Here is a 144179-nt window from a genome sequence, read left to right as displayed (position 1 = left end):
GCTGTATCCTTAGTTATATCTCTCATATAAATAACAATGACTTAAGTTTCTCGTCTAGCCACTTAAATAATACCCAGTTAATGGATTGAAGACCTGGGGAAAGACAATGTGTTACTTATTCCATTATTTTCTTCAAACCACTTTTGTAAACAGTCATAAAATATGCAATAAACAATTACCTTTATATCCAGAGCCAAATGTTGCATCTTGCAACTCAAACACACCCAGCTAATACAAACAGGCTCTCACAAATTCATGATGCTCTCATTTGACATGCAGTACCCTTCACCCTCTGTTCATGTAACATTCACTAGCCCTTAGGGTAGCATATGGGTTGTCCTCAGTGCCTTACTTCAGCTTTGAATAAATTTTCCTTCCAAATATATTGAAAAAAAGTCAAGTCTGTTTTACACACCTCAGTCACCTGCTTCGGGTACTCTAGATCACGGTGAGTATCAGTTAATCTCATGAGTAGCACTATTCAGTACATTAGAGGAAAAGATCTCTCAAAAACACGCTGTCTAACTTTGGTGCAAGATCAACCCCCTCCAGTTAAAAATGCTGTAACAAAAAGGACCCATATTTTCAGTGGTATTCAGTCCCATTTGGAATAAATGCATATACTGAGTTGACAACAGCCAGCTTTCTCTTGCTTTTTTGAATACGTGCAGGAGCTACAGAGGGATTTTTGTTTTCAGTTTCTCATGTCCTTACCACTTTCATTTGATAATGCAGATCTAGTGTTGATCAATGTGAACTCATGTCCATAAAGGCACTGTGTACAATGGACCACTCACATTGGCCATTTTCTGGTATTCTCACGCAATAAACTGTTCAGCTCTATCTAAATGGCCCCTGGACAGAAAGGATGTTGAGCCAAGTCCCAGAGTTCAGTTATACTCTGCATGCAAAGGCAGTAAAGGCAACTGGAAAAAAAAAAATAAGAAATCAGCCATAAAGGCAAAATATCTGCATGGTAAATAGCTAGTGTGACTGGCACATCCAAACACTTGGTTGTTCGTTTAACCTTAGGAATTCAAGTTGTCCTGTCTTTCCCTAGGGTTCCTTTTGTCATTTCCCTGGGAGGACCCAGAGTCCTCCAGCCCTTTGCTATCACACTCCCCACAAGCAGCCTTTCCTCGCAAGTGACCAGTCTTTTCAGAAAATCTGTTTCTCCACTATGAAATCTATGGCCTGAACATCAGCGCACGGGTAGCCAGAAAACAAACCTTCCAGAGAGTCTAGCTTAGTTCTGTGGTTGTTATCATGAGTTAATGTCTCTGTCGTAGTATTTTCATTGCTGGTCTTAACCTGCACAAGCTAGACCAAAGCAGGAGCACCAAGCCCACCTCCCTCTTGCTGTGCCAGCACTTGCCTAGGAGTCTCTCCAGGCTGTTAAACCATTAGAGTCCTCCTCTTCCACACGGCAATAATGAAAAGGAAAACTAGCAGAATTTGGACTTGGGTTTAATTCAGGATAAAGATGCAAATGTTGGAGCAGCAGGGCAGGCAGCCAAGGCCTCTTTCATAATTGGGTGGGTACAGCAATGTATGTGGGAAGAATGGCATGCCTCAGACGTAATGCGGTGCAGAGCACATCCAGCACATTGTTGGCTCAGCCCGTGCCAGCACCATCCTATGGCTGACATTGTTTGTGGTTCCCGGGTCAGATGTAGTGCAGGCAAAGGTCCTGAGCCACCAGCCCCAAAGAGTGGGTGAACTTTGTGTGCAGATGTACAGAGCTTGGGCGGCTGCACGTTGTGGTTGTTAGTTGGTTGCCCTTTGATGTGAATGTCCAAGCAGGTGGCTGCAATGGCTCCTGGCCCATGTTCCTTGCTTCCTTCCTGCCCATCAATGTCCTCCATGACAAAACTTTTCCATGTGCCACCGAACGGGAGGGGAGGGAGGGGAAGAGGGAGAAGGTGTTTGGAGAGATGCAGAGATGGTTGAGAGTCGGCTCTCTGTGGTCTGGGTTGCAATTTCACCTCCTGTTCGGCTGCGAATTACACACTTTGGGGTGGTAGGATCTGAATGGTGCAAGCAACAAAATCAGGGAGGAAACAAATGTTGTTTAAGGGCAGTGAAAAAACTGAGGGATGAGGCACTTGCATGGAAAAATGTTTTTATACACAGCACAGGACATGATGATCCCTGATAGATTTATGGTCTATGTTAGTTTTTCTGTAACTTTCTTGCTCATTTATGGGAAGAGCTTGTACTCATTAGACCTTGATCCTTCAAGTATACCCTAATCAGAAGAAGTGACTAGTTTTTGCACAGAGATATCTTAAGGATGACTTTAAAGGCATGGCTTCAGAAAGTTCAATTCTCTTTCAAAATTACATAAAGTTGGAGGGATCAAACAGGTGTAAAGTGAATATAAGGGGAAAAAAATATCTTGAACAGCCAGAAGAGACCATTATGATTGTTTAGTGTGACTTCTTTCATGAGCTATAGAATTTTACCCGGTAATTTGTGAGGCCAGGGAACACTTTGATAACAAAGTTCAGACCGTTCCCAGGCCTGACAGCACCGGGTGCCAAAGGAAAGATAGGCACACCTCTTCCATAAACCTTTGCCCCAGTATTAGAGCCCAGAAAACAAGAATAATGGTATCTCATAGCAAAAAGTACAGCCTCTCAGCACTGTTTGTGGCAGAAATGGAAAGCTGGGATGGCAGCCTTGGATATTGCCTACACATCTAAAGGTTTCTCCAGCTCAGAGAAACCAGAAGCATGTCTGAGGGCTACCCAGAGAGCAGCCATGAGTTCATAGTGAGTTCATGCATTAGAGAAAATGCTGTTTTCACCTAGCCAAAGCAGCTTTGCTGGGAAGACAAAGACTCTTTGGCTTAAGCTGGGATTTAGTTCCTTCGGTATCTAGCCTGAACCAGTCATCCAGTCTGTCTGTAGACCATGGGGAAAGAAAGGTAGCGGCTTAGATATTTCTTTTGGGATAGGATGATTTGCCATCTGGGGATGTCTACCTCTACTGCCCATAGCAGGACTGTATGTGAGTAGGTTATGTTGAAGGGCAAATGCTTAGACAAACAGAGGCAGTGAGATAATTTCCAACCTGAGGCTGTACCAGTATAAGTTCATGCCAGGACCGATCAGGATGCTGCATCATTTTTGATGAGATTTCAAGCAAACTGGAGGCTGACATAAGACTTCACCCCAGCATGGAGTCCTTAGGGCCATGGGTTTCTCTCACAACCTTGTGAAAGTCACATTATGGAGATTATTAGGCCATTAGGACATCAGATAGGATCACAACTAGGGCTTCAGCCACCTTGTAGTACAGAGTTACTGTCAGTCAGCTGAAGAGTACTGCTGCTCATCTGAGACACAGCAGCACAAACTCCTCAGGGGTATAGTAAATTCATTGTTCTTTGCAGGACCTGTCCCTCTCATCTGCAGAGTGACTTTACTTTTTAACTTGGGAAACAGCAGGGAAGGGAGATTGTGGGAGTCCTGGGTTCAGTTCCCAGCTCTGCTGGAGAGGGCTCAGAGCCAACACCCTTGGAGAGTGGCAGGCACAGGCATGGCTTCTTTTTGGACCCACCATGCCTTCCACTGACCTTGTGCTAATGTATAACGAGGGACCACAAAACTCACATGGCCAGAGAGATCCTGCAGCACTGGGGTTAGGGTATTACTCTGGGGAGGAGAACCTGTGTCCAGCAGGCTTCCTGCACATTCTGCAGTCAGGTCCTGGGAGCAGGGGGAAGAGAACACCCCCACTACATAACAAACAGATCCCCTTTGAGCTAGACCTCAAGATCAATAGCAAAGAATGAAAGCTGGATGTCTGGCATCTGGGAGATCAATCACAAACCCCATGATTTAATTCCCCATACTAATGTTTCCAAAGAGGGTTCTGGCTCTTGCTCTGGAAGCCTCCACAAGCTGTACCAGAGTCTACTTCAGACAACTCAGTAAGCTTACAGTGCAGCTCATCACCCTTACTGCATGATTTTATTGGCTTCTCTCCTACACAAACAGTATTTTTCCTACACAAACAGCACTTGCCCTTTGTACTATTTATTTAGAAAGGAAGATTTCCTTCGTCTTCAGCCTATTTAAACCTGACTTCCCATGCAGACCTCTAATCTGAGATACAGGAGCACACAGACTTTCATGAACTGCCAAAGAACTAAAACAAGAACACAAAACAAGGTGTCTCTGAATCGCAGAGAGGGGCAGTGTGGGGACAGGCAAATCCACATGGGCCCTTGAGCTTACACAGCATAAGAGAGTTTAATTCTGTGCAGTCTGCCTACCAAACTGCACCATACAGTATCTGCATTTCATCTTTCACTACAGCATCCTGCTATTTCAGTTCTAATTTCATTATGCTCAGTTTCTCTAAGTAAAGCAGCATCTCTTTGCTTGCACTGCTTGAAATACATGAAACAAAATGTTCATCTGGAAATGGAATCAAAACTGCAGAATTAACCTCACAGGTGCTGTAACTCTGTGAGCTGTGGGAAGAGCAGGCTGAATCAAATGGCAGCAACAACTCCTGGTTAAGGCATGAGAAAGACCATTGAAATGGGCTCCTCACTGAAAGATGTTATCGATTATTTTCCTTTTCAAAAATATTATTTCCATCAAAATAGAGTTTTGTGCATATTTTACATATGGTGTAATAAGTTAACCTCCTCCATTGCAATCTAAACACATTTGGCACATGGGGGGTTCATGTCACACTTATTTTAACTTTGTCTCACCTGATTATAAATTAAAGATAATAGTTCTTTTCTCTCCCCTCTTTTCCTTGTATATCCCATGCATTTCTCTTTTACCAACTCTGATTTTTCTAATTTGATGGCTTTCAGTGTTGTCAGTAATGTTTCACTCTACATACATTCAAACAGGTCTGATAATACTGGAGGGTGTCTGTGGCTGCTTTTGAATGCTTTTTTCCCCTCTAAAAGGCCCCATCTATGTGATTACCTTCTGCCTGGTCACTGTGTTCAAGCCAAGAGCTCAGCAGTGTGGGAGTGTGACAGTCTAGAGACATTTCCACAGCACCCTGGGGCAATAAATTAATGCTGACATGACCCACCAAGCACATGGCAGCTCCATTGTCAGAGCTCGTCTAACAGGAGAGATTGAATTTCACACTGCGTTTGATATTAAATCTCTCCGTGCACAAGCTGACCTGGCTGGATAGAACAGATATCCAAGGACCAGCAGTAAGGGTCTTGGCAAGGAAAGGTGCTAAATATTCACTGCCCTCATTTGAAGCATTACATCGCAATCACTGCCTGAGCTCAATGGACAGCAGATACTGCGATCATGTCTGCCTTGTCTTTTATAACAGTCCCACTGCAAACCAGCAGCTCCACTGCGTCCCTTACTTCATTCTTTTTCCTCTCACTGACGTCTGCATGCTCCCAGGATACCTCTAGCACCACCACCCCACCTCTGCTCACCTTCTACAATATCCCATTTGTTTTACTTGTTGCTGAGCCAGGAGAAGCACATGCATTTTTGCTGACCATTCTAGGCTCAGTGGTTGGCCAGAAGATGCTTGGAAAGCAGTAAGAGGTCACCTTTCACTCAGCCAGGCGTCTAAATAAGTCATCCAAACTCCTCACTGGTGAGACAGAAAATGCTCTTTGGGATGTGGAGAGCGTCTTCTTATAAACATACAAAACTCAGTGGTCAAAACTTTCATTCAAATAATCTTTCTTGAAACTGAAATGGAAAACTAAACTGAATCAGTCCAATTAAGAACTGATAGACAGAAAATTAATATAAGCATGTTAATTCACCTTTGCACTCTCCTTTAAAGCCCTCATGAAGACTACTCTGTTAAATTCCCACATCTCTTTCTAGTTAGAAATCAACAGCTTGATTCATGGGCTACCCTAATTACACTTGACTAGTAGCTGCTTGATTAGTGGTTTACGCTGGGTGTCACTAGTGATGGTTTCTAGTTCCACTGCACTTGGTGTGCTCTGGCAAATCAACCATTCATGGACATGTTTCTGTCTGAAGATGTGGATGTGCCCTTAGATTTCTTTACAGCCTTTGTCAATATCTAAGATGATGGAATCTGAGAAAACTTCTTAGCCCAAAATGTTCAGATTGGGAACTCAAATAGTACAGCTTGAAATAGCCCAGTGTATAATTTTTCACAGGATGACATTTCTCCCAGTTATCTGATGCTGAAGTGAAGAACTTTCACTTGTGCCATACCAAAGTACATTACTTTCTCTAGAAAGGCCACCAATCTTCATCTGAAGACAATATGGGATGGAAAAATGTCTATTTTTCTTGACAGTTTTTGTTTCAACAGTCAGTGATCATCACTTAAAATTCATGCTTCATTTTCAGTTTGGAACAATGTGGCTTCAACACTTGGACCCTCATTCTTCTTACACCTTTCTCCACAAGCTGAAAGCACATTTTTAAGCTGGTACTTTCTCCATGTGGAGGCATGTAGCTGTTGTAACCAATTCACCTATTTCATTTCCTTTGGACTGTCTGAACACATAGAACTCTATGAGCCCAAATGTGCTGTTTGTGAAGACATTTTCTTTAAATCTCAAAACAAACCTGGTCAATTATAGCCACCAGAACTGAGTATGATCTTCCATTGTGTAGGTAGAATTATCTCCATACTAAATGCAAGGCATATTTTGATTCATGCCAACCCTTTGACTAAAACCATGACAGCAGCACGTAGGCTGATTTCTTTTTCCACAACCACCTCTGGATAATTCTAAATTAATTTTTGTTCCCTTTGCTCTTGGATGTACTGCATTTGGCTCCATTACAATATATTTTATGAAGACATTCTGCTTCTAGTTGACTGTCCAGTTCTCATTCTTGGCTGCACTACCAATTACAGTGCTTTCCAAAATCTTACCAGCAATATTTTTAGATTTTTTTTTTCCATTTCACTGATAAAAACGCTGACAAATACTCACATGGTTCATATATTTCTGTCTCTCCCTTCCAGAAACACCGCTGCTCAATAATCCCCCATTGACAACAGCTTTTGGGTTAAGTCAGCATGAGACGGTTCTTATACTTTATAAAGTGTTCTGACTGCTGTGTGCCCATAATTTTCAATGATCCCAGTGGAAACTGGGATCTTCAATCTGGTCCTCAGGAATATATCAAAGAAATATATTAACAATCCTGCTGGATATTAAAAACACATTGCCCAGCTTTGTGACCTGATTGTAAAGTCTGGTTGTCTAAGCATGAAAAACATATAAGGTTTTCAGGATATTTAGCATACTTTTCCTAGTAATATATATATATATATAACAGTACCCATTTCATATATGTTAAAAATCCTTGCAAAGTGCACATGCCTTAACAATAGGACCAGTACCAGCCCACTATCAAATATGAAGCAAATTCTGCACAGTCCTTCTTTTCTGAAAACATTATTTTAAGCGGGTTTTATCAAAGTAACCCAAAAACATGCCATGCCATTGTGCTTCTTTGGAAAGTCCATGGTTTTTGGAGTCTCTGTAATGGGGATTCTCTGGGAAAGGCTGACAATGTCAGCACCAATGCTGTCACCCTCTTATGGAGCCCAGAAAATGCCTTACTGGGAAAGCGGTTCTGCTTCACCACAGCTTATAGTTGTCTGGGACCCACTTTTCCTTGGATACCAGAAGCAGCTTCTGGGCTGTGTCAGTTCATTCTAGGCCACCTGGCAAAGCACTGAGGAAAGAAGACTGCAGATGTTCCAGCCCTCCATGATCTGAGACCTTCTGTCTGCTCAGGAAGCAAATCAAACTCGCAGAAGGATAAATTTAGTTGTATATATGCTTTATATGACTAAAATAACTGCACAAATGTATAAAGAGAGAGACAAGTGTATATACAAATACGCTCATAGTCTGGCTTATTTCTTTCCTTGAGGCACGTTGTCAACTGATTAATTACCAAATAAAGGCTGTGCTATTTAGTGATTCATTTCTTCACATTTGTGAGCTGTATTCTTGTCTGAACTTCCCCAGGGGTCCTACATGAGGACTGGATTACTCACATTTGCTCAGACACCAGAAAGTCTTTAGCACTCTGTGCACAAGGGAACAGAAATATCAAGCTCAACTGAGGGATCAAGAAGTTTTTCAACAGCTTCCACACTGGGAAGACCAGACTGAGTATGAGTTAGTTACAGTTGCTTAAAGTTGGCTGAAGAAACTACTTGTCACATCTTCAGATGACAGAAATCTGTGCAGATTTGCTGACTTTCCATTAGCTGACTTCAAATGAATTACATTGATCCAGGTGGAAATGTGATCTTTCAAAATGAGAAGTAAAAATGATCACACATCCACAAGCCAACCCTGTGCAAAACCTTTACCGGCAACTACCTCCTGGCAACTACATCCATGCCATACAGCTCGCAGTGGCACTCAGAAGATGACAGTGACAGAAGTGACCCCTTCCTAGTGAAACACAGGCCATTGAGACTCATTTTTTTGTTTCTAGGCTTTTCATATACCAGCTCAGTTGCCTTTTGGTAGACTATAGTTCCTTCCACTTGCAAGTATGGCTTTGTCTACAGTACAAGATACGACTCTTACCAAAGATGTATCAACAGCAATTAGATAATTACTCATTTTCCAACTACTGTCACCCAGAGATAGCCTATACAACCTATCAGTGCTGAAGAGGATCAGGCAGATGAAGGCAGCTCTACCACGCCACATTCAGTTTCACAGTAACCCTCTTGTAAAAACAGTATTGATTTCAGACGGCTGTAAAAGAGTAATACAACCATTACTAGTACCAGTCATAACACGGGGAAAATGTTTGCTAGGAAATGTACTCAGAAGTCTTTGGCTACCTGAATTGATCTGTTTCATTTCCTTTCATGAACAATATTAAGGATACTATAGCAAAACTAGATCAAAAAGTTCAAAAAATAAATAAGAAGGATGTATAACTAATCATTTCTGCTGAGACTGCCTTTGCTTCTCATCTGTAAGTAACATCACGATAAATGAGAAATAAACCCCATGTAACTCAGAGAGAGCAGAAGAAAAGAAATAAAGAAGAAAAAGAGAAAAGTAAAAATAAACTCTTGAGCTGTGAAACCTGGGCTGAGAAGTCCAACGCTGCAAGAACAAAAAGTGCCTGATACGTGTTTTCATTCAAGGCAAAGCTGACATGCCAGGTCGAGGCTGGGACTAAATTCAGACACTAGTTATAAACAGTGCCAGTATTCAAGGATGCTAGAATCGGTGTTCTGCTGAGATTTCATTCACAGAAATGCATTTCAAAGTAAGTACCCAGGCAGCATGCTGATGAAAATCGGTAGACCCAGTGCAGCTTTTTCATTGACAGAAGTCCATAGCAAAATAAGTACCCAGACAACATGCTGTTGAAAATTATTAGACGCATTGCCATTCATATGAAGTATCTGACCAAAAAGGAATATTACTGGCAGGACAGGGTGTAAGCTGGGTCTTTTCATTTCTAACTGGACTCCTTCAGACTGGCAGCTCTGTTGGCGGGGCTTCATGCAGGTGTTTTTCCACTTCTGGCTGCAATTTTCCCCATGAGGACAAGGGCCAGACCTCCCCAGCTTCCCTGGGCACAAGGTCAGATCTGGAGGGGGGGTAAGGGGGGCGCACATGGGGATACAGGGGGAGACTTTTATGCAGCCAAGCAACTTTCTGGCCTCCAGCTCTTCAAAAAAGTTTCCACTGTCTGCCAAGCCCTTTAAACTGCCCAAACAGTTCGGAAATTACAGCATCTCATGTTGCTGCCAATTGGGAAATCTGCTTCACTGCATCAACTGGCAGAAAACAAAACACACCTTTTGGGTGTGAAGGAATATTTTTGTCTCATTATCGCAAAAAGGACAGCGTGTTTCTCTTAGTGGCTAATTTATGTTTCAAAATGGGGCATAAATACCATTTTTTGCACATTGGAGTGGTGTGTTGTAGACAAGGAAACTGCTTTCACTACTTACTGTCGAAGTACAGGCTTAGCCACTGAGGATGGGAGCACGGTGTTACACTTTAGGAATCCTACCAGGACTACCCAGCGGCAGCATAGACACAGTTCTGTATTTTTGTCTAGGCTGAACACCTACATTTATATGAACTGTGGGGCTTTGGCTAGTGTCTTCCACCCACAGCTAGCATTTTTACTGATTAGTTTTCTCCCATCAGGGTTATTAATGCTGTCACATCAGGACACCTGGCTGCTGCAGTTCTGTCCTGTGGCCTGGAGGGCCCTTATGCATCTCTGAATTAAAGCCCTTCAGGCAATAAAATAGTTGGGCCCTAAGGGATTCCTTGGAAATGTGCCGTGAATGAGCAAACAGAAAAGAAATTAATGCTGTGTTGATCCTCTTGGCTCCAAGATCACCTCTGGTTCATTAAAAACTAGTATGCACTAATGGGAAGTTAAAACAGCTATAAAATGCCTATGCCACATGACTTCTTCTAATACATCCAGTTAATATTTCCATGGCTAGTGTCTCATCATGACCAGTGACTGCCTCAGTGAGTGTCCTAGGAAGGGGATGAACTGTTTTAGGCACACTTAAGACACGTTTTCTTCACCATCCAGGTTAGAGAAATACAGGTTTAGGATCCATTTTAAGGGAGCAAATTAACCATAGTTGCCATACGCTGGCCCCATGGATAGAGCAGAATAGCAGACCAATTATTTGAGCATTAATAAAATCTTCCTTCCCAGGATAGGAGCTGAATGCATAGAGAAGATCAAAATATGCCTAGTTCAATAGGTGAGGGAGGAAGACAAGAGGAACCAGCTCTCTAATCTCAATTTATCTGTCCTTGGTTTAGGTGTAGGCAATACATACACATCAGTATGCATGTCCCTGTGAAAAGCAGCAGTCTGAGCAAAGCAAAGCCTTCTTTTCTCTCTAAATATTAGTTTAGCTCACTAAGATCTGAGTCATAGATTCGTCTCTATCTTCACTTATTATAAAGAGACCCTATGGCAAATTAATTCCTAATTCACACGTTAGCAAGGTGCCTGTGTTTATATGGGCATATATAAAGGATGAAGCTATATTTGGACTATAGCCATGAATCAGGTAGGAACAGGCCCTCTTATGTAGTCAGCCATATAGCGTATAACTGTTTTTCTTGTTCTGAAGAAACATCCAGCAACAGCAAAAGTCCTTACCACACCAAGCTGCAGTTTTCAAAGGGAACTGAAAAATCTTTTTTCTTAATATGACTCTCTAAACATACAGCCTTAACCTTACTCTTGCTGAAATCAATTACGAAATGTACAGGTTACTTTCTTGGAGGCTACATGAGGCCCATAAACTGCTATGCACAGCAGGGAGCTCCTAGGGCACTGGCTCGGTTCAATCATTTCTCTCCCTTGGTTCACAAGGACTGCTAAGCTCAGAGAAGTCTTTAACAAGCTGACGCCTCTGAATGCACATTCCTGCTTCCCTTGCCAAGTTGCTGCTCCCTATCCTTTGGTCCTGTGAAGATAATTAAAAAGAAATGTAAAGGAAATAGGAGACAGCATCTAGGCCCTGAAGGGAGCAGTAGATGTTAAAGTCCATGTCCAGGCTCTCCTGGCCCCTCCACACCCCTTCCTGAGGCCCAGGAACCCATTTCAGCTCAGCCATCAATACATACCACCAATCACCTCATTTTCCATGTGTTTTAACATAGTTTTCAGGAGGATCTGCTCCATGATCTTGCTGGACACAGAGATGAGACTGACTGGCTTGGAGTTCCCTGGATCTTCCTTTTTTCCCTTTTTAAAAATGGGGGTTATGTTTCCCCTCTTCCAGTCAGTGGGAATGTCACCAGATACTCAGCCTGCACCTCCTTACTGCTGTGTTCTTTTCAGGAACGGAAGACAAACTGCAAGTTAAAGCAGCAATTGGATTTCAGAAGGCAATGAGTAGAGAGGGCTAAAATATAACACCCAGCTCAAACCCTGCGTCTTTCCTAAGAATAATACCAGAATATGTCCATGAACTACTGCCTGGGCTGTGCAGCCTCAAGAGATACCAACAACTCCCATTATACCATGACCACATTCAAATATTTCCTGCAATTTCTCGGTGTCAGCAGTAAAGTATCTACCTTACACCACCTGAGGTGATTAAATGAGCCTTATAAATGTCAAAACACTTTCCAGCATAAATCCTCAAAGGTCTGCATGAACCTGTGTTTAAAACTGGTTCCTCTCTCTTTTTGCCTTCTTCAGCAAGAAAGGCAAATGGCAGCAGATGTTATTGAACTTCAGGCATTTATTTCCACTAATGGTAGAGTACAAAACAAGACTGAGGTCCTATTGTGGCATATCAAAGGGTATTTTCTAATCAGCTCACGCACATCTCTCTGTTTGTAATGACTATTCAGGTAAAAAAGTCCTGTGGCCTCTGGTCTGCCTGGAAAATCCACCTTACTTGTAAAATCAATGGGAAGTTGTATCTGGAAATCTTTGGATGAGTTAATCTTAGGGCAGTGTTTTCTTGCATAGAAATAAGCTGGCTTGGAAAACATTCTACTCTCCATAGGGTCGTTCACTCGTATGTACAAAATATAACTCATTCTTTTATGGGAACAATTGCCTTTAGAAATGTGAATCATTTAAGGGTGGTGCCTACAGTTTCAGTCTTGAAAACATTTACAAGTGTGAGAAGGTCCTGGGCTGAAATGGGGGGTATCACATAACTAAAACAAAGCTCATCGAGTGATGATCACCATGCCAGGAATACATTTATTGGGGACAGAAATGCATCCCCATCGGCATTGCTTTGTCCTACCCAACTACCTCATAACAGTTTGCATCCTCATGGAAAAGGTGTGAGCTGTTGAACTACCAAGTACCAAGCTATCTGTGGTGACCTACTGTCTAGAATAAGCCTCTCCTTCCCCTATAAAACTTGATTCCCCCTCTTCCTCATCATTTCAAGCTCTCACACGCCATACTGCCCATCCACTTAAGAAAAGACCGGTCTAAATTTTAAGGTTATTTAAAGTTTTCCAAAGATGAGTAACTTTTGTTACTCATATAAGGTTATTTGAAGCCTTTTGTGTCAGTGAACTGGTTTCCAGTTCATTTCCCATGAAATGTAGATATAACAGACGGAGAGGGAAAAATCTGTGCTTGGGGAGACCTCAACTGCCTTTGGCCGTAGTTCTGAACAATATGTGCTGTAGGGAAGTGACACAAGATGCTGAAAGAAGGTCTGGAAACAAGTGGTTTCCAGGTGCAGCCAAACAGAGTGGATTAGTTAGTACTTTGCAGCTCTGTGCAAAATCAGAAATGGTCACGGAGCCAATACCATAGCCCCAAAATATGTTATGATGACACCAAGCTGAGATAACCAAGCGGTTAACAGTCTGGAGGGAAGGGATGCCAGGTTGTTCAGCCTGGAGAAGAGAAGGCTCTACAGAGACCTTATACAGGCTTTCCAGTACCTAAAGGGGCTGCAGAAAAGCTGGGGAGAGACTCTTTGTCAGGGAGTATAGTGATAGGACAAGGGGAACGGCTTTAAACTAAAAGAGGGGAGATTCAGATTAGGTATTTTGAAGAAATTCCTTACTATGAGGGTAGTGAAGCACTGGAGCAGGTTGGCCAGAGAAGCTGTGGATGCCCCATCCCTGGAGATGTTCAAGGCCAGGCTGGATGGGGCTTTGGGCAGCCTGGGCTGCTGGGAGTTGTTCCTGCCCTTGGCAAGGGTTTGGAACTGGATGATCCTTAAGGTTCCCTTCCAGTGCAAGCCATTCTGTGATTCTATGATTAATAAAACTGAAAAGCCCAAGCAGGCATATCTCCACTGTGAGACAAGCCAAGAAGCTCACTTCTACCTTCTTCAGGAGTTACCCTTGCATAAGTCAAAAACTTCAATCCACCAAAAGAGACTTCATGGTTTTCCAGCAACCTCAGTACTTACAAGAGCAAACAGCATTAAAGACAAACATCACCTTTAGCATGCAGTTATGTGTTTCAGAGAGGTCATTTCATAGATGTGCCTATATCCAGACCACTATCTACTGGGAAGCTGCCGTGCTCCTTCAGTCACAGAGCATTTGGAGGGCCTGTACAGAAACCTGCTTTCTATAATCAGAAACCATACGGAGAGCAAGCCCTACTTTATCACTATCTGCCTAAATATATAAATAATCCGAAATCTGAAGTGTGTGTTGGACAGCACCCTCAGGCTATCATTTTACACCCAGCTGTTATTCTCAGAGGATTCTCAGTAAATCCAGGAATAGACCCAGCCAGGAGTCGGGAACAGGCTCAGAGGAGAATGTCACCATATGGCAGCTCCTGACTGTTGCATAAATATATTGATTAGCTGAACTGGCTTCAGGATGTCTCTATTAAGGACAGAAAACTCAAGAGGAGATGTAAAATTATCAGAAAGATGAAAAGAGTACCTGAACCGGCCATTCTTTTCCACTTAAGTATCTTGTTCAAAGTATGACACCAACTGCTTGGGAAAATTGGTGAATTCAGTTTAAAGCTGATTGAATACAATTCCTAAATAAAAATTGAACAGAATAATCATATGTTATTGCTATGGCAACCCAGAATAGTACATTAGCAACCCAAATGACAATATTCTTCCTCCCGTTACATTGACAAGAAAAGAAATGATGCTGGAGTTTTTAATATATATTTTCAAAAGGGAAAGATGTGATCATGTGTTTAAGCCCACTTGAAGGCAGAAATCCTTGAAGACCATTTTTTTTCACGTTTCAGCAGCTAGCGAGTGGGTTTTGAACTCTGTGCATTAAAGCTGGGAGGAACTTGCTGTGATACCTGTTCTCCCATTCACTTGCTGTGTAACCTTCTGCAAACCACTTTAACCTCACTGCTTACATCATCAGTCCAAGGGGAGGAAAAGCTACAGGCTTCTGCTTGGTCTGGTACCCAGGAGGGCCTTGTTGTGTCCAGTTTGGTAGCAGGTGGCACCCCTGGAGCAGTGGGTGACACCTAAGGAGGGCTGTGGTGGGCCAGGTGCAGGTACAGGGCACTGGAGCTGGAGCGAGTGAGGGCTTCTACAACAGTATCCTCCTGCTTTGTACCTTGGAGGGATCTGCCATGCTCTGACAGCAGCACCCCATTACATATTGGTCAGGATGTGAATACTAGATGCCAGTCACTGAAAGACAATTAATGAGAGAGATTTGACAGGACTGGGATGGTAGAAATGCAAGAAGGAAAGACAGTTCATGATCAATTAAAAAATAAGGCAAACCTCAAGCTATTAGGCTGCTCGTTCCCCACTCTACTGACACAACAGCCTTTCTCAAAGGGAAGAAGTGACCTTTTTCTTACTGCTGTTCCTACCTGATTTGGGTATATGGGTCCTGAGGACAAGCTGCAAAACTGTATTTGTCCCTCAGCATTCTGGGCATTACTAGAAGTAAAAGCAAAGCACTCTGTGAATCTATAGCCATGCACTGAAATCCATTCTTGGCACAAGCCAGACTCCACAGGAAAGCCTTAGAATGCTGCCCTGGAATTTACTCAATCATCTTCATAATAACAGCAAAAAAGATACATTTTTCTCCTCTTTCAGTATGCTTGGAGGGTTTGCTTATGGTATTTTTCTGACCGTGAGGTAGGATGGGGTCTGGGTTGTTTTTTGGGTTTGGCTTGGGCTGGCCTTCCCTCCTCTGGCATGCAGAATGAATATCCCAGCATGGCACAAGGACTTCTATGGTGTGGCTGACAACATGCTCCAGATGAGAAGAGAAACCCAGGTTTTCGATAGCTTGTGGCTGTAGTTGCTCTTTTGCACTTCTGAAAAGACTGAAGATACCATGAGACCAAGCCAATTTCATACCTGGATGACAACTGGAGAATGATAAAACAGCACAGAAACTAATCCTGAAAAGTTTTCTGTACTGCATTTTTGGGCTCAAAATGTTTGCAAAGAAAGTTCTGTTAGTTTAGAGTGGTGTTGGACGAAATGGATACATTTTCCAGGGAAGTCAGCCAGGTTTTAAAGAAGGCCAAATCTGTTTCCACATGGAAATTGGCTCATTTTTTGAGCAGAGATGAGTTCTGCATAAAAATATATTAAATTCCTTCCCCCGTTCACAACTGTATATACTTTCATATATCTTAATGGTAGAAATGCTGTTCAGCAACAGGGAAATGCAATTTGAACAAGTGCAATATAATGCAATTAAAATGACGATCATGTCAACATGCATGAGACAGGGAAAAGAGGGTAAAAATGTGAAAAACAAAAATTAGGCATTTCAGTCAGCTCTTGGAAATGCTTTTTCAATCTATTTAAGCACTCCTAGGAGCTGCACATGAGTACAGATCACTTCCACTTTCTAGTTTTTTTGTTTGTTTGTTTGTTTGTCTGTTTTTAATAATCAAAGTGTTATTAATAGAAAATAGAAGAAAAAAAGCTACAACAGAACTATTAACAAATACAGGTTATATATATATATATGATGGCATTAATTAACAATAGGCCAAATATAAAGCTTGTACAACTGTAATAGCCTTCATCCTGAGTACCTTTGAATAGTTTGCTCCAAGGAGCAAACCGTAAAGCTCCACACACCCCTCAAAGAGTAACATGGAAAAAACAGAAATGTTTTTTAATACATACTGTACCGAAGAACCAAGATGTGTCAAAAAAAACACATGGCATGTACCACTGCCTCTCTCTGAAGTGTCTGCCATTTGGAATATTGTCATTTAAATACTTTGCCTATTTAGTCTATTTTGAATGGCTTCATTATAGAACTGGTGGGAAATTCTCCAATGGAACGGGAAAAATATGTTTTGGAAAGCATTTAAGATTCAGGATTGTCGGAGAGCCCCATTTTAACCTTTTCAATGGAAGAAGGAGAAAATGATGCTCTACTTCCTGACAGTAGTTCTTTCTGCAACTGGTGATTACTAAAAAACACAGAAAATACACATACATGTAATACACATGCATATCTATTCTACAGTATGTATCTTTCAAATATATAGCAAATATTGATTTGCTATATATAAGCAGCTTGACCCACAAGTAAGATTCTTAGAGATAATCAAAGTAGAAGACTTTAACTGGACTGCATTAAATGCTAGAGGAATGATTCACGTCAAAAAATGTCAAAATCTTGGCAATTTATATGGGCTGGCAATTTCTAAGCCTTGCCCTTCTGTAATCTTACACATCCCTGATCAATGGTATCTTTAGTAAAGGAGATCCTTGTGCTGTCCATCACTGACTGACAGATGCGAGGCCTCATGCCAGATGGGCTTGACACTACAAGGATGTGTAACCGTGGCACTTGTGTCCAGGCTGGGTATCTGGAAGAAAGCTGTGCACACACGTAGAAATCTTAGTTCAGTTGCCAACTCATCTCTTAGGGAGAAAGGTCACCGTTTCATTCAGGTATTTGCTAAATATAGGAAATGCTCAGGAAGCTGAATGCTTTGATCTTGAAATACTTGTAAGCTTGGTGCTATGAAAGGATGAGGGAAACATTTAAAATGGATCGAGGGAAACAGATGTTTGGCTTCTTCCATCCGCTATCACTAAATCAGTCACTGGCCCCAACTAGTATTTAGCACAGGTGATTTTCCACAAAGCTAATCCTGCTTTCATTCAGGATATTCTTCTTCCAATAATAATCCATCTGTTTGCGTAGCTTCAGACACCAGCATAAATTGTAGCTCATCCAAATGGGTCTTTCAAGGGGGTCTCGGCACCAAGGCTGAGAGCCACATGTTGCCTGGTGAGAAATAGCAGAGCTGCTTTCAGCTTGAGCTGTCTGAGTCACCAGCTGATGAGAAACTTGACTTTTTACTCAATTTTTCCTGCTCTTTTTAAAGTAAACTTTAAAAAACAAATAAACCCTACAGGCAAGCAAGCAAACTTTCTCATTTTGTAGGCACCCCCTCCCTCTCCACCATGGTTAAATACACCACAAAATCCATTTTCTCATGGATTTTTTAAATTTATTTCCTGCCTGCCTCCTTTTGTTTTTTCCACATGCATTAGCGTCATTTTCTCCTCCTGCGCACAGGCTGTGAGCATTTAGTTCATCCTCCACCACATACACAGCAAAGGGCTACCAGCCGTTACACGCCCCAGCAACTGCATCCACTTGGCCAAACAGAAGCCACAGAGAGGTGCCTTTTGCTAAAGGAGGGTGATAGCAAGAGGTTTGGCTCGTAAGTGTCAGAGCAAGGGCATGACTGGAAATCAAGTCAGCCAGGTCCTTGCCTTGAAACTTCACAGGGTTGCCTCAGCTCTAAGTCAGAGCTCACCGAAGCCCTCCTTTGTCAGTCTGAATCCTGGATTCACAGCTTTCAGCAGTCCCCTCCTTCACAGCTTCTCAACAGCTTTTCATCTTTCCTGGCTGGTAAAGCCCTGCAAGTACTAGAAACAGAGGCTTATGGACCAGTCAATAAGCACAGATAATTGCTTGAAACTCCATGCAACTGTCCAGACAATTATCCACTTATGTATTTACATCATTCTTATTAACATTATGTTTCATCAGCTTCCATTCGTTAATGGATTTTATCCTCTGCAAAACCCCTGCAAGTGCCTATCACAATAGAACAATAAATAATGCTTAAGTCAACATTTGACCCTAATTTTCTTATAAGCGAGTGCCAGGTTCTTCTGATCATCAAAATAGTTCTTATCTTGAAAATGCTACAAAAAAAAACAACACACATACTGTCAACAAAAGCAAGTCTATACTGGAAAGTTTACAAGTTCAACAAACGTAATTCAGCTGCTTAACAAAACTGTGATTGCAAAAGAACTCAAAACATTTATTCTGCCATGAGTGTAATTTAAGGATATTTAGCTTTTGCTAAACCTTTTACAGACAAAATGGTGCTTCACCCTGTGCGTCATATCAACCTTTAAGTTGCAAAATCAAGTGACGGATTAGCAGTAAAACTGTTATGAGCACTCAAGTTGTGTTACAATACTGCAGCTTTACAAACAGATAAATAATTTCACAGAGAATAACTTCTGTAATTTTCTGAGTCTTGTTTTACATAAAGGTTCATTGTGAGATGTAACTTAATTAGCATCAAAATGTAGGATAACTTTGTTTACACCATGTAATTCAGCTGCACATTAAACTTTATGGCCAGCATATATGACAACCATATACTACAACAAATAAACCAGTGACAAAAGCATTGACATTTCTTTACGAAATTTCAAGTTAACCCAGATTAACAATTTTGTGTGGCAAGTTAGGGCAATTCTTGTAGATGAGAACCAGTACAGAGCACAGACTTCTGCAAACTAAGCTCATCAAAGCTCAGTCAGGATGAAAAACGTGTGAGGACGTCTCACTTCTCTCTGATTCTGAGAGAATTTTGGGCAAATGCTTTGTAGAGAGTTAATTTTCCATGTAGATGAGAAAATTCACACCCAGTTCAGGGTGCCAGAGCTTTTCACAGCCCTCAATTAAAAAAATGCACACAGATCTATAAAACACCAATCTTTTGAAACAAATGACTAAATAAAAATCAGCATTGTGATACATAACTGGAATCCACATGTCTTTTCAGCTTTGGCTTTCCTTTGGGAAACTCTCTGCTATGTGATTACTGGCAAAATCAACTTAGATTTTTTTCCTTTACCTTATGGGTAATACATGTTGTTCTGTTCATGGCCTTATGGACTGAAATTAGAAGTGAGAGTTGTTTTGAGCAAAAGGAGTATAGGGCTGATGTATTGCTTCCATTTATTATTTGATCTCATTCTATTGTGTGTTTCCTTATGGCATAATAAATAGGCCTGCAATCATGGGGAACAAGATAGAAAGGGTAGGGCAAGTATTTTATTTCCTGCCTTGGCTGGTGCATAATTTTTATTAGAGCTTATTTTGAATCACAACTTTAAAATAAGGATACAGCATGAAAGATTAGGGATATGGAGTTCCGGGGTTAAACCTCCATTTTTTTTTGTATGTGTGCAATGTAAGCAATATAAAGAGTTAACACATTGTCCACTTTTTTTGTAACTGAAATATGTCGAGCTTTTGCTTAAAAAATAGGAAATGGTACAGTGGTGCTTAAAAAAAATTGTTTTTCCAACTCCTTTGGTACAACAATTGTTCGATATAAACTTGCATGACACTGTGAGCTTCCTCTCTGCTAATAGCCCAGGCGTTCTTTTTCCAGCAGGAGGAAAATGACTGTGTCCAGGGTGAGATCACACTGACTGCCCCAGAGCGAGCAGTCCCACCATGGTGCCAAGGCAGGTCTGAAACGCACGCCCAGCACATGTGGAGCTTGGCACGTACAGAGGATGGAGGGATGGCTAAGTGTGTGCAGAGGCACTTTTTCAAAGAAGCCACCTACAGTGTAGCCTGTAAGGGAAAAGAGGACATGAGAAAGAAAATGAACTTCAGGCATTTGCCTATAGAGAAGAACAAGGTGCATTTTGCTGGCCCGTGTTCCCTGAGTGCTTGAGTGAAGGTGGAGGGGTTTGCACCAAAGTGCAAAGGTCCCATCCAGCTGAGGGCATGAAGAAGGGGCAGCCTCCAGTTGAGAACAGGGCTGATGGCCAGGGGCAAAGTCAGCAAGAGGTTCGGGAACTGGAGTCCCTGCTCCATTCCCAAGAAACTGTTCCCACTGCAGGGATGGACACCCCCAGATGCGGACACCCCACCTCTGGCCCTGGGGCTAGGCAAGGCAGAGGGCCGCATACCCTAGCAATAGGTTCCCAGAGGCCAGAGCCATGCTTTGATCAAGGTGTCTCTGCTGACTTTTGGGAATTAAGCCTGAGGAACTGAAATAAAACTTTCAGTGCAGCCACATGGCTCCTGAAATAATAGAAACCACTTGAGAAGCTGCAGGTTAGGACAGGTCTGGAGATTTCAGAAGTTTTCAGTAAAATCTTCAACTGCTTCTTGAGGTAGCTTGTTTAAGCAGAGATCTTGCCAGGCTGTTACTCATAAAAAGAGCTGAAAGATCTCAGAAAAAGGTCTTGCCTAAAAAAGCAGGTTGCATGAACTCGGGTCATCCAACAGCCTCAGCTTCAACTGCTGGCCATTGAGGGAGGGGCATTACTAGCCCCCAGCTGTACCCTTTACACACATAACACCATATGTGTACAAGAAAAATACATGACAGACCCAGACCCGAATAGATGCAGGGCCTCTCCAAGCCCTTTGATCCAGGTGGAAATGTATGTCCCTTATGACAGGCCTCTTCAAGGCAGGCTCCTCCCTCTGGTCATGGGGACGCTGGCAAGGGCCTTGCCTTCAGGGTCCCCTTCCCAACCTGATATACCTCATGGCAAATCTGCAGCAGGTCCCTCTGTAGGATCAAGGGTCACAACCCTGAGATCCTTCTGGGACCATTCACTCCAGCTGGGGTGTGCAGGGCCTCTCGGCACAGCCAGCACTCCCTGCCTCCCCTCACGGAGCAGGAGCAGGCACACCAGCGCTTATCACACTCCACAAATGCCCTGCAACACCCCAACTTGCCTTCAGTTAACCACTCCCTGGATTTTTCACAGCGGGCGTTATCCAAAACCACAGACATTTCGAACTCGAACACTTTGTCTCGGTCCTTTTGCTTCGGTAGCCCTCGGTGGGCCTGTCGAAGCAGACGGGATGGCAGAGGTATCGCAGCAGTAGAATGGCAGAAAGGGCTGAAGCTCCTCCACGCCAGATGTGCAGCAGTTAATTTGGATGGCAAGAAGCCCACAGTGGCCAGTTCCTGTGTCCTGTCCAAGAAGCGATGACATTCTCTGATTGCAAACACGATCCTACGCACCTCAAAGACAATTTTAGTCACAGACTAAACTGTATAAATCTGCTTTCATGAAAGATAAAATCTTCCTTTGTACTTTTTTCCATTGCTCAATTAACTATTGTTTTGCTCAGCATGTTTTAATCATAAGTCTGTTCATTAATAGATGTGCTCTTTGGAGTCATGGGGGACTCTGTGACATGATGGCATTAATCTTTTTGAATAATATCATTAATATAATTTACCCCTTAAAGGCACCCACTATGGCCCCCAGGCAATTGTAAGACTTTTGTTTCATGGTACTGAATGAGCTCATCCAGCTAGAATGACTACAATGCATGTACGCATAATATTGCTGTTAGTTGCATTCTATTTATTTATAAGACTCGTCAGACCCTATTAGAAGTTGTTTGTGAGCATATTTGTCCTTTTGCTGTAAAGCCACCAGCTCAGCTGGCTGCTCTCCACCTGGCTCTCAGGAGAGCTGTTGGTCATGAAGGAAGAAGGAGCTGTAGAAATCCCTAAATTAAGAGGTTTTGGTGATTATCTTCAAGGTAACCTAGGAGTTGTTCTGCAGCTAATGCCTGGCCTGGTTAGAAAGTTTCCCCCTGAATTCAGTAGGGTGGGGGATGTTATTGAACCCCACCAGCAACCCTGCCAGCTTACTGGAACAAAATGCCTGGTTTCTGGGTGAACAGGCACATTTCTCCCCGTAGCTGGGAAAGGTGAAGTTGCAGCATCTCCACTCAATGAGAGGCTGGTCCGAGTCTATTAAAAACCCCAGCTCAGGACATATATGAATATATATCTTCATATTCTCTATACAGTTACTTACATCTTTCCATCAAGGAGTCAAGGTTCAAAGAATTTGGGTTTATTTCTTGATCATCCTACTTTTTCATTACCAAAACAGAGACACAGTTTGTCTCTCCTTTATAAAGCAACCTGAGAACTGTAGATAAAGGTTCCTATACAGAGGTGAGATACCTTCATTTTTTCATGAGTGCACTGGATGGCTGCTGTGTGCTTTCAGCAGAGTAGCAAAGTCTGTGGATTTGCTTTGTTTATTTTGTCCATATTTGGATGGGAAGAGGCATAGGCAGGAGATGAAAGTGGTTCATATAATAAAACTGGGTTTGGATGAAACTCAGCAGTATATTACTGTTTCATCTTAGCACTCCTGAAATAGTAAGGCCTTGTCAAATTCAGTCCCATGGGAGAACACCAGACAGATTTCAGTTTCAACATGTGCCATATAGTTGCACTTTGCCATATTTGCTCACATTATGGCATATATGTGTGGAGGAAAAGGAGAAGATTTTCCCTGTTTCTAAGCTGTAAAATGTCTTTCAACACCTCTGTTCTTTACTGCAGCTGCAATATATCATTACTGGTCACAGAGCAAAGCAATTACATGAGTCCAGCCACTCTATCTGCAAACATGGCAACCCAAAATGTCCACTTCAAACTTAGGCAGGAGGAATGAATGTTTTCTTCTTAAATTCCCACTTGTATCTCAAAAATAAAACCCTTGTTCCTACCTCATTCACTTTCAGCTATGCACAAACTCCTGAATATCTAACCACAAGCTTATTCTACAGGACTTTTGACCAGGGTTTTCCCTGGTGCTCCCATGGGCAAGATGCACTTTCAGGTGGCAAGTAATATGGAAAGGAGAGGAGAAGAAGGAGCCTTTCACTATCATGGGCCTTTGCTGACCCTTGTGAATGAGGAGGAGCAGTGAGATTTTATCCACTAACAAAGGACACTGCTAGCTGCAGCTCTGCATGCCAGCCTTGCCTGGTGAAAGGGAAGCTGAACACCACGATGGTGATGTCTGAAGTTATCTGATGTCTGCAACCAGGGTGAGGGGCATCAACCAGAAATGTCCTTTTACCCAGGGAAACCTCTGTGCTGCAAATGCCCTCCCTATGAAGAGAGAACAACATTTCTTTTCTCCCACGCCTGGAACGTCGGAGCTAGTTAGCCATTCGGGCAGGGATTTCATCTGGCTGCAGCTTTGCAGATAAGAGCGCCCAGTGGGAGCCCTGACCTCAGCCAGGGCCTCCAGGCACAACAACACGAATGAGCAGCAGCGCTGAGCGGCCAGAGCAGGCAGCAGCCCTGCCTCTTGTCCAGCTCACATCCCGCACATCAGGACTCCCAAATTTCCCTGCTAGGGATATCTGCCAAGTGCCCACAGCTGCGGATGCTGCTGCACCAACAAAAGGAGGACGAGGCAGGATTGCATCACACCTCCTTGCTTGCATGCCCGCATGGAATATTACAGAAATAATTCCTCTGCTGCATCTCAGGCACATGCCAGAGCAAAAGCTTTGCTGACTGCAGACCTGTTGCAGAGGAAGTTGCCTGCTGGCTCTCAAACAGCATATCTAGTTTAAACCTACTTTCTGTGCCATCACCCAAATCTTCCTGCCAAAGCTTGGCTCTCTCCACATATCTGACTCCTCTGTCTCCTGCTCCCTCCATCTTCCTTCCCACAGCCGTGGGAACGGACTTCATCACTTGAGAAAAATGCCCTGCTCATACCCCCCGCTGTTCCTTGAAGCAGACAAAAAAAAATAATAAAATAAAGTCCTTTGAGCAGAGAATCCTTGTCAGGACAAGAAATAATACTGACCTCAGTGAGGATGGCATGTGCTGCCAGAGAGGTGGTTCAGTCTGTGTGTGCTACAACCAGATGTCTGCACGACTACAATGCAGGGTAGAGTATATGGAATATAATTTCCCTCTCCATTTACATTCAATACAATGGCTTTGGACCACACATTATTAAAAAAAAAAAAAAAAAAAAAAGAAATCTGTTCATTGGGCTTTCACTAATGGTTTGTTACTCCTGTAGCACTGTCTCTTCAGAGCAGAATGACAGTGTGATTTGTCTCTCTCCCATTGCCTTCCCTAGCCTTCTTCACTACCAGGCCTGAAATTTGCTACTTTTTAATAATAATAATACCTCTATATAGCAGTGGGAGGACTGGACTCACATGGGTGGTCTCTTATAATGAAGATAGAGTATCTGAGAACAATATTTTAAGTGTTTTGCTTTTAATTGATTTTTTTCCAGTGTTTGGGATAATTATTTCTACCAATTAGCCCACTGGTATTGTTAGCTGGAGGCAACCAGTCCTTCTTCAGGCCTCTGACAGAGGTTTACAGTATGCACAATGGTGCATAGTCCCCTTTATGAGAAAAAAAAATGCCCCTCTGCTCCCAAAAGTATGGGAAAAGATTCCATTGTGGGACAAATATTTCCCATGGAAATTGTCCTGAGAAGCCTCACGAGGGTCCATGTTTCAGATAAAAGCAAATGGATGGGGGTTTTAAAAGAAGGCTCAGAAAAGAGGAGGCTGTGCCTGATCAGGGGAGCAGCACAGGAGACGGAGGCAGCAGAGAACTTGACCAGGCATCAGATGGCTTTGGGCCATACCCTGCAACGGCACAGAGGAGATGCTAAGCCCCATGCCTCCAGAACCGAGCCTATCCACAACAATGAGAAGGCAGATCAAGATTTAACAAGAGTAAATTCATTCAGAGTGAATTTCAAGCATTTCTTTGAAAACATAAGCAGTAGATGCTTGCTTTTCCTAATGAATTAAATCTGAATGATGACGCAGTTGTACAAGTGCTGGAGCAGTGACCTTGGCATAAGTCTGCAGTGGCTTTGCCTTACATTTAGTCTTGAGAGGGAAACTTTTTGGCAATTTGCAGTAGGAATCTGTTAACGCTGGGGAGAGAGGACTGGCAAGAATTCTTTGCAAAGGCCTGTGGCAATAATATGTAATTGTTATAAAGGCAAAGGCCAGTGAGGAGTAGTGCATGGGCTGGTAACAAATAGGCACAACACTGGAGAGTTATAAGACAAATCCTGTGGGACCAAAATCTCTGTCTGGGCAAAATTCAGTCAGTAGAAGCAGAGGAACTTTTCAAGTCGAAGATGAATGAAGCCTTTACATACCCCCAAATGCAAATGAACTGGTGAAAGTGGCCATATAAATATGAATTCTTACCCACATTAAAAAAAATAAAAATCTGCAGCTTTTTTTTTTTTTTTTTTTAAGAAAGAAAAGAAAGAAATTGTGATTATAGCAGATGAGGAATTTCTCAGTAAAATCCTTTCCATGAGAAAATGCTCATTCCCATTTGTGGAAGCAGAGGAACCTCAGCAAAGACTGTATTCAGGACGGAGCTCGTGGGTCGCCCAAGGCGATTTTCCCTGCTGGAAACCCCATGTGGTAGGCACATTTTTTCCGTTGCCATTACATGACAATCTCAAAGGACCACCGCTGCATCTGTACAAGGTGGAGCTGTTGCCTCTCCAGCACAGCCCTGGTGTGGGATGGAGCCACCATAGTGCTCAGAAGCCAACGATGAGCATTGCCAGGGGGTATCCTCAAGGTTTTGCCCATTTAGGATCTGTCCCTAATCATGCACTTGCAGTCTAATAAAACTCAGATCAACATCTATTGCTGGTGGAGGAAAAGCATGAGAGAAAACTGACGGAAGCTTGTTGTGAAATCCAGCCACAGGGAAGATTTTTACAAATGGGAAAGAAACACTTAATGCTCCTACGGCAGGAAAGTAGGTACAGTACAGTGGAATGGGATTTTGAAGAGAAACCCTGTAGAGATAAGTCATTTTATGAGCTTTTTTATGAGCTCTCTTTTTTATATGTGTGTTTTTTGCCTTATTCCTCCCTTTTCCTCCCTTCCCTGCAAATCCTCCCTGCACTGAGATGGTCTCTGAGTTGCTGTTAGCAGTTTCAGTGCTTTAGCAAAGAAGCAGAGAATCTATTACTGAGATGAAAGTCCCAAACAACCTTTTTAGCATGTGCCAAATGCCTTGGCAGTGAGTCCTGTACACAGCAAATATCTCCATACAGAGCCAAGAGGACTGAAACTTCAACAGGGTCACTCACATGATGACTGGGGAGGTAAGACACAAAGATTTAGACTGATCTCCCTGAGGATTACAGAGCCAATTCATGAAAATATCAAAAATACAAGTTATCCTTACCTATTGCTTTCACTATGACAACTCTTTTTTTATTAAACTTTTTATAAAAAGTGTAAATAAATATCTTAAAGGAAACTACTTCTACTTGATGCTGCTTTTGCATGGAAGCAAATGCCATTCCCCTCCTCCCCCCATTTTTCCAGGAACTGAAGGTCCTGTGGGGAGAAATCAGCTAACCCATCTGCCTAAACCATTCCTGATGACTGTCCATCTGTCTGACTTACTCTATAAGACCTACAGTGACGGAGATTCTGCAGTATCCCTTGTTAATCATCATTTCATCTGAAATGTGAGAAAGAAAGGGCGAGCATCTTTAAGGCAGACATGGGTACATAGGAGGTTTCCTGTCCTGTACAAATATTGTTTGATCTTTCATTCACATTGCCACCTATCCTATATATTTCAGACCAAGAGTATCTAGTGTGTGGATCTCAGATTTAACTATCTCAGACCAGTTTGTACTGGCTTTTACAAAAGATAAGTGAGCTCTATTATGGCTCCAGGTAGGAAAGGGTTTTTACTGAGATCACACCGTAATAAATTGCCTGGTGTCTGTTCTAGCAGAGATTTAGTAAACTTGATGTAAAAAAGATAAAATCCCAACTACGAAATCTTGAAGCAATTCCTTAAAAAGAGAGGTCTGTCTCAGATTATAAGAAAGTCCCACTGGGATTTTCCACAAGCTGCTATGGACAAACTTAAAATAGTGAATCGGGCAGTAGTCAACGGGGACACCCTGGATCAATTCTAATGCGCATCCATGCAAGACATTTTTTAACATATAAACCAGCATCAGAAATTCATGCAGCTGTGGGATAATCTGCCTGCCATGACAATTTCATCCTAAAACTTTATATTTAAAGACTTAAAACCTAAAGAATGAGTTCTTATAATATTTCCAAATCTCTAGTTTTGTTAGCTTTAGAATTATAGTTCCCTGTGCACTCACTATCAATATAAAATTTCCAATTCCTATATCAGCCTTGCTAAATCCTTTGCATCAAAGAGCCTTGGTTTCAACAGTCTATCTAGAACTCATCAGTAAAGGGAAGGAGAAAGAAAAAAAAAAAACCCTTTGCAAGTGCCTTGGACGTCAGAACCAGCTCCAGGAGAATATAACACTGGGAAAGATAAAGAAGTATAACTTCAAAGGGTCAGAGAGCAAATGAATGAAGCAGCTGAAGAAAAGCCATCTCTCACACGAGATTTAAGATAACTGGCAGGAGAAGAAAATCGTTTTTGAAGATTACCTGCTTCCTCCATGCAAAAGCAGGTTTTCATTGGTAAACATGTTAAATCAAAGCTGTTTAATATCACTTTTGCAACAGATGTTGGCTGCATTTGCAGAGGAACTCCAGGAAATGGTTGAGGTGGATGCAAAGAATCGTGAATGTAGGTACGTGGAAATACTTTGTTAAGTGCTGTACCTTTCCTGCAGGCAGTGGAGCTCCACCAGTTGCACGAGCTGAGAATCTGGCCCACTCATTATAGATTTTGGGTCTTTAGGAAACGAGGTAGGCATGTGTTCAGAGTTGGTTTCCATGACCTGAAAACCCAAGGAGAGAGTAACAGAATGGAGCAGTGCATCTGAAAATCCCCTAGGTAGCTATAGGTCGTAGCTTAGAGACACACTGACAGTCACATTCAGTTCTTTCAAGGAAGAAATTGTTCAAATTTCTGGAGGGTATGCTGGAAAGGGGATCTTAATTCTGCATGTCTTTTTAGGAGGCAAAGAAGGGCACTGCTAATGAGGCATGGGAGCCCAGCTTCTACTAAAGATGTGAAATCAATCCTGTGAATGTCTGGGTAAAGCAAGAGTTGGTCTAAAGTATCAGGAGATACTAAGAGATACGTATTTTTAGATTAAATTACACGCAATATTTAATTTCTCATTCCATACCTAAGTTTCTGGATTAAAAAAAAAAAAGTGTAATAAGACCAAAAGAGACCTCTCCAGGTCAGGACACTGCCCTACCTAGTCCTATCCTCACCAATAACAGTGCCTCAGAGGAAACATGGCTTGTGTAGGGCAAGTATTTCCATGATGTACCCTCCCAACTAGCCGTCATCCAGGGATTTACACAGATGGAAGAATATCACATTTAATAACTGTTCATGGACTCTTCCTCCTTGAAAATGCCTTTTTGAACTCATTTATAATTTTGGCCTCCACATCATTCCTAGCAATGATTTCCACAATTCCACTGGGTGAAAAATTAGTGCTTTGGTATCATTTATTTATAACCTGACAGTTTGGCTGGGTGCCCTTGAGTTTTTTGGGTTGTATTCACCTTCTCTACACTGCTCAAGATTTTATGTGTCTTCAGAATCTTTTTGCTTTCTTTTTGCTATATTTTTTTCAGAATATAAGGGTGGCTAGGATTACACTTTGTATCCAAACTAGAAGGACCCAGCAGTGTGTATGTGTTCTCTTTTTTCCCCAGAAAAGTGCATTTTAGAACAAGATAATACAGTATTTGCTGAGATCTCTGTAAAGCCTCATTGATTTTATTGTTTCTTCTCATGCGCTCTCCACACTAAACCAGTTTTGCAGGACTGTATCCTTAGATCCTATAGACTTGGCTCTTTTTCTAATAAACTTCAAAGCAAAGCCCTCGCTTTAGCAGGCCCTTTTGCTTTTGCACTTGTGTTGTGTAATTGTTCAGCCAAAACATCCTGCCTCAGCAATGCCAGGCACTTTAAAATGAAAATACACAGAAACTTGGAAAAGCCAAGTAAGTAATCCCAAAAACTGTAGGCCTGCCATGTTCTGCCTGATACATTTTAGTGTTGCAGTGAACAGTTGGTGTGTCTCTGGATAATCCAGTGCTCTGGTAGGTGTATGTGCTCTCTGGTCTTGGGCTCTGTAGCAGGCACTGGAGCTGACTGCAACACGAGCTAAAGCTCCCAGGAAATCAGCTTCCCAGAGTCACTGCTGGAGCAGGATTGCTGGGAAAGATGTTGTGCAGAGGCACAGATTTCAGAGCATTTCTTTCACGCCATTCACCACAACAGAAAATCACACTGGCTCTGAGTTAGTTCATTCCTCATTCACCTCGTTTCTCCTCATGCTGTTTCTTTGGGTTTCAGGGTGTAAAGTCTTGTGGTGTGTGCATGACCCCAACCTTGCTGCCTCGTGGTGGTTCACGTATCCTTCCTCCATGCCTGCATCCCACCGGGTTGCTCTGGGAACACAATTTTTGTAGTTGTGTTGGGAGGCACTGAGGAAGGACCCAGCCACCTGCCCAGGAGATGCTCCCAGACAGTGAACACCACAATGTCCTTTGCCAGAGGCCCTAGAGCTGATGTAAAGTGATGAAGATGATTTTGCACAACCAAAGGTTGGAAGTGCCAACTGTTTCCACTCAACAAAAGGGATGGACCACATTTGTTCTGATCCCTTTTATGTGCCCAGTCCCAGGAACTGTGGGGTGAACCCTGGCAGATCCTTAGAAGAAACTCACTATTCAGAATGATAATAAAGAATCAGTTAGTGGATATTTACTAACATGCAAAGTTGCCATGTTCAACACACTTGGCAAACGGCAACCTTCAATTCATGCAGGATCAGACCTGTTTAATCCATTAATCCGCACATGTTGAAGCAGCCGGGTTTTATTGTCCTTATTCTGCAGAAGGGAAGAGCTCATGCAGCGAAGCCGGGTGACTTTAGCCACAGAGAGGATTTCTCCTTTAGTTCTTCTCACTCTTGCCAAAGATCCCACCTTTTCTTAAAAAAAAAGGGGCTTAGTTGTAAATGAGCTGAAGCCTGCTCGAGGACAGGCTGCCTTTGCATCAGTCTGGGTTCAGGAAACAGGGATTTACACCACAGGCTGCACTGCAAAGCCTCTTGCTGCACCTTTCACATGGCAGTTCTCACGCTCACACCCTTGTTTCATGGCTTTCAGGCAGATTCAACTCACTCCGAATAACTACTGGATTAAAAGTGCAAACTCATGCTCAGCCAGTGCTGAATGCCTCCTGTACCTGCTGCAGGAGGAATGGAGTGTGCTCAGCTCAATAAGGTGCATAAGAAGTAAGCGTTATCCCCAGATAGGCCCGGTGTGATGAGAACCAGCATTTCCTGTAACTGTAATTGCACGCATGCACTGCAGAACGCCTTTCTTTATAACATCCAGAGCTGCAGGGCTTTCTTTTTTGAAGAAAGCTTATATTTTCAGAAAATGATAAATCAATAAAAAGCATTAAACGTGGTTCACGGTAACAAGAAACCAATGGAAATTTACGGGCAATCAATCCACTTAACTCCGCCAAAGCCATAAACCACCACGGGGGTTATAAATTGTTGAGCTGAGTTTGCAGTTTTAGAATGTCATCCAAAATCAATTGCTCCCCCAATTAGGCCATTAGTTGTCAACAACTTCGTTAAATAATAAGCCAGCGGTTCACATCTGCTTGGGAACTGAGTCAGGTTTGCGCTGTTTCCCTGGCTACTTCAGCTGAATTCGCGTCTGTGAGCATGAGTGTGGGTAGGAAAGCAAAAACTATGCTGGAAATGAAATCAAGTTCTCCTCCCACTGCCCAAAGCACATAAATCTTCCAAGTTAACAGTGCCGCAGAATAGGCCTGATTGACTTCAGTGGGGTCGGGGATGCATGAGGAATGCGGGGTCAAGCCCCACGGACCACTGACCTCTCCGAGGAGGTGTGTGTTATTGCAGCCTCCACCAAAACCGCTGCCCAGTGCCCATCTGACATCGTTAGTATCCATGCATGCACAGTGCTGACAGCCCCTGCAGACCCCCTGCTTGGCTTCATTGCTATGCGAGCAGTGGTGGGAGGAGCTGTGCTGTTAAGAGGGCCCAAAAGGATGGGAAATTAGGCTACTGCCCTTGGCCTTTGGGGTCAGTAGACACCAAGCATCAGTGTGGAGATGGCTTCTACGTGAGATCGGCTTCATTCTTTCTCTTCTGGGGTAGAGTTTGAGACACTGCATGGAAGTGGGGAGATGAGACTTGTGAAACATGGCCAAGCAGAAGAAGAGGAGGAGAGTATCTGGTGGACATCAACCAGGCATGGCCCACACAAGAGAGATGCCTGGTCTACTGGGCATCTCTTTGATGCTAGCACTAGTTGTTACAACATTTTGGTACAGCTTGGCACACGTTTAGCTTCCCGGTGTTCTTGTGGTGGTGGCGGATTGCCCATCACCAGTGAGGATGGACGCTGCCTGATGTCAAGCAACCTCACTTTGTTTCTTCCTGGGGGATCACTAGGAGTCAGGGTCTTAGGAGGAATCAAACTTCAAAAATTAAAACTAATACGTAAATACAACCAGCAAGACTGACAGAATTAATTATCTTCTCATACCAATTTTATGCTGTTGACTCTCCAGGGATGTCAGTGACATATCTCCTGGGTGTGCAACAACATCAGCAACGATATCAAGCATTTTGGTAGCATTTTCACCAGTGTCTGAGCAGATAACTGCCATGCGGGAGCTATGCTTTTGGTAAATGCATTCAAGCAAACCATGAAGGCAGCCACTCTGTTGGGAAGGGTCTATAGGAAGAGCTGAATTTGATGGCTAAAGCACAGTGTCATGTGAGTACTTCTACCTGTTTTTGAGCACCTTTATCTATGTTTTAAGACAGGACAAAGTCAGTGCTACCTTCACTCAGAGATCTCAAAGCAGAGACTGGCACATCTCCCAACAGCCTTTTTGCTTGCTCTTGCCACCATGTTACATGTGTGAAAAGCCATCACATGAACATTATGCAAAGCACAGCCCTACCCTTGCACTGCTCTTTTCTCTGAAGCACATCCTGTCCTCCTGTGTGCAGTTATTTATATTTCTACATGATGTCCTTTTCAGGAGGCTGTTCTACTTAACCCCCCCAAGAGGAGAATTCCCAGCAGGACCTCTCTGCAGCAACACTGGTTTTAACCCTACCATTATAATGACCATAATTTAGTGCCATTGTATTTCTCCCCTCCAAATGTTAAACATTAACCTTGGGCCCACCATTGGCTGCAGAAGGCATCTGCTGCAATCATATGGGAAATATTGGGCTTTATTTGGCTCTTCAGGAGATGAATGCATAGAGTAGTCCATGTTGTTTTGGGAAGAGCAGAAAATGTCTCCACAGAGCTAATTTTAAAATCAGCCTTTAAATTGGGCTTTCATAACTTCTGCTTCCAAAGGTTGGTTCAGTGAAGCACTAAATCTTTTCCACAGCCCTAGGACTCAAAAGGCACAGAGGTTTCCTTGATGATCAACCTTGTTAGCTCCAAGGACCTATTCTTTTGGAGCCCTCATTGTGTGGCAAGCAGAAAGAAAAAAAAATGAGTTCTTGCAAGTAAAGACCCTCCTTCTGTTCAGGTTTGAATAAAGAAAGGGTCACTGCCCTTGGAGGCTTGCCTCTCTCTTTTCCCTTTCTTAGACCACATAAATAGAAGAGTAACACCAGCCCATAAGCTGAATACATCAGGTTCTGATCAGAACACCAAAGCTTTTGCAACACACGAAACTCATATATGCAGTCACGTGCATAGTGTGTCACATGCACTTTAATCCTACGCAGGATTAATTGCGCAGATTCTTGTCTTTCTGTGGTCTGTATCTCCTGTTGCATAATCCCTGAACAGCGCTCTGCCCCTGGAATAAAAATCTGAGAATGTTTTGAACTTTTTTTAACCTCCAAATAGCAGGCCGGTGGTAGGATTAGTAGGTACAGATGGAAGAAGGACTAGGATTACAAGTGGGAACCCTAAAAACCATACCCTTTTTCTTTGTCGTCTTCAAAGGCTCTCACAACTCCCCCTCTTCCTTGTTTCTTCTCACCCCAATTTACCAACAAAATCCCTCCCACCAAGTCAAAAGACTTTCAGCCTTTGTTTATTTTTTCCATGTTTGGAAGCAACTTCCATGCTTAAAAGCAAGATAAATCTCACCGAACTGTCCTCTACTCTCTCATTAATCTTGCAATAACAGACTGGAAGCACCCCACAACCAGGTCCTTTCTGTGAGTACAGCCAGTACCTTGCATACAGGGACACCCATCCCTATTAATTGCAGCTGGGGACACCTAAGAATCCCGTGATGGTCCTGTCTGCAGACACAAAGGACAAGGCAATCCAGGACTCAAGCTGTTTACAGACAAAGGAGACAAAATCTCACTGTTCCCTGATGTAAAATGGGATGTAAAATGCCAATATTTGCTCCTCGGCAAATCCAGCTGGGTTATCACTGTGTTGATCTCTAGGTACGTATAGAGCTGTTTGTTTGTTTGTTTGTTTTCTTTTTTATTTTTTATTTCAATGCTTTTGGCAGCAAGTGCTGGGGCTGGCTGCTCTATATAACCGAGGTTCACCTTTCTCTCTTTTTTGAGGACAAAGATTATATCTGCGCCCCTGCACCCTGCTTTGCTTTGTACTCTCTGTTGAATATATTCAGTTTAACTATGCTTTCCCTTTGCTGTTTTCTTTAGTCTTGTGTCTTGCCTCCTTGAGATCACAAAGAGACTTCTTTTTGTTGGAGGAAACTAAAGCAAAAAGGCATTAAATATGTTGGTCTTCTCCAGGTCATGTGTACCTCTCCTGTTCCTCATTAGGTAATGGGTTTCTGCCTGCTGCTGTCTTTCTCTTACTTTACTGTATTTATAGCACCTTTCTCCTTGTTTCCTAACACTCCTTGGTGGTTGTAATTCATTTAGCACAGCAACCTTTCTGCCCTACATGCTTATTTTATTCCTTGATCTCATCCTCAGTAATGTGACCTCATTCTCCTTTTTTAAATGATTCTTTTGGGACTCCTATCCTTATCCTACCCTCTGGCTATCTGCAGAGGGTAGAGGTGGATCTTCTACCATGAGCTTTGTAGCCTGGCTTGAGCGCTTGCCACCCACAAGCGGAGCTGCAGCTCCTCACCTCCAGCCACACAGAACAAACCTGCCGAGTTGTGGGAGCTCACTCAAATGGGGGCAATACAGGTCTTTATCAACCACACAGCACCCACATCACTCCCAGCCCTCCCAGCACCCACAGACAGGGCTGTGACCCATATCTGAGCCATATCAGGGATATGGTAGATGAAAGCCTCTTATCCACATCCCATGTCGCTGACATGCTTTGACAGCAACGGGTGGGAAATGGTGGGCTCCCTCGTCCATTCCTCATTTCCAGCAGCAAAGGACAGGGGAGCATCCAGAGGGAGGAGGACAGGGCTCTACAGAAACATCTCAGCTCCCCATTACCAAGGGGAAGCCATGGCAATTTCCCTCCAGTTTTAAAGTCTGTTGGACACCTTAGCATCAGCTAGAGGCTTATTTGGTCATATTCTGCAGCAGAGATGAGCATTTGCATGTGCAGAGCCTCTGTGGCAAGGTTAAAAGGAGGCAACCTTCTCTCCTCCCCACTTCCTACTGCACACAGGAACTGACACCTCCCAAAACCACCTCTAGAAAGTCTGCAGTGAATTAACATTGCCCTGGCAAAAAAATAAAGCTGTTAAAAACGTTTATATCTTTAAAACATCTATCCCCTTTGGCAAAAACATCTGATATAAAAAGCAAAAGCAATCACACAGTACAGATAACCTGAATAGAAGTGCAGGGGATATTCTGTCCTGCTGCCTGACAAAAAGAAGTTTGCCCACATTTAACTTCCCAAAATCTTTATTTGTTCCTGCTATGATGCACAGCACCACTGCTCCCACACGAAAATCCCTGTGCTTTGCTGTACCCATCAGCAGGCAGAAATACCTGTTGAGTGGTGGTGGGGTCCAATAACCCTGCCCCCAAAATTCAGACAAAGGTAGGACACCAAAGACTTCTTGTGTCCCATTTGGACTTGGTGAAAACAAGAGTGACTCTGCCAAGAGCTGACTCGGTCTCATCAAGAAGCTTTCCCCCTCAGCAAAAGATGCCAAATAATTTGCAAAATGCTTGCAGTTGCATTGATACATGGTGACTCTTCTGGACGAGGATGCTTTTGGGGTACTACCTAATCCCAGCATGTGGGGTGCATAACTAACCCCATCCTCTTCAAAAGCCTTCTTCTCTGAGATTGCAAGGATTTGGCATTCAGCAGCTGAGGGAAAAGATATCTGTTGTGATTTCTGAACCAGCAGCCCAGGGTGTTTCATTTCAGCATACCCGGAGGCCAACAACTCCAGAGAGTCATCTCCTTTATTTAGAGACCACAAACATTGCAGGGCTAAGAGAAGAAGTCAAGAAGCCTCACAGGCTGCTCTTCCAAACTTCCTAGATGAAAAACTGATTTTTAAATATTTTGAAGAAGCATTTTAACACTCGCTTACTCGCACATATGTCTAGTGCAGCAGAGCATCAGTTATAATATCACAGAAGCACTCTCCTATTGCCATATCTATAAACGTTCTCAAACCTCTCTTTATCATGGAAAGGATGCTTTTTGTTGTTTATACCTTAATACTTTAAATTCGTGTAGACTGCAAGGAGCATCCCAAAGTCATCCTAGAGCTGCCTGCAGTCAGCCCAGGAGGAGATCAGTGGGGCTGGTTTATTTTCCAGCCCGCAGCTGATCCAGGCCCTTGTTGCTGCCGATCTCACCCCATCCGACCCCGGGGGGAAGCAGCCTGGCCCCAGCAGCTCCATATCAGGTTGTGTGAATGCAAGCTAAATGCAGTAAGCAGCCCTAATTAATGCTCCTCATGTTTATTTGACTCACCGAAGATACGCGTCAATCTAAGTAGTAAATCTCATCGTTGCATAGGAACTATAGGGATCAGTTCATTCCCAAATGTGTCCTGGATAGAGCCCAAGATATCTAATACTGTGGGGAAAACACATATTGAGTGTCAAATTAAAGCAACAGCAGCTCTGCAACAAATGGCAACTTCCTCCTGGAGGAGTCAAAGATGGCTGTACGTGCTGGTGCTTTCAAATGTACTTTCGGAGTATTAATAGAGCTGATCTGTTTAAAATAGTTCCTCTCATTCCAGTTCCTGCTTTAACTCATACCCAACTGCAAAACAGACTGCGGCTTTTCCTGCTAATACGCTCCCTCGCAAATCACAGCCATGCACAGGTTCCCTCTCAGTATTTTCAATTTACTTTTTTAATGGGAGACAAATGTGTCTGATTTACTGACTGCCTAATGAGTCTTGAAGACTTTCCAGGCGTGCAATGGGACGGTGCTTATTACAGCTGCTTGCACGTTGTCTTATTTGCTTACTGTCTGTACACTAACATCTACATCAGAATATTAGGTAAAAAAATAGAAACTTCAGTGGGAGTATTCCCGTTCACACTTGACAAGAGTCAGAAACCAGCACATCAAACTGACAAGTTATACACGTAAACAATTGCTTCACTTTCATAGTTGTGGAGCAGCTCCTGCTATCTGGCTTCCCATCGTGAGCCTCCTGCAGAAGCACATCAAGGGTCTGATCGTGCCAAATTCAGGTCTAGGTTCAAGCACCTAGGGTTTATTACTGATTATACAGAGGGACTCATTGTTTTTGTGGCCATGTGAAGGGAAGATATCTCTTAATGGATTTGTTCATGCATTTGGGGGTTGGATTTATTTATTTATTTTATTATTTTTAGGGTGATAACTCCATTAGTTGCCTCCAGCGCAGTCTTGCAGACCTAAATATTTGTATTACCACCTGCTTTTCCACCTGCTCTCAGCCACTGGGCCAGGGGTGGGAAATGTGGCTTGAGGCCTGGGGACAAGAGAAAACACAGCAAGGAAATGACATGAGAGGAGAGCCTGGGGCAAGGATGCTCAGGGCATGAGAGCAGCTGGAGGAGATGAGGGACAGCCAGGGTAAGAGTCATGGGCAGGGGTTGAGGGGGCTGTAAAAATAGAATGTAGAATATAGAATTTTGATTAGGGTATGAGCAGGTTTTCAAATCTCTTGCTGTTCTTCTCCCTTTTTTCACAAAGGGGTTTATGGGGTGCTAGCATTTGTATGGGCTGTGGGTACGTGGCTGTGCACACTGCAGAGTGCCTTTGGCAACAAAGAGCCAGATGCAGTGGGTTTTATCAGTCGGATAGAGTTTGGGGAAATAAAGAAAAAAGAAAAAAAAAAAAAAACACACAACAAAATAGATGGTCATTGGAATAGAAATAAAAAGAGAAATTGTACATTGACCCTGAGCTCATCTGACCGAAAAAAGGAATAAATCCCTCATTTTTCCTGCATAAAAACCTATGCCATTTTCTAGAGACTCAGAGGCCTTAGATCTTACTGCTTTGTCTTTCCTACTGCTAGTAGGGCATTCAACCTTAAGAAAACCATTAAGAATATGTTTTCCCAGGGTATCCCAGGCTTTTTACTATTCAATAGCAGGAAAAAAAAAAATGAATTAATATTATTCTGTTGGTTTCACAAGCTGAGAGAGGACTTAAGGATTTTCCCCTTTTAGAAAAATTTTACTTTGCAAGTCTCAACTGTACCATATTAACCACATTTGCTGCAGAATAACCCCTTTAAAGTTTAGCATGCATTTGAAATACACAGGCATGCCAGATGAAAACCAGCAGTATGAAATTAGTGCATCAAGAGAGAAAGGCAAGGATCCGACCCAATCCTCTCAAGCCGGCCGCTGTGCATGTGTGCTTTCCACTTTACTCACAGCGCCCTTGATTTCTCAGGCTGTTTTGAAAGACAAAAAGAAAGTTGGTAATCATACACCGACAGATGGTTCCTTGGTTAGTTGCTCTTTATTTAGAGTGAAGCAACTGCGATTCATCAGCTTTTGATATATATATATATACACACACATATATATATGGTTACATATATATATATGGCTGCATCATGGTGAACTTCCAACTCAAATCTATTTCTAAGAAATACTGAGCAGCAAAAGATCTATTAATAACAAACCCTGGGCTGACTGACAACACACATATTCCATTGTTCATGATGCCTTCATCCAATTTTGTTTCACTTTTCTGTGACAGAGATGTCTAGAAAGTTTTCCAGTCAATGCCACATTAAATGTACTGCTTTTAACACCTATAATTAGGAATTAAATATTTCTTTCTTATTTTTGAACTGTTTTTCTTTAACTTCACCTTAATTGCAAATTGATAGCAAGGGAACAGTTTGGTGTTTATTTTGATCCTAAACATTTTGCAGTTGTTACTTTGGGGCAAACATTATTTTTTTTAGCACCTACCCGTATGCACATCAGAGTTAAGCTGCATCAGTGAACAGTCTTTTTGAATGGAAATTTACAACACTCCATATGCACTTAAAGTCAAGAATGTCCCTAATAACTTGACTAGATGGAGGCTTGAATTGAAAATTTGGCCCATTGCCTTGATGCTGAGAAAGTGTCTCTCTGCAGTAAATAGAGAAAGTATGTTACAGTCCAGCTCATGCCTAAGGCTGCACTTTCCTTTTGACCCTTTTGCATTGATGTAGGAATTCATTGCACATTTTAGAGCCACAAGAACAGCGATTTTTCCATGATACCCTAATTAGAGGAAAATTCAATTTAAAACAAACATATAAATTAAAAAAATAAATCAGAGACTCTTTGGGGGCTTCTGTTTCATGTTTCCTACCTTAGCAGACATCAGTACAGACCTGCCCTAGAATTTGTGAATGCAAACAAGTGCCCGCATGAAGCAGTGCCCAAGTTTTCTTTTACAGATGTGAAGAATGCTTTTACTGATTGTTGCTGTTTTTTTTTTTCCTAGCAACACAAACTGTGACCTAAAATCAGAACTAGTCACTGTTTCAGGTACTGAAGTGGATTGAAGGAAAAAAGATTACAATTTTGACTTTTAAAGAATACATTAAAAATATTTAAGATTTGAAAAACAGGGAACCATCTCTATATTCAGCTACCACAAATAACTTAATATATGTGTGATTATTTAACTTTAAAGAATTCCTCTGAATTTTGTAAGGGAAAATCCCGAAGATCTCTAATATCCAATATAATATCTTTAATCCTAAAAAAATCTGATCCAGGCATGCTCTAAATTCTGTTATACTTGGGCCTGACATTTTGGGTTAGTCCACTACAAATCTGTGAAATTCAGATCTACCTCAAAACCAGTCCGTAGTTATAGGGATCAAAGCTCAATTCAATACCATTTCCAGGTCAATCAGCATTATGCAAGTTTATTTATTTATTTATTTATTTAACTCTTCACTTTTTTCTCAGGTTATTACCACTACCAAGTGTCTGCCTCAATGTTCATTCTATAATGTGGAAAATGAGGGGAACCCTTTCTCACAGGTGTTTCATGGATATACCACATTCCTTGCCTTCTAGCCTAAAAATGTATGTATTGATTTTCTCTGAGGAGCGCCATATTGGCACTAGACAGGATTGCTGGCATGAATGACTCACTGCCTTGCAAACCATGTCTTCCTTGTCTTCCTTTTGCATAAAACTCCCTTCTTATTCATGTAAATCAGCAGACAAATGGGCATTTCTTCTGGTGTTGTGTTCCCAGTTCACCTGCCATGCCTTGAGCCTGCCCAAGCGCTGCTGAAAGGCACTAGGCTGATGCCACTTTTAAGATGTCACAAGGACATGCAATGGGAGGTCCCTTAGACACAATTATCCAGAGGCTTGGACCAGTGATTTCAAGGATTTATTTTGGAGACTTCTCCCCACAGGAGAGCTCGGTGTAGGCCCTTTGGTCCAGCCAGGAGGGCAGTCCTTCCCTGTCTCCTTGCCATGAGAACCAGGCCCATCCTCAGTGCTGGGCCCTGCAGGCACCTTCCTCCTTCCCTGGCTCTGCCGACCCCCTGGCCGCTGTTCTCCTCCTCCTCCTCCCCTCCTTGGCACAGACCTGAAACCCCTACGGGTCACACAGTGGGCAATGAGATTAGGGCCCGGATTTGTAAAGATGATGCCTTTTTAGACAGCTTAACAGGCCAGATGCTCAGTTGAGGCTCAGGCCATCTGTCTACTCAGGGCCTACCTGTACCAAACAGGTTAGTGCCAGCAGAGCAGTTAAGAGAGGGGGGGGAGATGATCACAAACCCCAAACCCAGATACTCAGAGATGCAGAAGGACTTCCTGACATGGAGCATGTGGAAGAGAAAATGGGAGACGGCACTCATGGCTGATATTGTAAGAGGGAGACAATCCCAACTGCTCGCATGCCGAAGGACTTCATCCCTCTTTCAGCACATATAAAGGAGTCCAAGCATCAGTAAAAGGCATGATTATAATAACTTTAAAACCCTTTGCACTGCCAGAGTAGTGTGAACTGAGCCTCCCCTCTAAATGAGAGGCAGGGCTGGTCTCCAAAGCCAGCTGTTCCTTTAGTGCAGTGATCTGTCTCCATGCTTGCTGATAAGCAGTCTGTGCCCCGTGACTTATAATAAAAGGGAACGATGGTCCCCGAACAAACCCAGAGAAGAGGTATTGATTTGCAAATAGTTTAAAAGAATATTCAAGGGTCATGAGCTGACCCTTTTTCAGCGCTGACATTTTATATCAGGGAGGATCCTATTGAGATGGGAATTCATATCCTAGACATTGTTTTGTCTTGTTTCATAAATAAGTTGAATAGCTTAATTGATTGACACCCACTGCACTTTCCCAGCTTCCTCAAGCTCAAAAGTACACTGCTGTTTTCTGCCATAAATAATATGAACTTTCAATCAGTTGCCAGGCACAAAAAAGAACTGAAAATTCTTCATACAATAGCTGCAATCTGGCATATGAGGCACTGCAGGTCTAAAAAGGAGAGCGGTATTTGATATCACCAGGTATTCATTTTCTTCCTGTGGCAGCAATAGCATTTTCCAACCCAAGCGACCTAAACCCTAAACAAGAAATACCCAGGGGCCCCTGCAGGGAGGAAGGCTATTTTGTCTCAGCATTTGTGTGTGTCCCAGGGCACTGGAAAACTGGTTTGCAATCCTGTGAACATAACACAGAGAAGGACGTGCCGGACCACCAAATACAGTCCCTTAGAGGTGCCAGTGCTGCATCCCCTCGTCCCTTCTGGACTCTGATCCAACTCTGTCTCAAACCAAGCAATGTTATTTGCCCCCAAAATCCTCATTTGTCTCCAAATTTCCTTTGGTAGTTACAAGCCTCCTAATTTCCAGTCTATGCTTATTCATGAGATCATGAATTAACGTTAATTAGTTAATTGAGATCAACCTGTTTTCATGGCAGGTTTATTCTCTTACTTAAATAGCTCTTTTCCTCCCTGGGTATTTAGCTTGCCTGATGGATTTTCATTTCTCCTCCTCAGCCTTGGTTTCATAAAGGGAAATAAGCCACACACTTTGAGTCTTTTTAAGACAATTGAATGATCTTGTCAGCAATTCTGGTGACTTTTGGTGAGCCCTTGGGTAACCTAAAAGCCCAAGTTTTCAAAAACTAGGCACAAAAGTGAGTTAGAAAGTGTCAAAGATTTCCTCTTGAGGGAGAAAGGTGTGGATGTAAGTGCTTACCTTTAGCTGCGCAGCTTGGAAAATGTAAGCTTCTAACCTCCCTGTGCTTTAATTTCCTCATCTGTAAAACAGAACAGAAACCACAGGCCTCAAAAGGTAGTAAATAAGGTTTCCAAAATATTCTGATATCTTTAAAAGAAAGGTTCAGTTCTAAATGCAAAATCTTTATGTCTGTTGTTTATGTCTTGCTACTTCTTAAGGTCTGCAAACCCTGTGGAGGCAGCACAGAGCCACACTAAAGCCAAGGGAATCCTTCCCTATTGATTACAGTGGAAAACTTGTGTGCAAGAAGTTACAGACAGGGTGACAGGCATCAGTTATTAAGGCACAGCAATAAAAACTTGGAGAGAAAGAACACTGATATAAACTATTGCAAGGCTAAATGCTAAGATCAGGGTTTTTTTTCTTTCTTTTTTCTTTTTCTTTTTTTTTTCTTCTTCTTTAGAAGCAGCAGCAAACAGTTAAGTCCATTTTTCATGCTTTCAGAAGAAATGTCCCCAAGGATGACCACCATACACATCTTCATCTGTAATTAATAAATGCTTGGAAGGACACTTTCCCACTCAACATATGAAATTATAGATGATCCCTTAATTCCCTAGACATTTGCAAGCCTTGTCTTGTCAGAATTGAATTTACTACAGCTGATTACCCTGAGAATGCACTGACCTTCTTAGCTCCTGCTGTGGTCTTTATTTTTTCCATGGCAGATAATATGGGGACCAGAAACTGGGGACTTAGTAGTAGGGATTATGTGATACTAATGAGACAAAGCTTATTGTTGATGTTAACTGTTATTACCACTAAAAAAAGTACACAACTCCAGACAGATGGACTTCACTTTGTTACACCAGGAGGGAGCAAATGCATTTTGACAGCAGCAGCATCTATTTAAAATCTGGATCACATCTGGTGCCTCTCTGAGGCAGACCATATCTGATCAATCAGAATTATGGCTCTTCAGTCTCCAGATGAGTTAGAAGAAATTCATTATCTGTTTTGAAGCCTGCTTCTCTTTCATCTATTAAAAATGAAATAAGATTCATTGTCACTGGATCCATTTAGCTACTGAAAGAAAAAAAAATGGACAGTAATTAAACTAACTAGCAGGCTCCACATCTGAAGACATGATTAATTCTTTGAAACACTGTGCATGTACATACTTGGCTCTCACTAGGCTTCAGTCTTAAACAGTTTCTTAGCTGACAAAACACTCTAAGACTGTATCTCAATATCCGGTTATTTGATGAAGTCTTGGGAACCCCCGTGTGAATTTCTTCAGGCTCTGGCAGAGGTTGATATCTGCCATTCAGTCACATTTATCCCTTGACTGGGCATGAAGCTTGGGAGATATCACCTTGGGGACGGCGATGTCCCCATGGTGCCCCCAAGGATGTTCTGGCCATCCTGTGTAACCCCTTCTAAACAAACAGTTTTGAATGCTGAAAACTGATGCTGAAATGCTGGGAAATCTTCCACACATAAGAGATCTGCTGAATTAATACATTCCAAAAGATGGTGACAGCCTTGGTTAATGAATGACTAAAAGTAGAATGTAAAGGGATAAATCCTGCTCTCTGTCACTTTAATTTCTTTGTATGACTTTTCTGATTACAGAGGGATTTTCTTTCATATTACTGTTGATGATAACAAGGGTCACAGTCATGAGTTAGCCCCTGAAATTCTTGTTATTGCTTCCCTCTTTACCATGTGTTTTCTCTGGGGTCTGCAAGAGCATAGCTTAGAGAAAAGCTTTTTAAGAGCAATGGAGTTTTATTTCTTTCATGTACAATTTTTAAAATAAAATATTGAAAATATAAGGCATTTTATAGTTATCAAGCTTAGGGGTGGTAAAAGAACAAAATGGTATTTTAGGGAAAAGGAATCTCCGAGTTTAGGTTCAAAATTTTAACCTTTAAAGAACAGGTTAAAATGCTCATCAACAATTGTGAAATGTTTTTCAAAATTCATTGTCAATTTGCTATTTTCACCTATTTGTGCTAATGAAACCCAGAGAAAACATGTCCCTGAGTGTCCCTACGTTCCTGAGTAGGGGTGAGGGCAGTGACTGTAACCTTTCAGCAGAGGATCAGGTGTGCAAAGGAGACCATGGCTGGCATTTCCTGTCAAACTAAGCTTAAATTTCTTCTGTAGCAGTGACGGCTCAAAAGCAAATGCTTTTGAATACTTATGGGTCATGTCCAAACGGGTAAAAAGAAGGTTATAATAGCTGCCTCACCAAACTGCTAAACCACCCTCTAAATCAGGTGGGGCAGTTCCAAAACCATTTATCTGTCATGCACACAGTAATGTCATGGAAGCTTCACTCTGAACGACATATCAAAAATGTCCTTCCAGCAGTACTAACTGTTCTGGAATTTCTACAAATAGTGGATGACAATTTTCTAACCAAGAAGTAAAAGTTAGTGGTAATGAAGGTGGAAGTGATTATGTTTGATTCCTGTCCAAGACAGTTAAAAACACAAGGCATTTCAAGACAGCCAGTTTCACAAAGCTGTATCAAGTACAAGCCAGCTGTAAGGAAAGATTGAAGACTAAAATGCAATGACTGTTTTGTGTAGCTTATTTATTTTTTTTTTACCTGGATGTAAAAAGAACTAAACAAGAACAACAAAAATAAACTAAATGTGTAAGCAAGAAAAAATACTGACATGGTTCAAAACCAAGCTAAGCTAGAAAGGGATGATTACTAGTAAAGATGAATGGCTGGTTGGGTGGATGTTTAGAACATAGATGTTGTAAACACTGAAAATACATTAAAATCTTGGAGCTATAGAAAACTACTAAAAAAAGCAAAGGGATACAGGATTACACATATGACCAAAGAAAAAGTAAGATGTCTGAGAGCATTAGAAACAATTGTAACCCTACCAATCCTATTAGCCCATGAATACTAAGAACATATACACTAAGAACATCATGAATACTAAGAACATCAGAATAGTCAGTAATAATACAGAAAGTCCAAAGTGTTCAGCAAGTACATCCATTCTTTGTCTGGGAGAAAAACAGACATTGTATTCATCTCATAAGGAAAGGATGAACATTTTTGATTCTAGCCATAATCAACACTGATGTAAAACAGTGACTACTACAGTAACATGTTCATATGAGTACATCCAGATACCTTGCAGCAGGATTGCTAGAAGAGCAGGTTAGGAAGCTCTTCTGGAGGCTGATTTTAATCACTCATGTCCAGAAGTGGCAGAAATTTGAGAAAGCAAATATCATGGGGTTGTGTGGACATGGTAAAGGAGATGATCAAATAAGTATAAGTCTGTCAGCCTGACACTTACTGAGGGTAAGAATAACAGAAAATTTGATACAAGATTTAACTGCTAAAGAAATGTGTTGTTTTTTTTTTTTGTTGTTGTTGTTGTTGTTTTGTTTTTTTGTTTTATTTTTGCATTTATGGAAAACTGAGCTTCTAAAAGTTTCTATCCTTTTAATGGAATTTCAGGTTTGCTTGACAAAGGTCCTAATTCCATAAATGCAGATTGTTTTCAAGCATAGTTTAGTGAAACCTCTCAGCAGTATCCATACCCAAAAACTTAATCATTGCAAAAGAGAGAGACAGACAGGACCGACTGCTTTCATTTGTTCTCATCTTCAGAAAGGATGCGAAATATTCAGCTTTATCCCCCAGAAAAATAAATATTTGTGGGTAGGAAAATGTGACACAAAATTCAGTCTTATGTTCCTTGAAATAAATATTTCTTATCAAACTTAGAAGGATGGAGGAGGTCCATTGGAGATGACTAGCTCTAATGTGTAAATTTTGAGTTAGCTGTGGTGATGCAGTAATGGGTTTTTGTCAGTATCGTATTTTAGGAGTGGTATAAAGCCTTGAAGCAGTGTGATCCAGAGCAGCTGCAGAAATCCATAGTTGATATGAGATACTCTTCTCCCCTCTATTTTTATGCACGCTTAGATAATTAAACTCCAAAATGAAGAAATAAAGCATCTGTGAAAAAGTATAAAAGAAACTGCCAACCTCATCTAATCTCTACTGAAGTCAGAAACAGCCATGAAGCATGGGCTCTGTAAATCACTGAAGCATATTTTTTCCCCAAATCTGTAATTTCTTCATTGAAATAAAGCACATTGGATTCCTTGAGGTGAAGAGACAAATTCTCGTTTTGTCCTGAACCTTCTGAAATACTTGGCACACACTTTCAGTTTCCAAACCATCACACTTGCTTTAAAATTGACCCTGTTTGGAGAAGTGAGGTTGAACTCACAGATCAGAACATGGGAATGTACAGGGGTATCCAAATTCTCACTGTGTTCAGTGGAAATGCAATCAATGCCATCACTGAAATCTGATGTGCCCCTTGACTCTTTTTTTGAAGGAAGGAAAATGAGACCATTCTCCCAAATGCTGTGTGTCCCCTTCCAGCTTCAGCCAAGAAATAACAATGCTTCCAAATCAAGCTTGCAGGGGATGCAAATCCCTTGCACCATGACAGTCCTCCCCAAAAAGCCAGACCATAGCCACCTCTGTCTTGCAACACAGAGCTAAGAAATGACCAGCAGTTTTGCTCAGATCACACAAGCCTTAAACTCTGGTGGAAACCCCCAAAGCATGAACAGAGTGGGAAGGGCATGGGACAAGAACCAAAGGTGGGAATGCACATTTGCATCAGGTCTCTGACAACCAAGATATGCTGCCAAATGACTGTTTATAGTTACTCCACTATCACAACATGATTTGCAATATTCCAGAACATACACAAAACAGACTCCAAACCGAGGCTATACCCTGCAGCACCACCTCCAGTGCTAGAAATACTTTCCAAACCTGCTGCTTTCACACCCAAACCAATGTCTGTTTAATAAACACTGCAGGGAGAAAAAAATACAGACCCTGGAGTTTCGTCTGCAATTAGAGAGTACCTTCTGGTTTGTCAGCAGTCAGTTGTTTCTCTTTGAGGACTGTCAAGCACTTTGAGATGAGATGTGTTTCTTGGGTGTTCTCATTTGGGACAACATCACAATGTGGGTGAACAATAATTTTAAAAAGCAATCAGAAAACCTGATTTATGTGCTGAATAAGAAAAAAACTCATGGTGGAACTCAGACACAAGATTATCTTGTTCATACATACGGCATAAGCACATTTCCATCCTAGTTTGTGTTTGTATTTTTAGTGCTAATTACATTTAGTTAGACAACACAAGGAGATTTTTAAGCGTGTTGATAGTCTTTTTGCTTTGCAAGCCATGCCAGTTGTCAATTATTAGCACCTCACAGTCTTCAGATCTTTACCTCTGACATTTTTCTTCAAAGCCTTTTATTTCAGATTCTTTGGATACTCCTCAGAGCCCTACCCAGTCCTCCTGCTTGAACGTCATTCGCTCACCTTCACATGTTGAGCATTAAGCCGCTTGTTGATTTACTTAACAATACTGCCTTGGAAGATCCCAAGATGCTTGTCATCACGATGTTTGGTAATGTAAGTACGCCCTAGACGAAAAATGAATGGTTTTGGTTTTGTTTTCCCCAATGAAATGTTGCATTCTTACTGAAAATTTTCTGCAAATAAACTTATTGAAACTAAAAGTCTAGCATTTTTATGACTTTCCAAAAAAAAAAGCTTCTAAGCCTAAATATATCAAAGAAAGACCCTGAACCAGAGCAAGAGTGCAACAAAACATTTTAGTCCCAATTCCTAAAAGCAAGTCAAAATTAAGGATCTTGGCAGGAATCAAGGTTTCTCCGGCTGAATTTTGGTAACCTGAGAACTTTTATAAACCTGGCGCAAAGCCTTCACCAGCCAAATCATCCTATAAAAGAAGAGCCCCTTCCCCAGGACCCTCCCTGCAGCTCTGTTTGCCATCAGCTGAGGACATGTCCTGCTCCGTCCCAGCCCTGCCGGGAGGTTCTCCACCTTTCCCAGCCAGCCAAGTCCACTTGTATCTCACACGCCGCCTGCCCGGGGCCATCCCCTTTTTGTGCATGTGCCCACTTGGCAGCCCCCCAGCCCCTTCCCCCTGCCCGCGTTCGTGTTACTGCTGTCTGCACACACACGGATCGCAGCCAGAGGACCATGTTGGCACTTCAAATGCTCAACACCTGTTTTGAAGGTTAACAGATGGTGACAAGTATAATCACAGCCTCTGCTGAAGCTTTAGCCAGTCAATTCTGCTAGTATTTTTTGTAGTTTTTTTTTCTCCCCCCCCATACATACCCCATCACTGTGTAAGCCAGCTCTGCAGGCAGTTGCAACATGCTCCATTTTGTGAAGAAGGGCACCTTTTCTTTCTCCCCATCCTGGTGGCCAACAGCTCTTGATATTGTCCTTCACCGTGCCAAGCCACTGCACCACGATGCGGCTCCTTGGTGGATGCATGACATGAGGGTGCTCCAGCAGCTTTGGCCACCTGTTGGTTGCGGTTACCACACAAGGCGAGGTTACTTCTGGAGCTCCATCCTCAGATTTCACCATCAAGGGCTCCGAGCTCCACGGCCAAGAGGAGTCACAAGCTGCCCTGGTCTTGGTTGCATGCTGCAGGCCAAGGATTTGAGCTGGGGTCACTGCGAGGGCAAGAGAGGGAGGGATGAGCCACAATGCTGGCTCATATATCCTCATCTAAATGTTCCTGCAACCAGAAAGTTCCTCCTAAGCTCAGTGCAGAGGGCTTTCATTTGTCTATGAAAGTGCTTTGACAGAGGTCTTCTCCCCAGGCAGCACAGGCAAATGTCTTGTGCAGGGAGGAGGACAGGGAAAGGGGCACTGTTTTGATTTCATTTTAGCCCAGAAAGTAGAGACCAAGGCATCTCCTTCCATTCCTGGGAGAAGGTCCTAAGACACCTGCAGTACTATGGGCATTCAAAGTCCATCTCTGCTACAAACCCTCTTGACCCAAGCTAAACAGCATGGACACCAAAGGAGGGTCCTTTCTTTGGGGTGCTTAACACACACCGCAATTGTATCTCAAGGGTAGAAAGCCAATGTTGAGCCTGGTGGATGCAAACTGTATGGGCAGGGAGAAAAAAGCCAGGTTGTTTATTCATAAAACAAAGACTGTCAACTTTTTTAAATATACATTATTTTCTCCCCAGATAAACTGAAAGAAAAGGCATCAATAAATGCTAAGGAGTCATTAAGTCTGCTGCCCAAAATAAGGCAAACATACCGTCATTAGAAAGAGCTGTAACAAGATGACAGTCTGAAGCTCTCGTCCACAGTGACATCCATTGCTCATCTCCACTGCAGCAGGCATCCATCCTCTATAGGGCCACATAAACTAGGTGGCCCCATCCCCATCCCAGTGATGGGGATGCCAGCCACACTCAGCAGTTCACACTCAGGTTCACAGTGATGAAGTTCTTTGTGGTGTAAAGTTGCAGGCTAGAAACTTGATTTGTGTTTATTTTATCCCAACATAAAGAAAAAAACACAGGCCTATCTCTTCTGGAGTGGGAAGAATGGACAGGACATATGCTTTTTCTTTTTGCTGTCTTCCCAGACATTTAGCAGGACCTGCAAATGAACACAACTCTCACAGGTTTGGGGAATGGAATAGCATTTCCTCTGTAAATTTCCAGCAAAATGTCAGTGGAATCCACAATTTCTCTGTGGACAGGAGGCTGACAGCAGCACAGTTTTCAGTGGGCTCCCTTACATGCTCTGAGATAAGAAAGTTCACAGAGCTGTATGGCATCCATTTAAGGAGGTGGTCACCTCCTTTAAGGGAAAGACTGAGGAGAAGGTGAAGGTGGGACCAGCTTCTGTTCATCACAGAGTGGTCCTGTGGTGCCTCGAGGTCCTGGCTTTGGCAGATCAGCCCCATGGCTTCATCTGCTACCTGGCCCATGGGATGGCAGGGGGGTCACAGCACAAAGTCAATTTTTCCCCTGCAAGGAATAATGAAAATCAGAACCTGCTCCCTCAACAACAGCAACCCGATTCTGTTCCCTTAAATGCAACCACAACAAATAGCCACCATGCCGTGAAGTCTTCTATTTATTACTTACTACATTTAAATGAAAGGTGAGCCCCTTGTGCTATTGCCAAATCCAAATGTTGATACACTTTGGAAAGGACCATATAAATTACTAAAAAAGAATGAAAAATTGTAATAAAAAAATCTAGGCTGCTGAACCAAAAGCACAAACTGAAGCACAGGAGGTTCCAGCTCAATATGATGGGGCACCTCTTCACTGTGAGGGTGACAGAGCACTGGGACAGGCTACCCAGAGAGGTTTTGGGGTCTCCTTCTTTGGAGATATCCCAAACCTGCCTGGAGGCCACTCTAAACAATGCGCTTTAGGTGATCCTGCTCAGCAGGGGGGCTGGACTGGATGATCTTGAGAGGTCCCTTCCAACCTTGGCCATTCTGTGATTCTGTGTGGGACTGAGACTTCTCCATTGCTATAGAGCACTGGCACACAGAGGTTGTTGTGGATGCTAAGAAACCAAAACGACTCAGCAAAACAGCCCGCAGAAGCGAAAAGGTTATTTAAAGGGTGCTTGCCAGGGCTACGCGCTCGCAATGCTCTGTGTGGAGGCCAACAACCCTACCGCGGGGGGAGACGGTGCGAGGTGGGGAGGAAGGTGCCAAGTTCTCATCAGCCTGTTCCAGCCACAACACTGCTGCTAAATTTAAATGAAATCTGTTCCCGTCCATTCAGCCCGGTCACACCAGGTGACCTGAACCTGATACACACTCCAGGACGCTATTTATTTATTTATTTATTTATGTGCAGCCTGTTCACCTGGAGACCACCCATCCCTCCAGAACGCCCCATGACTTCAGGGGCAGCTGGAGCACCCAGCCACTACTGCATGGGGAAGGCCAGAAAAATGCACTAAAGTTGCTGAGGTGGTGCACTAAATGCCCCCAGGAAGAGCCAGGATTTGCACACTGTGTTGTGTTGGAACCAACTGTTCCCAAAGAGAGGCAAAATTCACACTTTTTTTTTTTTTTCCCGAAAGAAGGCAAATCCTTTTCCTTTCCTGAGACAGGAGAAGAGGAGGAACAGCCTGTTCAGAGCTCTAGCAAAGAGCAAAGAAACAGCCCATTGACTGATCCTGTGCTATTAAATTCAAACCAGTGATGCCACACAAGTTTTCCCCATGTTATATAATCAAACAAAACCAAAATTTCCATTCTTTTTCAACTGCACTAATGCCATTGAAATGGTGAGTAGTGAAGCACCAGAGAAGTTCATGCTGTAAAATAAGCACCTGGTATTTAGTTTTCGTACAAGCTTGGGTTCCCACACTGCATGGATTGGGGGCTATTATCTGTTTTGATATATGTCTTTTGTGATGTATTAGAAGCAGAGCTTTTAGAAGCCTGAGAAACAATATGTTTGCATAGTGCCTGCAACAAACACTGATAATTAAAACATTCTGCGGTATATTGCTAGTATGATACACAAAAGTCCAAAATGACAACCACACCATCAGCAAAAAAAAATCATAGGACATGTCCTCAGCAGAAGGAAGAGACAAAACACACCTATATTCCACACTGGCATCCAAAATTTTCCCATTTGTCAAAGCCAAAATATTGTCATGAGCACAGCATGTCTGAATGAAATCCAAGACGGGTGGGTGGGAAAATGCCAGACCTTTTATTTTTTCCTCAAAATTTTCTGAAAGGAAATTATAATTTAGTTTACAAAGCCTTTCTCTTTGGAAAAAAAATAAAAATCTATTGGGAAAAGGAAAAAAGGAAAAGGAAAAACCATCAACAACCAATTCAAGCTGTATATGATTCTGCCAAAGCAGTCTTTGTAATTACTACCCCAAGAGAGACCTGGGCTGTTACTTGAGTTCCCCAGCATTTATGTAATTAAATGCATAACAACATGAAAGAATTTGTAATTTTTGCCATGGTCACTTGTGGCCTGGGCTGGAAGCTGTGGCCCAACTACCAGGACTTTCTTCCATCTGGCCTGTGACTGTTTTTTTCTTAAGTAACCCTGTACGGACTGGATGTGGTCTCCAAACAAAGCCACGGCTGTGAGCACCCAATGCTTCTGTCTACACTATGTAGACAAATGTGCAGAAAAAAAAAACCACTCTGAAAGCAGGACCCAACCTGTTCTGTACGTTGCCCTAGAAGGTTAGTGCTGAATCACTCTTTGTGAACATGCAAATGATTTAAAGCAGCTACATAAGGCACCTGACCTAAGCCTTCACCCTAGAATAATCTGGAAGAAGGCTCAGATTTCTGATTCAATATCTGTTTTTGCCATAGTAGATGAATGATTTCTGTCATACAGACTTGAGACAGCTCTGCCTATGATACCTTGTCAACAGGAAAGCAGAGAAAGGCAAATGCCTCTCAATCTTTCAATCTTAGTCTTTCAATCCCTGTGTACGAAAATGGGGATGGGTTTCTGAGCTGTTGGCTTGAGCTTGAATGCCAGCTCTGCTCCACATGCATTTGGGACACTAGATAAATAAAGCCACATACATCACTTATGTGTAATAGAAAACAGTGGACAACAGGAAAAACCTCACTTGACCTTAAGAAGGAGGTCAAATCTGTTTTATGAGCAAAGACCTGCTCCCTGGCACATGGCTGAGAGCACTCACACATTGATGTGTCGTTCCCCATCACCAGCAAAGCTGCCTCCAGCCCTGGTAAGCTCTCAGCGAACAAGCTGGCCCTAGCATGAGGCAAAGAGAAGAGATCATCCTCTATCTCGACTCATCCCTACATAGCATATTGTGTCTTGAGCACCTGAGAACAACAGCATGGGAGACACCAGCCTTGTAGAGAGGTGGAGCATCTCCCTCGGTCCTCAGCCATGACTCTGCAGTTGGCAGTGCCAGGCCTGGCCCTAGTCACCCACCACAAGGACATCATGTAGACGTTCATTTTAAATATAGGGAGGTGATCCACTCCTCTGCCACTGTGCAGTTAACTGGTGCTTAGCCAATTAGATTGATCTGAGTGTCCTAAATGGGAGGTAGTCAGCATTTAAGTAGATCATTGACAAAAATAGAAAATTAGAAGGACCTGGGGAGCTATTTTGGTCTAACCTTTGACTGTAAATGGTGTGGCTGGTAACTGAGACCACTGGCACCATTACAAGTAAAAGCCCCATTTAAAGTAGGCAGATTAACTGGATCAAATAGGTTAGCTTCTGATTTTATGTCTTTATAAGTCTTTTCCTATGAGAAATGCTTGTAACAAGGTCTACGATACCTTATACCAAGGTCCCTTACAAAGGAAGCAATTAACCCCTATTATTCCCAAATACCTCCTCTCTTTCATGTCTAACTAACTGTTACTGTAAACCAATGTTTTCAGATGTGGTTTCTTGATTCAGAGCACCAATATCTATATATGAAAATGTGGCTTATATCCTGTAGCAATATCAGAAGACCTCAGTTTCCAGTTGATAAGATCTCTGCACTAAACCTTATTTTGGAATGCAATATCCAGCCTCTAACCTCTGACTGATTTAATATTTGCCTCCCACTATAACATTTGAGAAATTATTTTATTTTTATTTTTATTTATTTTCTTCCCAGCCAACACCTGTGAGAGGGAGGGAAGTACCATTATCTCTGTTTTACAGAGGATCACTGTTAGCAGAAACAAGCTAAGGTCAAGGTTATCTGAAATGTCTACAACCCAGACAGAAATAGTTCTTCTGGGTCCTACTGGGGCTTTAACCACACACTGAAAAAGGTAAGAAAGTTGGTCAAAATTGCTCTTGGAAGCCAAACTTCCCCTGATAGTAGAAGAACACTTAATCTTGCAAAAAGCATCACAAATCCCAGTGGATGAAAGCTGAAATAAAGCACTGAAATAGACTGTATTTTTCTGAACTGTCAGGATAACTAATCTTACCATCATCTGCCAAAGATAGGGTGGAATCCCCATCACTGTGAGTACTTCAGTCAAGAGTGGATGCCTTTTTCAAGCTCATTTGGAAGCTATGAGCTCAATGTGAAATGATATCTCATGGTCTGAATTATGTAGGAGGTTAGACTGAAAGATCATCATAATCCCTTCTAGCCTTAAAGTCTATGACAGATTAGTGTCTTTCATATGGGTAGTTCTTGCTTTCAGCAAATGCTAAATTATTTCAGCATTTAAGTGTTTTGCTGCTGGCTCTGATAGAATTCAGTGTTTCTACCATGCTGCCTTCTAGCTCTTTATCTTCAAGAGAATGCCCTGCTGGTAAGGGCTGACATGAGCTTTGTTTTCCAGTCATCATTTTATTATAACAAGCACTGGATCCAAAAATGGACTGACAACCCAAGATAAGACGGTGGCAGAATATCAATTTACAACCTCCTTCTCAAGATAGGCACATCCCAGAAACACCAACCGAACACATAGACGAAATGCTTGAAAAGCACTTCCGGAGCTGTTTGGCTCATGTTGTTCCAACATGCCAAGAATAATCAAGAATACCTGTCTGGCAAATTTCCAGACTATATTTAGGATGCTAGAACTGGGCTTTAACAGATGATACCTCCTAATACATCACCTTGGACTGATGTCCCTTGAGGAGAAACCTTGAGGAGAATTTTAAAGTCATGGAATAATTTAGGTTGGAAGGGACCTCTGGAGACCCCTACTCCAGCCTCTGCTCAAAATGGGGTCAACTTCAGAGCTGTCTGCTCCACTTTTGAATACCATCAAGGATGGAGAATCCCCACACTCAAACTAATTGAATAAGAGCAATAAATAATGGAGCCATATGGAGTATACACATTCTGACATATATAATAGAAGAAGTTTCTGGAGAGTCCGCCAAGAACTTGTGCTGTATGTTTATCAGTTTAGTGCGATCACAGTGATATGGAAAAGGGATTAACAATGAAATGACCAGCTGCTAAAAGTTATCCAGGATTTTCAGATCTAAGCCTGAATGTGAATAATCGTGGGAAGATCTTATGACACTGAGTGACCAGGCAATGAAACCACCGGTAAAATTCAGTGTCAATAAACACAGGTTAATGTATGTGGGAGAATTCATCCTAGCCATACACAGGAAAAGGATTAGAGTAATTGTGAGTAATTGTCTGAAAATTCCAGTTCAGTTGCTTTGAAAAAGAGAGTGATAGGAATTATCGGAGAAGGGCAGAGAACAAAATAAAATCTATTGCACACACCAAAGTTGTGGAGACTGTAGACAGTCTGGATGCATTGTTCTTAATAAGGAGACAGCAAAATAACAAAATGTAGCATGAAGAAACCTGGAATGGCATCTACATGCCAAGTGACTGAATCAACTTTCCAGCTTTAAAAAAGCTGATAGAGGGATGGGGCCCTGAATGCAGTGGCACTAGAAAGGAGCTGCTCTATCTGCATATTTAATTTCCTCCAGCCCTGGCTTAGGTTCTTTGTAAAAAGCTTGATTACTCACAATTTATAGCAGTGTACCCAGATGTCACACTTAAGATGTGCAGAGGACAGGGTAATTAGCAGCCTGAGATCCTTCAGGTATTTCATTCCGAGATGGCCAAATTAGACATATATGACAAGATCTACCAGAAACCCAACCTTTTAGTCTTCAGAGGTAGACTGAAAGAAGGAAAGAAAGCCAGAGACAGACCTCTGATTCACAGGTGCTCGGGTACGATAAGAATAAACGAGAAATGGCTCAAAACAAGCTGCACCTTTCACACCTGTAGACCCCATAATGGGACAGTAACAACCACCTATTCTTTGAGTGGCATCAGGAACACCAGGGATTCCAGTTTAATGCCATTACTGTTTGCTTATAAATAGTATCAGTGGGTGGAAACTCCCATTTTGTATTGGAACAAACCATTGTAGAAGTCTCCAGTTTCTCCAGAAATATCAGCATCAGGGGATGCAACATGGTCAGTAGCTCAAGGGACAAAGTCTGAGCATCAAGAGCAGAAGATAGGTAAATTATATTGCATGTGTCAAATTGGGGCTGGTGTACAAAATCTGGCTCATCTGTTACTGTTCCCAGGCAATGAGTCCTGTGAAATAAAAGTCTGCTCCTCTGACTGAAAAGAGCTTTCTCCAGGTCGCATCCACATGTGGCTGTAAGAGGCAGGGACCTGCCAGAGGCTTCTGTGATAGATGAACAAATGTATTTTCAGTCAATAGAAGACTACTTTCTAGAGAGACTTTCATGCAAAGTGCTAAGTATACTGAAAGATCTGTGATGTGGGACATTCAAAACTAGGATGCCAAAACAGTCAAGTTGGTAGTTCCTACCCATACTCAAGCCCAACTTTTCAGTATGTATAGACCCTTGACCATAGAGCTCGTAGTCTGATAAGCATCAACAAAATGGATTTGGGCTTCTTCTGGTATAATTAGTGTTTAAGTAACAAATTGGTGCTTCCATGTGCTAGTATGTTGACTTCTGCATCTTACAGAGTACTAAAACACTGATATTCACAATAATGAGTCCTGCAAAACCAAGCAAGTTCTGAAATAATGCTAAAAACATGCTGCTTTTGAGTCTCAGTGGTGCCTGACAGGTTTCAGAAACTAAAACTCAACCACACAAAGCTTTGCAAACAGAGAGTGACAGGAAAGTTGGCCAGCACCCAAGCCCATCCTGACAGGGGAAACTGGCACAGCTGTTTCTGAAAACACCTACTCAGTTCACCCATGCACCAAGCAGTTTTACAAGTTAGTCATTAACCACCTCGCCCCCACTGAGGCACACATGGGCTATAATAACTTAGCAGTGCGGCTGTCTTCAGCTGAGTGCTTTGTAGGCATGTAATGGATCTAAACCCTCACGCACCTCTTTTGGGGTCTTGGAGAGCTGTGGTAAGAAGGAGCTTTGGAAAGAAACTCCCATGCTGTTTTCTGTGGTACTTCAGCTGCCAAAGAGGAGTCAGGATCCTCTGTTGGTACGACCCCAAGTGACAAAGATGAGTTACAAAAAGTCAGCTGAGGCATTACAATACCTGAAAATAGCTGCCAGGAGCTGCATTGCACAGTAGTGCTCACTGGCAGCAGCTCACTCAGGACGTGAGAAACCAGAACTCCTTCTCCACCTAGAAAAGATTCAACTCCCCATATCACAGGAAGGTGACTTAAGCAGAGGGGCACTGTTGCTACTGGGTCAAAGGCATGTCCTGTTGAGGTTGGCCCAACAGGTAGCCACAAAAGACTCATGGAGCTAGAAATAAGTCAAGTGGAGAGGAATAAGACCTGGAAATGTGGGCATTCAGCAGAGACCTGTCTCCTACTTCTTACTCCAGCTGAGTATCCTTATGACTAGGCCATGCCTCCTGTCTGCAGGACAAACTGCCTGCTAAGCCATCCATATTCACAGTGGCAGGTTACTTCTTGAAGGGACAGGAACAGACCATGCAGAAAAGGACCAGTGCTTTTCTTCCATTTTTAAGAGATTTGCTTCAAGAGAGCAGCTTCCTGCTGTGGAGCCTCTTGCCCATCGCCCCCCAGAGCAGGACAAGCCTCGCTAGCACAAGGGAGGATTTCCTGAACACCTTCTGGCACTCGGGGAGGCTGCCAGCAAGCACAGGGGTGCTGCAGCAAAAAGCTGGAGAGAACATTTGATAAACAAAAGGTTTCCCTCCCCTTTGTCACAGTGATATTACGGAAGGAAACCAAACACAAAAATTGTCACAGGGCTGAGATAACGCCCTGCATGTTGTCTAGCCCCCCGGCAGGGCTCCCTCTGCTCTTTTGTGCTGAAAGGCCTGGGAAAGAACACCCTCCAGCCGCAGAACCCAAAGTCCTTGTCATCTATAGACCCCCACCTCCCACCCCTAAATAATTTCTGCGGGTCTTGCCGTGGAAAGGTCCACAGCTGCCCTCTCCCAGGCGGCAGCTGTGGTCGCGCCTACTTTCTTTCCTGTCCTGTGCAAAGCCTTTTTTTGCAAGCCCGGCGCTGCAGGCAGGGAACAGGCCCGGTAGGTGGCATTTCCTCAGCTGCACACAGGATCTGGCCACGGCCATCCCGCGCTGCGAGCAGCAGGCCTCGCTGAGGACTGCCACGCTCTTGAAGTACATTGCTTTCTTTCCATCTGGCAGCTCTCTTGTGCAACAAATCAAGCGAGGCATTGTTAGCTTTAAGACAAAAGGGGAGGGGAAGAACAAAAGATCAGAGCAGAACTGATTGCTGTCTTGTCGTCCTCCCCGTGGGGCTCTTTCCTGTTTATGAGAAGTTTGCTGAGGGCTACAGATGAGCCTCAAGTCCAACCTCTGCTCCAGACAGCCTCGAGCACCAGAGAGAAGGAAATGACTCTGAACTTGGCAGCACGAGGCCTGTCTTTGCCTGCACGTCCTGCCCCTCTCTTGAGAGCAGACAGCAGACCCTCTCGGAGGAGGCGTGCAGAGCATTGCTTTTTTGTCTCAGCCCTCAAACTGAAGGCAGACTGAAACTGTGGTGCCTAAGAGGATGCAGGGAACCCACCGGCCTGGCGGAGTCAAGGATGTTGTGGTGTCAGCAGCACGTCTAGAAATGAGGCCGCTCTGCAGCACCATCGCCTAGCGCTGTGTGGTGACGAGCTGCCCTGCACGGCAGTAACCACGCGAGGTGTTTCTTACACAAGTGACTCAAAAGGAACAAGGAGCTTGCACCTCCAGGCTGCTGAGCGTGCTTGCTGTGTTCACGTGTGAACAGTTTTGGCCTACAAAAACTAGACGTGCTGCCAAATAGTCATGGGAAGGCTCTCCCAGATTTGCAAGGAGGTGGCATTTGCTGTGGCATTGACAGAGTCCTCATTCCCACAATAGAGGCAAACATGTAGGGTCCTGGTTTGGGATCTTTCTGAATTAGAATTGGCTTGAAACCCAAACACAACTGCAGCTCAGAGTGGACTGTACAGAAGCTCTGTCTTTCAGGAGCTTGGGTACACACCAAGTCTGCCAAGAGGACCACGTGTTGACTAAACCATTTAAATGTGGTGTCTCCCCATTTTCCCCTCCAAGCCTCCAGGCCTTCAGGCAACTCTGTTTCCCTGGTTCAGCACAGAGCCTGCTGGCCCACCTGGCCACCAAGATCCACAACCTGGCCCTGAAGGACTGTCACCCTGCCTGGCACCCTTCTGTTCAAAATAACCAGCTAAAACATGTTCATTGCCACGCCCTGGAAAAGTTTTTCTGAGGGGTAAAGGTGAACATAAAAACCATCCCCATGGTACAACAAGGAGAGCATCTGTGAGCAAGCATGGCTCAAAGGCACTCCTTTGACCAGAAAGACATTTTCCTCCTGAACTGTTAGCCCTACAAATGCAAGCTGTGGTCTGAGCCCCCCTCAGAGGTCCTGCATGAGCACCTGGTCTATGTGTGGTGCTGCTTCAGCTGCAGCAGGCTGTAGTCCTCCAGCACCCTGTAATGTCTGCTGGCACCGGGACACCCCGGCTGTCAGGGCAGAAAGGAGACAGCTCAGCTTTCCAGTTCCAGATGAGTCTCCAACGTTGGCAGTAAACAACCCACAGCAAATAGGGCACAAGTGACCACAAAGACAGTAAAGTGACAGAGGGCTGGAGTATTTTGCAAGTCAGGGGTGATTTGAGTGGAGTTGGCTCTGAGTTTCCATGCGGGCAGGGCACAAAAGCCCTGCTGGCTCAAATGCAGCATGTCCTACAAGCTAAGAGAAGGAACTGGAGGAGAAGGAATTGGGGGCTGCATGCCCAAAGGGTCTTGCAAAGGTAGGACCTGGTTTGCACAGCCAATATAAGGAGGTGCTACTCAAAAGAGGTCAGTTCTAGCTGCATCATGTAAAAGATGTCCTTCCTTTTGCTGTTTTTCAGACTGATTAATTCCTCATTTTAATTAACAGCTTCCCCAGATGGAGGGGTCCTAGCCTTGCAGGGCTCTTTCCTCCTGCAGCCTTGCTTGGCGGAGGTTTCTCAGGATCTCCCTGTAGCCAGGTCCTTCTCCGGCTGGTGGAGCAGCATCCAAAGCAGCCGTGTGCAGGGGCCTCCTCACCCCGGGAGGTGAGGCTGTCAGCCACAGAAAGGCTGTTGTTCTCCAAGGCAAAGCCCATAAGTGTCCCCCCCAAGAGCAGACCCGTGCCAAAGGACACGCTTGAGCCGGGGTGACACGTCCCACCCGGGCAGTGGCCTAAACCCCTGCCAGTGCACTGCAGGTGGCCACAGCAACTGCAAGCTGTCCTGAAACTGGAGCCTTTACGACTTGTTAGATAACAGATATGGTCCATTAGTTTGGCAGGCCGACAGGCCCCAGTGCCAAAAAGCCCATCTCTACTCAAAAGGGACACTGTTAATGGTAACTCAAGAGGATGCAACAGAAGAAAATAAACAACAGTTGAGGCAGTTGGTATAATTGGCCAGCAGATGAAAATAAATTTATGCCAGCTTGTGAATACGGCTGCTGAGCATGATTCAGTGTGTAAATTGTGTGGCGCAGAAATAAAATTAAGTGAGAGACAAAAGCCAGGCTGCCTCTCAGAGGATATCACAGCCCCAGACACCCAGCTTTTCCCATTTACGCCCATTTCACTCATGTGTCCCCTGATGTCACCAACGTGTGGTTTTCCCAGCCAGCCATAATGCATTTCAGGAGAGACATATGCTTGAGCCAGTGCTTAGACAAACACCAAAATGCCCCAAAACCCAAGCAGAATTTAAAAAAAAAAAAAAAAAAAAAAGAACATATCCACAGAAAATCCCAACCATTTCAAGTGCTCTTTGAGCACCACACATGAATAACAAAGACGGCGCCTGCCATTTATTCCTTTGCGGATCACTTTTAAGATCAGCTTTTGTTCTGTACTTTTTAGAGCAGCTCAAGTCCAATGGACAAAAATTCCATTCCCAGGAGCACACAAGAAAGAACCATGAGTCCTGGGCTACACATTTCACCTTTACTTTTTTATTCTGTGCTATAAATATTCAGTGTGGTCTTAGCACACTGAGCCAGCATCTTCCTTTATGCAGCTGCGATGACAGCTTGGAAATTGTGATTCTACGAGGAGAAAAGCAGGATGGAGGCTATAGCTGAAGTGAACCATCTAGAGAAAAAGTAAGACCTCAGCCAGGCTAGATGGGAACCTACTGAATGTGAACATAACCTGTGCTTTGCAGATGCTGCATCTGGATCTTACAGGCAGCAGAGGAGAAAATCTCTCTCCTTTTCCTATCCTGACCTGGATACGTATAAAACAATTTAGACACCTACTCATCTCCTAGTTTAGCTGCAAACTGCATGCTCTCATCTCTGCAAAGCACAGACCTACCTTTGCAGGAAAGCTCCAGTTCTTGCTCACACAAAGGTGGTTTCAAAGGCAGAGGAGCCCCAATGCTCATGTTCTCTCACACCTTCACAAGGATGTCCTGATTTGTTGCTGGCTCAAGTCCTTCCTTCACAGAGGGCTGAGGGTCTCCTTCCTACAGAAAGAGCACAGAAACATCAACAAGCTACCAGCAAGATCTGGCTTTCATGCTTTTTTTTTCCCTCAAACTGATGGGCTGTTTGTTTCCCTCTCAAATCCTGATTTGTATCACTCTGTGTTTTTCAAGAAACAGTCAACCAAGTCACAATGAAAAGCAGCAAGGTCACTATAAACTCTGCAGAAGATGTTATCACTGCAGTCCTAAAATTCTCTCTGTCTTTGCTTTGACTGCCTTGTTTTCTTGAGCCATATGGAAAGACGCTCCCACTGCTTCTCAGCAAAATATAGATGTGAGAAGTCTCAAGGGGTATGTCTCAGATAACAAAGACACCAGAATTTCCTTGACAATTATAAATCTAAGAATTATAATTTTTTCCTTTTTTTTTTTTTTTTTTTAATTATAGAAGAAATATTTGGGCCAGATTTTCAAGGATTAGTTAAAATCCCATTTAGGCACAGCAAATGAATGGCCCGTTTTTTCCCCAGAACTTGGAGGCGGAGTGCTGAGCTCTTTGAAGAAATGAGGTCATGACAGTCACACGGGGAGCTGCTGAAGGCAGAGGCCTTCTACCAAACCTTGCCCCAAACAGCTTCCTCTTCCTGCAGCATCACTTTTCTGTAAAGCTTCCAACAGAGTTTGGGAAATAGCATCAGGCTGGTAGCATCAGACAGCTGGAGGAGGTAGGGACCACTGAAGCTAGTGTTGTTTGGTATGGCTGGCATATTTAAGTAAATATATTTTCATGCTATGATAGGGTGCATGGATTCACTGAAACTGAGGCCAAGAAGATCCATAGAGGTCATCTAGTCTGGCCTGTCATGGCCGGTACAGAAACTATTTCCTAGTTTGTTTGAATATGACAAATGCAACCATAGTGTGACCACAATGTCTCCTAGGCATAAGGCGTTGTAGGGTAAGGTTAAATAATTAATCATGAATTATGCTTTTTCCAATTTTAAACCACACCATTCCTGTAGGAAAGCTGTTTGTGGCCCCAAGTGGTTGTACACAGACACACGGACATGCTCACTGCTGTGTTATGTCTAACGGTGAGAAAACTCCAACGCATATCTCTGTACCTGCAAAGCCATTCATCCAAAGTCCTCCAACTGCCTTGCAAATATTAATTGATGACTTGCATGCCAGGGGCGTAGGTAAATATCAACTCCCCTGTTTTATGGGCAGGTCAACTGTTGCATAATGACAGTTGATTTCATTCAGAAACTAAAACTAAAAGGTCATATGGTCGTTTTCTGTTTTAAGCAGTGTATCCCATTCCCTGCGTTGTGTAATGTTACTTCACGTTATGCAACAAATTTTCCCAGTATTTAACATGTTTCTATCCTAAATTCTGCTGGCTTCTGCGATTGTCTGTTCTGCAACCACAGATAAGTATCCTGCTTATCTATTGGAAACCTCCCTTATCTGCAGGCTTTCATCATATTTTGAGGTCCTCCATAGCTCCCATCCCTACAGAGCTCCACCAAGCCCCAAACACAGGCTCTGATTGGGACTGTTTGGATGCAAACCTCAAGACTTCATCACTAGGACAAGCTGTGAACCAGACAGTCAGACTTTTAATGACTGTCCAGACACATCTGAAATCCTGTATTAAGCCCAGGTGGCAGGCATGTCTGCCCAGGTAACAGCTGGCAAGCCTAAGCCATCACTTGAGGTTCATTTTCAGCATTTGACACACAACATCCTCCACTATTTGGAGAAGCACCACTGATTTTTAATTCATCAGATCCTCCTGGGGCAGTTAAATCACACCTTGGACAGCGTGAGAGAAAAGGTGTGATCTCAGGACAGCCTGTTACTGGAGAGTGACACAACAGCTGTGCCACATATCTCAGCTGTGGGACAACTTCTGCTCTTATTTTTGGGACCTTCTGCTGCTGCTTCATTATTAAAGCATGCAACGCCACCCAGATTTAGCATTACTGCCTTGTTTGCACCACAGGTAGTTCCAAATTTCCTATCTCCAAGTTCATCTTCTGTTTGCCTTTCTCTTGTTGGCCAAACTTGTGGTAGAGCTCTGCTTGGGATGACAACACCGAGTTACAAAGGCTGGGTAGATAAGGAGCAGGAGTGTTTATCTAATGGATAGAAATTCAATGTCAAGATATCAAAGTCAAGCAGAAGAAGTGATTTTTTTACCACTTCTTTTTAACACCTCACCCCTCCCCCCCTTTTATTTTTATTTTTTTATATTTAGAAACATGATGAAACAAGAGTGTTATTTTTGTCACAACTACAACAAAGCTGGTAAGAAGTGGTGCTAGGGGCTGTTAACTTGACTCTCGTACCTCTGCTCGTGTGTCCCATGGAGTGTTTGTTCCCCAGTGTCCTGAGGAAATAAACCAGCTTTGACAGGGCTGTGACAAAACATACAGCCCAGGAAGATCACCATGAGAGGAGCCAGAAGCAACTTTTGGCAGCAGCCCGAGGAGAGCAATGGTCAGCCAGAATCCAACCATCCACCTGGTCCTGTGTCTCATTTCTCTTGGACGTGGGACAGGACAGCCCTCACATTGCCTCTGCCCCCACACTGCACAAGCAGGAGAGAGCCTTTCCAATAACAAGACAAGATACCTTGCAATCTTTAAAAACACATCATCTTACTGTTTGTTGTGGAAGTACCATGGTTGTCCCACCACAATGGCAATGCATGCATTTTGACCCATATCTACCAACCTGCTGCTTGTTGCTAAAATTTCATCTTCTGGGCAGGTTACCTTGAGCTTCAAACTGTCTCCTCTTCCATCCATCTCTCCCAGATCTCCTTCCTAACCCAGGGATGTTTTAGGACTTGAAAAAGGAATGACCACAGCTCAGTATGGGCTAGAAAGATGAAGAGCAAACACTGCTTACCAAAGGTACCCTCCACCCTAGTCAACAGCAGCTGAAGTTAAACAGCATCTTCCAGGTTCCTAAAAGGATTGTTTTACTCTTAGATGGGCTCTTTAACTTGTTTTCTTTCTCTTTTTGCAGCACAGAAGGGGAAACACTAGCCTTGCTGACTGAGAACTTTGTTTCGTGGAGTGAAACCCAGCAATGCTGAGGAGGAACATAAGCTCGAGAAGGAACTGTGCTCAAACGAACGCCCTATTGTGAGACAAGTTTTTCTTTCAGCAACGAATCAACATAATAATCCATCTGTAACATTAGATGCGTCTGTCTGTAGCACAGCAAAGGGCCATCTGCCCATCTGCATATACGTTCAGAACGCTGCTGGGCCAACCACGCCGGTCTCTTAATGAAAGCTGCTCAGCAATTAGCCCTTAAGTGAAATCATGCCCGTGAGCCTCTGAGCCCTCGTTTGTCCTTCCCACTCCAGCGCAACAAGTGTCCCTAACTTTTTGTTTGTTTGTTTGTTTTTATTCCGGCAATTTCTTTCCAGAGCAGGTGGGGAGGGGCGAGCGTGGTTTGATTCCTGCGACAGCAGGAGCCAAGCGGAGCTGTTATCGACATATGTCCGGTGTGAGCCGCGCCGCCGCGAATTAGGGGGGCAAACTGCTCGTCGCTTCCAAAATACCCACCTGCTCGGGGGCCAGGCTGCAGCAAAGCCATCCACTGCCCGGCTCCATCTGTCCGACAAACAGGCTGTGGATTTGCTGAAAGCAGAATCGTTTTGCCTCTATTTACTCCCCTTTCTTTCCCTCTCCTCTCCCCCCTTGTCTTCTAATTGGAGCTCGCTTGAAAGGTGCAGACACCCACAGAAACAACGCAGCACAATGAGGCTGGCGTTCGTTAAACTGCTTCAACTGAAATCAGTGCCCTGCTCTGCCCTGGGCTTCCTCAGAGGTTTCAGGGTTTGTCCTAAGGGTTAGATGGAGCACGGGACACCAGCATTGCCCCCAGGGTGGGAATCAGACCCCAGAGCAAAGCGTAAGAACACCATGGAAATTGTGTGCGTTGGCATCGCAGTGTCCAGGTAGAAGTCATCAGGGAATGCAGCTTCTTGGAGGAAGTCTGCCCTTGCCATCCACAGCCCAGAGTCATCCCAGCAGTCCTGTCGTTGGAAAAAGAAGGCTATTTCTATTCCTGCTGCAAGAAAATGATAGCCAGGAGGCTGAGTTGCTCCCAGTCTGGAAAGCACAGACTGCTGCATGGTGTCTAGGCCAGGACATGTTATGGTCATCATTAATTTTCATCTAGTTGCTTAACCTCATTAGGGAAACACTGGATTCCTGCTCTAAGCAGACCTCGCATTTCACGTCCAAAGGTGAGGAAGAAAAAAAAAAGCCAACTAATGGAGATTCTAAATACATTTTTACTGAAAACATTGAATAACTTCTACCAGACCGCAAAGACATCCTAGGAAGGTGTGGTATGTTCCTACTAGCCTGGACTATCCCTGTAGGAATCGGTTACACACTTAAGCCAGTTACTTGCAAAAGGCATTAAAATTAGACAGTAAGAGCTATTTGCAAGAATTAATATCAGAAGAAGCACTGACTCTCCAGTGATACAGCGACAAGTGGAGGATGAGTGTCCAAACACACGAGAAGTCGAAGAACAGCTCGCTTTTCCAGGAAAACCCTGCAGAGACCTGGGCTTTGCTTTCTGCGGTCGCTCGCCAGCAGCAGCTCCAGGGAGTAGATGGCAGAGGGCCGAGAGGATCTGAAAGATGCATTGGGTTACTCGAGCATTTAGGATGGGGAGAAGATGGGGGAATAACACCCACTGCACACCCATAAATGTCATCATGTGCCACCAGTACAGCTGCCAAATGCAGTAAATTCCTTCATGGTTTACACGGCTCAAACCTGGTTCTACATCTGAAAGAACGGCTCTCTTTCATTCATTTCATCCACGATCTGCTGTTTTCCTTAGGCTTTGGAATCCCATCCACCAAGCAGCCTGCCCAAGACCACCTCCCTCCCCACAAACATCTCACCACAAGCACAGCCCCCTATAAACCCTCGCTGCCACCCACACCCCCTTTCTCGTCTCTCCCACCTCCCCAAACAGCACAGCCAAACACTCGAGCCCAACAATTCACCCGAGTGCTAGCAGCTCAAGGTTTGCAGGGTGGATTTCAACACCTCCCGAAGCCCCAGCCCCAGCTCTCAGCCTTCAAACAGGTGACTTGCCAGCCGTATTTTTCCAGCCCTGCTCCCTCCCACCTCTGCCCCAAAGAAGGGGCTGCTTTTGCCGTGGGCTTCAAAGCACAGTGTTGCTGTTTGGAAATGCTAAGGATGCAATGCTGTTTGGAAATGATAAGAAACTCAACCGACGTCCCAGCAGCGACTGGCGGGGAGCCAGCAAGCCTGCGGCAGGGCCAGAGCCTGGAGGACACAGCTGCAGGGAGAGCATTGCTATCGGGGAGCTGCAGGCTGCTCCAGCTCCTCCTGGCCCCTTGGCTCGTGGCGGTCACTCCTGCTGCCGTCCTGCCTCTCACCTTTGCTGAAAAAGCTCTGGGAGCAGACAGGAGCGTGAAAGGCCTGTGGGGCACCCCCAAGGGGTTTTGTGGGGTGTAGGAGCTTTGGGGAAGTATTGTAGGCTCACCTGCTGCATGCTGAGCACAGATCTGCTCCCCTCACCCAGGCAGCTCTCCTGCTTTTAGCATGGGGTAGGATGCTGAGCCGGCATCTCAGTGCAAGGCAGCCATGGAAACACCATCATTGTAATGAAGAGATGAAGGCTAGATGGAGGAGGATGGGACGGTGTTCAGGGGGAGGTGTTCAGATGGCTTTACAAAGACCACTTGCTCTCTGGGGAACCCCCCCAAACACCACGGAACTTTTGTGCACACCCAAAGTTGAAGTTTCAGCTGCCAAAGGGCAAGCCCTGTCCCGACACACCATGGGCGTGTGTTCATCAAGCAGGCTGGCTAACGAGCAAGCCCGTCACAAAGCCCAGCTCACCTCAGTGGCTGGGGCTCAGCTGCCTTGCTGCAGCCCCCCTACTTGCATCTGTGGGGCAACCTGGGCAGCCCAACAGCTGGCCATTTGCAAAATGGACTATAACCTCCTTTTGTCCCCATGCCCAGCTTGTTCCATGTGTGTATTCAAGGTTCTCCCCCAGCCTGGGTGTCTCCTTTGCTGGGGAGCCGTGCTCCAGCTCGAGAGGTGCACTTTGCTCATGACGTTAGGTCTGCAATTGCTTGGGTGAAGAAAGTGCAATCAGATCCAGCAGGGAACAACCCTTTGGCCCAGAGGAGTTAACCTGAATGTGTAAAAATGAGGCTTGCTGCCACCACCTGCAAGCGAATTTGGAACAGGTGCAGCTCTGAATGCTCTGAGTATGTGAAAACACAGCATCAGACAAATCAGCCAGGAAAAAAAAAAAACAACATGTAAGTGTGGCTCAATTCCCCTCTGAGAGGCACCAGGGTCACTGCCACCATTCTTAACAGCTCTCACTATGCAAGAAAGGTACAAGCCTTACGGAGTTCAAGGTCTAGACAGCTTTGTGTATGCACAAACAAGACTTGCATCCCCAGGCCTTTCCTGCTTATGGCTTAAAAGCGCGTTCCTTTCTCAAAGAGCAAATAGTTTTAGGAAACTCTTCTTGGCAAACAGGATACAAAGATTATCACAGCTGTTCCCATTAGCCCTCACTAAGGTAGGCTGATAGAAATGCTTTCCTTTACAAGTAATATGTTTCAGATCAAAAAAAAAACTCAGGAACAACAACAAACAGGAGGACAACTTGCACTTGCTGAAGTTCTGACAGTGTGCCACAAACTTTCTGGTTTAAATTATCTATACTGGATTTTTTTTTCTGTTCAGATTTCTCTTTATTTCTGCTGATTTCCACGTTTTCCCCTCTTGCATCTGTCCCCATTTTCTCATGTCCTAGACACACTCCAATAAAACACTTGAAATCAGAACACAGGCATTAGGCAGACAAGTGGGACACTCTCACCCTGCCCTAGATGACAGAGAAGAACTCTAAGAATATTAGCCCAACATTTTTCCACTAAAAGACCCTGTTTTTAGACTTGTTTTCAATGGCCTAAAGGTATTGAGGCTGAATTTTTTTCCATGTCAGGTACTTGCTTTGGGCTGATTTCTTCCATTTGTTAAATATATATGTATCTATATGTGCTGAAGTGGTTCAGCACTCTTCATAGGAAGATAAGGATACTGTGCTTTGCTTAAAAAACAAACATACCACCACCACCTCTTCATAGTCATCCTACTAAGAAGTCTGAGCATCTATAGGGACTTAATTTTGCCAAGGTTGCTGTGATTGTCACAAAGCTGGTGTCGCTAATGAGCATTTGTAATTCCTGTAAAATTTAAACTAATTTTGACCTTGCATTAAGAGCTGGAATAAACATCAGTTTGTGAACTCTTCTGCTAGGTTTGAGACTTCAGCAACTCAACCCTCTGAAAACTGCATCTGTGCTGCTCTGTAACTGAATTTCCAAAATGAGAGGGGATGAGGGACGTAGATCAGCAGCATGGGGGACAGAATGGTTTGATGGGGGTGTGGAGATTGGTATAACCCAGAGAGGAAGAACAGAAGAAGATCTTGTAATAGCCACATACACAAAAGTAAAATCCATGCTACCTAAGCATGAAAGGAGATGAAAATTGCCAAGTCCCAGAATTGGCAAACAGCAGATGTAAAGCTGCCTGCAGAGCTGCACTTCACTGTCAGGCACCTCTGCGTTATGCAAGAGTCTCTGTTCACGTACCCACGTGTTCTGTACCATGAAGACATCTCATTTCTGTGCATGGAAAAAGCCACTGGGAGAGTGAAGCAGGGTTACACACCAAAATCAGGCCATTGCATCCTGAACTACAGCCTCATGAGCTGCAAAAAAAAAAAATCCAAGCGAGGTATTGCCATAGCTGCCTAGCCGTGAGCTGCAGCTCTGATGCTTCCAAAAATGTCAGAAACCTCACCTGACATACAGTAGTTGCAAAACAAAGCAGGTTCAAGAGCAAAGATAAAGAAGAAAGGCAGCTTGGACAGTTGGATGTCTCCCCAGCCCACAGCTGGGTGTTCTGGGGGTATTTTCTTCCACATTAATGCAGGGAGGTGTTCGGCCACATCTGTTTTGGCAAATTGGACACAAGTTTGGAGTACCCAGCAGCACAGCCCTCGCTTTACATTCCCATCATCAGTCAACATCAGGAAGGCTTACCTGAATCAGGGCACTGCATTTCCTTGTCTGAACTGAGATGTCATAAAACATTTAATTTTGTGGTTTGGGTTTTGTTTTAATAGGGTCAAAAATGAAATGCTGCTTTAAGGAAGTTTTCAACTCATCTCCAGAGTTCGTGCTCCTCCAGCTCAAATCACTCACGGCACAGAGCCCTAAGTTACTCTGCAGCAGCAAAAATCCCACATTAAACAGTGCAGCAGATAGTGAAAGCACCCTCATTTTCCCCTAGTAAATACCAGCTTTCAGCATACCAGCGATTGCTGTGCTGACCAGATGGCGGTGGGAGCAGTAGCTTGGATGATGTTAATTACACACAAACTCCAAAACAACCGATGTCAAAACTCGCTTTGAAAACACCAGAATGGGCTGCTAAGCATATGGTAGCAACGCTCCTCTGAAACCATATTTCGTGTGTGTTAAACAACCAATGAGCTCCACCAAAGGGTCCAAGGATAAGCAGCCACAGGGGCAGGGTCCCAGCCCCTGGCTATTTGATGCTGGTGAAGGAAAAGGCACGTGGATATGTGGTGGAAGAACCCACAGCTCCTGCGCCAGGTCCTATGTGTGCCACATACCCAACCCATTTGTTTCGTTTAAGCACAAGACATGAGCTTGAAGGAAATGTCCTGGGTAATCCAAGCTGCCCTGGATGATCTCCAGTGAGGGAACAGAGACTGCTTTGAAAGCCCAGTGTGCAAGCACAGCAAGATCTACACACACTTGGGTACTTTTTAAAACTGAACACCGTACAGTATGCAAAATGAGATCAAGAAACTGTTTCGAGGAGATCTGCCACTCACCACCAAGGACTTTTGGTCAAAGTTGTGTTGTCAGAGGTTCGGCGGGGCCTGGCCTGTTGTTGCCCCAACAGCTCAGCCAGCACCTTTACCTTTATTTTCCAGCTGCAGGTGAAGTCAGCAGGCTCCACCCTGCCAAAATGGACTCGGACATGGGCAGGTACAGATGTAGGTGTTTCACAACGACCATTTAGGCCAAGCTTACAAAACAGGGGCCTATTTTCTGGCAAATGGCAACTCTGGATAGGATCTACATGTCACGTGTTATAGCTGAACCATGCACTGGGAGCTCCTGTTTCTGCTCCAGGGTGCTTTCCTTGATGTTATCCTCATGTCTTCCTCCAGCAGTTATTTACCTTGCAACTTCTAGTCCTTGGTTGTTGTGTTAGGCCTCAGGAGAAAGTATCACTCACCCTAGCTGCAACTTAAGCCCGGCCTACCGCAAGATTTCAAGCTCGATTCTTTCAGCGCTTCCTCGAGTGCATTTTCCCACGTTCCAACCTATCTCCAACATATCAGCCGTGCCCCTCTCGACTGGACTCTGCACTCCTAAGCGCAGTATCTCAAGTCATGGACTAAATCCCGTGCTTCCCAGGAGCACCTGCACCTCGTGAGCCTTGCCAAACGCATCGCCGTTTGTGAACCTTAGCCTGAAGCTCGCCTTTCTCCTACTGGCAAGGCCAACTCCCAGCTCCCTTATCGGAAGAACTAACGAGTTGGCCCAACACTGGATTTGTGCAGTCGTTCGACCCCATCTAAATTTAGTGCCTTGCTGAAAAGGATCTTGTCTTTCCCTATCTCCTCCCTGTTGCAACCATTTCTGCAAGTTGCCAAGACTATTTTGAATTCTAATGCTATCTTATCTCTCACATCTGTCCAGCTTCCTGTTGACTGCAAATTTAACAAGCATGCTACTTTGTTAGCCCGGTTGCTAATAAAAATGAGAGATAAGTGACCTAGAGTAACTCCCACAGCCTGTGCAGAAGTCTGCTGTTCTGACACCGGCTGCGAGATGGAAGGAAACCACTCCCAGACCCAAGCTGCTCACAGCCTAGCTCAGCCACTACCAAATACAATTCAATCTCTGAAACCATGTTTTCCCTTTTTGCAAACTGCCTTCTTTAGTTGCCCAAAACAGCCCCTCGGTTTTATCCTGTAATCTAGTGCAAGAGAAGTGCCAAATTCACCATCCATTAATTTCTTTTGGAGCAGGTCTTGATATCTTGCGTATGATGCAAGGCCAAAGCCTGCCCCAGCTGAAATAACTTCTAACCAGTAATTCCTTTTACTCTTGGTTCTCATGTGGGATTACATTAGGGGCTAGAGACGAAGTGCACAGATTCCTTTCAGCCAACTTCTTCATTTTCTGTGTTCCTGCACAGCTGTTCAACTACTTATTTTCCTGTCACCAACTAATAAGAGCCTGAACTAGATAATTACTACTTCCTACTTTCACAAAACTTGTTCTTCAGTATCTAAAACCACTCCTTTCTGTCTGTGTCTATGAAAGGGCTATTTAGAGTTTTAACAGCTGGCTGCCATGGGACTGGAGCCCTGTGTTACCATAAGCAAACACATCTGTACTTTAACTTGGGAAACCCCTTCCGACCCAAGTATGGGGGTAGGAATGTGGCTTTGTGTTGAGTGAAAACAATGCACCTACAGAAGGGAACTGCAGAACCCTGCCTTTGAGGCTGGAGAAGTGAATTTGAGATCTCATAATTCAGAGCTAGAGTATTATCTGCTCTATTCTTGGCTTTGCTTTATCACCGTCTTCGTAACAGCTGCAGTTCCTGCTAAAGCTTTTTTCCCCCCCTCTCCCTCGACAAAGTACATCTTACCTCCTTTTATTCATGCCCTTTGAGGTATTTTCTTCTTTTACTTCTTCCAGGAGAGCTTGTCTTCCTTGGAGGAAGAGCCAAACGGATTGCCACGCTAGTTTTCTCATTCCATGCCATTACAGCTTTAACTGTTCAAGCAGGCAAATTGGCTTTTAAGTGATCCCAGTTGTACAATTGGCCTTCACTACAATCCTACTTTAAAGCTGATTCAATTTTACTTACCTCTATTGCTCAATTAAGAAAAATACAAAGAAGTGTAGCTCTGCAACTAGTAATTGCAGCCTCGGCAGGAGCTTGGTAGCCCCATTACCCATGATGACAGATCACCACCACACTGCAGTGCATCTCCCACCTATCCACAAGGAAAAACAGCTGCACCTCATTCAGCATTTCTTGAAACCTGATCTTTAGAGTGCAAAACCAGTGATTTTCAGTTGCATATAGTTCTTAATAGCTTGTGCATGTATATATAGCACCACCTGCATGATCTCTGCTACAGAGGAGCAAATACCTATGTGTGATGCACATTTAACAGGAGCTTCTGAAGGAAATGAAGGCTTTGTTCTGGTACCATCTCCTTTATTTACGCTGCTAGAAAAAGGAGGATGACTTTGTGCTGCTGCAGTGAGCAGCTTCACTATCTCCCACGCAATGTATATTAACACATCAAGAACCTAACAAGTCTTTTCAGTGTTCTTGCACCTCCCTATGCATGCATACCAGCATCGGTATCACAGACCACTGCTGCTCTTTGTGGTAGATACAGTAGGAGTCATAAAGGCAATAAAAACATTTAGAGCTTCTTACTGGTTATCCAAGCTTTTAAAGTTGTGTATAGATAGTAAGTTATATAAGCTGGTTCAGTAATTACAGACCAATTCTTTTTTATGACCAAAGGCTGACCTAATCACAAGGCTGGAGCCTGGGTCACACCTTGCTCAGCCTCAATATACTCTTTTCTCATATAATCATGCTGTTAGGTGACTTGGAACGTTGCTGTATTTTGGTTTTATGGTACAAGTTACCATAGGGAGCTGGCTGATTTAAGCAGACCAACATGATGCACTGAAATGCCATAATCTAAGCCTGTCCATTTCTATCCAATTTAAAAACTCCATTTTGAAATTAATTTACTCCTTGACCAGGAAAATCCCTATTCCGTCTGAACTAACGGAGTAAGTATGTGTTGCAATAGCCTGCAATGAATACAATATTACATTAGAGATAATTATGGTGTATGTAATCACTGAGACACTTCTGGGATCCAGCATGAATTATTCCCCAGCTCCCCAGACTAACTTGACTTCACTTCCTTTTCAGATGACCAGAAGTCTGTCCTCCACCCAGCTCTGCACATAAACACCACACTGCAGAATATGCCCCAGATTATAGATTTTCCTCAAGTAAAATTCATCAACAGACACAAGTGCAAAGCAAAATGTCATTTTATTTAATTCAAGGACTATTTTCCTTCTAGTATTGCTGAAGGGATCACCTCCTGGGGAATTGATCATTACAAAGTCCCTGTCTAAAAGTTCAAGTGCTCTTGTTGTACATTCTTTTGAACCACAGAAAACATAATGACCAAGTAGGTGGGCAGCTACTTGCAGTTTTATCCCACCTAAATTAGCATTGCTTCAGGCTAGAAAACAATTCAAGTAGTAAAATCATGGAAAATGTTAACCTTTAAGGTTACTACCATATTTTGATCAAAAAGTCCTGAATGTATGAAAAGAACATTTGTACATGTTATGAACTTTTTTTTTAACCAGACGCTGTCAAAGATGGCAGTTAAGTGTTTTGGACCAGTTGTCAACCAGGTATTTAAGAGTTCTGTCTGAAGGTTTATTACCAATTTCATTATGTAATTCACTTTTCACATTAAGCTCTTTAACAAAAGCAACATATACCCGCACCAGAATCACTGTAGACAGATTTAGTTTTATAGAATGCCCTTCTGAAAATTCATTTCAAAATAGAGATGCTTTTTCTCCAGAACTGTAAAAGCCATAAAAATGCAAAATATCTGTTAGGAAATTTTATAATCAAAATTATTCCTTAATGTTCAAAATAACATTTAACCTCCTACTTTTTTTTTGTTGTTGTTGTTGTCATCCACATATTGATCAATAGACTAAACAGGTAACAATGGTTTACGTTTTTCCCCCACCTGAAACATTTCTAACACAGGCCCAAGATAGGCAATACAGAAATTCAGGGACATGGATTATGCATGGCAAAGGTAATCCTCTATCATTTTAATTTAGAACAACTCTGATTCTAGCACACAACTTTGAGTCTCAGTTGTTTTCAATCTGCTCTAGGTCCAAGTCCCCACAGTCTAGAGGAAAGATGCCCTCTTCAGTGCTCTCACAATCACTTGTGTCCTCATCGCTTTCACATACTGCAGCTGCTTTCTTATAATCCCTTGTTTTGAAGCTACCTTGGCATGACCCATGATGCCTTACTTCATCCAGCTGTTCTTTCATCGGACTGGAACCAGGGGTGATGATGTTCATAAGATCATTTGAGTCACATGGGGATGACACAATTGTCTTCATTTGTGTGTCATCATCGTCATCTTCATAATCAAGGGAGCAAAGACTTTTGGAATTTTTTAAAGTCTGCAAGTGAAAAAACATGAGTAAGTTAACAATGATTGCACAGGAGGAGCAGAATAAGTTCTCCAAGTTCTTGAATGGGTTAAGGGTATGTACACAAGTTTAGAAAGGCATACATGTTTAAAATTACAGTGGAAACAATGTGGAGAATGAAGAAAAAGGAAGAAAGGCATCTACTTAATAAACAGTTTGGTTTTGCACAGATGTTTTGCCAATGTAGATTCAAGTTAGCGACAAAAATTAGCAGTCCCCTTCTTTCTAAAAAAGATTAAAAACCTACCTTTACTCAACTAAATAAGGATCAACAAGCATCCGATCTGATATATCAACTCTCCAGCAAACCCAGAGCATACCAGTTGGTAACATAAGCATTTAGGTCAAACAGTTGCACTGCAGCCTAGTCAACAATTAATTTCTCAAAGTTCCCAAATGTGCAGATAACGAGCTCCCTGGCCTCACCTCGGTGACACAAGAGCCTGCAACAAGGCAGCTGGCACATTTCGGTAACCTCAAAACAGGGGAAAGCCAAGCTCCTGCTGGAAACATCTTGCTCCAGAGACAGCTTAAGTTGTTCAAGTGGTACCCAGAAATAAGACACGCTCAGGAATTTGAGAGCTGTTTAAATGAGTATATTAAAAAATAAAGGGGGTGCTCACCTTGACTTAAAAGAGAAAACCTCAGTGTGCTACCTCTGCCCCTCAGATACAGGAATAAAGTGCCTGAGCTCCTCACGCAACTGAAATGGATGCTTGATGAGAATCCAAAAGCTGCAATTAACAGCAAGGCCATACAGAAAGCAGAAGCTGGTTTTTAGTCTGTGCAAAACTTCTGAATTCTGTCTCTTGAACGCACACAGTGAGCAGAAATAGCCACAAAGGGCTTCTTTCTGAAGCAGTAAGAGCCTGGAGAATCATGTTGTGGGGGCTCTCGATATTGTACTGGTTAAGTGCCTCCAGTCTTGCATGCACACAGTGATTATTTATTACACCCAGATCCACAGGGAACAAAATCAACTGTTCACACCCATTTTCAACTTCCCCCCTTAGTTTGTCATTTCTTAGGTATTTTATATTTGTTAATATATTTGTATGAAATAGGAACACTGCAGCACTCATGATGTGTTATGAACCAGATGCTTTTCCAGAGCACTGGAAAATTTTTCTACTCCACCAGTGCATATTAGCAGCCACATGAGCAGCTTACCAGATCTGTTCAGTGGCTTTTAAACAAAACTTCATGAACTCAGAGGAAATCTACAGACATTGGCCTGCCTTGCCTGTATATGACTATCCATATATCCCTACATTCAGTCTACATAGAAAAATTATTTGAGGGAAAACTCAGGTAACAGTGAAAAGCAACACACTTGAGTTCTGGAATTCACAGTCCAGCCAGGCTGAGGAACGAACAAGACTTGTAAGGGAGGTGGTTCACCATCTCTGGAGCCTCTCCATAGCTGGGGCACTGCAGCAGTATTCCCCAAGGCTGCACCAAATGCAAACACTTCAGTGTTATGCTCTTTGTTACTGCCCTGAGGTTTGTTATGCCTATAGGGTACACCACTCTTGCTCAAAGAGCTCTGCTACCTTATAATTTGTAGTAGATCTCTTGTTAGGTTTAAGGCCAGAAGGATCTGAGGGATAGCAGTGTGCCTGGGCAGACAGAAACAAGACTTCATTTAGGAGCTGGTTTATGCAATTCCAGGAATTGCATCCAAAGATCAACCTTCAGGGGGAAAAAAAAAAGACTGATCACAGTTCCACCAGGAGGAATTCACTGAAGTGTTGGCCTTCATCAAAACCCACATCCTATTTCAGATGTTTCAGATGTAACAAAATTGATAACCTTGCATAAGCAAAAAGCTTTACACAGCCACGTTCCCCTCCCCTGTTTTATATACCAAAAAACAGCTTTGGTATAACACACATTGCTGTTTTCAGAACACATTTTGACATAGCTCACTTGCAGCTTATGCAAGCACAAACATTTGAGCTCCTTTTTATGACTAAGAGGTGTGAATTTCTCATATTTACTTAAAAGCAAACCAGCATATTTTGAAGTAGAAAGTGTTAAAGGATATTCTAATCTTATCTCATTGCTCTGAAAAAGAGAATACATTTCCTGTTGTGCATCTCCGCATAGGGGACAGTATTTCTAGTCCTTTAAATCTTACAGTAGACATCGGGAAGGAAAGGCATCAAATAAAGGAGAGCTTTCAAAGATCTGCTTTCAGTGTTTTAGAAAGGAATTCCCGAGTCCCCCTTCAAAATATCTTTTATTCAATTTACTGCTAGAAATTAATCCAACCACACAGCTGTCTTTCTAGAAGGTTTGTGTACATAAATGGAAAATTGCCTGTTAGCTGCACTGTGCTGAAACCACTTGAATGGGAACCTTTAGCTGGTTTCAACACAACAGCAAGTGCATTCAACTGGGTCTTTGTTCACCCACTTGTCACAACCGCACCGAACTAAAAATAGGTGGATTTATTATCTCACAGCACAATCCCGCTCCTTTCACAAAGCAAAAAGGTAGAAGTCTCAATGCATTCAAGCCCTCTGAGCTGCAGCTTGACATGTTACGCTGGTACAGTACCACACCTTTCATGCACAATTGTGCTCTGCGGGGAGCCAGCGAGGACTTGCTCAATGGTCCTCCTTCTATAAAGGATGCTGGGCTAACAAGACAAAAGAGTCCGCAGTTGGCAATGGATAGAACTCAATCAGCTAAAAGTATTCTTTTGTGCAACGGGGGGGAAAAAAAGAAACTCGGTTTTAAAAGAAGGGAGGCGATAAAATGTCTGAATATTAAGAATAAAACTTTGTACCAAAAACAATGACGGGGAGGGAAATAAAAGAAATCTCTCTAGACCCTTGCCATACAAAGCAAACAAGAAAGGCCCAGAGTAGCCTGAAAGGAAGCTAATGTCTGTACTCTTTACTAAACCTCAAGTTCAGAAAGTGATAATACATCACTTTCCAAATATAAAAAGCAATAAAAAGGTTGGGTTTTGTTTTACTATCAAAACTAGAGCATTCGCTACAGCAGTCGAGGGAAAACCAAGTCATTTGCAGGCATTAAGACCTAGGGCATAATGGGAGCAGCAGTTCTCATGCTTCTTCCCCACGCCCCCCTCACACCCCAAGCCCACTCGTTCCCCCCTTGGATTGAATGGGGTGCAGGACACAGCTGCTCCCAGGAGGTGCAGCTGCAGCAGCTGGCACCAAGAGGAGAGCAAAGGAAGCCCAGAAACCCTGAGCCCACCCTGCTGCCTCTCAGCAGGCATCTCAACAGCAATAGCAGCTCCCTGAAGCTGCAGGTTTAGGAAGAGAGGGAATTCACCACATTAAGGAGCTACCTGGCTCACCTTCTGTCCAATCTGGAGACTCCTGCCTATGACTGAAAAATGTGGAGATGCTGCTTTAAGACTTATTTCACTTCCTGGACTTGCTTCTCCTACAGCTTGGTCAGACCAGCTCAAAATCAAAGGCCTCCACTGTTAGCAACTCAGAAGCACCACATATAGCATCTTAGCATTATAGCATGTTAGCATCTCAGTCCCCTATCCCCAACAAGGTTACAGCTTTGCCTCAGCAATAATGAAGTCCAACCATGCTACAGATTCACTACATTTAAGAGACTTGATTTATGAAGCTAAGTTGGAGACTTCAAAAACTTTAAATTATGCAAACTGTCACAACAGAGCGGTACTAAACACTACATGGAATCCTGCTGAAAGCTGCCTCCTAAACATACCTCACCTGACATCACCTCCCATCGCAAACAGACATGAACAGAGGTGTCCTTTCCTATAAAAGGCATTTTCAGGTCATGCATCTAATTACTTGTATTTTCAGTTCATGCATCCAATTAACAGTATTAGTATCTCTCAGGGTGGAGATACATACAGTGTTTATTACAAACCATTGGATTTTGTAGATTAAGAAATCTGTCCTAACGCCTTCACCTTCTATGTAACATTAAATGAAATAGTAAAAAGTGCAGTTTATGTAACAAACAAACCCTACTGTAGAATAAGCCTCCTATGGTTTAACTCTGACTCTTGCTTTGCATAGCTCTGAGCATTTTGTTCACAGATAATGTTAAGAGGCTAAAGTTAGTTCAGTCCATACAAGTTAAAAACAAAGGTGACTGAGAAAAAAAATCCCTGTTCAAAACAGAAGTGTAAAAAAAATTGAACTTTTTGTAGACAAAGAAGATAAGTCCTCTTTGCAAAAGTAAAGGACCTAACTAAGAATCAATACAAGCTGACACGCAGCAATATGAAAGTTGTTCAGTACTTTGTCTCTGCTGTATCTTCAAAAGGTAATTTTAATTTTTTAGATGTAAGTGCCCAGGAAGGGAAGTAAACTGACATCAACTCATTTCACATCAGATGCTAAACAGGATCATGAAGTAATAGGCTTTCATCTTCCACTAGCCAGACTGTTCTAGATTTAAACATTCTGCTTTCTGGTGTAGTCTACCATGAAAGCTGATCTATTTATTGGCCTAGATTTTTTTTTAATGCTTATTCTAAATTGTGCCACAGTATCCTTGTAAAGTTTGTTTATGAGCTGTAAGAACTTGTGATTTAATTTGGCCTTTTTATTTTGTACTATTAGTTGAAGAAATATGTCCCAATGAAATAGAAATATTTTTCCAAAATGCTGAGTTTGTCTAATTACACTCACATACACAAGGATACGAGGCTATTCATCACATGAAAGACCTGACTTGAAACTACTGGGGTAGTTAAAGGTCTACAAAATGGACAGACTGGGAAGCCAGGGGAGGAAGCACATGTGCTCAATTAAGTTTCATCATTAAGTGACAAACTAAGCCATTTAAGCAGATTAAAGAATAGTTTGAGTATGTCAGTCTGAAGGTGTTTTCCCTACACTGCATTTAAAACACTACTGCCATTTTACATCATCTTTATCCAAATTAAATTTAGGTCTGATAGGGACAGGTTAGCAGAGCTAACAGACACTGAAAGGAACTCAGGTAGAAAGGTTTTGCAGTTTCCACAAGTCCAGCACCAGTCAACACAGAGGTCAACATTTATTATTTTTACTATTTTAAAGACAAATTAGAAGCTAAGTGAGTTGATACAATATGTAATATAATACAGTCAAGAAAATGATTCAATGGCAATATTAGCATGAAGTGGGTCAACATATATAGTCATTTTCCCCTTATGTAAAACCCAGGCCAACATTAAACTGCGTTTTTAAAAGTTTACAGTATGGAATTTTAATTAAGATGTTGGCATCTTACATTTTCCAAGTCTGTGGATTTGTGAACTGCAACCTTTCGCCTTTGCTGTTTCAGTAAGTATAAATCATGCAGTCTTTTATTATGGGAATGGGGGAGTACATTCTACAACCATCAGGCCTACCTATTTCACCTGCTTGTAATTAAGTAAAAAAGTTTCAACTGCTCTTAGTACCAGACCAGTAAGAATACCTACAGATGCTATGAATTATTCCATTAGCTAACAGAAGAGGTTCATACAGTGGGTTTAACTCCTATAAATTGGCCAGTAATCAATATAGTGTCAGACAAAGTAAAACATGACAACATTTGCTTTGTTCAGCTGAATAATACAGTGCAAGACTTTGGCCAGGGAGAAAAGAAATTAAGCCAAAAAAGACAACTGCTAGATACAGCAGTGTTCATCTGAAACGCACTGATGCATTAGAACAGAGGTTTCCCTCAAAGGGAAAAGCCCCACCACAGGCAAGACTCAAAAGGCTACTGAAGCAGCAGGGAGAGCAGGCAGAGAAAAGGGTTCTAGCTCTGCTCTTGGCAGAGGCAGCAGCTGCAGCCTGGGGTCTCTTGCAGCACCAATGTGACTGTCTCTGCACTTGGGCTAGTTATTTTCCTGCTCCCTGTTTGACCCTAAGCACATCGGATGTTAGCACTACACAGATGAGCTGAAGAGCTGGACAACGTGGAACTGGGCTAAAAAGTGCTTGGGTTGCACAAGCAGGAGAGGCTTCAGGCTGGCAAGTTTGCTTCAGGTACATTAGTGAGTGGTGGCATGATGAAGGAACAGCTGCAGTGTTTGTGTGTTCCTATGAGGATGAACACATCTGGTTTGGTAGTAAACTGGCAAAGAGGGAAACAATGGAACCACGTGCTCTCCCCATCGGAGGTGATTCATGTTTTGCCAAGGTTGTTCCACCTTTTCCAGTTCAGAAACTTCTACCTTTCAGAAAAGAAATACGAGCTCTGGAAACAAGAAGTAATTTATAATGCACGTTACCATCTTTGTTATTAAAACTAAATCTCTACAAAGTCATTCTTTCACATTATTAGCAATAATGTCCAATTAATACACAGATGCATTTAGTTTTCTGAATTTTAAACTGGGAAAAAGGAAGCATGCACATCATTAGCATGAGCTAGACACACATGTCTTCAGACTGACAGCAATCAATACACCTCACTGCTGTAGTGGCCAGGGACATACCAACATGTGGAACAAGTACACTGCCTAACAGAATAATTGCTTGCAGTATTGCAGCATTCAGGACCTGAAAAACAGAAGACCACTTGCGGCAGCCAAAGCACTGGCCCTCTGGCAGAGAAATTAAGATTTGCACAGCTACTATCAGCTCTGAAACAAGTGATTCCCTGCAAAACCAGGGGTTTTACTGGGCATCCAGGTTTCTCACTAGATGCATCCTAACAAGAAGAGCAAGTGCTGGTTTGTGGAAGTACAACTGCTCGGTCACATTTTGAAATTCTCTTTGCAATGCCCAAGTGTTCTCAAGTAACAGGGTTTAAGTGGACTGATTATGCACCAGTGTAACACAGGACAGGATTTGACCCTCGTGGCTTCAAAACATGACCATATTGGCTTCATTTCCTGCCATTTGTGTGTCATCTATTTTTATAGAGAACTTCTATTCCTGAGCACCTCAGCCAAGGTCTTATTCCTGCATGACTCCGCTATGAGCTGCAAACAATTACTTTCACAACTGAATCACACATGCGCTGATTTTGAGTACATCCATGCACCACCTTCTGTGTTCCACTGCGTTCATTTTTCATCCTCAAGTCAAATATTTAAGTTGATACGATGGGTCAAATTTATAAAAAATTAGAGAGGTAAACTCCCAACCCTCATTCTAAGGCTGCCCTCATTAGTTACTGACAGATGTCAGCCTCACCTATATTATTGGGTTATGCTGGCACTCCATCATAACTAGCATTTTAAGGGATTCTATAATTGGGCCATAAAGCTCACTTCTGCCAGGGAAGGGGGGTGGGAGAGAAAGGCAAACAGTCTCAGCTTGGGAACAGTTCCCCCTTCCTCTGATCAATTTTCCACTACAGAAATACTCATCCAAAACAAAGCCTTGAGATCTCGTTAAGCAACTGCACGCAGGCACACGTGGGTATGCACGCGTGCAGACAAAGTACAAGTGCCGTTAGGAATCTTTTGTTCAACTCAATGCAAACACCACAATTTCACAATAAATTCTTGCAGGAGCATTAATTCAAACTGTAGGTGGACTCTGACCACTAATTACTTCCAGAGACAAGGTAAATTGAACACAACTCGTTTGTTTAGAAAGAACACAATTAGCACTGTTCACCTTCAATCTCTAATACATATATTGTTTGGTTTTTTTTGCTTAGCATCTGATTTTGGACCACTTTGAGCGTTTTTGAAATGATGTCAAGAATACTTCTTGAGCCGCACGAGTGGCAAATCCATTACAGGTTTTTAATACTGAATCAACTTGTGCTAAAACTTGGGCTTAGTTAAAGATACATCCAGTTTGGACAAGTCCATTTATTGGACTGAGAACCAAATCTGGAAGCACAACACTTCAGCACTGGATGCTCAATAGTGTGCATTTGTGGTTTTGTTTGCTTTGTTGTTTTTTTTTTTTTTAAGTCAAGTCAGAAAACCATGTATATTGTATTTATCCTTCAGCTGCACCGAAAAACAATAAAATGTGTTTTAAAATACATTGTACCAAATCAGAAGACATGCAAAGCCTAAGCAACTTGCGTGCAAGAAAGTCAATATTCAGTATTAAAACATTGTGGTAACACTAAAACTGAGCTCAGCTTCTTAAAGTATAGCCAACTTCAGTTTCTCTCTCTATTTTCTAATACAATCAGCATTTGCATGAAAAAGCTACGTGTTCAAGTATTACTCACGCTTTGCTTTAACAGATTGGAAATTATTTAGACTACCACGACTTCTAAACTCCTTAGCATACTGTAACAGCCTTAAGTTTCAGTCACACAGTCTCTACTACAGTGAAAACTGAAATCAGGAAACTGGTCAGAAATCTTATTTAAAACTCAATTTCTGGTGGTATTTAAGTTTCATTGCAGAAGCATGTGTCATCAGCAGCATGTAAAGAAACGTGTACTTTCAAGTATCTGAATGGATCAACTAGCTGCAGCTAACACCAAGCAATCACCTCCCAGATCACTTGCTCAGAAGTCATCTCTTTACAACTGCATTCCAATAGAAATTTACAGTTAATACTGTGAAAACTCTTTTCAGTCCGCATATACCTGAAAAAGAGAGCATAGGTCAGTATATTTCCTATCTTAAAACTCCAACAGAACAAACTGGCATCACTAGTTGATATAGACAAACTCAAATCAGTTCATCTTCCACATGCATGGGAGAACTGCTCCACTTATATACTGGTATGTAGGTGTGATATATGTACAGCATGAACTGATTGATATAATGCAAGAGTAATGAAAGACGACAGTTAAACTTAAGACTTTCTAAAGTGATTTTAAACCTCCGTAGAGAAAAACCTCAGGTCAAACAATTTGTTTAAAGTCTTTCATAAGATGGTTCACCAAGTCAAAAAGTGACTGTTGAGAGCAAGGGAAGCACATCTGCCTTACCATCATGTTTCACAACAGTTAATATTCAGTATATGAAAGTCCAAAGCCTAGTTTCAGAATCAAAGGAATTATTTTGTTACAAAATCTTTCATTATAAAGATGCACTAATTTGTTTCTGATTACCATATCACAAAAAAATACTGAATATTAAGAGGACCCCCTTTCCCAGAATTGCCTTGAGTTACTAGAAAGTAAATTATACCTCTGAGTGTAAGTTAAACAGTAACATTGGGATTTCCCGCCACCTCCAGATGGGGAAAAGTCACAGTATCAATGATAAAACACTACTAAACTCTTCTGATAGCCACCATCTCTTGCAATTTAGAGCAAGAAACAAACCTAATCCCCTGCCACCTGCCAAAATCCAGATGGTAAAACCTGAGAAAAGTGCTCTCACCTCTTTAAACCCTCTGGTGCAGCTCAGGCACATTAACTGTAGGTACCCTATATACGATATTGAATTAAGAGCTGTGGTTCAATATTGTATTGTATTCCAAACAACATCACCAATAATTTTAGCATAATCCAATTTTATGACAGGCTAAGTAATAATTAAAAACGAAAATACCCACAGCTGGCTGAAACCTAGCTTGTGAGTTAATAGATGGCCCCTTTGCTCATAATGTCAAATGCAGCTGGTCTGGTACTCATTAGCTCTTTCAACAATGAACACTTACTTGCACATACGGGAACTTGCCAGAAAGGAAAAGTAAATCCACTGCAGATATTAAGCTGCCTCCTCCTCTTATTAGCGTATGGCTCAAGAAGCCCTGTAAACATGCAAAGCCAGTTGCACATCTGATGAAAAGCAACACAGCCCTGAACAGCTCTGGGCTCTGAACAGCTTATTTTTCAGGCATTTGTTACAGAACGTCAGTTACAAAAGAGTGGGAAAAAACCTTTATCCTTAATGAGATTTCCCTCCCTTTGCTATCCTCAAGGCTTATAGTGCCTCGCTGTCAGAGCACAGGGAACCTCCAGCGCAAGGGCTCACTTCATTAAACGCCGTTTCAGGCCTAATTTCACATTGTGACCCACTCTGCCAGTGCAAAGAAAGCGAGACGCCAGATGCTCTCCGCGCCTGCTACCTCTGCAGCATTTCATTCACTACTCCAAAAAAAAAAAAAAAAAAAAAAAAGAAAAACCTCCAAGCACCCATTCAAAACCAAGTACCCCCAGCCTGGGCTCTCCTGTCACAGGACAAAGTGCTGGCTTGTCTTCAGCTCGCGTGATGCTTGACTATCATCTCCCAGCCCAGCCTACTCCTACGGCTCTTTCCCTTCTTCCCAAGCCTTCTGGAATTTGAACTTTAAATGGATGCCCTCCATGGCAACAATAGATAAAAAACGAGCCTTTGATTGTTCATGCATTGTGGAAAAGAAAGGAGGAGATTCATCCTGGCTGTGACCTAGCAGGAACTCATCAAGCACGGCTCCCCTTCCATTGCAACGGGATGCCTTTGCCTGTAGCTACTCATTCAAGCTCCCCGTGTCTATGTTTTCCATTCAAAGAGGATGAATTCTTCAGGTTTCCCCGTTAAGAAATTAAATGTTGATCCTATGAATGAAGGGCAACACCACGCTTGGAAAGCTGCCAAAGGGTTCTGTAACACTCAGCAGTTTGGAGTTAATTCAATACTTATTGATATCTAGCAGGATTTATAGCTGCATTATTTATAAGGAAAAAGTCACTGAGCCATATTTAGTCTCTGGTAATAAACTATTTTTAGCACCATCTGTTTTTCTAGTTTGCTCCCTTGTTTAGGCAAGAGCATACTTTTCCCCAGTTCCCTCCTCCTTACCCATTTAAAAGGATCCACAAAACCTACACCAAAGCACAAGTAAGGATCACACTGAATATCTGTTGTGCAGCGAACCTCCTAATCATGATTTTGGAAGTAAAATTTGCTGACTAAGAAGTGTCAAGCTGATGCAACAGTACACGCTGTCTTCAGTTACAAAACTGAGCTTTTTTTTTTATGCAAGGGGAAATGCTTTTCAGAGAAAGGACACTACTATCTAGAAAGGAACAACTGATCATTAACTGCATTAAGCCATCTGAAAAACGTTCACACTCCCAGCACTGCTTGCTTTTCTGGGCCATAGTTGCCAAGTTTCACCCTCATTAAACCCACAGATATTTTGTCACAAGTACATTCAGCCAGGCCACTGTTAGAGAGGGAAAGGAGAAGTGTAAGCAGCTGCTGCCAGCACCTTGCCTCTGTTAGATGAGGTGTTTGAAGCTGCAGCTGCCACCCAGTCAAAAGCTCCCCCAGACCTCAAATTAACTCTTCAAACTCACATTTATATTCTGCTGAGTGGGGGACGTGACACTGGCAGCCTCTGCAGCATGACAAGAGGGACAGAGTGGAGGGGTTGCTGGTTCCTCGAATTCTGAGTGAAGCAAGGCTTTGGATCCTTGCATACTGATTAAGTTCTCAGAAACACACTTGATAGAAGCAACGCATTCATCTCGCCCTCCTGCCTCAACAAAGTTTGTTTGTTAGCTTAAACAGTAGCCTAAGTATTTGAAAGCTTCGCTATTAAGTCAGATTAAGAAATTTTACTGTAGAGCAAGGCAGAAGTCTCATTAAAATATGAGCTCATGTAGTCCTTACCCTTTGTAAAGGGCAGTAAGGGTTACAAGCTGGTTTACTAGGGCTTGCAGCAAAAGTCTGGCATTTCTAATAAATAGAAGAGATGCAAAAGCAAGGATAAGCCCCAGCATGTAACACACAGGTCAGAACTAAATTCCACACACACACATAATGGACAAATGCACGGCTATTTTAGTGGGTTCCAATGAAGTTGTGGACTCTGAAACACCTTCTGAGCATTCAGTTCAACACTGACATTATATGACAGTTTGAGTGTGAAAGTAAAAACAGTACGTCCGACTGGTAGCCCTTGGGATGCTTCCTTCCACCCTACTACTTCATTTCAGCAGAGAAAATGGGGCTCAGCACTCGCAGCGGCAAGTACAAACTGCCTGACAGAAGGCCTATATGGGTACATGATCCAGAGTAGGCCCCTGCCAGGATGCTGAGGTGTGGTACTGGTGAGAAGGATCTCCACACATCCCAGCAGCGACCAGGGTGTCCCATCTGCTGGACAAAGCCTGGTGGCAGCTGCCCACCATGTTCCAGGAGCGGCCTGGGCCTCTCTGGGGGCAGAGCTCCGGGCCTGAGCCATTTAGACAGGAGGCATCTCAAAGGACAGCCTGCCTCGACTGCGAGGAGTTCAATAAAAACTGTTCAAAGCAAAGAATCAAAGTCTGCAGTACTTTCAGTGGCCATATAAAGCACATGGACAAAAGCCAACACATACAGTAACTGTCGCAGTAAATTTAAGAGCTATTGCCAAGTATGTTTGAGAGTAAAAACTAAGCTCGCAACTTGTAGTTCAATTCCCTAAGGCTGTTGCATAACCTGCAAATATGTTACAACATGAGAACAAATTAATGCTGGTGATGAACCAGGAATGTAGTCGAAGGATCTGGAAGTCTTCAAAATGCAGCTTGCTGCAAGCATTGTACCAAAGCATTCAACTTTCATGTGGGCAAGGACACTCACTTGTTTGCACTCAGTGTCTATCTTTTATATAACCGTGCACTTTACCCACATTTGGAAGGTAGGATGTACAGCACTACTTTTACAGAGTTTATACCTTATTAGCTAGCATGCACATGTTTCATATGATTACGCAGTAAGACATGACAGAGCCTCTAACTCAGAGTCTCAGAAAGCAAATGGTAAATACGATAGAAAAAAGCCAGAACAGCGCTTGTTAGAAACTGCCCATCCACCCCTCCCTTACAAGCCAGATGGCCAATGGAAAGGAAATTTATCTGCCCTTAAAAAACAGTTATCAGAAAGGACTTTGCGATTAACTCTCAAGTCCATACTTGAGAGATGGCCCAACGCCAGTAAAAAGAACAGTGTCAAGTCAGAAAATTCTACACAAACTCCGTTTTATGTCCTAGTCCACCCAGGGAATTCTCCCCTCCACCCTGGTGCCCAGAAGGAAGGGGTCTAAGCAGTTGTGATCCACAGCTCCCACAATGAAACCCTTTCTCAGACAATATCCTTACATAGCAAGCTTATGTTCAGGTGATCTACAACTGGTTACCACCATACCAGACCACATCTTGGAATATATCAGAAGCCACTAGGAGATTTGCAGTTTATCCTGGTTAAGGAGCTATTAATCTGTAAGCAAAGTCTGAATTCAACCCAATTTTAGAAATGTTCCAAATGCACCAAGTTAGTATTAGCCAAAAAATGAGACTTAAAGGATTTTATAGAAGTATGCTTTTAAAAAAAAAAAGCTTCGAGCTTGTTATCCCACTTGCATTTTGAACAGTATTACTTCAGTCTTCACTATGATCACCATTCAGCAACATGCTTCCATGTCAAGGACTCCAACTGCTGAGCATAGGGGAAAACAAGTACAGAAGTTACATAATGTGTATAATGCTCTTTAAACAGCCACCAAGCACTCTCTCTTGTTATGTTCTTCCTAACTTAGTTTCATATCTAGCCTAAAAGATTACTTAGTGAACAAATTAATGCAACTTCTAATTGCAGTCCCTTGACAAAATACTTCTGCTAGGAAAACAGTATGCATGCAAGTCTCCTTGAGAGTTTCTATAGTAGCTTCCCATGTCCTACAACTAGTTTATTTTTCAATAACATGCTGATTTATGCCCATTACAAATGTTTGGAGGCCCCTTGGACAAGTCTGTGTGTATACTTCACTCAAGCTGAAGGTGGGATTCAGAGTCTTTAGTTGTTAAGATTTAAGAAGTGGATGCATAGCTCAGGTATTGCAAGTATTTTATTTACATAAGATTTCTCCCCCTCCCCAAACATTTGAGAGTGCAAGATTCTTACTAGATCTAAATCTACCTTGAAACCTACCTTGAAGTTTATTAAAACTGGTTTACAATCAACCTGCCTCACTACAAGATGCAACAAAATCATTATACTTCACATCCAGGTACTCTGTTGGCTTGAAGAGTTCAGTTCTGCCTAATTTTAAAATTGAATTCTTTCTGCTGACCACTCATCCAGGAAGAAAACTCCTCCTCAAATAACAGTGAAGAAGTAAGCTAACCTGAATTGGGAAAACTTTTCTCCAGGGATAAGGCAGCAATCAAGTAGTTTGGAACTCCAAGAACAATTTAAGAGTTCCTCAAAGGATGGGGATCAATTAGGTTTTCTAGTTGAATCAAGTCACTTCAGATCATTAATTGCTACATAACTACCTATGATCTATACTTTCTGTAGTTAAAGTAGCTTGGGCTCAGTAACAAAGAAGATTGAAATCTTTTACTTCTTCACACAGTTGTTTGAATTCTACAGGTGGTGTCTCCTCTCCCTGTGAGAGGAGCAGAACAAATTTAGTTATTTGAAAATATGAAAAGTAGAAGGTAGTATTTTTTAAACAGAAAGCATACATATTCTTTAGTTATAATATGAGGTGAATCTGGAAGTTAAACATTCCACTGCAAAGTTAAGCATTTCTGTATCGTATTAAATCCCATTAATCCATTCCTACTCACTTGACCTAATATACCCCACACGTACTAGGTATTAAATTTAACAAGCTTAAGATCAATTTACCAATCCAACTGAGGGCTTGCATGCCCTGAAAACACATCCTCCTATGCCAAATACATGAGCCTCGCAAGGCCTAAAAAAACACAAGGTTTTTGCTCTGGGATATGCAATTTTTAAAAGCCTAGAAATTTTAAAACTTTAAGCAATTTCTGGTTCTATAACAACATATGCACAAGTTACAAGGGCTACCCTATCCAAGTAATATGTATTTTAAAATGTTTAACACAGTGAACACCATGCACTGAGCACTTCCAGCACTGTACAAATCACTGAAATCTTGAAGCCCATATTTTGGTTCAGGAAAGTATCCAGAAGAAGAATATGATTGAGGACATTCTTGATTGAGGACGTTCTCAAAAAAGCCTGCTGTGGCAAGCTTCCATGAAAAAGTAAACTTTACTTAAAAGCTGAAAGGAAGGAAAGAAAAAACACACATGAGGGTTTTTAAAGACTCACAATATCAGGAATGTCTGCTTCTGGTTTGATTTTATGGTTGTTCAGCAAGGAAGAGTCACCAGTGAGGCTCTGTGTTGACTATGCTTCAAGCGCATGTGAGATCTGCCACTCCAAACACCATAGCAGTTAAAAGTAACCTTGAAACTCTACAAAATATGACATGACAGTTAAGCCACAAGGCACCTGTCATATGCTTTGTATGATCTTATTTAAGGTCTTTCATACTACTCAATTTTAACACTAGTTCCTATCGCTTATTTTTAACTTACTATTTTAACCTACTATTTACATCTAAACATCCTTATAATGTACATCCTTCTGAAAGGACAAGTTTTAACACAAAGTCAGTTGCACAACATTACCTAAGTTCAGAATTTTTACTCCTCCAGCTAAATTTATGCAACAGTATTCCTGTTCAAATACTGCAAAGATTGCAAAGTTCTTCAGTTACTTACAGTTAACATGCTTTAGTTTACAAGACAGCCAAAGTGCATACTGATCAATGTAAAAACAGAACTGAAAGCTGAGACGGTTAAAATATAACTCAACGACTAAGAGGAAGCTTTGTACTGTATCAACAACTTAGCCTGAAGAATACCTGGAATCTGCAAGACCTTTTTCCAGAAGAGAACTTCTGCAGAGCTTCACCTGCGTCTTTAGTAAGTTGGAAGCAGCGTCTTTAGCAGGTTGAAAGCTACAACTGTTCATGAGCATGGTGCTGGATGCCCCTATCTACATTCTACCTAGGTAAAGATGATGGAAGAAGGGAGAGAAGAGAATAACAACCACAAGCAAGTTTCTGTGAAGTGCTCCAGCATCCAGGCAAGGGGACACTGAGTTGTGCACCAGTACTGATGGGTACCCAAGTATCTACTGTAGTGAGATCTACCATTCCTCATTCCCCTTATGCCAGGGTGTACAGCAGGCAGTGGCTCCGTTACTCTGAATCCCATGCAAGAACATCAGGGCCTTATGGAGATAAACTAGAAGCTTCTGGAAATAAACTACAAGCAAATCTTCTGAGCTGATAAAGGCAACTAATGACAACCTGAACACATTAAGCTTCCTCTCCCCTGCAGCTAGGGGCAGGCAGGTTTCAGGGACAGTATTTTTTCTACCACCCACATTACAAAATCTCTAATCAATCTACATCAATAAATAAGAGGAAAAACCTCCTGAGTTCATCTTTCCACATTTCCTAACATTATGTCCTTCCATGCCTTACAAGAGGATTCAGGCTTCCCAAGTCTAGAAATACACACATCCAATTACAACACTGCTCTGTTAAGAACAGTTGGTCCCAAAGTCTTAATAATTGATATATTTGGGAGGTTCACAGTTGTAGGGTCTAGTTTGAGAAATGAGTGCATATTAGGTTATATAAAGCAGTACTTCAGAGGCAATGAACACTTCCAAGTTTTTTAGACTCATTTTTTACAATTTTATCATAGAGAAACAAACACTCAGAAAGCCATCCTAAACTATAAACATTTTCTTGCACAATAGCCAATGTAAGAAAATTACGTGGAAAGTTTCAACACTGCAATATTTCCAGTCGAGGCAAACTATAGATACAACCACCTAGAGCAGTGATGTACCACCCAAACTGAAAGTTACCTGAAGTTACCTATTTTCAACAGTCCTCAAAGATTTACTCAACATTTTATCTCACTGCATCATGAAACAGACCAACCTTTGTGCTAGAGGTGCTTCATATTCAAACCTACTGATGTAACTAAGAATGCCCCTTTTTGCAACCCCTGTGATATAAAGATATTGGTACTTCTCAAATTTTAAAAGGAAAATGGCCATTACCAAGTGTTGGCACTTAAAGAAGTAATCATGGCAGTCAAATGGGAAAAAGGCACTAAGGGACAAGTATGCATTCAAAGCTACTTTACAAGTCATTAGACTTAAAAATTCACAGCTTTCCCTACTTGGTAACTGTGCTACACAGGCAAGCCTCAACTAATTTGTATATCAAGGCCTTGCTAAAACTTGCCCACTTAAGAGTTGTCAAACTCACAGTATCCTTCTGGAAAAAGGACATTTTTTAAGACTAAGTTTCCTTTGGCAATACCCTAAAGTTGTTTGTGTGAAGGAACATTGGAGCTCTTTCTAAAATCAAACTTCAGGGTGTTGCCCTCCTACAAGGAAAAGCCATTTGAAAGTCTCAAGATATCCTTTATCAAATTGTCCTGTGTACCTTGCAATAGTTAAGCACAATGCAACTGAACACAAGTATAGGCATTGAACTCTATGATCCCTATGGATCCCTTCCAACCCAGGATATTCTGTGATTTTCAAGTTGACCAGTGTTCATGCAGGTGGAAGCGATAGATCCAGCAAAGACGACAACTACCAAAAAGTTGCAAAAAAATGAAATACCCTTCCCCAGCTTCTGAAGTATTCTGCAGGTTTTCCTTCTCACATCATTCCTCTTTGTAATGCTCAGAAGAAAATTTTTGATGCAAAATGATTTAAGTGAATTGGCAGAACATTAGTTACATTTAACTAAACCTTTTAGAGCTAAGTGTTGAAATCAGGTCTTAGTTTAGATCTCTTTATCAATTTCTATATATAATTTGAGCACTTCAGTACTCAGGCACTTAAAGTTGACAAGCTTGCCACATTAACCCCAATAGTAGTTGCTTAGCATGCAGTTGGAACAAGCAAAAACTTGGGCTAGGAAATAAAGTCTTCAAAGTTTCACAGTTTAAAGTCAGAAGTATTAATTTTCTTACTACAGATTTGTCAATAAACAGTCAGCAAGTTGCATCTTTTCACCTAATAAAACAAATCTTAATACAAAAGGAAACGTATCCATTACTTATTGACTTTTTCTACCTGCAAATTGTATTTCATCTCAGACAACTTGGCACTGGGCGAGAGTTAAGAACAGCTTTCCAGGAGCTCCATTTTGTTCTTCATGCCTTTGCTATGACAACAGGACCTCATCTCCAAGGTATCACCTTATTTGCTAGTTAACGCAAATATTTACTTGAACTATTTAATTGTACATTTAAACCAGACAGCTGATGCCTGATCAAAGCATTTTCCTGAAGTCAGGTACACAGCATAGCAGATGTGTTCACGTGGCAAAGCAACCGCAAAAAACCTACAGAGTGGAACCTACATCCTGGGAACAGAGCAGAGAAGCTATATCCATGACAACAGCTCATCACCCATAAAAATGCAACACCCACCAGTACCTAAACAACAGGTATGAGTCCTCACTTAATCCTGTGTTGCCCAAATACAAGCTTTTTCATCCAAATGAATGCCTGTGATCTCAAGCGCTGAAGAGCAAGTTCAGAACTGGCTCCTTCAGTTGCACAAACACACACAAATCAGACTAGAGCATTGTTCAGGAACCACAAAACCCAAAGACTCCAGGACCTAGGGAAAAGCATTATGATATACATTATTTTTTGGCCCTTTGCTTGCACAGAGAGGATTCTAAAAGCCTAGAAATGAAGCAACTAGCAACATTCAGAAGAATTGCAGTCTCATTTACTACACGTGATTTAGATTGACTTGTCTGGAAATGACAATACTGACTTCTGCCATAAAGAGTTCTTGAATTTCCTGAATTTAAGAAAATCAAGAATCTTGTCTTTGAAATTGTACACTATGTGAAAGTGTACAGTAAGAAAGTCATTCATTCAACCACTTGATTTTTGGAAAATCCCCACATGCACTCCAGGAACATTTGAAATCATAACCAATGGAGTGCACATTGCTGTCAGGTATCTTTTTTTCCTCCCTCCAACCCCACCAAAAAAAAAGCCCCCAAGCTTAAGAGAGACTCTCAATACTTTCTACTCCCAGATACTTCTGAAATAATGGAGAAATTCCCATTGCCTTTTGCAAACTTATGCCATTCTTATTTTAAAATGGAAATTCCCCTCCACATACACACAGCTCTCCAACCTTATAATTTTAGCAACATAAAAACTCATTGCATCTGCAGCTGCATTTGTTATAAGCCTATTTTGCTCTTCCATCAGAAATCCACAGCAGTCATTTACACTGAAGTAGTCTTACTGATACAAGTAAAAAACAAGTCGTTTTCTGTAATGTTTATACACCACACTGAATTCAAGAAGTCCTTCTGAACATCAAAAACCCCACAAAAGACGACTTTTCTGCACTGCTCCAGCAAAAGCCTAGGACCTCCTTATCTCCTCTGTGTGTACCGATCTCACAGGAAGTTTCTTGGGTGGAGACGTGAAGCAGTTTTAAAATGCCTCTAAACTGTATCTGAATTACTAGCACTAGTTCAGTTTTCCTCCACATGCTTGTGTATGCCGTTCAAAGCACCAGACCCAGATCAGAATAGGGTTCCAGAGAAAAACCACACTCCTGGCACATCTTCAGCCCCTTAGAGCCTCACACAACCCTCAGCACAGCAATTAGTTGCAACTTCAAGCATATTTTTACCCACAGAGACATAATCAAAGCAGATTAATACACGTTACCATAAGCAAGATAGGTAAGGCAGCTAAACAACCAGACTTTGGTCCAAGGGGACCCATTAACAACTGCATGACACAACTCGCCATGGAAGTTACGCCTTATCCCAAAAGAAAAAAGGGTTAGTGTGGTTTTTGAAGAACTATGACATACCACTTGGCATCAAAAGTCAAAATAAAGTCTGTTAAAACCCCCTAATGGCAAAGTCGAGCTGCCTACAAAAAAAATAAACTAAGCATAACTAAGCATCGAACCTCAATCGCTTACTGTGCAGAAGTAGGTAGGAAAGTTCAGAGCATCTTAATTGTTTCTTCAATATTCTCCTTAGCATCCATGCAGTGAATGGAAGCATTGACACGTGTACCATGCTTGAAGTAAGCAAGTTTGCTCCGCTCTTATGCTATCTACCTCAATAATCAGCTAAAACCTCATATATTGCTTTCGCCAGACTTATACAGTACTAAGAACATTGAGTAGACGTGAGAGCTAGCCAGCACACAAAATAACTGCACAATGATGGTGGCTACGCAGATAATGCATCCAAAGTCTGGTTAAAAGGCACAAAATTGCCCAAAAGAGTACATCACGCTAACACAGCTCACTAGATAATGCTGAGTGGCATCAGCCACATAAGGGAATGCTAGAATACTCGAGAACCAGATTGAAATGATATCATGGACACATTTATAGAAAAGCACGAGGTCATACTATCAAGCTGCATTATGAGGAATTCATCAGTTGGAAGGGTCATAGCAGGACAAAATACAAGTAACTACAGAGAGCAACACAATCCAGCCATAAAAGGAGAGAGAACAAAGCAAAAGCAGGCCCAAGGCAGAATTGTAGTGTTTCAAGGGTAGAATTTGAGGTGGGAAAGGTTCATGGCACAGCTGTTTGAAAAGAGCCCGTTTTACATAGTCTATGGGAAAAGAGGACAAATAGCAACGTAACTTCTCTAAATGTGCATATAGTAGAAGGATCAACTGGAAAGGAAGAGCTAAGGAACTAGCTCTAGAGATCATATTCATTTAAGGGCAATTGCTATAACTCACCATGAATCAGTTTAAGGAATTGCTCTTAAAACCTTCTTCTTCTCATCTATTTTCTAACACAAGTCAACTGGGTTGGGAATAAACATTAAAACCCAGTTTCACCTATAGCCTATATTAGCTGGTGCTCATATGCTGTTCTTAAAGAAAGAAGGACGTCTACTTCTGCTTTATACACTTGTGTTTTGCAATGTGTTGAGGCCTAGAAACCTGTGAAATTGCGTTCAACAAAAAAGATTTAATGAGTTTGGCGATGTAACAGCTCTTTTTTGGAGACTGATGTTGCTACACTATACAATCCTAACCAAGAATGTTGCAGAAGAGAAACCATGGTTGGGGGGAGAGGGTGTTACACAAGAACAAGCTTATCACAAAATTTCAAAACATATTTAAATACACCACAGAAAATGTTCTGAACACAAGTTGATCAGTTAAGGGTGAAAGCAGCCTCCTACAAAATAAAATGTGCTGAGAGCTGGATTTTAAATACAGTGGAATAACAAGGAAGCAACATTTAAAGAGCCTGTGTGACAGGCTAGCGCTCTTCAGCAAGATCATCTCCCTTGAGGAAAAAAAAAGTGAATGGAAACATCTATAAAAGGAACCTGCCCCAAGTTCTCTAAAGTGAAGCTTCACATATCTGGAGCACAACAAGAAAAAAAGTGAAATAACTAGGAGGTGGTACATTTAGTTGACCAATTAGCTTCCTAAGGGGACCAGAAAACGCATATTAAGACTAGAAAGTTAAGAATAGAAAACACAAGGGTAGAAAAGGCATCACTAGTATTCATTCATGCATGCTCAACTCAGAACAGGCCATCTTGCTTACTCCTCTTCACACTTTTATCATTCACAATTTAAGTTCTAGAAGTTAAAAACAGACACTTAAGTCATTAAAAAATACTTAGCTTAGTGATACTCAAACCCCTTACCTTACTTGTTAGGGAAAGGAGTATCATGCTCTACCTTAATTCTACATACAAGATGCCTGTTCATTAGGAGAACAATAAAACAAAGCAGGTATGGATCACTACAGTGACTGATCTCCTTCCCTTTCTACGTATCAATTCCAGCTTTAACACTGAGGGATTTAACACCATGCATAGTTTGCTAACATTTCCATTGAGGTTTGTTGCTAGATTAGAGATTACAAGATTACAAATATGACTGCTAAAAAAAAGTATTTCAACATCCTGGCATTCCTTTTCATTTCCTTTCCCGTAACCCTCACTTCTATCCTTGAAGTTCATGCTTGGAAAGTGTACAGTTATTCCTGTTGTAACTTTAAGGTAACACTACTATTATGCACTGCAAACCATTTTCATCACAAATTTATACTTGACCTTTATTCCAAATGGATACAGATCAAGTGATCCCCATGGAATAAATGACACAGGGTCTATTCCATAGTAAGGGAAGACCTTAAAGACAGAGGGGACGAAAAAAGTGAGCAAAGCAGCTAACATTGGCAAGCAGCACATTTTGCAGTATTTCCCATTAAATATCAAGAACAAAAAAGGTCTTTTTAGTAAACACAGGAGAAATTCAAAGCATCCCAAACCTGTCACCCATTATGTTTTGCAGGCAATGCATTGTAACACTAGCTTGCATCTCTTCTATTTAGGTCACAATTCCTTCTACTCCCACAAGTTATGGTGCAGTGCTGTAACATGGATGGAGGAATACCCCCAAAATTGCCACTATTAGTTGGAATGAACTGGGCAATTTATTGGTTTTTACTTTGTACAACTGACAACTGCTTTCATTACTACTTAGGATAAGAGTGAATGAAGTTATTTTGCAGCTGTGCAGAAAACTCCCAAGGTAGATGATCTAGCATATATCAGCAGACTTGCACCTGAAGAAATGGGTATTTATGCTTTGAAAGACATTAAACCAAAGGCTGCACCAAAAACACCAGTTTCCCAAATAGCACTGCTTGGGGAAATAATTGGGAAAGACAAACATTGAGTTATTCACGAAGAGCATAAACTAAAGAGGCTGGGGAGACAGACTTCTTCCTCTGTGAAATCTCAGGACCCTCTCCTGAAGTACCAAAGTCTGCTTTTTCCACCCACTGCTTTAGGGCAGTCAAACTGCTGACAGCGGTAAAGAAAAACATTATCCCCAAATTCTGTTTGAGAACATAACTGTTGGGAAAGTTATTTTGGGAAATTCTTGTACCCTTTTGCCACAATCGTTGCTTGCTGACTGTGCCACATAACCTATTTGCAAGGGTAATATCATGGCTCCCCACAGGTCTTCATATTTTTCAGGCCTTGGACTAAGACAAAAAACACAGAACCAAGTGAAGATGATTACAATTTAAAGCAGTAATGTTAGAGATGGAGAAGCAGTCATCCTGTAAATAGTTGTACTGAAATGTAAGTGTGTCATAACCGGTACTGTTTCAATAAATGATAAAAATTATCATATTTTAGAGTTTTCAGTGTTTTTTTTTTTTTTTTAAATAAAAACAGGGTCAGGAAGGGAGGAATATAAAATTTAAGCCAAGACAATTGTGGGTGGGGATACTGAAGGAGTTCACATGGCTTTACAGATGCTTAATGCTCTCGGGCCTGGTCTTCAAGCATGCAATGGCCATACTTGAGTCCTCCTACAACCTTCAGGGTTATCAGGTCCTACACCTCGCTAGTCAGGGAATATTTCCGTAGCTTGCATAAGGCAGCCTCTGCAGTCGCACAGAAGTGGCTCAGTAAGCTCCTGTGGGAGCCACAGATTCTACAATCTGTTGGTCACGACACGGCTCAGAGGAGGACCAAAAAGTCAAGTCTACTGCATCTCTCTGGTACCTACTCACACTTATGACGAGAACAGAGGGGGAATTTAGCCATGCTCAACACCAGAAAGCATGGTCAGTTTTCTGGGCCCTTCTCTAAAAAGGAATCTAAGTAAGATTTTGACACCAAATCACACAATGTGGAAAAAAAAAAAAAAAAAACAGAAAGCAGCATGCCTTGATCTCACAACCAAAACCAATTCCTCCTGCTTCCAACATCCAGCTCTGCCACGCTCCCTCCAAGCAGCGCTAACAGTCCAAAACTTCCTTGCACTTCCTCATAAGCGCATGTAGGCACACACAGATCCAGTAACAGGGAAAGAAGCTGGCAAAACTTGGGAGGAAAAAAAGTTCAAAGCACGTGGAATTAAGTCATGAGACATCATGCTGGCTTGCCAAATTCTAGCAAACAGACATTATTTTGTAAGGATGCTTAACTGCCATTTGACAAGCACACTGCTTCCCAGTAGAACAGTTGCATACTTCAGGGTTGTACCATTTAAGATTGATTGCAGAAGAAAGAGCTTTATGTGCCCATAGAAAGGTTTGTTTGCTCAAGGCCTGTTACCTAAAAACATTTCCAAGTTCAAGTACCTACACTATTTATTTTACGAATGCAGCTGAGGACAAGAGCATCCAATTCACCAGGAACAGAGGCAAAGACAAGAGGCTCTCCAGACCCTATGTCACAACCCATCAGACTTACCCCTACAGGCAACAGCACTCGAGGTAAGAAAAACAGTAGTGCCTTTGGAAAATAACTAGGTCAAGCAAATGCTCTGCTGCGGTTAGAAAACCTCAAGGCCACTTCTTACCAAACTTTATGACCTGTACAACTCCGGTCTGGAGCACAGTCATCAGTTATGTTGCAGTACAGAACTTAAATCTGCGCTTGACAGCATTTAAAGTACAAGACATTTGTACATTTAAAGTACAAGACTGAAAAACTTACCGTCTGAACTTATGCTCAACCTAAAATAACTACTTCTAACTAAATTAAGGGCTTGGCTAATTAGCAATTACAGCTATAAGTAAAAGAGCTTTTACTCATGATGGAGGGAACAAGATCTGGATTATCCAAGCTATATTATTTCTATAATGCAGCCCTGGATGGACAGCATCCCCTACCTTCCCCACTCTCTTATCCATGACCTTATCTAGGTCATTTTTCTTGTTCATGGTAGCAAAACATGAAAGCATCCAATTTAACACCTGCATCATCTCCAACAGGCTGGCAAAACTCAGATTAATCCTCAAGTATTAATACAGAAGCCACAATAAAACAAATTGAAATTAACTGGTCCTGTTTATTAAAACAGGATTAGAAAAGCGAGGAGTTTAAGCCTGGTATAAACTGAAGGCACTGGGACAGCACATGCTGGTCCTGCCTAAAGGCTGTCATTGAAACAAATGCTTGCTCCCATAGGTCTGAGACTATGCTACAAGACTCAGATGCACCCTAAGGGTTCTCTTCAGCAGAGCTTCCTGCTCCGGAACGCCTAGAAGTTAAAGATGCTATCTGGTTTGAAAGGCCTTCATTCACAGAAAGGCACTTCCTTTGGAAAGCTACTGAAATTAACAGCCTCAGTACCAAAATATCTTCATCAATAACAAAAGCTATCAAGGAACATTACCAGTTTTATACCAGCTGCACAAGAGCAGCACCAGGTGCACTGAAATAGCACAGATTCAGACAACCAATTTTGTTCAGAGTCATTAAGTGCCAAGGGCAAGACTCTCCCATTTAAATAGGAAGCAAGCACTGATGATTAAGCACCCTAGGCTACTCAAAAGAAGGCCACTACTGCCAACTGGAGAATCCTAGCTTGCTGAAGTAATTATTTGTAATACTTTAAAACTAAGCTAAAGTTAATTCTCTCAAGAATGATTAGGTGACTTTACTTGAAGTTTAAAATAATCCTTAATATAGCAAGGATATTTTTCCTGCTCATCTAAATCAAGTATTAAGCTAGTGGCATATGCACACCAATGGAGTTGTTCAGGCACTTGTCTCCTAACCTGTAATAATGGCTTTTTTTTTTTGTGACTATTAAGCTTTGATCTCCACTGTCTGAGAGTAAATTCACAAGTCCTAAATGGGGAAAAAACAAAAACAGGTAGTGCTGTGAGAACAATTCCCATTGCTTTTTTATCACGATCAAAAAACTGACACTTCAGACTTGGTACATTAGATCAATTTGTAAGTTGGGCACTAAAATGTTTTTTAAAACCATTCCACAGAATGGGAAAACCCCTGTCAGATACTGAAGCTTAGTGGGACCAGGACACTTTATTTATTGTACTTTAGCAGTCCCACAAATCCATTATTGCTTCCTCATATGGAAAGTTCTTAAGGACTGTCATATTCTGAAGGCTGGCAGTCAGAAGATGACTCATTTGCTTTGAGACAAAACATTACTAGCAAAATATAATGTCTGTTTCAGACATTGTAATCACCATTGTATTTTAAAAAGGGAAACAAGGAAAAGGAATTCAGCTTCCCTTCCTCTGAGTCGTCCCCATACAAAACTCAAACCACAGGGGTGGCGAGGGGAATATGGGAGGGAAAAAAAACAAATAAAGTGGTTTCTATAAGCAAAAACTTAATTTCAATGCAGATTTCACTGTACAACACCAATATGCTAACAGACAATCACAAAGCAGCACACCTTCTGGTAGGACATTATCACCAACGCCTGTTGAAAGAAGAGATCACCCTCTCTGAAAAGGAAGTGTTCCACTAAAGCTGCTGCTATTAAAAAAAGGATGATACAGCAACTGAGAGGCACAAAACCCGTTCCCAAATTAGGAGTACTCAAGCACAGGGGAAGTCCTATCAAGCATTTTATTTAGCATCCCCAAACCTCCATGTCCGCTCATCTGCTAGCACAGTCAAGTTGAATCTGCAGCAAAAGGCTTCAGATGAAAGCTGCTTTTCAGTTGTGAGCAAATCAACTTGCACAATGGCATTTGCTTAAGTGTACCACTGAAATACCAACATAAGAATTGAAGTGTTTTGAGAACCCAGCCTCAGAATTACGCAACAGTGGATATGAAAAGAACAAAGTGTTTCACAGTTGACATATCTTCATTTCAGCAACAAGACCAATCAAGAGATGAACTAATATAAGTAATCAAGGAGGACCTGTAATTCAGAGCAAGGAATAACAAATTCAAGTTCCCAATATGCATTTCACTGAACTGCAGGTGGGGAAAGTGTCTCATCTCTGCTACAGCCCACATTCAAAGAGCATTTGGAGGAAGCTGACAAGAACTGCAGTTTCAACACCCCATTTTGTATTTGGAAAAGGTCGCACTGCTCAGCTGTATTCAACTGCATAGCTATCTAAACCAGGAAGTTCAAGAAATTTAAGAGCAAATAGAAACTTTTTACCTCGTAAAAAATATACATATATATTTAAGATAAATGAAAGCCTTTAATATAAGGCATGCTTCCCTGTTTAGTTCGCTGGACTCATCAAGTATCAAACAATGAGGATCCAATCATATTTTAGTCTACCACTTCACAAGGTCTCCTATTCTCCTATATCTTGCTTTTGTAATAATTGCACTCGAATTACCATTGTTCTGACAGGAAACCCTTACACAAGCAGCAACACTGATTGCAAACAGAGGTTCACAAAGACTGTTCAAAAGGAAGGCTAGTTTAATTCTACAGGACAGGGACAGTCAAATCCCCAGCTGAGTTGCATGTTACCCACACCTGGATAAAGCCCCCTCAAGTTTTACACCAAGAGCTCACACACTAGTTCAGCAGCTACATACCATAGCACTGCCTGCTACCCTAAGCCTTATGAAATTCATTTACAAGTAAACCTGATCTGCTGTTCTTACAGCCGACACTTAAAAAGGTTTTTATAATGTTCTCATCCTCTCTGAAAAAAGTGGTATATAAACTTTCATTCACTTTAGGAACCTAGACTCCTTTCTCACTTCCATGAAAATTTATCACAGCACAGTAAAGAACTAAAAATCACACTTAAGCCTACACTTCTGCATCAAGAGCAAAAGCTCCCAGCATTTGTTCCCTCCCTCCAAAGCTGGTCATGGCACAAAGGTCTTGACTAGACGGGGCTGCTACACAAATCTTGGTGGCAGATGCAGCTCTTTGCACAGGAGTCATTTGGATTTCACCTGGTACAGCACTTAAATTTAAGAAGTTAAAAACAGGTACTAGTTATGCATGTCTTCACTCTGAATCACACCAATACAGGCTTTTCTCTTCTTTGATGCAATACAGGTTTTTGGCTTGAAGTTTTGAAGACCGTGGGTTTGAGTGCTATTGTTTTTACCTAAAAACTTCAACACAGGAAGCACCATCTGTGTAACACTTCACAAAGAAGAGTAAGACTTAGGAAGACTGAAAACATTCAGAATTAGCATTTTGTGGAAAGTGATGATCAACCTATTTTCCAGGATTACTTTGAACAGCTTTCAGTTAAGAGAATAAGAGGAATAACTCAAGTATTTGATTGGAAAGAGAGGTCTACAAGAGCGCTCTGCCCTACCCAAGTCCTCAGAAGACTCTGCAGAGTCCCAGTCCTCAACTATTATTTCATACAGCAAAAATTCATTCCTCCTTACCTCACATGAGGTATTCCAGCAAAAAGTGCATTCATACCCAACATTTTCACAAAATGCAAAAAGAATACACGGACACTGACTCCTACTCCCTAGATGCCATAGTTAGGGCCTGCTAGCCCTCCTCCTGCAGGAGCTGCTTTCAAATAGAGACAAAAGGAGCTCTCATACATTTTGTTAGCCAGAGGATAAAGCAGCTTCAAGCTTTATTTCGATAAAATAGTATTTGTTATCATGACAGTGGGGAAGAGATTCAAAAATACATGCTGCTATTTAAAGTGAGCCTGAATAAGTTTTATATCGTAAAGAGAAACTGCCATGGCTTCCCACAAAAGGCTCTATCTGCTAAGGAAACCACATCCCTGGAGGCATTTAAAAGGCTGCAGTGGACAGAATTAGATATTGAGAGAAGTAAACATGAATCAACAGGAAATTAAGATGGATTGATAGCCAAATGTAAACAGTCACCCACATGAACATCAACTCAAACTACCATACATTTTCCATTTAATCTGAGGATATAGGAAGCATGTAATCACACTACGCAGCAGTGTACTGCTCAGCTTTGAAAGAGCTGAGCTCTACAGCCTACAATCCAGATCAAAATACTTCAAGTTTACCTGTTATCCAGTCATAAATGCAGACAGCTCAAGAATATCTGTGCTGTCACCGATGAGACTGGTGCTGTGACTGTCACTGAAGCTGCCTCAAGAAGGATTTTTGTTTCAACTTCCACGGTACAGCAGCGCACCCTGTTCCTCCCCAAAAAGGTGGTCTTCCCTAACTTGGTAATTCATAGGATCACAGAACAGCTTGGGTTGGAAGGGACCTCAAAGACCATCCAGTTCTAATCCCCCTGCTGTGGGCAGGGGCACCTCCCATTAGATCAGGTTGCCCAGGGCCTTGTCCAACCTGGCCTTGAACATCTCCAGGGATGGGGCATCCACGACTACTCTGGACAATCTGTTCCAGTATCTCACCACCCTCTGAGCAAAGAGAGTGAAGAATTTCCTCCTAACATCTATTTCTATCTATTTCTCCCTTATTTTAGTTTAAAACCACTCCCCCTTGTCCCATCTTTGTCTGCCCAAGCAAAAGGCTTCCCTCCATCTTTTCTGTAAGCCCCCTTTAAGTACTGAAAAGCTGCAATAAAGTCACCCCAGAGCCTTCTCCAGGCTGAACGTCCCCGTCTCCCTTAGCCTTTTTTCATAGGAGAGGTGCTCCAGCCCTCTGAACAACTTTGTAGCCCATTCAATACATTCTCTAGCTTCCAAGTTCATTTACAATGAATAATACCTTGACCAAGCTCTAGCAGAAGCTGAATTGCATTTCCTTATTCAAAACCCTGCAGGCATAGCAGCAGTCTGCTTCCACTCTACTGAAGCTTAGAAAACCTACTAGTAGTTTATTGAATCCATTTCCATTCAGATATTGGTCCAAGTCATGAGGCTGCCCTTAAAGAGAAAAACATTTAAACTTGGCACAAGTTGATGTACTCTGTCCCCTGCACTAGGGGCAACATTGTATATAGAACAAAAAACAGTAAAAACACTTTTTCCTTGAGGTCTGCTGCTGAATATTACTTTTCAGCTATATATTAAGTTTATACCTAGAATTATACAACATGGATTTCAACTACTGATTTACTTAACTGGACAACTTTGGCACCTAGCTCCTTCCCTCTGAGCAAGACCATTGACTTTTGAGCTTAAATTACTTCATGCCTTTGAAATAGCAATCATCTTTGGCTTCCTTGTTTTATGATCACTTATAGAAATTATTACCACAGTGGAGAAAGAAGAAATAAGACCCAAGAACCATTTTTTTAAAGCAAAGGTAGGCCAGGATTAGCTGTTTTTCTTTTCCCAAATACAAGGTTAATGCTTATTCCTAGATGTGCCTTAAAGTTTTCAAACAAGAACCAAAAATCTGTCCCTGGCTTAACTGCTTTATTCACAGCTTAATCTTATAGAAATGGAAAATACTGGCAAATTAGCTAACACTACAGACTTAGATTTGCTGTCATTCTGCTGATCCCAATCAACCCCAGTCCAATCCCTTCCTACACAACTCGTTTGTATTTTATTTCTCATAAAACATACTCCAAGAGCCAAGGTCTTCCAGATTGCCCCAAATCAGAAGATACACGCCATACAGTCCAAGGACATCCACCACCCATTTTGTCTGAGAAGCAGTGGTATGTTCCAACATAACCACCAAATTGCAAAGTGCTGGCAGCAGGTAGAAGAAATGAGACCTATATTCTGACCATGAAGTGCTGTACTAGATAGACAGTATTACAAGAGCACTGCAAGAGTTTAAACAAGTTGCAAGCATATTAAATATCTCCCCTAAATCACACTATATGGATGTAGCATGCCAGGCAGAGAACAGCCTTTGCTGACTTCACTGTTTCTACAAGTAGAAAATACACCCACCTTAAATAACCTGTTTGTTCCTATTTTGACAGGAGGCTATAAGAGATGAGCTTTACATAAGCAAAGGGAGGTTTATTTAAAGCAACATGCTTACTATTTAAAGAATGCAATCTGAATGAACTTCATAAGCCAATACTTAACCTACTTGAACCAATTGAGGCTTGACTCCCTGGATACCCTGCTAGCAGTTACTTCACTACACTATTCACGCATGTGGTATTTTGCTTTTTATGTCCACACTTGAATTCTACTTCTAGCTACTTGTGCAGCTTGAGAACACAGATTACACTACAACAAAGTGAATTGAGGTGAACAAGGCTATTGTAACTATGCCTAACAGCACATACCTGGAAATTTTCTACACAACAAGAATTCAAAGAATCCAGGCGAATGCTTCAAAGCTTTGCTTAAGTTTAGTGTGAGGCCACAGCCTGGCTAATTCATCTACCTGTCCACTTAATGACCATTACAATGGCCTCAAAAGGTAACAGAAAACCAAACTATTGCCAGGCAGATGAATTGATACCACTAAAGTGGTATCAAAACTGCTATCAACTAGTCTCTTTAGCCTCATACTTTTGTTCTACAAGTGGTACTGGCCTTGCTGTTTCAGACAAAGTTGACACATCTTTATGACTCCAATGCTACCTTCTACAGGAAATCCCCAAGGATTTCTACAAGAAAGCCACCACAGCTTTGTAGATTCACAAAGTCACTATACCTCCAAAAATGAAGCGTGAGGTCAATAACCATGAAGCAAAAGCAATTAAATTTTGACTTCCAAGAATTAAGTTATCCAAGTGTTTTGGTGATTCAAGATTTTATACTTCAAGAAAAAACACTTAAAGCATTTGGAGAACAGGATGGATAAACAAGAGTTTACAAAAAAAACTGCTGTGGAATATTGCAAAGACCCAAGACAAAGGGTTAAAAAACAAACTGCTGACAGACAATGGATCTATCGGCGGGTCTCAGACTGGACCACTGATGCACATTTCGGAGCCCCCAGGATGCACACTGGCAGAAGCCAGGCCCTCTCGCTGGAGGAAGTATCACATTGCACGTTCATTGTTCCCACATGCCTCAAAGCAGCTGTTATCCATCAGGCAGGATGCCAGGCTACACAGAATTTGGTCTGACCTGGCGTGGCACTTCGGGCCTTTCCCTGTACCTAGAAAAGTCACTAGTATAAAATCCAGATCACGTCAAAGCATTTCTATGAACTCAGAAGCCTCCTGATGCTAGGAAAATACTAAACAACCTCAGCCCGAGGTCTTTCACTGTTTAGAGAGCCCTTAAAGCTTTATATTTTGTTTTATCTCTTCTAATCTCCACCACCTGCTCTTCCCAAATCAGTACTGCTCCTTGGAGGAGGACAGAAGGGCACTGAACAGGTATGGCAGCAGTTTGGCTAAAAACCACTAACACCATCTCCAGCTTACATTTTTGACCACGACTAAAAGCACAACATGCCGCACTATTTGTTAAAGGTTAGAGTATATATCTTGGTACTCTTTTCTTACTGGGCCTGGACTGATTTATATACATAAAGGAGTGGCATTAATGTCTGGAATCTTGTAAAAATTAGGCTTGTTGAGACTAAAGAACTCTACACCTTAATTTCAGAATTTAAAAGCTATCCTCATTCATATTTGCCAGTAGTTATTTCATGTTATTTCAACACAGTTAAAATAATTGCAATTTATGCCTGAAGATATTACAAGAAAGCCAGCCTTCAAATAAGCAAAAACAGCAACATTTGACTGTACGTAGAACACTGCAACTCCAACCTTGCCTAGTTTAAAAGGTATCCAGTGTTACTGCATCACATGCCATGCAACTGAATTGTTGAAACTACTCTTTAATACAAGCCAGCTGTCTTTATCCCAGTAAAAATTTAAACAAACCAAAGACCACTTCAGACAACACATTTAAAAGGTTTAAGCATGATACCAAGCATAGGGTTTTTTGGGATAGAAAGCAACTCCATGCCTAAGGGTTGGGGGAAGAAGTGCACAAGTATGTTAAACAACAGAAAGTCTTCAAAGTATGCTGTGTTTGATCTGAAACAGAATAAAACATCACTATCACAAGAAAACTTGTTTATATATTGAAAAGTATGTGCAACATCTTGGCTGTTCTTTCTCACACCTCTTTCCATTGTTGCTAAAAAGGATCAACAGATGTACATCTACACAAAATTGAACATCTGAAAAAAGCTGTTTTCTGGAGAACTCTTCCTTCCAGTAAAGAAAGGTTTCTCTCTCTCCAACTGCAGTTACCTGTCTAAATTCTACCTTCACTTATTCTGCAACAATCTCTGTGATAGAGGCTATTAGCTGCAGAAGAATGAACATCCAGAGAGGCTCCTGTTTGTCATGCAGACATCTTGAGGCATCAGGGTGATCATATTCCTGCTGCAAAGAGAGAGGACCAAATACCTAACACTAGATCCAACCTCTTATTTGGGCAGTTGTGAACAAATGCTGAATAGGCATATATACAGTGTACAACTATTCCACAACCCAAACATACAACTACTGTAGCACACCAATTGAATTGTCATTTTGAGTCCTTAGGGACTGAAACAATGTGATAGCTGTTTTCATCATTTACCAGTCTTTTCCACTTGTTTTTACAGCTGTCTTCATATTCTAGTAAGCCTGAAGTTGTACAGATTTTTATTTTCAGCTTTAAATCTAGAATAAGATCCTTCCAGAATTTAACAGGGCTGTACAATGCTGGTCATCAGCCCATCTGATGATTTTGTTTCTTGAATAGTAGTGTGTTTTTTTTTGTTTTTTTTTTTGTTTTGTTTTTTTTAAAGAATTTAAGACATGGTATTCTTTTCCCAAAAGAGTATAAAATAAAACAGAGGGGGTACAGCAAAGTAGGAAGGTATTTAGAAGAAAATATTAAGGAACACAGAAAGCTGTTTATTAAGAGCTACCTGTTCTTTCCCTTTTAAATGGTAAGATAAAATTAAATGTTAAAGAGGCAATACCAGAAGAAAGTTGTGAACAAGTGTAGAAACCTGAAGCAGACAAATGAGTTTACTCACTTAGGAGCTCTATTTAGGCTTAGAAATTGCAAACCTGGCTTCCACAATTAGCTTATTTTGGTTTTTCTAGCATGTACATTTAGTCAATCCAGATTGATAGCCAGTATGTTTGCTAGACCTCAGCTAGAAAAAAAGACTTATTTTGTCAAGCTTCACCTAAACACACAGCTAATCAAGAACTTCATGCCCCAACAACAGAACTTACTTGAGTTTTAGGTACATCATTTAGATATGATACATACTGATTTGAGAGAACTACAAGCTCAGAAACCTTGAGCAATTTTGGCAGGTGTTCTAATGTCAGCCTCTCAGGACTCAAATAGCATTGGGAGAAATGGCAGCAGACCCAAAAAAGTGTTCTTCACACAGTTGTGGATCCAGTACTGCACTGCCATGTGCTGCACTCTTTTCTCTGCACCTTCAAATCTACCAGAACATGGGTCAATTATGACTTACACACAAGGAATACTAATTACCTAATTACTGGCCTGTTTTTTGGGTAAATGTTTGACAAGTTCTGCTTTTACAAAGATATGAGGATATCAAAACATTTGCAATAAAGCATAGAGCACAGATCCCTAAGAACACTTGTTTTCAGGTAGGTATTTCATAAACTGACTTAGAAGTGAATTTGAAATCACAGAAGTAGTATTTTTGGAAACAATAAGGAGCCCTCAAAATACATGAAAGAGGCCTTATTGAACTTCTCCTTACCGTAGTCCTGTTCTTCACTGAGCTACATGCAGATGTAGGACACATCCACATCTCCTTATATGACACTTTAGAGCAAGTCTTCTGTATATTGGCTTATAATAATTTGCACAACAATGATTTTGTTAAGGTTTATGAAGAAATGTTTAAGACTACAATTTAAGTTTCAAAGCATATACATTTGCCAAGAGTTTGGGTATGGAAAACAAAGGCTATGAGAGATAAATTTATAACAATGTAAGATTCAGTAAACTGCCATTCTAGAACATATTCTTGAAAGCTTAATTCAATTTTTGCTTGAAATATGTTCAGCACTTGCCTAGTTCTTAAAAGTATTTTCATTAGTGTTTAGCTCATTTCAAAGAATTCATTTTCAAAACTATACTTTGTGCTTTTGATTAGATACATAGCAGTATCTTCATAAGATTCTACTGAAATTCCACTGAAGCAGCCAAAAACCCTGTTGAGCCTTGACACCAGAGTGAACTTCGCTGCATAAAATACTCAGCTTATCATGAAAACAGCTTTCAAAATAGGTCTGATAGCAAAAAGTGATCAAGAATGCATGAATATATTAGTCTCATGTACTCTTAAAGTCAGCAGCAAACTTAAATAGCTAAAAAAAAAGCTTTCTATAGACATGGACTATACCAGGTCTTCTCTAGATACAATAGCATATGGATTTAGAAAGCATAACATCTGGACAAAGAAAACACTTGAAACATTGAATATCTCTATAGCTGCTTGCATTCTTCAAGCTCATCTAGCCTAGAGAACAGCAATTTCTAAATTTTATAATCAGTTTAAATAAAGGAATCTGCATTAGAGCAGAAAGGCAACTTGAAAGGCAAATCCACTAATATTTCTGGAGCAGATTAGCAACCTAAGCTCAACAGTGATTAACAGAAAGAAACACGTTAAGACCTAACTAGCACACTTACATCTTGACCAAAACCTAGAACGTTGTCTAGGCGTATCTGGAACAGAACTGGTTACCAACCTTGCCAACAAACAAGCTTCTTGTTTATTCATTCTGCATTGCTTGCCAAATAAGAAAGTCCTTTAAGCTATTAAGGAAACTGTTTTACAGAGGTAGAAGCGAAGGACAGATGCTGTCATGCAGACTTTTAGCTAAGTGAAGTGGAAGTAAATTTGCTACTTCAGTGAACACTCCACAGTAGACAGTTCAATATTTCACTAGTACTTCTCCCCAGACATTTCTACGTAAAGGCTACTAATATCCAGGTACAACAGTTTAGACATTTTAGCCACTCTATTCAGTGATCCAGTGCTAGTTTGTTTTGCTTTAAAGCACGGTTCATCAAACGCAGAGACACTGGTGAAGACCTATTTCTCTTCCTTACATTTTTATTGCTACTTCTGCAAACTGTCTCCTCACCACTAGTGCAACAGCTCTCTTAAGAGGACTACTCAAATGCCTCCCATATGGTATCTACTGAAGGCAGTCAGAGCTACACACTCAAGTGCGAAGCGTTCTTTGACCATAACATGACTCAATTTTACACCTCTTAACTCTGTGGACACAAGCTTTGAAAACTGAGTTGTGCACATGCATTTGTATTGCAAGTACAGGCACAAACTGAAGTTGGTTTTTGAATCAGCATCTCTGCTTTTACATAAGGGGAGTAGAGCTCTGAGTAACTACACTCAAACACTCCTCTATTGAACTGGAGCATATACAGCTGATATATTAAACCACTGTTTCCATTTCTGACTGGTTATCAGCAGTTTCGTAAAGTTAATTCTCTAATACAGTCTTTGCTTGCTCTTACTTAGTTCAATAGAATTACTCACACCATACTGGGAGGCTTAACCAAATGGATTTGCACCAAGATAACACCATTGTACGCTGTTCTCTGGGAACACTGTGGCCTAACTTTTTTGCTACCCTATTTACACCCCTTCCCCATGGCTTTCTTGCATCTTAAAAAACAAGCCATTTTTTTTTCAGCCTCTGCTTCAAATATCCTCTTTTCATAGCTCCTTATATTTTACATTGAGCAGACTGGACTTCAGGAAAGATTAAGTAATTGACTATTGGGCACAGCACTGGCAAATATACGAACCCTGCTGTACTGCTGAAGTTAGTGTGTATCAGTACTAACACCCAAGCAAATGTAACAGCTACAAATTAGTCTGGTTTATCTACAGATAGCCTTTCTGCAACATCTCCTTTCACACACACTGAGGAAAGTAAAATCTCACCCGTGTCATTTTAAAAAAGTCTAACGATGGCCTGTTCCATCGTACATCCTCCTCCCGTCTGCGCTTTAGCCGGCTTTTCTTTTCGTTCAGGACACAAGGCTGAGAGCGGCATCTCAACAAGCCCTGACGCCGGCTGAGCTCAGGGGTGGAGGTGGGAGTGCTGTTGGCTGAAGGCAAGAGATTTCCCGTCTCAGTGATGTGCTCCTGCGAGAGGGAGAGGCGGCGCCTTGGGTTAAAGTCACAAGGCCCTCCGGAATTCCAGCGGGTACTCGAGCTCGTGCTTCCCTCGCTGCTGTCCACAAACCCGCTGCTGGCGGAGGAAGGTCTGGGTACTGGTGATGTATTGAAGCTGGTGATGGTGAAGACGTTATTGAGCGACAGTATGTTTTGGGGCAGGCTGATGCTTGTGCTTCTCTGCAAGGTTGCGCTTCCGTGGCTGTTGCAGCGCTGCAAGGTAGCGCTGCCGCCACTGTTACACCGTCTCTTTGACACAGGAGTCCAAACCTTGGAATTGCCGGGTTTCCAGGGCGAGCGGCAGCGAGCCAGCTCATCTGGCTCCGAGAGGGACCTACAATGGCGTTTTGTCGGCGGGGCCAAGGGCTGACCCGAGTTTTCGTTCAGGTTTAATTCGCTTATCCATCCTGACACCATCGACGTACTGGAGGGTTCCTGCTGCCACTGCAGGCCACCATTACTGGCAGGGCCGGTGCTGAAGGGGCACACAGGGAAAGGGTAAGCCGAATTCCTCGTTGGGTCAGTCTGGATTGGGCAACCCCCATTTAAAGCTTTCCAAGGACTGTCTTCTAAAAGCAAGAGAAAGATATGGGTGAAAAAGGGAAGGAAAAAGACTATGCATTTTAAGCATGGTTTACGTAAAACTGTGACTCAAACTCAGGTTTAGAAACATAAGCCACAAATACCCAGGCCTTCATCCAAATTTCAGAATATAATTACAAAATGGTTTCAAAGAAGGTAGAAAGTATTTCAGGAACTAACCCAGTATACCTGTTAATTCTTTTTGCTGTACATTGAAGGATTAAAGCACTATTTTTCCTCAGTAAGCAAGTTAATTTCCTAACCTGGTTCTTAGTGCACACCATGTACTATAACTAAAGCCTTCAGCAGTGAACCTAAAGCATAACCAAAGTGGATTAATGAGCCTTGTGAAACCCCATCAGGGATTTTTATTTTTGTATTTAAAGGAGCAGGGTAATTTGTTCATAGACTGCTGTCCTTCATTTGGCTGTAACACTTTTCCATTAAGAACACCTTACTAATAGAATTGTTCCAAAGAGACAAGCATTCACATCCCAGTGTGAACAGCTCTTCTTTAAATTAGAAACAGTAAAGTTATTTCAGACTGCAGAGTATTTCCTTTTTTGCTCATACTCAAAGTGTCAGGAAAAAAATCTTTCTTCAATGCATAAAATAAAGCAAGGATCCCTTAAGAACCTCCTGCAAGTTTTACTGTGAATACAGACATAACACACTGCACAGCTTCTCATCTGAAGTGGCAGTGCTGGGTTAAAAGAAGTCTGCCAGCGAAGCCTCTCACTCTTTTGTAAAGCATTTCTTTGAGAACATTCGGCACATTTTACAGCTGTTCCTCCACATTATACAATGAAGTGTAAGAAGAACTGCAGCAGACTTTGGATTTGTAAATTGAAAAGCAGCAAAACTGTTGGCCAGTTAGCAACGTTTCATGCTTGGTTAGCAAATTTGCTAATTTAAACCAATTAGCCAAGAAAGTTTCACTTATCCTAGGCCTAAAGAAATAATATTATTTAAAATATCAGGTTTGCTAGACCTATTTTAAAAACCTAGAAATATTACATTTTATTAATACATAGATATAATTTTTTTTTTTTTTTTTTTTACAGTTGGCTGTCCAAACCAACTTTTAGAATAATCAACAGATAAAAGATACGCTGAGTGGCTTTAAAAACTGCAAACCCAAATACTTGTACATGTTCCATGCCCAAAGTATGTCATGGATTATCCTGTTTATTTGGATCTTATTTAAAGAACACCCTATTGTCTCAAAATCATTTAACTGTGCAGACAGCTGGCCTATTCAAACAACATGTTTTATTAGAATTCCTCTGTCCTTCCTTCTCCATTCTTTCAGATGGGTACAACCACATACTGTGCTTTGCCTTAAGCATGTAAGCTCTTCAAGGCAGGGACCATCCATAATTCAATGCAAGTAAAATAGCCAACACAATGGGATCCAGATACTGTTTGAAACTCCTTGTATCTACTGTAGGATGATTTGTTAGCTTGGACTGGCCTGATTTTTTTGAAAAGGTCCTTAGGAAGCTTTCTTCTAGGCTGGGAAGCTGGTTTTAAGTTTACTGTAAAAAGTCAGAAGCTGTGCATGTGTTCTAATCATTTACATGGCACCAGAAGTGGTATTTTAAGATAAAGTACCATTTCCCTTTGGAACACCACACAAACCAAGTGTCACATTTTAAGGGGAATCCCATGCAGCAAATAAAAGTCGTCCATGCTTAAAGACAGGATGGAACATGCAAAGCTTCAAATCCATCCCTTAATAAGGCAGTATGAAGTTCAGATATCAGTAATAGCATTTCTGGTTTTGCTAGGTAAAATTTACTCTTATTTTAATAGGACCAAAGGGGTGCTGAGTGGGTGGGGGAGCTAGAGGCTCTTCTCCCAAGGCACTGGACTTCAGCTTATCGTTTGCATCATGCTAGACAGATATTCTGTGTGGCAAAGCACACAAGAAGGTGCGTAAAGAGGTGAGTTTTCTTGCAGCAGAGAAGCCTGAAGGGATGTTTCGCATGAATAACAGCATTGCTGGGCTTCTGTACACCATAGCAGATATTGAACAAAAACGTGTTACGAGGGCTTTTACTATGCAAAGCAGATCACAAGTACAAAACTAACAACCAGCTATTCCCAGCATTGTTCAGAGACCAGCTTAAACCAGCAGGCTCTACAACAGCATGCTCCATCCCCCTCACCTTATTTACAAAAGAAAGGCTGCTGGCTATACCAATTACCTCAGTAAAACACAGCTAAGGTTTCTGAAGAACTTACCGTTGATTTCGAAAGGGAACAAGCTGCCACTTTTGTTCAACTTCTCAGATGAGTACTGAAATCAATCAGAAAAAGAGTTTTAAACGTGTGAAAGAGTCAGCATACACACCTCAAGGAAAACGCATGCAGTTTTCAGTTTCCCTATATGTGCCTCTAACAACCCTCCTTAAAAGGATTGGGTTTTGCTGGTTCTCTTAAAGGAATTCCTGAAGAGCAGATATAAGTAAAATCTAAGTGAAATCAGAATACATTATGAAAATATCCTAAGCAAACTGTTTTGAGAGTTGCAACATTAGCCCACGTATACAAGGTTCGAAAATAAGAGTGATAGATAATTCACCCTCAATGAAAAAGCATTGATTCAATTCTCATTTCAATTGAGATGAAACTACAATTTGACAACTGGGTTGCCATGTTCCATCTTAAGGATGAATTACAAAATACTTCACCTTAAACTAAGGACACATATCTTTATCTAAATTAAAGACTGACACAACTAAGGGTCCCCACCACGAACATTATTCAAAGCAGGCTTTACTAGCATTTTAAGTGTTCTTAAAATCAGAGAAAAATGTTTCAAAGTGTTTTCTTAATTTATTAATGTATAAAAGCCATAAGAATCTTTCCTGTCCAAATCTCATCTTTTGCAGGCTGAGTTTTTGATGGTTTGTAAAAGCCATAACTTAAAACAAGATGTGTGTAAAGACCATCAGAATTTAAGATTAAGCTTAGTCAGTAGCACCTGTACAGTAATACAGGCTCATATGCAAAATGCTTTCCATCTTCTTAACTAATTTCACCTAGAAAACATCACCACACAAAAGCCTCCTAGAGACCCCAGATTTTTCAAGCAAGCAGCTTGTTTTCTGGCCTCTTATAAAGAGAGCAATTTTATTTAGAGCACTTCAGTCCCCATCAGATCCCAAGGACCATTCTTTCCTCCCCTCCAACAACTCCAGATGGGTAGAATACTGCTTAAAGGAGCAACACATTTCATGTAAAACCTTATTTTTAGTGTATAGCCAAAGAAGATGATAGTATTATATACAGACTTCCTTTCCACATACAAAGTTAATTTTTAAACAAGCATCTTTGGGCTACAAAGCTTTTCTTTCTTGCTATATAAGAAGAAATTGAACACCAGTGATGTATTTAAGTCCTTGAATTCCTCATATAACATACAGACACTAAGCTATAGCAATATTCCCTTGGTGGTTATGTTTTAGAGGTAGGGAATGAAAGAACTGATGAAAGGACAGACAGCAATCAGATTTTTAATCTTATTTCTTGTCAACAGTTGCATATACGAAAAGCTATTTTGCAGAACTTTTACTTAACACTTGCATCTACAAATGCTCCGTTTAAAAAAATACTTTAAGGACACAGCAAAAACCTGGAACTCCGTTGGATTTGCAGCTGGTTAGGCTTTCTCAGATGATTTAAGTAGGGAACTTGACAGCAGGAGCTATCACTTTTACTGTCTTGCCTTTCTTAACTGTCATTGCCAGTTATATAGTACAAACATTAATAAAGCTAACAACAATTTAAACAGCTACAAGGAATGCATGCAGAACAAGAGCACACTGAGATAACAGTAATAGCTGCATTTCAGCCATCTCCGAAGGACAAAGCCAAATTAGAGATACTTCAACAAGAGGTTATTCAGTAAATTTCTCCCTCTCCAGTTTTCCCAGATCAATCTACTCAGCTACCAGATTATAGCTAGGGAAAATCCCTTTTGGGGACCAGATTCCATGTTGAGAAGTCTTAAAGTTACTGCACCTCAAACCACACAGAGAAGGACAATAAGAATGACTTAGCCTGTGTGCACAGTCTTTTAACAATCCTTAACAATTAAGGGTAAGATCTTGGATGTTTAGAAAGAAAAGAACCTTGAGGACAGTCCTGTGTGGCAGTCATTAAATTGCTATTTAGTTTTTACAAAGACTTTCAACCGAACACATCTTTAACAAGGTCCTCTTCAGGTATCTATTTGCTGCTCTCCAACCACCTTAAAAAGCCTTGTCCAACAAATAAAGACTACTCCACTGCATCTCTGACAGTTGAAAAAAAGCATTTTTTATCAAACCCTTTCTAAATTGGATCGCATACACTCAGACTAGCTGTAGTACAGGGAATGGCTGCAATGTTCTTTAATTGCCAACAACCCCATCCTTAGAGCTATTTCTCATCAGCTTCTGGGAAAGTCAGTCCTCAGTTCTGTAAGACACGTTGCAACTACAATTTGTTCTGTGATGTGAGTGTTTACACAGAACCCTGTTAAATTTCTAAAAGCGTCAATTCTTTGGAGATTGAAACCAAAAAGCCTCATCAAGTGTCCCCTGTGGCACTGTACACAGAGAAGGGAGAAGGTGCATCATTTCCAGTACAAACTTGAGGCAGTGAAATTCTCCCTTTAGTCGCTCCCTTTAAGTGAAGAAACCCCCTTGTATATACTTGGCTTTCGAGAACCGAAACTAAAAATACTTGGAAGCGTTATCTGCTAGTGTATTTTAATGATGTCTGGGAGTCCACACCTGAGTAGAACCTATAAGCCTATAAGTTGTTTATTGCAGTTAGGAACCTCTTATCTGTAGAGAACATGGCAGACATCTCACTAGATTTACTGCAACGGGGCACTAAACCAGTTTATCAGCTCTCCAGGATTGGCTATACACACCACCTTCCCCCAGTCATTCTCATCTGTGTTAAGGTCTACTTGAAGCTTCCTGAAGAGTCTTTTTATTCTTTTATGATTATTCTGGAGAAGAGATAAGCAGAGGTCACAAAGCAATAGGGAAGTCTATTAAGTTCCGTGTACAGGACAGCTTCTTTAGAATAAGGTTAAGTTATTCAATCAGGTCATTTTCTTGATAGAGTTCAGCTTATGCATGTTCATCTTCCAACAATTGCTTTTTGACGTATTTCTTTTTTAAAGTGATGCCTCAAAATCCCCCAAAAGCAGATTAAGATAGTTTATAGATACAGAACAACAAATCCACAAGCTTCACTTGAAGCTGGAATTGATTACTTCATGCAAGGAGGTAGGTCTCAAAGTGCTTCTTTAGAAGTAGAATCCCTTATGTTTGGAGAGATTATGCTCAAAGTAGATGGGAATGCATTGTATGACTTCTGTGACAGTTTTAAGTTAAATATTTTAGCCAAAGAACACCCTAGTATTGAACTGAGTAAGTGGAAGAGGTACATAGATACAATAGATTACTAATGTGAAAGTGTGCTTTGCTAGCAAGAACTGCAACAGAAGTAATTCAGGCTATTCTTCTACATGCACTCCAACCACCTGTATGAAGACCTCTACAGCCAGTTCTACCCTTAGAGTTACAGCTTGATCTTCATAACCTTAGAATTAGTCATTTCAACACATTTTCTGCAATTCCCGAGTACCTTTGGATCTCCTCCAATTTGTTGGCATTCTTCCTAAACCACAGGAAAGCCAGAGTTTACTATTCAAGTACTAATTTAACCACCATCACACAGATGTGACAGGGCTACACATCAGACTGCCATTTCTACCAAACTCCTTCCATCTATGACCAGATAGGAGAAGCATTTGACCTGTTATCAGCATTTGAAGAAGAATTCAAGTCACGCCTTTGAGCCAGCCCTCACATCTTTCCACCAGTGATCTTCCATCCAAGGCAGTTATCCTAATTTTAAGTCTTTCAAGATAAATCAGCTTCATAAAAATTAAAAATAAAGATTCACATGCACAGAGGGGGATTTACAGTAGAGCTTCTTCCTTCCACAAATGCTTGTCTGGAAACGTTTGACTTCACGATGCTGTCAAGTCGTGAAAGCCACAACATGTTTTCAGAGCATCTGAGCGTTGAGTTGGTCAACCAACCATGGATACTGCTCCACTTTGTTTCAGCTACAATGCTTATTTCAGATAAAAGCTTAAGACAAACCTAATGCCCCAAAAGCACCTTCCTGCTTCTACAGCAGGAAATGCAATCGTCTTTTTCCCCCCTACACACACCAAAGGCAGGTGCAGTACAAGCCTGTTCAACATAAATGAGCAGGAACTGATCAGATGTGTTATATTGCCTTGGAAAATTAGTATGTTGGTTAACAGAGCAATAAGAGAAGCTACAGTTGGTATTTTAGAACATACTCAGGCAACAGGTAAAGAAAGATACTTAGTCAATGCACAGGTTACACGACTGTGTGTGTTATGTCCCACATGTGTTACCATACAACTACAGAATGGTTTGGGTTGGAAGGGACCTTAAAGCCCACCCAGTTCCAACCCCTTGCTATTGGCAGCAATGGCACCCACTAGATCAGGTTGCCCATGGCCCCATCCAACCTGACCTTGAGCACTTCCAGGGATGTTATCTTTATAGAGAATGATAGCTAGAAAGCAAACAGCTTGGAAAGAGTAATTTTGTTTCTTTTATAATTAATTTATGAGCTGTATTACTTTGCTATTTTTCCCTCTGGTTGAATACAAGAAGTTTTGTTTTTCATACAGGTGGATACAAGGGAAAATACAAGGGAAAGGCAATTTTTTATTCTTTGCATGAACTCGTGAAATAATTCATACAGCTAGGAGAGTTCTTCACTCTTACAAAGACCTAACTCATAATGAAAACTAATCTGTAACAGTCTTTTCTGTGTTCTCACAAAAGTGCACAGGAAGAGAGAAAGTCATGCCAGAGCCTTAGAAGTCCCCCAGATCAGGGTGTTTCATTGAACACATGCTCTGATTCAATCTCCTTCACACCTCCACAAGTCTAATACTGACTTCCTTTGTATTTAGCACCCCACAATATCATTTTCAGGTTCTTTATATTGCTGAGTTCTAACAGTCTAAGCTGTAACAACTTCATATCAGTTACCCCCAGTGGAGTAACCTACTCCACCCACAGCAGAGAAGCTGTTCTCGAAGCTTGTCCTATCTGAGTTTACGATTAAAAAAAAAAAAAAATGAAGTCTTCCAGGGGTACTGAAAGGTCTTTGAGACCACCAGAAGCTTGAAAGAATTCAAGTAGGCTCCCAAGCCTAAATCTAGACTTAGTTTCAGGGTCATTTCAAGTCAGCTTAAACCAATGTTTTCAGTTTCCCCTTTTTCCCAGCTATTTTCTCTACTTATGACAAGATATGCACTTGTACAGATACACTGTGAAAGGGAGCACAGAACTGATAAGGGTTAACATTAACCCAAGAGAGGTTACTCGTAATCCTCAATCAGCTCAAGAGGTGATTCACTGCAGTGTCCCACAGAACTTTGTGCCAGTACACGTAATGAAAGGTGCAGGCAAGACCATTTAAGGAATGGCTCAAAGTTGCTACTCCTATTACTACATTCATTTTAATGCTGTAGTTTCTTGTAAAAAGTACAGTGTGCTAGAGCTGATTCACGCCCCACACACACACACACTATAACTTCCCCCCATTAAAATTTAACAATAACCTTTACTAGTGGAAAGAAGTGCACTTTGACCATATTTCAGTTCAGGTTTTATTCAAGAAGTCATCATTTGCTCCTATGAATCCTTTTTTGTAGGGAACAACCTAGTTGTTCAACTTCATTCACACGTGCTCCTGCATTTTCACACCTCACCTTGCAATTTCCACACTTTTTCAAGCTGCCATTGCGTAGAGATAGAACCTATCCCAAGCCTCAGAGGGCATTTTCATCTAGGAATACAGCATTTAGAAAAGCAATTCCTTGTTGGTTTAAAATGGGGACAAGAAGGAAGAAGGGAAAGGATAAAGCCTGTGACAAGATACCATTTGCCATTCCGCTCTAGACATTCTCCCTGTTTTAATTTTAAATAGGGATAAGGACAGGAATAGAAACCAAGTCACAACATGTGACAGCATGACAACACTCCTGTATAGACTCTATATGGTATAAAAGCTTTCTCTGCCCTTCCAAGCCTCCAATGGAAAACCTGCAGTGACCATCAGTAGAAGTGTAGCTCATTTTTCAACACCGTGTGAACTTCAGCTAGAAATTACAAGCTGCCACTACAGTTTTAGAGACAAGCACTGCTACTCGATACAGGCCATCACTTGCCAACATCTAGGCCTAGCATTTAGCTAGAAATAACACAAAATTGCCAGCTCGGGAAGACAGCAAATTCCCCTACAAACTGTGTATCTCAAGTGCCTCATCATGCTAGCTGAAATGAATGCAAGCTGAGCAAGCATTTCTATTTTAAGAGTTACCCTCTTTTCAAGACCTTACATACGCCTTCAAGAATGGTACATATTTAGGGTGAAGATTAGGGTGAAGAAACTAAAACCAAGTAAGTTATCAGAAGAACCCTTAGCGGAGCTGTTCAAGCTTTAAGAATAAATCCTTTGATTAATGTATGCTATTAGACATCCTTACTTTTGTGTCAGGTTTTACATGCATGCACACAAAACATGGGTGCTTTTCTCTAACACAGACAAGGAGTCAAACACTTCACATTAAGAATTAGAGGTACTTGTGTTGTTGTTCAATTAGTACCCTAGAGTTGGATCTGCAGAACTGCAACTGAAGTCCATGAAAGCAGGCTAGTGAGGCTAGTGCAGTGCTACAGTGCTTTGCATTACATGCAGAATATGATCTCATGGTTCTCAGGTACAAACACACGATTAAGGGGAAGACTACTTTGCACTTTTTTCTTTAAACTCCCTCTGAAGCATAGATTCTCTCATCTCACAAATCAGACTCGAAGAGAATAGATTCCTTATGGTCTGAGTGCTATGCTTGAATAGCAGACCCACAAATTAAGTCAGCAGAAACAAGCAGTAAATATTACGTAACTTCTCAGAGCAAACCAGCTATCTGACACCTTCAACAGTAAAGATCTACTGGTATAGGTCAGGCTGGTAGTCAGCAACCTGACTTTCACTTCAGCTGCTTTCAACAGATCTGTTCTCCTTTCGCCTAGTGCTGATTGCTACCTACACAGTGGTCACTGATTTTTGTGATTAAATGTTGTCAAATATCTTGTATTTGCCTACGTAAAATGAAGAAAGCTTGAACAAATACTAGTATTTGTGTTGTTGGAGAAAAAAGACGAAAAATGAAAAGCTTTGATAGTTCTTTTGAGTACACAGGGTTTCAGCCATTTAAATAAACAAAACTAAGATTAAATGATTATTACAATTAGAAAGCATCTCTCCAGAAAGGACCACACACTGAAATTTCATTTTTCCCCTTAAAACTTTCATCCACATCACAAGGCATTCCTAACTTAAATGGCTGAATTCTGACTGATCTACACTCTTGAATTTGTTGTGCAGTTTTGAGATACATGTACCTTTGAACTACTTTGCATTTCATATTTACATGTTATTTTCATACATCCTTACCAGGTTAATATTGTACGTCTTACACGTCAGATCATCCAAGCTCTGGTTCTGCAACTTTTCTGTTATTAGTGTTACCATTGTAGTTGTTCCTTTTCCACTGCTCACAGGGAAGCGTTAGAGGTTCTTCAATGTCTTGTTTCAATACTCGTGAGCCATTTCTGTTTTGGTTAACAGTCGAGATTTATGCTTCCATCTTATTGCCAAAGTTCATTTCCCAATGATGTCAATGTATCATGTCTGCTTCTCTGTAAAATTGAGGCAGAAAAAGAAACGTCAGAAGAGTTATTAATTACATCACAATTAGTGGTGGTGTCATAACAGAACTTGTGTGTGGACTAAGAAGACAAACTTTCTTCCCTCATTTAAGCTACCACTAAAGTCTTATCTAGCACAGCCTATGAAACATGTAGATACTTACCATTCTGTTCTGTATGTTCAGACATTTATACCATTTTGTTTCATCACTAAACCCTTTTTAAAGACAAGCAGAGCGGTGGGTAGCTCAAGTGCCCCATCAACTTTCCATACCATCAGCTACTTTTAACAAATTACCTGTTATTTTAAATAAAGACTTCGTAACTGCTATCTAAGCAAATATCAGATCTTAAGTTAGAATGCAGGATGGATTACCATACATGTAAAGCGTCACAGACAAAAGCTTAGGTACCTTTGTTCTATGAGCAGTCATTTATATGATGAGTGCTAAGTTCACTGGCTGCTTCTTCCTATCCTTAACATCCTCAAATTAGCTTCCAAACCTATGTAGCTTTCCAAACCAAGTCTCTGCCAGTATTAATCACTGTTTCTCCACAGTGACATCACCTTGCTGCATTACCAAAAACATCTTTACCCAACTCATGACAAATTGGTTGAGTATTCCATGATCAAATTTATCTTCATGGAATTAAAGGAATCCACACACGTACACTGCCAACTTCAAACAACACAATAAATCTTTGAGAAGTTTGTTTTCCTTTGCTGGATTTTAAGATCTATAGTAGAAGAATACCAGAAAATAATCATTTAAAATGAATGTTTGTGTAAAATATTGCATCGTTCCCACACTGTTCCTTAATGACTAATTAAATAACTGGTAGTAGCAAGAGAAAAAAAATCACTTGAGTCCATGACCCAAGTTAAACCCATCTTAAACTAAGATATTAATGGTATTAACGATACTGTTACATTATCTTTTAAGCCTGTTGTCTCTGAGTACATCCTCAAATATGATTTCATATGCTAGCCATACATTATTTCACCTTGTCAGTTGTGTTGGTCTCCCATTAGCCTCAGAGCTATCCCCAGAAAATCTTAGTTTCTGTTCATCTTTCATCCTCACTTACGCCTAGCTTCATTTACTACAAGACACAATGCCTACAAACATACATCCACAATACATGCTACCCAGATTTCTGGAGTCTCCATTGGTCTACTTTTACAGAATATATCCTATCTTTCCGGAAAGCACCCAAAGATTTGAAATATTTACCACATCTTGTTCTGAAATTACACCAAGTCAAATATCAAAAGCACAAGTTCATGTTCTGTGGTAAAAATTACATGAACCCTTTCCAAAGTAAGCATCTGCCATGGAAAGTGTGATTCATGAAATGGTAAGCAAGTTGAAGGACAAATGTGCAAACAAAACGGTACAGTGTATTGTAATGCAAAGGGACTTCTATGTCCCTTTTAAATCTAGTCAAGTTTCAACTAGATCTAGAAATTCCCCAATAAAAGTGGAAAAAAGGCTGACTGGAGGTCAAAAATTGTCTTTATACAGACTGAAAATACACTGAAACCAAGGAACTCAGTAACTGGCACAAAGGCTGTCAAATTCATTTTGAGGATTAGGATTTCTGCAGCTAAGAGGCTACTATAAAGAAACAGCTGAAAAGTTCAGCAGGTGTTTAATTACTAAGCATCAAGCTTTTGAGTTTTTCCCCACAAAGGAAAGAAAGCAAATCCAATAAAGCTATCAAAAACAGAGTAGGAACAAGGTTTTGATCGGTTAACTATAATAATGTATTTGTATTTTGCCTAGTTCTTCTAATCTTCAAACATTTCACTGGAAAATTAAGTGTGCATAACACAAAGTAAAATAAGAAAAGAGATGCAGGAGTATTAATCTTCAGTTAACAAGCCAACACATTCAGTTGCATGAGAGGATAATGGGGAGGCACAGCGCTTTCAGATTCAAACTGAATTACCATCCACATTTTTAAACCTTGCCAGATGCTGAAAGTAACACTCCAGAGCTGCAACTGTTCAGACCCTTTCTGAGGGTGCTGTGCTCTCCTCTGGAAGACAAGCAAAATGGATACCCCCAAAAATGCTTCTCATTTTAACGACTCAGTTGTATTTCATTTTGTGTTAAAATGAGACATGCTCTATCAAAAAGGTTCTACTGCTCCTCCCATCAGGGCATTTCATTTCTCAATGCTAAGGTAGCACTAATCAATTATACTAATATAATACTAAGCACAGACTAAGAGTATGAATTTTAGTTCAGATCAGAAGCATGCTTTGGAAGCCAATTCCACATTTTATAGATGAAAGCTGTTCCAGGTTGCACTTTGATATACCTTGACATGCCTTAGCTGCCACCACTCAGCCATGCCAACATGTTCCCTCCTCTGGCTATTTGTCACCCCCAGCATGGCACAAGTCTTTGTGCTACTACAGAGAACTAAATCAAGGCATTTTTACAGCTGGATAAAAAAGAAAAAAACACTTCCTCTTCTCTGGTAAAGAAGGTTTTCCAGCTGGATCAGTTCCCCGGCCTGGTTTGCCATGAACTGGACACAAATGCCTGTGTGGGCACGCTGTGGGAAGCTGACACTGCTGACTGAGGTTCCTGCCCAGCTACGGGTTCAGAGAGAATAAAAGGAAAGCTAGATGACATTAGCATTTTCCACACCGAGCCAAACAGATCATCCTGTAGCTAGGAATTAGCTCTCCCCTTCCAAAGCAAGGTTTGAACACTTTTAGCCCTGGTTTTCCAATTCATACCCCTTTGACCAGCCCAACCAAGCACAAAGCGATGTGAGGCCTGCCCTGCAGCCTCAGCAACCAAAGGCCTAGCTCCCTGGAGCTGAGTTACCGATGCTCCACAAGGAATTGCTTCTCTTATTTTTGCTAATATTGGCTATTAGTAAACAGGAGACTTTTACAGGTCACTCTAGCGTCACTGTGTTGTTATTTTAAGGCTTCACTAATATATCTGTACTACAGCATTTTCCAGTCTTACAAGACCTTGACCCTGAATACCTTCTACCTTCCATACACTACAGAAAGCTCCTCATGGTATTTTTGCATTTTTGTATAGCTTTCTTGTTTGTTTCAAAATTCTCTACTGTGGTATGTATTTAATGTACCCACATAGAGAGTAAGCTGTTCATTTTACATACTTTTTCTGGCCATGCTCTTCTCAGAATTGTTTAAAGGCAGCTAACTTTCTTTTCCAGTCTCTCCTTATAATGCCCTTTACACTCATCAGGCTGAATCCCTCTCAAACTGCTTGGCACTTTAAACTAATTGGATTTTCAGTAATAGGAAAACCCTTTGACCATCCTTGTTAGGGAAACGTGGATCCTGCTGCATTTGCATTTCTTCAGCTGCTTCACAGCATGGCTCTTAGTACAATCGAGTTTTGTCTGCCATTGCAACTGCATGCCCTGCTTCCTATGCAAGCCACAAGCACACCCAAACATGCATCTCTCTGCCGTCACCAACACTAGACAGGTAGTGTCTGAACTTGCCTGCCTCAGCTGCTGAGACCCTCCAAGCCTCAAGGTAATAATAGCAGCTCCTGGAGGTCCAAATTGGATCAGGTCCTACAAGATTATGGACATCCTTTCCTTAGTACACCATCCTTTAATGGAGCCTGATTAGGTAAGAAGTGAGAAAGCTGAGCCATCCAAGACAAATATGCATGACAAAAGGCATTAGCCTCCCTCTGTCCTGGAAAAGACTTCATTTTACTGGGATGGCCCTAAGCTAGGGGGTGGGAGGTGAGAGAGGTGGAGGTAGAGAAGTTGTTTTCATTGCTAAAAGACAGACTAATGGAGAGGAATAAAATGAACAGGATACAAAAAGACTCCAAAAATAACAGCAAGCCAAAGCTAACATTCCTCAGAGATTGAGAATGAGCTGTGATGGAATCAGCATCACCATTATCTCCGATTTAAAGTTCCGTGGTACAACACAAATATTCTTAAGTCTGAGAAGAATGCACTTTGTTATTGTACGGTACTAAAGAAGAGAGGTTTTATTATTATATTTCTATAGTACTATTGAAGAAAAGAGGTTTTGAGGTTTTATTTCTTAAATTTTAGGCACAAGTAGTAATGCCTTGCAACATCTTTGCCAAAATTAAGGGCAGAGAGAAAACTGCGCATGCCACAAATTCTGCATCTCCTCAGTGATGTCACCAGGGTCTTTTTTGGGAAAAATACTAAAAATACAGATTCTCCCCCACAGTCAACTGGAGGATGCCAGAGGCTCATCCAATTTGACAACCTACTTTCAAAGCGATGAAAAGTCCTGTTGAAGAATATAAAGCCAATTCAAAAAAATCTCTTCTTGGCTCTAAGAGAACAAGGCAGCCAGACTCATTTCCAACCCACTCCTACTCCTCTGCATCCTGCAGGACACAATGTTCCAGCAACAGCTCATCTTGCTGGGAAAATTTACATTTGTTTGAAACACTTCTAACAATTTCTTCTCTGTCTCTGGAAGTTCCATCTTGGATAAAGAAAAGATCACAAGATTTTAGATGATTTCCCCATAACACTAATGTAGGTGTTTCTTGATGGTTGTAATTCCACAGTTCTGCCTATGGGACTAATACTGCCCAATGAGAGTGTAGGTCATTACCTTTTTTCTGTTCCTTCATTTTATTTCCTATTCTTTGTTCAGAGAGCTACATGGAGCCCTTATTACCAGCAATCCCATAAAGACATACTTAGCCAGCTCCCAGCAGAAGAAAAGGATTAGCTAGAGTCAAAATTCCAATTCGGATAAGTAGGTCCTTTAAAATATTATCTCTGCTTCAGCAAGCCAAAGCAGCTAATCACCCCAGCAGTACTAACTCCAGATCTAGATGGTTTTGCTACTAGACTCCAGATGAAAGATGCTGTGATTTTTGCCTCCTGGCACTTTCCACAGTATCCAGGAAACATTTCAGAATTGAAACATCACGCAAAACCAATCAAGTTTTAACAGAGCATTGTCTGTCCCATCCCAACTTAGTCTTGCTTCAAGCATAACTACAAGACCAGTTTTTTTTAGAAAGTGTTAAACTAATACTTTATGACATCTGAAAGAAACTACATAATATCTGGTTTCTTGCAATGCAAAGCTCTGCCTTCCAAATGAAAAGAGCACAGTCTACTTTTAAAACGACACATTTACCACAGTGCTAAGAGGTTCACAGGGAGGCTAAGCATTCCTTGTAACATAAGTCTATTATTAACAACTTTTAGCCCAGAAAGGTTCTTGATAGCATGCATTTCAAATAAATTTGGACTTTTGCTCTTTTTAGCACTAATCTGCAGTGGTTATTTTGAAGCCTTCCAAAATTCCAAGTCTAAATTAGTGCTTTAATTAGAAAGCTTCCTGCAACTATCAAACTATTCATCAGCATTTCAGGGGTCAGGTACTAGAGGTGAGCACCCCAATTTCCAGGTTATTCCAGTATGCTATGCTTAAGGGGTCCTCTCTTTGTTAACTGTATAGTTAACTAGCACCCTGTTGTGCTGATGATTTCTGAGGTACTCTACAAAAAGTAGAAAAATAGTGTTAGATTGATAAAGTTACATTTCTGATCCAAAGGGGGGTAAAGAGTATGGTTTATAACCATAGTTTGTAATCTATAAAAATCATTACACAACTGTCTAGCAATCCTGTTTAAACAGTAGTGCTCCCTGAAGAGTTCAGATGTGACAAAAAAAAGGCAAGGACCAACACCACCCCCTACACATGCTAGAATTCAGAACGAAGCCAGATAAGTTAGTTCCAACATTTACAATTCAGAGATTTTTTTAAAGACTAAAAAGATATTTCTTGAGCTACAGAATCTCTCAGCTTTCTCTATACAATTCTTTCGTAAGTCAGTTTTTATTAGAAGCAAGCCTCAACGCTATGAGGTGTTCAAGCCTGGATTATGGTTGCCACAACTCCACCAGAAAACCACAAAAAAAAAAAGGACAAGAAAAACATGCTAGAAGGCATCCTTTATATTAAAAGATAGACACTAGACTCAGGTTTCATAAATATTCCACACTCAGGAAGCATAAGCAATATAAGGAGCTCAAAACAGTCCACAGAAGAACATACCTCACTTAACATGCAAGACGGGACTATATTTTAGCATCCTAAGGCTGAAGAACTAGGATTTGGATTGTTATTGCCTCCAGTGATTAAAAAAAATAAACACTAGGTCCACTTGCCTCAAATGCAAGAAGTCATAATGAAGCCCACAATTTCACTGCATTTGGATCCTAAAGCATCACCTTTCTAACACCAGCTGGTCACTGAGACAGCTCTGACAAAAATATGAACTGTTACTAAAATAAGACTGCATCCCATACATTTATTTATACTCTAAACCCCACACTTCAGATGTGAGAGCTCCTATGAGGAAGGAGCAAAGCCTCAACCATCAAATTCAGCCTTTGGACTCTTACTTAAAATGCAACATGTTTTGGCAAATCCTCTGAACTCAAAGGGAACAAGAAGTACTCAGAGTTTTCTGATTGAAAAAACAGACCTTGTTCAAAGGCTCCCATGTGAGATGGAGAAAAATCTGCAAGCAGAAGCACCAGAATTAAACTAAAAAGAATATCCTGGCTTAAGGTGGTTTCCAGTTTGCAAAATTCACAGCCAGATGATGTGCTGGAGAGAGGTTAAAGGTGATACTTCAGCACAGACTTTCTCCTTCACAGGCAGGATCCGTCCAGCTTGGACGAGAAATACATAGAAAAAAGGCCTAAAACTGTTTTCATAAAGTTTGATTTAGAAATGGAAGATTTTACTCTTTTACAAAATGAACTGTTGTCTGTAAGAAATACTACCCTTCGTTTCTCAAGTTACTATCAGGTGGTTTGGGTTTATTTTTAAATCAGGAAGAAAGTCTCTTTCCAGAAAGGAGAAGGAAGGGTGAAGATGGGGGATGTTATGAAACGTATTTCTCAAAACAATGGAAGCAGGGGTGAAGTAAGCTCAAGAGACTTTTTCCAGGTCATATGGTAATGTATCACCACATAAAACTAAGGTGAAGAACTCAACCCAATGCCAAAGGTTAAAGCTTTTATTATTGCCAGCTTACAGCAGTATGAAGTCTCAGTCTCCCAGGTTTAAATCCGTCTTTCAGGCTTGAGGAAGACAAACATTCACCTCACAGATGTGATGTTATCCCCCATCTTTTGAAGTATCTTTGTCAGACAGGAGAACAGATGAGCTGTGCCTTGTGTCTGATCCCATACCAAAATGGGTTTGTTACTTATGTTCTCTTTTTCTAAAATAATGTACCCCTATTTAAATACAGGCAAGGCTTCCATTAATTTTGCTAAAGGATTTAAGTATCATTTTGCTAAAGGATATGTATATCTATGTTTGGAGTTGCATTTGAATTTGCTATCAGCATTAGCCCATGACCTCTTCACCTCCCCGTGATGTGCAAGCCTGACTTTTTCCTCCTTCTCAGCACGACTGCAGAAAGCACGGACACAGTCCCATATAGTGCTGAGGAACAGGAAGCCTGCTCCACTGAGGCTTTTACACATGAACTCCAAGCCCTTTGCTCTAGCTATAATTATGAAATAATGACTGTTAGCACATTCAGTTTAAGACCGTGCTAGCTCAAACTAGATATTATTGCCTGTTTAAGTAGTTCAAATCAAAACCTAGTGGGCAAGCACCACTTAAAGAGCATTACTTTTACTTACAGTCTGTAACATTGCTGAAAGCTTGGAGCTCAGGTCTTAATTTCCCTCTCCACATACTGTTTTTAGAAGCATTCTGTTTATTCTATTTAAAACCAATGGATCGTCAAGCATACAATGCACCTAGTAAGATACAAAACTGAGATTCACTACAATTAATTTATACAGTGTTAGTGCTTGAAGAAATACACATACCAACTTAAATCCACCATGCTCCCACTAAAGCAAGTGATGGAGATTACACAAGACATAGAAGACTATTTCACTCCAAGGCTCGTGAGAAGTAGTAAGATGAACAAGCCCTACTACTGCAGAACTTGCTTCACTCCGATTAGAGAAAAGGCAGGGGAAAAACTAAAGTTAAGTAATAGTATCACCTACTTCTCTTAGTGATAGCACTTAAATTGAGAAGAGTCACACAGGCATATGATTTAAGAACAGGAGTGAAGAACACATAGCACTGACCCCTAACTTGTATGGCAGCGGCAGAGTTTGCTGCACACCCATGAAAGACTGAAACCAGTAGTAAGGTATATTACCAGATATATTAGCAGACCCCATGGGCTTGGTGTTGAGGGATTATGCAGATCTCTCCCATACCCCCTGCTCCCAAAACAAACAGCTATTAAACCTCCTCCTACTTGCCTTCAGGTTCATTCTGAAGCATTTCAGACATCTGGTTCATTTGTTTAAAATAAAAAGCCCAACTAGTAAGTTTGTTTTTATGATCCCAAGTGTGAAATGTTCTTGCTGTAGGCCTCAGGCCAGGTGAAAAACATTTGTGCTAAGATGCTACTTCATGGCATTTCAGAGATCTAATGAGCTGTATAATCTGCACACAGGGAAGTCTCCCTAACATTAGCCCGCATACAAGCATGGAAGTTAAAAACAAGGAACCTGCAGTAGTCCAAATATTTTCCAATAAATAGTACAGCTGGTGAATTAAAGATACTGCTAAATTTAGAACTCAAGTGCTTAGCAGTGTTCTGTAAATATCCACGCATCTCAGTGCTTACAACAACATGGAGTACACTCGCCCCAGCCTCACCACTCGTAATATGGAGAATTAGGACAGGATTTCCCTCACACAGAGTGCTACACCCAGTTTAGGAAGGCTTCAATCTTTGTCTCAAAATTACAACTCTCCAGAAGGTCATTTTGTAATTGCACAAAGTGAGCACAAGTACGTGTGTATCCTTATTTTAGCAGTTTGTGACAAATACACTGCATTTTCATGTAAATCCCAAAAGTCTAGGAAGAGAAAGCAAGTTACAGGTAGAGATAAGCAACAGCAAAGCCTTCTACAAGCTTGCACACAAGTTATAGCAGAAAGCCTTAACTTTAACTTGCATATCATCTATCTTGAAAGAGCACGGAAATGCACTGAGCAGACACAAGATATGCTGCAGAACAAAGCAAGTTCCCTTTCCTGGCCCAAACTTGTTCTCCATCATGGCCATCTGTAATTTCTTACTCAAACTAATTCATCTGACAAGAGAGACACCACCTCAAGAGCTTCAGGAGGCAGCATGCTGAAAGACCAGGTTTTGTAACACCCATCTTGCTTCCTCTTCCATTAGAGTTCAGGAAAACCCAACATAGCCCCTAGCTTTTAAGCAGTCTGTAACACAGGTGTCAGACATCACATCACAGATACCAAAACTAAATGCTGGCTTGAAGTTGGCATTGCTGGTGCTGCTTACTGTGCTAAACTTCATTTCTTGCCTTGATTTGGTGGTTTTCTACTTCTGTTTTGCACATCTCTGTAAGTTTTTGAATACTAATGTCTGAGTAGGTCCATGCTATGTGTATATAGTGCTCTGCAACATGAGCCTTCAGGAACAGTCCACAAATGCTCAAAGCATGATCAGATCATAAATTAAAGTTCACTATAGTCATGCGATGAAATAAAAAGAAGAAAGTAGTACAGACATTGATATTGCATGCACTTTCAACGTTGAGTTCAGATGGTGCTTGACGTGTAATCACGGACATCGCTCCTGCCATGCTTATTAAGACATTCAATAAAACCAAATTCAGTTGAGCTATGCAGCTTGAGCTTTCCCAGTTCACCAGATCATTCCAAAAGCAAAGGAACTTTGTCCGTGTGTTCAGCTGTTCAGTGTGCAATTGAAGGCTGAAATCAGAAAGTGCTGTTATAGGCTCAAGACACAAATGAAGAGGTACCCAACTGCAGCAGGTACTTAGGAAATGCATTTGTAATAATTACTTGAATTGAGTTTCCTGTGACAAAGGAAGTTACACCACGTAAGAGAAGACAGCTACGCCAAGTCAGAGAAAAAAAACAGTTGAAAATTAACACCTATAGAACTTGAATTAGTTTTTTCTTTTGCTTTTTAATACTGAAAGACTTGCTTGGTGGAAAATCTCAGGCTCTTCAGTGAGCACTACCTCACCACTATCAGCTGTTTAACAAATGAGTCACTCATTCTACAAGCAAGGTCTGTGGAGAGATTCATTTGCCAAAGTAGATTCTGTGAAGTCTCTAGGACTCCAAATCATGTTTACTCACCCAGTGCAGGGTACCAAGCCCAAACGCAAAACCATATTCCTGTATGGAAAGCTAGTGCACATAAGGTGCCAACCAGTACGTATAAATTATGGGTTGTACTTCACATAGTATAGGGCACAATAACTCAGTTTTATTTGTGCCAAAAAAAGACAAGTAAGAAGTGAAAGTAGGGGAAGGGCCTTTTGTTCCAGCCTTCACTGATTAGGACGTAAGTCTGGCAGCTTTAAATGGTGGCTGGTAAATCGCTTGACTAGCAAGTCAAGCACACATCCACAGGCAGCACTGCGAGAGAGGACAGGAGCAGGAGTGTTTAGAAGGGAAATGTCCCCCTCTCACTTGGGCAATTAGGTTTAGTGACGACTGCGTTCTGAGAAGATCAGCTTCTGGTAACCAAGTTGAAGGACAAAACAGTAAAGATTTTATCAGATGAAGTCAACAGCAAGAGATGCAAGCTTGTACTTTCAGTTCTTCACCTGAAAACTCTCAGCCGTTCAAATGAGGTCTTTCAATACTGATAAAAGTGTGCTTTTATCTAAAAACACTTTAAAATAAGCCTCTGAAATTACATCTGAGATCCTGGCATCTTCACTCCAGCAAAGGTTAAACATGCCATAGTCTGTATAAGGCAGTAAAATGTTTTCTGCTGAAGTTCTCAAATGCCAAACCACTGAGATAGAGCAAAGTGAACCGCTGAGCACCTGGACCCGAAGAGTATGTCAGTGATAAACAAGCTTTTGACAGCTGCAGCTTATTCTGCAGGTGCAGGAAGCATTTACTTCAGTTTGTTCAGTTTAACAGTTAGTTCAGAATTTACAAATGGGTTTGGTTTTTATCTGATCCTGCTCGATTGAGAAATGGGGAGGAGGGAAGAAAAGCCCTCAGTCACCCCCAGCCTTCTCTCCCAAGTTATAAAGTCCTGCTGGAAATTGTGCTCACGGGCAGTCAAGATCATTAGGGTCAAATATTGTTTGCAATTCAGTTCATTTGAAACCCAAGTGCTGCTTTGCAATTAATCCAGTTCACTTAATATAGTTTTAATTCAATAAAGACTTTGTCAAACAAGGTATATTAAATTTAATCTCACTTCCAACTGAAGAATTATGCATGTCTTGCCACATCAGAAAACAGTGAAATTAATCATTTTTTTGGTATATATTTGTATATTAAGGCTATCTGCAGTGCACCCTAGAAGACTATAAAGTTTAGACTGAATAAATGGTATTTTGCTGCTGAATACACTATAAGAAATTGAGCACCTACACTTAATACAGAAAAGCCTTACACAACGCAGTGTTACCCCACCTTGGGAGAAGCTTTCTGAACACATTTCCCACACAGCTCCCACTGCACCAACCTCAGTTGCAGTTTCCACAGCGAAACTTATCTAACAGCATCACCAACAGCAGGATGCATCCAGCTAAGTAAACCTGAAAAAAGCATCCTCCCAACAAAATCCACGTATCTCAAGTACTAAGGAGCTTGGAGCAATTAATTCAGTTGGAGGTGTTGGAAGCAAGCAAGTAAATCCCACGCTGGCAGCTAACCTGAGGACAGGAACGGGGATATTCCTTGCTGTGAGTGCACAAATGCTGCATGTAAGCACAGTGTTATTCCCCACTTTACACACACCCCCATTCCCAGCACAACACCACCTTTTTGAGGGAATATTTCTCAGTTCTACTACTCCACAGCAAAAAAAAAAAGTTTGGGGATAACAGCACAGAGCTGTTTTTATATTAGCAGTTTGAGGAGGTAATGTAGTGAATTTAAGCTACTGTTATGCAAATAAACAAACAAAATACCCTTGTTTTTAAACATAAAACCTAATATATTATTTAATCAAAATACAAATATTTATTAACTACCTAAGCTATATTTAATAAACATTTCACCATCCAAACTGCATTCAGCCCTGAACTCCAAGAGATGTTGCCTTACTTCTGGCAGCACACTTGGGGTTAGAAGTGATCACTGAAGTGGTCTTAGCTAGTATTGTACACACTAACATGAAACATTTTTGGAGAATAATTACCGGGTTTTTTAAGCCTCCTCTAAATTTAAGACTGTAGCATAATCTAAGGAGACAGACATCCATCCATGGAGCATGCAATGGTAAAAAAAACGAGAAATAACTACACCTTGTAACCAAATACATCAAAATTTTAATTGTACTTGACTCTATCTGGGTAATGAGGACAAACTGCTGCACATGTAGAGACCATAAACAGTGCAATGATTAGGGCAAAGCTGATGAAGTAGCTGGAAAGCAGGGATGCAGATTACTTCGAAGGTTTACAGAGACTGGAAGAACAATGAGAAGTACTTCCAGAGCTGTGTCAAACAACTCTAACACAGACAAGGCTCACAGAAGCCCTCCTCTATGAAGTACAAGATTCCCTTTGTCAATCAGGTTAGGATTTAACGAGGCAGGAAAGATGTCATGAGAGCTAAGATTTTTAAAATGAGAGAAAGTTACCCCCACAGAGAAGTCAGCAAATGCTTAATCCAAGAAAAGTACCTTAAAAAGTTAGCCCCAAGTAGTGGGGCTTATTCTTCAATGCCTAGCTTGTGATGCAAGAGGAATTCAGCTAAATAATGGGAAGCTTAAAACAACCGTAACTACAGATGACTTCAGAGTGACTCTACAATACCTGGAATTATTTGCAAGATACCAGAATTAGGCTGGTATGTGGTAGATTTGAGCCCACACAGCAACAGATCACTTTTTCAAAAAATAAGAATTTGGACATCAGTTTCAGAAGCTTCCTTTCATCCCACTTGTGCTTTCAAAATAAAGTTAAATTCATGTGACTGGTCTCCAGCCCCCTGGATTTCAGCAGATCCCCAGGGGAAGGGGTGCAGGGAACCTGATATAAGTGCTGTGACATCCCCGTATCAGGGCTTACTTGAACACTTTAGTTGAGTTCTGATGCTGGCAAGCAAGTAAAGGCTTTACAGTGAGAGCAGCCTTGCTGGATAGCCATGCTCAGAGAGCACTTACCAGTGGTGCATGGGGGACACATCAAGCAGGAAACCAATTCACTGATTTCACTGCCAGCAACAAATGAGAAAGAGTGGGCTTGGGACAACAGGAGAAGGGTAGGAAGAACCACAAGGCAATTACAGTTCTGCACAACTGACACATTGGGAAGCTGTTGTGGAAGGTATCAGGTACAGTTATGGAAGATAGGCTCAGGCAGCGTTACCCAACTAACCAAGCAAACAGTAAGGTGTGTTCCTCAGAAGGAAGCTGTTGGCTATGCTGGATCAACAAGCTGACCATGAAACCATGTTGGGCTGCTGTAATGAAGTCCAATGCATCAACAAGCATGCCAGCTGCAGGGCATATAGAAGTCTTTTTACTCCACTCAGCAGAGGGAAGCCTCAGCTGGAGCACAAAGTTGGGCTTTGAGCACCATGCTTGAAGACCAGTGTGAGCTAACTTGGGTGCTTAGAAAAGAACAAGAGTAATTAGAGCTGAAAACAACGTGGCCTCTTGGGAAGCTGGCCTTACTTAAGTCAACAGCATCACAAGGCAAAGACACAAAGACAAAACACAAGAAAACAGGAACACAACAAAAAACAGTTCAAATATTTTTAAAGAATTACTACAGGGAAAATAATAGCTGTCCCTCATGCCCAGGGTATTAGGCAATAAGCTTGAGCTGCAGTGACAGAGATGCCTAGTTCCATATTCAAAAGGAGATTTAATGCCAAGGACAGCGAAATGCTGAACTGTAGAGAAAGTTGAGCTAAACTTCTCTTCTGAATCACATTAGATGCATAATACTGTCACAGGGCAGTAGGCTCACAACCAGCCCACATCCTTTTCAGCCCTTTTTAGGGCTACATCAATTTCAAGCTACAATAATGTCTTTGCTCATCATCCAACAGATGGGGTTTATTTTGAATGGGCTAGAAGTCAGCCTTGATTTTTCAAACAGACTCCATTAGACATTTCTAGCTTACCATTTGCTTGCCTAGGTGAAGTTCAGTGTACAACAGAAGAGTCACACCTGCCTTATACCTTCCTCATGCAGAAATAAATCAAGTCCAGTTATCTCCCACAGCAGTACGAGAATTTCATCAACATTATAGTATCCTGTTGGTATTTTCTGCTCTGGCCAACAGAATCAGATGTCTCCAGGACAACGCGTACTTACCCTGCTGACAACCTAGAACTAGCATTTTGGTGATGTAAGAGCTTCCATTGATGTGGTGTCACAAGGCATCCTTACAGAGCACACGCACACACCTTCCACTGCAGCTATAGCCTCAGGCCTGGGTACAGCTTCCTGCCTATGGAAAGTGCTGCATGCAAACCAAACACTCCAAAATAAAAACAGATCCAAAATCCTGCAGACATGGAGCTGATGCAGGGAACATTAGTTACACCCAGTCAGAGAGGAAGTCTGTGCCTGTAATAAGTTACACGCTCACGTTTCAAATGCAAAAAAAAATCAAAGCTGTGAAGCTGGAGAAAGATGAAACTGGGGAAAAAAAATGAAGTGCTCAAGCACAAACAAGACACCTAGGAAGCACACACACAAAATACCATGTTTTTTCCTTCTCTGTAAGAGTTCCAGTGTACAAATAGTTCTCCAGGTACTAGTCTGATTTGCTTAAATGCCATTTTTCTGAACAGATTTTTGTGAAACATGAGAGCAGCAACAGTCCACCTTGCCCTCCCAAGAGTTCAGAAATTTCTTATTCAAGTACTGGAGCAGACAGCCCTGGTCAGGATGTAGTGCTAATAGAAGATGCAAGGACACATAGCTAAGCTGAAGTGGACTACCACACATACTGAGAAGTGAGCAGCCTAACCTTAAAATTCACAGCAGTATCTTCTAACCAGCTCTGCCTTTCAACAGCCCCTTAGAGCAAGCTCCAGCACTTCAGTTTAGCACCCCTCAAGATACCCACATATATCAAATTCATTAAGATTCACTTCAAACCCCTTTTCAAAAAATGCAAAGATCAAGTTTTGGGTACCCACGCTCTTTCCCCTCCCCACTTGAAGAGATATATGCCATGTTTTAGCCAATGAAGGCAGTAGTTATTCAATGTTTTCATTACTCCTCTCTCCTCCTCACTAAATATCGTATCAAATTATGCTGTGGAGCACAGCAGCAGTCTTAGAGCATGCTTACACATCACTATACTCAATTCCAAACTGGACAATGAATGATTATTTGCCACTAGTATCAGCCTGGGATAAGCAAAAAGGTTACTGCTTCATTTAAAAAAAATAGGATTTTAAGATTCTAAATGTCAGTTTATCAAAAAAAACTACAGGCATACACATCAATCCCAGGTACCTAAGTACATCCCTTCAAAACAAACCACACCCTCAAACAGCACACAGAACAGATGTCTCCTATGTTATGACAGCAAAGCTGCTTCATGCCATGATGTGAAAATCACCTGCAACCTCAGTGGCTGTCTTTGTGTTGACTAAGGAACACTGAGCTGCCAGAGCCAGCACCCTGGAGATCCAGAGCCATCCGGCCTCAAGCACATTTCCACAACTCCGGGTTTGAATCATGTTTTGCATCGTACCACAGACCCCAAGCAAACAAACCAGCCTTCTTCACATCCTGCACGTGACTTCTGAGCTCTAGGAGTTGATACTGCAACAGGGTTTGATCGAGAAATGACATACGGGCTTTTTGCTTCTTCCTTAAATATGTGAAGTTCTCATCCCTCTAAAAACAAAATAGGTCAAATCAACAGAAACCTCAAAGAAAGGCAAGTGCATTTGTCAATGGGAAAATGGGGAGTGAAAGGAAGTGGCCTTTAAAAGAAGAATTTGCCCTATATCCAGACTTTGATGGGTAGAATAAAGAACCCAAACATCACAAAGTATCCACTAGTAACCATACAAAGTGTGAGCAAGATAAGAATACTTTACTACTACCAAATCTAAAGCCACAATTAAGGCAAAAAGTAATATATGCACAGAGTACTGAAATCAAGGATTTAGTGCCATTTACCTCAACATAAGCTGCACGGAGAAAAGTTAAACATGCTGTAATAATAATTTGAACTGCTCAATTAAGTTAAAAAACACATTTACCATACAAATTAAAAAAACCTCCCAAACCCCTCAAAGGCATTAAAGCTGTTCAGTGTTATTTGAGATGCAAATTACAGACCTGAAGTTAATATAACACCAACAGAAGTTCCTATTATTCCTACTCATGGCTCAAGGGGAGGTGACAGTAGAAAGGAGCCACAGCCTTGTTGTACAAGGTCTCCTTAGGACAGTAGAGGAGCTAGTTTGTTTTTAAAGATAACTCACTTTAGCTTTTCCATAGAAATTGCCAAATTACAACTTATCTTTCATAAACCTGTAAGTCTTAAATGCATTAAGAAATGCAAGACAACCCCCTGGGCCAGCCGGGGGCTATTAAGGAGAAACGAGGATTATTCAGGAAAAAAAAAAAATGAATTCAGATTCTGCCTTCCTGCATCGCAGATCTCAGCACAGAAGTAAAGGTATAGACAGTGCTGCTGCAGTTATTTCATCAACCCTTTCCTGTAGCAGCTGGGTTCCAATTTTAAAGCTCAGCAAATGCAGGAACAGCTTTCTTCCATCTCAGATGCCTTTCCCACAACGACACGCGTTTCTGCCTATACAGAGACAGTTTTGCAAATGACACTTCTAATGACAGCTCCAGGCAAAATACTGTTTGATTTCACACTCCTAGCTCCATCTGCAGACACACCTACACACACTGAAGGGCAATTACCCTTGCTGGCACCGGGCGAGGGTCTCTGAGCGCCTCCAGAGCTCTAGGCCTGCAATCTGATGCACCACTGCAAGTATTCTTCCCTGCACTTAAATACAAGAGGTTAATTTTCATGGGAACTTCAATCAGTGCTGTCATACCAAATTCAGAGCAACGATGCTAGCATTAGGTAATCAGAACCCTTGATCTTACCGCTAGCATCAACAAGCGTAGCATTAAGTGATGGCCTGCATTTCAATAAAATATAACCAAGTACAAACAGCAGACAGCCAATTATATATTTTTTATATAATCCAGTAAGTTTTCTTTATATAAAGTAACTTGAAGACTTTATGCATTTTAAAGCACGATCTTCAACTGTTTGCATAAAGAAATATTGCTGTCAGTAAACCAACGGCCGTAACCCAGATCACACATGCAGCAACAACCTGGCCTACTACCTCACCCCAGCCTGTCAATTAGCAGAAGCAGGGCCTTCAGAAGGCATCTCTGCCCACTACAATGCATTAAGTCACGAGTTTCTTGCCAGCTTGTCGATGACATCATTTTCCCAAAATGACTGAAACACAAAAAACAGCACATGTAGTAAAATAAAAAAGGCAATATTAAAGTGATGACAGTTAGCTTGATTTTAGGTTTTTCTATACTTGCAGAGTACTGCATTATCCAGCCATATCACAGAAAAAAATGTAAAATAGGTCTAGAGTTAAAAACATAGCCCCCACCTCCCTTTTGAGAGCAACTGAAACTCCTTAAAGAAGGCCATTTTCTGAAAAATTGACTGGTTTTATACAGACTCTTCCTCACTGGATTGCAGTATTTCACTGATGGCACAGATCTCGTTAGCCACATCTAGTGAAGTTGTGAATGGCTACCTCTCAGGCATGCAGTCGATCAATTCAAACAACTTACCTGCCAGGAAGCACACTACACTGACTCCAGGTAGCTGATTTCCTAGCCTTGAATTTCCTCCCCGCAATTAAAGAGGAGAAGGCTACCTACCATTCACTCATTCAGGACTGTTCCTAAAGCCCTTCACAGCTTTGGGGTTGCCACCTCCCAGTAAGCTTTTATTCTAGGTTATGTGAATAATAGGGGTTGCAGCTATAGCAAACAGGAATTTCTTAAGTCTTCTACCAAAATACAAACTTAAATATAATTTTTTAAGTTTCTGTAGGTTGTACAAGACTAAAGACTAGGTCCTATGAGCATTTTAGCTCCAAGATAATTCTTACATTAACTAGAGATCTCAAGAATGTAATCTAAAAATAGCCCAACGAGTTTATTTTACAGAAATAAAGTTTCAAACAAGCAAAGACTTTTCCTAAGAAAAGCTCAACTTGTATGCTTGCAGACAAGAAGGAAATTCACTATTGCCAGGAGGCAAAACTGCTGTGTATATTACCACCTCCAAACTATGCAAGAAGAAATGAAAACCACAACATAAATACTAATACTTTCCCTTAAAGGTTTAATAAGGCTTCTTAATGCTATTTAAGAAGGCTCAAAGCAAAAGCAGAAAGGACAAATTCTTAAAACAAAAACTCAGAGCCAGTAACAAAAAAGTGTAGGGGCAAAGAAAAAAGAATCATGTTTGGAAAGTTTTAAGTACACATGTTTCTAAAGGGAATAATCTATCAAACCACAGGAGGTGACTAGAACTGCCATCATCACTGCTAGCACAAAGGAATGTAGATTGGGGGGAGGCAATAGAGGAAGGGGGAGAAAGAAGAGGGAAGGGAAAAAGGGCAAGGAACTAAAAAAGGGAGCTACAATAATGGTTACCAGACTCCCAAGGAATTCCTATAGGAAAAGAATAAATCCTAGACAGAGAAATAAAACCACCCAAAATAAAACAGCTAATGCAATATATTGAAAAATCCCTCAATAAAGTTAGGCTTTCAGTTTATTTGCCCACCACATTTTCATAAATTTAGTTTTATGCCATACACTAAGCTTCCAAAAGCTAACTCAAATGTTGCAAATACAAACAGTTCTTCTTCCAGCCTCCTCCTCCTTCCCAATCACAGCAGCCTGCACAACACAGCTTTCAAGAGGAAATAGGGAAGTTTAACTACCCCAAATGTAAAATATCCCCATATAATGATTTAATCAGCTTGAATTCTTCCACTTAAGAGACAATAACTAGGGGTTACACACTGGCAGGTACAGGCCGCTAGAGGACAGACAGATTGCCCCAGCACAAGATATCCTCTCAGGATATCATTAGGGGGATCCTGCAGATCAGTATTTTAAGTTTGTCTAACAGCCAGCTTGCACTTCTATGCGATGAAGAGCAGTTACTGACACAAATGAGAGAAGATTAAAAATATTGGACTGAGAGCATTTTGCAGAAATTCAGCATAAATGAGTAGCAAAGTGATTTTTTTAGTTTGGAATTCAATGCTAACCATATGGAAACCACCTCATGCAGAACTACCTGAGACATGTTTTAGCTCCCTATACATACCGACCTCCTGCCTCCCTGGAGATGTCTGCCAGGTGTTCTCAGCAACCCCATAACTGTACAGATACAATCACAATCTCTCCTGCCCTGATTATGAGCCCTGCACCTCCTGTAACAGCAGATCTCAAGTCACGCACCGCGATAGGAAAGTTCTTTTTTTTTTTTTTTTTTGCCTTTCAGGAAACGCTGCCCTCCAGATTTCATAACCCTGTCTCGAAGCGCGCAGCCTATTCACAATTAAAACCCACAGAAGAAATATTTCAGCTTGCCACAACATACAGAAACTTCCTGCTCCTTGCCAAAAAAGCCTGCGATGGAAACATTTCTCTAGCAGCCCGCATCGGAGGCAAGGCGAGGGCTGCAATAACTGTTCTAATTTTAATGTAAGCACAGCGGACCAGAAAATAGACGTGACCAGCTGGCTCAGCTCATCCCCGGGCCTTGGCGTTGCAAGTCGGTGCCTTATCAGGGCTGATTTGGGCTCGTGAGAAGACCCCAAAAGTTGGGGTGCTGTGAGAGGGGTTTCGGTGAGGGCTGCTTTTGGGGTGCGTGGTTTGGCTGCAGGGAAAGGGCTCAGCCCCAAAAGCCCTGCCACAAGGGTGATGCTAAGGGGTGCCGGGGGTCACCTGCACCACCCAGCCCCTCTGCTTTTTGGGGGATCTCCCCCCATAAAAGCCAAAATTTCCCCCAAATCGGTTAAATCCAGGCCTCCTTGCGGGCCGTGCAGGCAACGGGGCCGTTGCTGGAGCCCAACTGCCCGAACAAAGCCGCGCTGCTGCCCGGGCAAGGGCTGGCATGGCACAAAGAGGCGATTTAGCGGCAGATCTCAGGAATTAGTTTATTTTGTTTTAAAACCTTCGAGGCCACAGATCGGGCATCGTGGCGCTGGGGGTTAGGGGGGGGTACCCGTGATGGTTGAGGTGCGGGGACACCCAGAGGGGGGTCCGCACCCCCACCACGAAGGAGCCCTGCACATCCACATTAACCTTATTAATTAATTTGTTAATTATTTTATTTATTTCTTTTTAATTTTTGGCTTTTCTACCCCCCTCCCCCCCCCTCAACACCATGAAGCAGCCGAGGCCTCGCCACCCAGCCCCCTTCCCCCCCCCGAGCTCCAGGCAGCCCCCAGCCCTAACCCCAACGGCCGTCAACGGCCGGCTGCGACCGTTAACGGCCACCAAGGGCTGCACCCCCAGGGCCCCCCCCGGCCGCCGCTCCGGTTCCCCCCTGCAGCCGGTACCTGCGCCCGACCGCGCCGCCTCCCCTCCGCCTCTGGCCCGAGCTCCTCAATGGCAATTGAACAAAACACAGCTGGCCCCGCCCCCTCCCGCCGCCCGCCCGCTCCCATTGGTTGCCGCGCCCGCCCGCGGACCTTTCACCCGCCCTGCCATAGGGCGGCGAGGCGCGGCGGCCCCGCCCACACAGGGGCTGCTCTGCGGAGCGAGGCGGGGAGTGCGCACGCGGACTACAGCTCCCAGGAGGCCTTGCGGCGGCGCGGTTCCCTTCTCTCATTGGCTGAGCCGCTGAGGAGGGGGGAGACCCATTACGTCATCGCGGCCCCGGATAGAGCCGCAAGGAGGGCGCGCGTGGCGCAGCGAAGCCTGGCCGGGCGTTCTGCGCATGCGCAATGTGGAGGGGCGGGGCGGGCACAGCCGGCCCCGTCATGGCGGCGGGGCCGGGCCCTGGGCAGGAGGGGCGGCTCCTGAGGCGGCCCCGGGGGGGCGCAGCCGGGGCTGGGCGGGCACGGAGGGAGCGGGCCGGGCACCGCGAGGCTCCCCCCGCTTTTATTTCGGCTCCTTCCCGGCGGTGGTGCCGCGTAACGTGGGGCTACACCGCCCTCTGCCTGCCCCCCTCAGGCGGGCAGCCCGCTGAGGCACCTCAGGTGCGCGTCCCGCGGGGGGTCGGGAGGGGTGCCATGTTCTGCCGCCTCTCAAAATGGAGGCTAAAAATAAAAAATAAAATAAAATAAATCGCGTTATTCTCCAAATATATATATATATATATGTTCCTGTGGGAGTTTTTTTCAGAAGCAGCCGTGAGTCAGGCGCAGCGAGGCAGCGGAATGTGTTTGGGCAGCGCTTGTCAGGGCAGGGCCTGCTCGGTGCCTCCTAATCCCCAGCGCTGTGAGGAGCCCAGCCCCGATTCACTGCTGCCTACAGGCCTAACGCCGCTGCGTTACGGGCGTGTGGTAACCATTAACAAGCTCTTTGCATCCCTTTAACAAGCAGCTGTTATTTCAGCCTTCCACAGCCTGTCCTTGGGTTTTTGCATGTTGCACTTCGCTTCCACACCTTTCCTTTAACACAGAAGTTTCCCCGTTCATCTCGTTATCCTGTAAGATTTCAATGAATTACAAGACCATGCAGCAGCAAGTATCTTGAGTTTAGCAAAGCAGAGTCCAGATCAAAACTCTGTAACGGGGACATCCTTATTTCAGCTTGGCTATCTTCCAGGCTTTCAAATTTTAACCCTAGAAGACTAATACCTTAAAACTAATCTTACTTCAAACATTATTACCATTTTTCTACCTGTTTTTTGTCACTAACATGCATTTTTAACACCATATATAACCCCTACAGTACCCATTTTCTTGAAAACGTGTGCATATTTATTCTGATAAACCTGAAGATGAAATCGTTTCGGATAGTTTACCAGAATACCTTTCACAAATTATACACTGAATACTTAATTTAGTGTATTAGTTCTCTGGAAGATCAACGCCTATCTCTCTTTAGAAAGATCTTGCAAGTGATTAAAGGTACACAGATTTTTTTCCCATCGTTCAGTCCTGGTTCTTAAAATACTTTCTGGTTGTGCTCATTTTGCTTCTGGCCTTGTTGTCAATTCTGGTACATGGGAAATTGTAGTTCATCTGTTTCATCATCCTATCCATAT

The 144179-nt window shown here is 41.9% G+C and overlaps 1 protein-coding gene and 1 long non-coding RNA gene across 5 annotated transcripts; both read right to left on the bottom strand.

Annotated features, from left to right (window-relative positions):
• Positions 1 to 16340: 16340 nt before the first annotated feature.
• LOC110352082 (uncharacterized) lies at positions 16341 to 63563 on the bottom strand. 2 transcript variants are annotated; one of them, XR_005265644.2, is made up of 5 exons: positions 61308 to 63563; positions 49298 to 49644; positions 48349 to 48695; positions 42138 to 47624; positions 16341 to 28290 (listed from the first exon to the last, which is right to left on the bottom strand). It is a non-coding gene; the product is annotated as an uncharacterized lncRNA (long non-coding RNA). The 2 variants fall into 2 exon arrangements; XR_005265645.2 differs by lacking the exon at positions 49298 to 49644 and having other exon boundaries at positions 61308 to 63562.
• Positions 63564 to 73657: 10094 nt separating this feature from the next.
• Positions 73658 to 142683, bottom strand: FAM53A (family with sequence similarity 53 member A). 3 transcript variants are annotated; one of them, XM_027455706.3, is made up of 5 exons: positions 142525 to 142683; positions 121587 to 121831; positions 114252 to 114306; positions 111189 to 111991; positions 73658 to 74854 (listed from the first exon to the last, which is right to left on the bottom strand). In XM_027455706.3, exons 2-5 carry the CDS (start codon positions 121662 to 121664, stop codon positions 74531 to 74533), a joined length of 1260 nt encoding a protein of 419 aa, XP_027311507.1. In that variant the 5' UTR covers positions 121665 to 121831; positions 142525 to 142683; the 3' UTR covers positions 73658 to 74530. The 3 variants fall into 3 exon arrangements, with proteins under 3 accessions (XP_027311507.1, XP_027311508.1, XP_071893951.1); XM_027455707.3 differs by having other exon boundaries at positions 111189 to 111988; XM_072037850.1 differs by lacking the exon at positions 142525 to 142683 and adding an exon at positions 136032 to 136186.
• Positions 142684 to 144179: the final 1496 nt, after the last annotated feature.

This window comes from Anas platyrhynchos, chromosome 4 (assembly GCF_047663525.1).
Source record: "Anas platyrhynchos isolate ZD024472 breed Pekin duck chromosome 4, IASCAAS_PekinDuck_T2T, whole genome shotgun sequence".
NCBI lineage: Eukaryota > Metazoa > Chordata > Aves > Anseriformes > Anatidae > Anas > Anas platyrhynchos.
The sequence above is the reverse complement of the archived record's forward strand: the minus strand, read 5'-3'. Positions and strand labels throughout refer to the sequence as shown.

What these genes read in the sequence shown, in the direction of transcription:
- FAM53A (XM_027455706.3), bottom strand. Translation starts at nt 121,664, where the DNA reads ATGGTAACACTAATAACAGAAAAGTTGCAGAACCAGAGCTTGGATGAT. An exon ending in AGACGTACAATATTAACCTG is followed by an intron (nt 114,307 to 121,586) that starts GTAAGGATGTAT and finishes GATTGATTTCAG; the next exon opens with TACTCATCTGAGAAGTTGAA. An exon ending in ACTTTTTTAAAATGACACGG is followed by an intron (nt 74,855 to 111,188) that starts GTGAGATTTTAC and finishes TTTCACTTGCAG; the next exon opens with ACTTTAAAAAATTCCAAAAG.